Source organism: Trifolium pratense, linkage group LG7 (genome assembly GCF_020283565.1).
Source record: "Trifolium pratense cultivar HEN17-A07 linkage group LG7, ARS_RC_1.1, whole genome shotgun sequence".
In the NCBI taxonomy this organism is placed as follows: Eukaryota; Viridiplantae; Streptophyta; class Magnoliopsida; order Fabales; family Fabaceae; genus Trifolium; species Trifolium pratense.
Window position 1 is genome coordinate 20,705,319 of NC_060065.1, and position 139,127 is coordinate 20,844,445.

Genomic DNA, 139,127 nt, shown 5'->3' on the forward strand with positions numbered 1-139,127 from the left:
TCAACAACTATCATCACAATACAATTAATCATGGTTATAAACACCTAATTGCATGTTAGGATACCTTAAATCCATGTTACAAGTGCCTAATTGCACTTAAAACAACTATCAAAAAGTTGCTGTCACAGTGCTGTTCGCTAAGCGAACAGGTAGCGAACAGGTGGCGAACACGTGGCGAACACGTTCGCTGTAGCGAACAGGTAGCGAACGCAAACAGACACAAAACCTCAACTGGCGAGCAGTTGGCGAGCATCTGGCGAACACGTTCGCTGTAGCGAACAGGTAGCGAACCACACCAGAAGAACATCTGTTCTTGAGTTTTCAGAAAATGATTTTTCACTCAAAATCACCCAAAATCCCATTTTTCATGTTATAAACCCCAAATATGTTCATATTCAAGTATAACAAGCATATCTAAACACAAAAGGACAGTTCATTTCACCGATCTACATCATAAACATCGAAAAAGTAGAGATTAAACACTTTTTCATCAAAACTCTCAAGAACACTAAGTTCTTGAGTTTAATCTTTCATACAACTCGTTTTTACCATAGTTTTCGTTCATTAATCATGTTAAAAGCATGTTAAGCATATTAAGAACCTTAGGAACGATTTCCATCAAGAAAATCCGTTCTAAGCTAAAACGAAAATGGGGTGGAGGAAGTTCGGGTGAGGAGAAATCGACATTCTCCCCTTCCTCGAGTCACCCACGAATATGAAATCTACTCTCTTACCTTGGATCGACGAAAGCTCCACGATTGCTCCTCGAATCCCTCCTCCAAGCTCTTGCCCTAGCTCCTTGAGCTCTCCCTTCTCTCTAAACTCTCACAAGAACAAGAAAAATGAAATGTTTCCTCTCTTCCCCTTGACCATATGGCGCCCCTCACAAGTCCATAAGGCCCATTGGGCCTCAAGCCCAATTGGCTTGGCCCAACTCGCGTTAACTCTCACTAACTCGTGCGTTAACTAAAACTCTCGATAAATAACTTAAAGTTACTATCCTACTTAAAAACCACATCACCAAATAATTAAACACTTAAATAGTGAATAATAAATTTGGGTCGTTACAGGGTGGATGGTGACTTTTTAGGATAAGTAGTAGAAAAACTTGGAGTTAGATCCCCCTAAGGTCAAAAAAATTATACACCAAAACCCTTTTCTTTTGAACTATAGTGGACTAGAGAACTTTTTCAAATCATCAAACAAAGTTTTGCAATTCTTTTGAATTCAAGGCTATCACTTCTTTTAGTACTTCTTTTCTATTTTTTTCACATTCATCTCTTTTTTCATTTTTTCATTTCTTTTCAACATATCTTTCTCTAAAGCCTTGAATCTTTGAAAAATTTTCAACCAAAAACTTTTTGTAAGTTCTCTAGTACCCTCACCCCAAACTTCATTGTTTGCTAATTCCAAAGAGCAACCCCAAACTTAGTGGTGAGCATTGCGCATCAACCACTAATTAGGTGCCTAACCTCCAAGAAAGTCATTCCTTTTTTTTTTCAAAAATTTCTTAAGGTTTTGCAAAAATAACATATTTTCTTTCAGCTCAAATTGGTTAAGCAAATGATATATATGTAAGGGTGGATAGAAAGGCTCAAAGGTACCAAAACAACATGCCTCGTGTGTGCGACAAAATTACCAATCAAATAAAGAGACGACAAGCAAAATCGAGAGACAATACATGAGTGGATATCACACATAGAAGAAAAAGGAGTGTTTGGCTCAATACCTCTCGGTTGGGTCGAATCAAAGAACCGGTCAAAAAGTGTGCATTCCTTTCCTCTGCCTCTTGATCACATGAGTGCAACAAGCAATTGCACTGAAAGTTTAACAAATCACACACGGATAGAATCAAACAATTGATACTCAAGTAATAGAAAGAACATGCCAAGATATCGAAACAAACTCTAAAGGTAAACGAAATTCCACAATTGAACATAAAAAGATTCAAATTCAGAGTTAGAAGTATCTTCATCCAGCAAATTCAAAGAGAACATCAAACAATTATTCATAAAGTAGCATAAGAGTGAAAGGGAAGAAAGGACCGTAAACTCATGGGTTGCCTCCCATGAAGCGCTTCTTTCTCGTCATTAGCTTGACACTTCATCATCACAAGTTAGGGAGGATACTTCAACTTTGATTCAACCCGGCTCCTCTTGTTCTCTTCATTCAAAGGAGCAATATTAATATCAAATAGTAATGATTTCACGCTTCCCGAATCACTCTTGAGACCTTCCCATTTGGCCTTCAAATTGGTTCTTTCCTTCTTACTAGACCGTGATGGAGATTTCTTATAACCTTTCTTCACCGAAGCTTTCAATGTTGAAGTGGAAGACTTTTGAGGATTAACAACCGGATTGGGCTCTTCTTCTTTGCCCACCTTGTACAAACAATAGATAGGAACCACACCATCCAAGTCCCATCCTAGGTCGTCATTCACTTTCTCCGCTTCTTTTAACAAGTCATTCTCTTCTAGTGGAGTGAGCAAATCACTTATGATCATGGGTTTCCTAGAGTCGCCACCCAAAAACACATACTTCCATTTATGAGGAAGTTCTTTCAATTCCGGTGGCTTTTTTATCGCCTTTGGCTCTTTCTCCTCTTCTAGGGGGTTATCCAAGTTTTGAAGAAAAATTTCAATCTCATGATCCCACTCTTCTTCTTTCCCATCTTTTACCACTTCCTCTAGCACTTCCACTTTGAAACATTCGGATACCACTCCACAAAATTCAAGGTCTTGGTTCTTGACCTTCTTCAACCTAGGATAAGGCATTCTAGAATATGGTGAAGGAACTTGAAACTTGGGGTCCTTCACAATAGGTTTCTTGCCTTTCTTGGCACTAGACTCATTCTCCACTCTCTTTTCAACTTCACCATTTTTACTCTCATCCTTCTTAGGATTCTCCACTACTTTTTGTGATGAAACTTCTCTACTCCTCAAATTAATGGAATTACAACTTTCATTACGAGGATCCGTGGTGTTTCCACAAAAACCACTTTGAGTTTGTAGAGAAGATACTTGCCTTGCTAGTTGACCCATTTGGTTTTCGAGATTTTTGATGGAGGCTTCATGACTTTCGCTTGACACTTCTTGGTTTGCCTTCATCACCTCAAAATTGCCTTGAGTCATCTTCGTGGCTAAGATAAGAGTGTCTTCAAAAGATTCAAGGTGACCTTCAAAATGTTGATCTTGAGGAAATGCTTGATTTAGATTAGCTCCATAAGAACAATTCATGTGATTCTTCACTCCAAGATTGTAGGTGTTGAAATGAGGATTATTTTGAAAGGTTGCTTGCACCATACATTGAGCTTCTAGTTGTTTGGTAATGATTTGTAGAAAGACATTATTGAACTTGCAACTAGTTAAGAGTGCCTCTTCATTGTATGATTCAAACATGCCTTCCTTCCGCTTTACGATTTACACGAGCTGTCTTCTCAATTTCTGGATCAAACTGCAGCTCGATGGGACCTGTCCTCCGCATGCACAAGGAAACAAACAAGTAGAACGCTCTCGACAGAAAAATGTAAAAACAGAAAAATCAAAGAAAACACAGAAAATATAAACACTATTGCCTTGTCGAATCAATCACAATCCCCGGCAACGGCGCCAAAAACTTGATGGATAATTTTCGCAAGTGAACGAATTACCACGTAGTAATAAAAATATCGATCCACAGGGATTGTGTGATTAAACTAGTCTAATAGTGTTCATAAACATTATGCAAGAAATACACATAAATTGGGGGTATGTTGAGTGATGAATTGTTAGAAAACGTGCTTTGATATAATGGAAAAGCGAGGTAGAATCATCGGAATCACCTAGTCTATAGCTAAACCACATGCAATCTACTACATCATAGGAATCTACTCAAGTGTTCACAACTGGATCAACAAATTAGTGAATCGCAATCTCTTGTCAAAATCCACTCTATTCGTTGTCGATACTCCCCCGATCTCTCGGGCGGAAGCTACCTACAACGAATGATATGAAAGCGCGTCGATCGTTCGCTACACTCTATGTCTCAATCTCTCGACCGGAAACACTCGAGTGCTCAATGCAATTCAGTTCAGAAATTAAATCAATACTCTCGCACGTGACTTAACTCGAAATCATTACAACACTAATGAAGGATTATAAAGCATTAAGAATAGATTTGCATTGAGTAAACACATGAACAGAGTACATTCTTACATATAGCAGATCACAATTGATTCATCTACATCCTAGACTATCCTAGATCCTACCTCCAAAAGAAGCTTAGCTCCTCATGTTGCTTCGTTCGCGTCCTCGCTTCAACTTCATGGCTTGAGAATCCATGCTATTGAGGTGCTCGGAGCTATCCTATGGAGTCCTTGATCTGGATCTTGATGCTTCCAAAATCAGAGAATAGATGAATATTGCAGAATTTTCCAACCCAAATCCAGAAAACGGACTTTTCCATATATACTGACTGCAACCACGCTGCGCGTGAGATCTACCACGCTGCGCGTGGTTGCTGAAATTAACACTACGCTGCGCGTGACTAAGTCAGTGAGCAAATCTTCTCAGGTCAGAGTTTCACGCCGCGCGTGGACAGTCCCCACGCTGCGCGTGATCAAAGCTGGTTTTTGGTCTCTCTGTGATAAGCATCACGCTGCGCGTGATGGACCACGCCCCCAGCGTAGTGCAAAACTGTATTTTTCTGCATAATTTCCTGCTTTCTTGTAATTCAAGTAACCTTGCTTCCGAGTTGATTTCTTTTGATTTTATTGCTTAAAACCCTCTAAAATTAGTCTAATGTCCCTCAAATAAGCATGGATTATGAGAGTGTGACGATCCGTCATCAATATTAATGGTCAAACAATAATTGTAGTGTATGATTCATTGACACCTACTTCTCCCAAAACCTATATGTGAAAATATTTTATCTTGTCATAACTAGTTATGAACCCGTGCGAGCACGGGTTGAAATTGCTTGATAATTTTGAAAAAATTAACAACGACATATAAAAATGAAAAAAACTTATATGAAAATTGAAACTTAGTTATTTGAAAATGTTTGAAGAGATGAATCGTAAATACGGAAATGATTATTATAAGTAGAATGTTATAAACATTAACGATGTTAGTAATTGACTTTCGTATGATTTTTTTTTCATGAAGTACGAAACAAAAGTAAAGACAATATAAAATATTTAATATATTATTCATGCTTCGCACGGGTTTTAATTATTTAAAATTCTAGAATTACAATTCAAAAACATTATATATCATCATGGAAAATATATATTGTTGTATAATTAAAGTAAGAAACACTATAATAGGTGGACTCATAATGGTTTTTGTCTATAATGGTTATTTTAAATATTCATTTTTAAGACATGTTCATGATATCCCGTCCCGTGACAAACTTAAACTTTAAGACATGTCTAACGTATCTTGTATATTGGTCAGTAAAATATGAAAGTCTGTATTATTAGTCATATATATATATATATATATATATATATATATATATATATAGAAGACTCATTCATTTTTCAATTAAAAATGACTATAACAGGTGCACTCATAATTCTTTTTGTCTATAATATAGTTATTTTAAATATTTATTTTTAAGACATGTTCAAGATATCCCGTCCCGTGACAAACTTAAAGTTTAAGACATGTCTAACGTATCTCGTATATTGGTTAGTAAAATATAAAAGTCCGCATTATTAATCATATATATAGACGACTTATATTTTTCATAAAAGTAATGAAAATATTCTACTGTACTATTTTTAATTAAAACATTACTATAATAAGTGCACTCATAATATTTTTTGTCTATAATAGTTATTTTTAAAGATTCATCTTTAAGACATGTTCAAGATATCTCATGACAAACTTAAACTTTAAGACATGTCTGACATATATCGTATATTGTTGATAAAATAAGAAAGTCCATATTATTAGTCAAATATATAGACGACATAAATTCTGCATAAAAGTAACGGAAATCTTCAACTATACAATTTTCAGTTAAAAATGACTATAACAGGTGCATTCATAATGGTTTTTTGTCTAGAATATAGTAATTTTTAAATAGTCATGTTTAAGACATATTCATGTTATCCCGTGACAAATTTAAACTTTAAGACATGTCTAACGTATCTCATATTATTTAGTAAAATATGAAAGTCCATATTATTAATCATATATACCGAAGACATATTTTCTTCATAAAATTACCAAAAATCTTCTACTGTACTATTTTCAATAAAAAATTACTATAACAGGTGCACTCATAATGATTTTAATTTGTCTATAATAGTTATTTTAGACATGTTCAGGATATCTTGTCCCGTGACAAACTTAAACTTTAAGACATGTCTAACGTATCTCGTATATTGATTAGTAAAATATGAAAGTCCGTATTATTAGTCATATATATAAAAGACTCATTTATTGTTGATAAAATATTCATTTTTAAGACATGTTCAGGATATCCCGTATCTTGTATATTGTTGATAAAATGTGAATGTTCAAATTATTAGTCGTATACATTGACAACATAAATTCTTCATAAAAGTAGCAAAAATCTTTTACTATATTATTTTCAATTAAAACTTTACTACAATGGCGACACTCATAATGATTTTTTGTCTATAATAGTTATTTTAAAATATTCATCTTTAAGACATGTTCAGGATATCCCATGACAAACTTAAACTTTAAGACATGCAGTGTGACGTATATCATATATTGTTGATAAAATATGAAAGTCCATATCATTAATTATATATATTGACGACATATTTTATATTTATATACAATTTTCAATTAAAAATGACTATAACATGTGCACTTATAATGGTTTTCGTCTATAATATAGTTATTATAAATATTTATTTTTAAGATATCTCGTCCTGTGACAAACTTAAACTTTAAGAAATGTCTAACGTATCTCATATATTATTTAGTATAATATAAAAGACATAAATTCTTCATAAAAGTAATGAAAATATTCTACCGACTAATAATAATTTTTGTCTATAATCTATTAGTTCATATATATATATTGAAGACATAAATTTTTCATAAAAAGTAACGAAAATCTTCAACTGTACGATTTTCAATTAAAAATACTATAATAGATGTTTTGACTATAATAGTTATTTTTAAATATTCACCTTTAAGATATGTTCAGGATATCCCGTGACAAACTCAAACTTTAAAAAATGTCTGACAAATATTGTATATTGTTGATAAAATATGAAAATCCGTATTATTAGTCGTATATATTGACGATAAAAATTCTTCATAAAAGTAACAAAAATCTTCTACAATACTATTATTAATCATCTTTATTTTCAATTAACCATCTTTATTTTCAAATCAGAGATTATTAAACACTCCATCCACCACCTTCTATGTTAGATCTAGATAATCACAGACCAATTTTTGAAAAAACATCACCATAAAGTGACTTTTCTCCACATTCTCTACAAAACCCACAACATAAAAATGAAGATTAGAATATTTTCTTCTGTAACCACCGCACCGGAAAGTGAAACCACCGTGTGCGACTTCGTCATACATTCTTTTTGTACATGCAAGAACAACAATATAATTAAAGACATTAAAAGAAGGAAAAAATCAGATATGGTTTGAATCAATTTGTTTTTTTTTAATCTAAGTATAGTGATTTTTGAACGGAGTATTTTTTTGTCTATATCTGGGTTTTTTTATTCTGTTTTTAATTATTATTTTATAGACATGAAGTTATATTTAAAAATATTCCTTTTTTTTTTTTTCCTAGATCTAATATTTTATACTGTTTATCACTATTTCCATCTTTTTTTTTTACGGTACTATTTCCATCTTTGTTGTTCTGTATCTTTTTGAAGTTTAATGTGAAATTGGAATTTGAAAGATAAAAGGTCAATACTCCTTTATTTTGATTAATACAGTAGATCTACTATAATTGATGAATTTTTTTTTTTAAAAAAAAACTACAATTGATGAATTCCAGATACTATATGATGATGTTTTTTGGAATAGTATTAATCGTCATTTTTGCGTAGTACTTAAGAGTTATGTTTATATCATTCCAACTATAGTATTAATAGTTTGAATGTTAATTTTTTTTTTTATCATTATCGATTTTAGTTATGTTTATATATTGTGCATTTATATATTTAATTTTAAATTAAATTTATAAATAACGTATCTAAGCTGTATTGTATCTGAAATTTTGAAAATTTTCCCGTATCACCGTATCGGTATCATATAACGTATTCATACTTCATAGTACTAAAAATTAACTAAATTGAATTATTTTTTAAGTCCACCGTCTAGAAGAGTCCATCATTAACTTAATTGAATTTTTTTGAAGTCCACAATCTAGAAGTCCATCATTAACTTGATTGAATTTTTTTTTGAAGTCCACAATATAGAAGAGTTCATCTCTCTATTCTCTAACACCTCATTTGTTCAACATAATCTCTCTCACACCAAAGAAGCTCTCTCTCTCACAAACAAACCCTAGCTGCTCAATTGGAACCGGAAATATACCTCCAACATCATCATGTTGTGCTACAAACACATTTGTACCATCTTCTTTTCTATTTATTAGACACCATGAACCAATTTTTGAAAAATCGTCGTCATAGACTTTTCTCGACCTTCTCTACAAAACCCACATTATAAAAATGGAGATTGAAATACTTTTTCCGGTAACCACCGTACCGGAAAGTGAAACAACCGAACCGGAAATATTGTGCGACTTCGTCATCTCCATTCTTTTTGTACATGCAAGAACAACAACAAATTAATTAAGACATGAAAAGAAGGAATAAAACCATATCTGCTTTGAATCGGTTTGTTTTTATTTAATCTAAGTAGAGTGGTTTGAATCAGTTTATTTTGTTGTTTATATCTTGTTTTTATTTTTTTCTCTGATTCTTTTTTCTTAATATTAATTTTTTTGATTCTCTTTCTAATTATCATTTTTTTAGGCATCTTTCTTTCTTTTTTTTCTAATTATCATGTTATATAGACCGAAGTTTTATTTAAAAAAGTTTCTTGTTTTGAGACAATTTATTTTCTTTCTAGATCTAATGTTTTATACTGTATTTCCATATTCTTTGTTATGTGTTTTATTTTTTATTTAGAAATTGAGATGAAAAAAAGTTAATTCATTTCCTTTCTAATATAATTTTTTTTTATACGGTAAAAAGTTAAAATATAAAAATCTTTTTGAGGCGAAACGATTAAACTGATGAATGGCCACCAAATGAAGTTTAATGTGAAAGTTGGAGTTTGAAAGACAAAAATGTCAATACTCTCTTTTATTTTGATTTTTGTTTTTTTCGTCCCTGTCACTTTTTTTTAGCTCATTCCTTGAGAATCATAAAATAAACAGTATTATTAACATCTACCCAGATATTTATTGTGCTGAGCATTAAATTTTGCTGCAAATAGAAAAAACTGATTTGTTATATAATGAAGTTGAAGATTATAAAGATATGATAGCAATAAAGAATAAAGCGGAAGAATGAATTTCACTAACATGAAAAGATGCTGAAGCAAACTGGTTTGTAGGCATTATTTCCATTCATTCTATAGGATGAAACACAACAAAAAGTTAATAGTGAAAAAATGCAGAAAAAACAAATAAGCAGTAGTGTGTGGTTTCTACCTTTTAGTTTATAGTTGTTGAAGTAGTCTCCTAGTTTTTTATGCATCATTGTAGTTACTTATGTACAAATTTATGTTTGTTGAATATTTCTTATACTATGAGATCGTTTTCTAATAAATTTGGCCGCCTTACAAAAAAAAAATGATATGAAGGACATAAAAAATAAAGGAGATATATGAACATGAAAAATAGCGAATTTGATAATCGTTGTGTTCATACCTTTGTCAAGAGGATGAGAGTTTCATTTGACTTTTGTTCTTCTTTCTACAAAATGAGGAGAAAAGATAAGATGTTAGTAATATGTAGAAAGATGAAAAAATGCAAATGCAAAGAAAAAGTGAGGAATAAGAGAAAGAAGAAAGTATATATGTGAAAAGTGAAAGGAAAGATATATTATATAGAAATAAAAAATGCTAAAGAGGGGGAAAACTTTTTTGAATTTTGAATTAAAGTAGAAGACCTTTAGGAAAGTAGAGGGAAGCTGGTAGCATTTAATGCATATGCCACGTGTATTTTTTTTGAGCTTGTGGAAGGTGAGGGGTATTCTGGTCATTTGAATGGCTATTTCTTTGTTGGATAGAGGTAGATTACTATGAAAGCAACGGATCTATTCAACATCATTAGGTCAAATTCAATCCATGTATATATAACATCTAATTCCGAGGATAAGATTGTCATAATGAATTTATCGTTGCTAAAGTCAAATATGACAACATTTTCATTTGAAACATTGATCGATTGCACCATTCATTCAAGTTCACATGAGATTTACCTAGCCAAGAAACAGACTTATCGACTATTTCAAGTTTCCTCCAAAAATTACTTTTAAAGTTATATATCTCCCAAAAAGAGTCATAAACAAAATTACAAAATATACCTTCGATGTTAAAGTTTATGGAATATTATGCATAACGAATCACCTTATATATAGTCATTCTTGATATGGAACGATCGTAAATTTCACGGTAATAGGGTTCTACAACACTGTTGTTGCGATATTTTCATGGAGTTGGTAGAGACAAATAATTCCATTAACACCAGCACAACAAAAAATATAAATAAATGGGTCATAAGATGAGGTGACCGATTGATAAGTAAAATCTCATTTTACCATGTAACATTCTAAAACTTTTATCATACAAAAGTTATCTAAATTTTACCGTAAAATTTAAAACAAAATTAATTAAATAATATTTTAAAATAAATATAAATAATATTAAAAAAGAAAATAATCCAACACATTAGTTTATATGTGCATACAAAAATTGAGTTTAAAAAAAGTATATATACCAAAAAATATATTTCACGGTTTGCAGCATTTGGAAAACATAGTCTCAAAAGTAATTATTGGAAGAAACTTGATGGGGAAGGGAAGATATGCCTATTCCTTGGCTAGGTAGGTCTCATGTGAACTTGAATGAATTTTTCCATCGGTTAAACCTAAAAGATGGTATGGTGTCGTTTGACTTTAACGATGAGATATTTTTGGCAACGGCCTTACCCTAACACAAATGTAATACATAAATTAGTGGAGAGTAACTTGGTGGTGTTAAATGGGTCTGTGTCTCTCGTCAATAATTATAGCTTGACTTATTTTCACATATGGATTTTGGGTGAACATGGTGTCAAGGAATCATGGAGAAATTTTTTCATTGTTCGACCCACAAGTGGTTCTATGTGGTCTATCCGAGCACGGAAGAAGAGCCGGGGAAATGAAAAGTGATGAGCTAGCTTTGTTTTATTTTAGTACCATGATTGCAAAAATTGGTATTAAAGTAGATTCGTTTTGTGAGAAGATTGTAATTTATAAGGAAAATCTTCTTCCTTTTGAGGGATGAAAAATTAATAGTTTGTGCAGTCTAATCGCATGATCTTGTAGTGTTTGTTGAGTCTATTAGCTATATTTTCCCAGAAACCAACAGTAGTTTTATTATGGGCTAATGTTACGGTGGATCATCTTCACAAGTGGTTCACTGTGGACAAGTCATTTATCGAATACAAATTTTATAAAATTTACAGTTGGATTGAAAGTTTATATCATATAGATCATTCATAAAAAAAATTAGAAAAATTAAAAATTATTTAATATGTTATTGAGAACTATCTATCAATTTACGGTATTTAATAAACCGTGAATATAATTAAACTGCAGTTTTATTATATGATCACGCTCATGAAGTTCTTGTTCTTAGCAACCGGTGTTGGTCGATATCTGTTTATGGAGCTGTTTTTCTTGCACACTGTTCATATATAATCACAAATTCATATCACATTTTTGCTAGAACGATGGTGATTGGGCTCATTTCTTCCTTGCCTTCACTTATTATAGTATTGGAGCAAGGTCGATATGTATTCTATGAAGCACGGACACATTTATGATTAGGTACATCGCAGTGTATGATAAGCATTGGTGTCCGACACTCGGATGACATTCGTACATCACGTGTCGGACAACTCAGACAAGTGTCTAATAAAATCATTTTTTTTCTTTACTTCGACACTTCTTGAATCGGTGTCTGACACCTATAAGACATTCATACAACACGTGTCGAACAAAGACAAAGACACCGCCGTGCTATTTAAAGAAAGCAGAAAACAAGCTACTGTTATTAGTTTATGATGGTTTCTCTCCCGACCCCCCTCATTTCTTTTCTACCCCTGAATTTCCATTTTTGCCCTTGGGGGTACTTCGGTTTATACGAACCGAATTTTTTTTGTCATGCTAAACAATTTCGGTTTATTGCAGCTTTGTTAGAACGGTCGAAATTGGTTCACAATTTTTTTAGTGTTTCTCATATTCATATAACAATAACAAACCTTACATTTCCTTAATTTCTCGGAATTGTTAAGATGAGGATTTCAAACCAAAATCTCAAAAGGTTGTTTATTCATTATAAGTTTGATCAAACTGAGAATTTGATCAAACTAGCTATTTCTTGGTAGTCAACAACACCAAATAGATGCAGATACCAATGCAAATGAATCATGATTCATGAGAATACATAAAGCAATAGGCATATTAATAGCATTCTCCTTATATTAAATATATTTTTCTTTAGACAAAGTGATAAACATTATATAAAACTCAAACACGCAATTGAGAAGTTTTATGTTCAAAACTTCAAATCCAAATGAATCAAGTACAAAATTAAGCACTTTTCATTCTAATAATAATATTTTTTTTGCAATTTTCCTGGTATATTATTTAAGCATAAAATGGTTGACAAAACTATAAGCCTTCACTTTTTTGTTTTGTTTTGAGATAAGCAACTATTTCTCCCTAAATTTTCTTCTTCTTTCATCCGAAAGAGGTAGTTTTGCATGATCTAGAACTAGAATGCCTCGATGCATCGTTTTTCATTTCTTTTAATCTAAATAAGTAGTTTCGACATAAGTTAGGTTTTTCATTTCTTTTTGGTGATTTCTTCGCCTCGGTGCGACGATGTTTAATTTCATGTCTTGGTACGGTGTTTGTTTGTTTTACAAACTAAATTCGCCAACGAAGCAGATCCAAAAACAATAAATTTTCCAATTACTTTAATTTTATCACATTATTTAACATCTATATGTTTTACCTCTATCTCTCTCTCGTACCTTTTACTTTATCCACTTTACACACGTTACAAAAATACACTGTAAAAAAAAAATATACATACAAAATTTGATTAAAAATTTACACACAAAAATCATTTGACAAAAGTTTAACCGTTCAAAAAAAAATGTTAAAAGGACCGCAATTTCACACAATTCAAACTAGAAGGACAAAAAATGATTCACAATGCTCTCCAAAACTGCAAATCATTCTTCATTAGATTTCATCACATCTTTAAAATACACAAATAATGTTTGTTACAAACAGGTTGATCAAACCTTGGACCACATTGATCCTAAATGCCAGAATGGTCCCTCAACCAAAAACTCAAATAATTTAAAGGAAAACTAGCTGTGTAAATCTGACCCTTTCAAAACAAGGCAGAAAACACAGATCTTCAACAAATGATAATGTTTTATGAGTGATTAATCAGGGAAAAGTAATAAAGGAGAAGAAAAAATAATAATTAGGCCTCTGCATCCTATACTATGTGCATGTAATCCCAGGGCATCCTACCCTTTTCCTTCTTTTGAACTTTCTAAAAGAACAACATCCGAAAAAGCCATAGGTTTAAATAACATGTAAAATCCAACCATCACAGTATATCTAGCACTCCATTACCACATGATTCTTTGTGCTGCGGTTGAGGTATGAAAATAGCAACGACAAGAGGATTTCGTCTCAGGCATGAAAGAAATTCATCCTTGTAAATTCTTCCATCTTTATCGACATCAAATAACACAAATAGATCATGGACCTACAAGTATCCAGTTAATACAAGTCAAACTACAAGAACAAAGAATGTTACCGGATGAATGAAACACTCGAGAGAAGAAAAGTAATTTATTTAGTAGATTAAAATTAAAATGGGTTACCTCGTCTTCATTCCAGCTGGGGATAGCAGATCGGATAAAATCTCGTAACTAAATTCAAACAAAAAATGAAAAGAAGAACAAGTTAGCGTTAATTAAAATTTCAACACAAGTAGTAAAGGCAAATAGGAGTATGATAGTTTATACTTCTTCTTCCACCATGTAGCCTTTTACTGCACCGCCACACTCAGCAAAGGCTGCTTCACAAGCTTGATGGAACCCTGGCTGTGTCATGACATGTGCAGATCCATACAAGAACTGGAAGCAACATACAGACGTGCATAGGTTAAGTGTCATGACTCATGATCAACAAAGATATTTAAAACCTAACTAATAACATGCAGTTAGCAGCTTTATGCCTTAAAACCAGTACAGATGTTATATGTAGTATTGAATAATTGATACTTCTACAGAGCACAGAAACGGGGTAAATTATTGGAAATTGTTACCTGTCTGAATGTAATTTTCCCGCACTTCTCCACATCAATGAATGAGAATATCTGAAATAAAATACAATCAACATGATAATCAAAAAACAAATGGGAGCAAAAAAAAACTCAGATCACACGAGATTTAAGGCTTTGGAAAGAGAGAGAACATAGATGGGAAAAGGAAATTATAATGAATTTCGAGATGCTAAAAGAATGGGAAGAAAAATTTACAGAAAAAAAAAATTTATTTCAAAATTACAAGCTTATGAATACACCATTCCATTTTACTTGCAACTTTTGTAGAAAACTTTGCTTCTATTTACTGTCATTTTCATAGTTCAATGCAACATTATATATTGCGAGAAAGAAATAAGTGGAATGAGGCAACCTATAGTTAGGGGTATTATAGGAGTAAATTGGCATGTGTAAATGGTATGTGTATATGACCCTAAAATGGCATCTAAAGAGGAACGGACGAAGTAAATTGCAGCAGTATCCTGATCGCAATTCCATATAATAGGCATAGTGCTCGTGAATTTAGCATAAAACTTAAGGTTTAGATTATCAACTCTGGATAGATTTAAAATTTAATCCCATAATATTTTGAGAAATCTTGAGCTATTTGGTAAGTTGGTAACTAACCTTTTCAGAAAGAGGACAAGCCTTGAGTCTTAAAACGCTCAAAAAGTCACGATATTGAACATGGCCACTGCAAGCAAGATATAGAAAAGTCACGATATTGAACATGAACATGGGCACTGAAGTGACAAGTCACCATTGGTTGTCATCAATATAATCTGTTCCATTTTTAATAAATAATAATAGTACAAGAAATTGTTTATACAAGAATGTGACAGTAGTACCTGGAATCGGGATTCATAGCTAAGAATTTATCCAAAAAGTCGACAGCTTCCAAGCTGCTTACATGAAATAACTGGAAAGAAACACAAATTGTTTTTATCATTCCTTCCAATATTACTAGCAGTATAATTTAATGAACAGAAAAATATTAATCACAAACAAACAAAATATTCAAATTGGAACTCTCTTTTTTAATGGTAGCCATTTCCATGCAAGGAAGGATGTTCAAGTTTAGATTGGCAATACCATATAGGCAGACCAGACAGGGAGAAACGGTGTGCAATACAATCACCTATCATTCAGATGCCACTATAAAATATTTCTCACCTTTTCTACTTATTCCTCAAAGTACAAAATTTGGCAAACACATGAACATTTGACAATGTTTCAGATTATTATAACAAGAGAAAGCATAATACAAGTTTTCTTTACTTCTACTTAGGGACGGACCGAAGTGTAACTGTAAGTAAATAGAGGCAGTCATATGTCATCCATATACTATATAGAACATATATATATAACAAATGTATGCCATTGTAATACCATATTTTTCTCCCTCTAAAAAGAGAACACTTACAGGCCACCATCAATTTGTCGAGTGAGCATGGTTCTATAACCTACCAATATATTTTGGACTGCAAGGTTGAAACCGTGCCTATAAAGGACAGTAGAAAATATCTTCATCTGCCTGTATGCAAACCACTTGCAAGGCAAATTCTTGGAATTTCCTATATGCAACAAGATCACATCATGCGCGAAGCTCTATTGAGATCTAGACAATGATAAACTAAAATGAACTAATCATTGTATATATAATGTTGATTTTTCTTGCGAGGTGTTTATTTTCGCCACTCCTAACAATTTTTTTTTTGGTTCTGTCTCTGCTTCTACTGTAAAGGAATTAAAAGAGAATAATAGTAGACATAAGCAGATAAACCAAAGAGCATAAGCCTTGGCACAATAGTTGCCATTGCTGCTCTGTTACTGGGAGGTCACATGTTCAAGTCATGGAACCAGCTTCTTGAAAGTGCAAGATAAAGCTGCCTACAACAGACCCGCAATCAGTATGCCCCTTCCTTGGACCCATTCATGAAAGGATCTTTATAGTTTATAGCACTAGCAATCCTGATTTCATATAACCAGAAAGGCCAGAAACGAGATGTAAAAGAACAAACACATAGGGAAACTGGAAAGCAATGCTAATTGCAATTCTTTGAGCAAAACTAAAGGTTTCCTGCAGGCCATTTATCTCTAGCATACATTGGCATAAACATAGGGATGCCATGGAATTTGCAACATGCTAGAGGAGAAATGGAATGAAAGGTTTAGCCTAAATAACCTATTAAAACAAACTGGCAGGGAAAAAAATTAACATGGACCTGATAATGGAAAAAAGTAAAATGGCGCATCTAAAAAATTTCAAAACTGAATCAAGCTCAGTTGGTTTTAGGGACTTACTGATTCGAACTTGGCCATTTCAACCATATACCTCGAGGGGTTCTCCTGCAGAAGTCAACATGTTCAAATGTCAGTGACTGACAAAATAGATTGCTAAGTTAGAATATAACACAACATCTATGGAAAAATATAAGTTAGAATACACCAAGTATGACATGAAATATTTAGCAGAATAACATAACAGACAAGGAAATATTTAATATAATCCTGATACCTAACATGACCATATTTAAATTATCAATTGACTACTTCACCCTCATTCCTTAAGGTTGTTAAAAACAGACCAATACATTACTTTAATACAAACAATACTCAAAGCAAGCATCTTGACATGTAAGAATGTCTGAAGAGTGGTCTGGTGCCTGGAAACTATAAAAGAGCAGCACAGGACTGAGCAATTGAAATAAAGAAAGGTCAGTGTGTGAGAATTATGACATTAAAAGGTGATAAAAAGGAGGACTTCAGCAAAAGAATAAAGGCTAAACCCTTCAGGTTGAAAATAGTTGGGTGTTATATTGATTAATACATAGTAATGAGGAATTTGACAAGAATATGGACCGTTGGAGAAGATAATAGCTCGACCATCTTCGCCTTTTATTTTTCTATGCATACAAGCATTGAGAATTATTTTTTCTTTTGGTTTTCCTTTTTAACTGGCCATGATCTAATTTATAATAACTGAACGGAAGAGAATACTATGATCAGTCAGCCCATAGATATAACGATTTTCTGAGCTAATTGTGGCAGTTAAATTTTATAATGGACTCGAAAATGAATAATGTAAGGTACACCATTACATTCCAATGCTACGGAATTTTCTTCGTAGTCATACTAGAATTTTCCCTGATTTTTCAAAAAATAAAATAACATTTTGGTCCATAGCATGAGACCTTCAGCTTGATCCAGATTTCCATTTCAACGGCGAGGAAGCAGTGTTTTGCAAGTTTGAATATGACCAGTGTGCACAAATAGGGGAAAAAAAAATTCAATATGTAAAAAGCAATTAAGTAACTACTAAGCATGAAGATAATAACCGAAAGAAATAGTAATAAAAACTGCACACCTGTTTTGCTTCTTGAGCTTTCATATGAAGCATTATATCTCCATAAGAATGTCCAGTTTGGACAGTATTCAATGCCGTTGCAATCGCATGGCTAGTCTGCATTTATCCATATATTTATTCTTAAATAGTTGCTGACTACCCACGTATACAAGGACTAAATTCAACAAAGAATCCAGTGTATTTATTCTTAATAACAGACAAGATGAAAAAGAGATAATATTAAACGATAAGGAAAAAAAAAATGTAGTGTTTACTTTACATAATACTGCTACTCTAAGTACCTCTTAAAAATTATTCTTAATTTTCTCTTTCTTCTATTACCACCCAGCATCATCATCTCGGCTTATCATAATGTTCTCTTTTATTAGAATGCATTTGTCCAACAGTCACTAACATTAAGCATTGCTAGTGTCAACTCTCAACAGCTGACCATTACAATTTTCCTTCGAGTTTAATAGACACATTGCAATCACTAGTCCTTAAATCATTATATAAGGTGGAGATCTCTTTATAAGATGGACCCAAGTTACTGATGTAGGAGGATTTCTTCTGTATTTTATTATTTTAGTTAGATTTAGTTTTATTATATTTTAGGTTGATTCCTTATTTTTATATTTCACCTAGGTTAGTTATTTTTATATTTTAGGTAGATTTGTAATTTTTATTTAGCTAGGTTTGTTGTTTTTAGTTTTACAATCTTTTAGGAGATTTGTTAATTTTATTTTTCACTCCTATTTAAGCAAAATTATTGTAGCCTTGAAGGCAGTTTTTGATTCAATAAAAATATTCGAGTTTTATCTCAACTTTCGGTGGACTCCGAAACCCTATTTTGACAAGTTTGTGTTTGCGGCTTGTCTTTATCCATTAGGTTTAGCGTTTTGCTAACCTAGCGCTTCCGTACTGCGTCAGTTACCCCCAAGGTCACTTTTTCATATAAAGTTTCTTAGACTTTGGGTCTAACTCAGCCCCACAATACCGGCCGGTAAGGTGGAGATCACCCAAATCTTTATAAGCTCTATTTAGACCCTATCACAAGGCAATGTAGGACTTGGAATTTTCTCCTTCTAACAACCAGGGCTATCGGACCTAGTGCGTGGAAAATACGGGTAGCCCAACAAGGGATATAGAATAGACTCTCATACAATCTTTGATTTGTGCCTATCTGATGTGAGGATTTTGCAATGAATTCCTTAGGTCGCATCTCTAGCCAATGTTGGACTTGGACTTTTCTCCAACAAAGTTTATAAAAATTCCACCCCGCAAGATTCCCAGATGCATGCTGAGGAATTTTCAACTCTTCAAATATATATATATATATATATATATATATATATATATATATGCATATAGAAGTTTGAAGGATCAAAATATAAAAAATAAATAAATTCTGCATTTTGCAAATTATGAATTAATGCAATCCAAAGTTAAAAGCTTAAAATATTCAAGAAAGATAAATATAGAAGTCCCCTAACAGTATGTGAATTGTGAGAACTGCGAAACAAAACAAGAATGCTCACCCTTTTACGAAAATGCACAGCAGTTTCCTTATCATCTAGAGGTGGAATGACAGGAAGATATTCAACCTGTTCAATTTAAGACGGAAGTTTTAAATTACTTCGACAAAATAAGTTTCCGAAGAACGCGGTAGATTAACCACCGTAAAGAAAAAAATAATCCATGGGAAAGTATACCTCGAAGAAGTTATGGAATTGAGTGAACATCCTGAACATAAGCTGTCCCAAAGAAACGTTACCCCTAAAAATAAGCAAGTAAAACAGCATGAGTGATAAGTTATGCCAACAAACAGCAGTAATGAAATGACAGGATATTCATAAACAAATTGCCTACCAAGATTGATCAAAGTGGACATGAGGATAGCGTACAATTATAGGCTGGATTGGGTACCCAGGGATAAATGCGCCAAGTTGGAAGGAAATAAGGTTCCGGCCATTAGTCGTCGTTCCCTCGGGAAATAAAAGTACTCGAGGAAATCTATCGCAAGAAGCCCTTCTCTGTTATTCCAGTCCTTAAAAGCAGATTTCTATATCAAACAGTTTATAAAATTGATAACATGACAGATTTATATGAAGAAATTCTTTTCCAGTATACTATATCTATTGCTCATTCCTTTTAGTTCAAATTAATTCTTGCATGTTGCTATTCAGTTCCAAAATCAGAAGCAAATGTAATTTTACAATATGTAAAATTCTTACTCAACTCTTAGCTTCTCTTCCACATTATAGGGCAACAATACTTTTCATAACTTAATTTCAATCTCAAGCATTCACATAGCATACTGTATCCTAAAACATATGCTTATATAAATCTTCATTGAGGCCAATAAAAACAAGAAATGCAAAAAATATAATTATTACTTTTCTGCACATGAACAAAATAGAGTTCCTATTAATATGTCTTATTGTGCTACTGCTCTCACTGAATATACTCTTCCTAAATTTTGATTAAATATATTTAAGAAACACTGCAGAGGCTTGGTTCTATAAGAAGAGCATTAGAATTTAGAAGCAACAAATAAAATTATGAAACTCCTGAAGATACATAATTTCAAAAGTTTACTAATGACAGTGGTATCACAGGCATAATTGAGAATTGAAGGGTAAGTGAGCATCAATTGACAAACATACCAACAATCGAAGAACATAGACAATTTTAAGATGCAGATCAAATAACAATAAGCAAACAAATAGAAATGTTTTACCTTTATTTCTCTGACAGCCTGCTTCCTTGATGATTGTGAGAACCTGTTAACATATATTACCTGCAAAAATAAAAAAGTGGAAAAACATAAAATGGTTGAATAACATAATTTCTTATAATTTTAAGTTTGTATACATGAAATGTGAGCACGAAAAAGATACCTGCATTGCTCTAATGATTGTGCCAACAAAAGGTATGGAGTCATGAGACTCAGATGCCACAATGGTGGGAAATAATTCATAAAAATAGAAGATAGGCTCAATATAAGATACATGATTAGATACGATTATTGGAGCAACATCCCTTGGGGCAGGTCTTCCCTTCCGTTTTATCCAATGATAGCTGCAATGGACAGAAACAAACAACAATACAGAGAAATTCATGGTTCAGAAATAATTTTAGCTGAAGTGTGTAAAAGGAAACTGAAATTAACAATCAAGTAAAAAAGTAACCCAAAAACTCGTGCTTCTTTCCGGTAAGACAGCATAAACAGGGTATCTAGCCTAGGTTTATATTCATACAAAATATATGCTTTGATCCATTCAACATGACAACTTAGCATCAAAAGGAAACACTGATTTTTATTAATTTAAAATATCAAGCATACTTTATTTCATTTTATCTCTGATCTATCCCACTTTCCTCACAAGAAATATCAATTATCTTATAAAAAATCAAGCAGAGATGGACACAAATTATATAATTACTCAAACAAAAGGCAATTATATCCTCCACTTACATGACACATGCATTTCCTTATATTTCCACCTTTCAATTTTCTCCCCTGTCCTAAACCACTAACAAAACCAAAAACTCTATTAACTCGTTAAACCAGTTATACACACATCGCAATAACCAGAAGATCACACGCCACATACCCATGAAAAACAAAAGAGAAAATAAGTCATTTCTTCATTCCTAATCCTAAGCTAAAATATTTTTCCTAAACAACCCAACTTAAATATCTACATCATTCCCTCCATTTTTTGTAAGCAAATTCTTTAAACCTGCTACATAATATACTTACGATGTCCCAACTCATACTACTAAACTACTTCTTTGAGGACACATTGTTCTCTCCTTACAATTGTTGTCAAACAGAGGCTACAGCAGCGCAATAGAATTGCAGTGTAGAGGAATTGAAAAGTTGAAGGAGCCATAGTACTATAGCTTGACGAAATTTAAACAAACCGCTATTCTCCACAATCAGGATTGACAACACTACTCCTTAATATGAGATTCCTTTGAAGCACAGACACGGACATCGGACACGACCGACACGTGGACACCCATAAAATTTTGAGAAAATGACACAATTCGATGTAATCACATATGTTGGTGTCAGACACCAGGACACGCCTTCGATAAGAAGTTTTGGTAATTCACAACACAACAAATGTCATGAACTCTAATGGTGCACAAACACGGACACCGGACATGATTCGAACACAAACACGTCGACACCAATACAGTTTTGAGAAAATGACATAATTCAATATAATCACATGTGTCGGTGTCAGACACTGACACATGTCGGACATAGAACACGCCTTCGATCAAGTGTTGGTAATTCAAAACACAACAAATTCCATGAACTCTAATACTAATTCAATTCAATCAACATATTTAAGCACAAAAACCAAAAACATGTATCCAATCCATATGTCCTCCACACCCAATACAAAATCAGAAATCACACACACACATACATAAATTTTACTAAGATCCAAAATTCTAAAAATTAAATAACATAAATTCCAATTACAATATGAAGTCAAGTAAACTATATTACACCAAACTTAATCAACTCTAAAAAAAAAAAAAATATTGAAAAAAAAATAAAATAAGAGAGAGAGAAAGAAAGAGAGAGCATTGAATGTTTATAGTACGAACCCAAAAGAGAAGAGAATGAATCTGGCAGATATTCTAGTGACCCACATAATTCTACATCTCCACTTAGGCATAGGATTTTCTTTATCTTTCCAACCATAAAGTGCCAACTTAGTAGCCACATATCCAATCGCTAAACACAATCCAAAAATCACTAACCGAATCAAAGCTATAGGTAAACACAGTATCGTCTTAATCCATTCATAAAAGCCTCCAATTCCTGCTTTATAGTTATCGAACGGGTCCACCGTTATCGCCGCCGGAATAGTCAACTCTCCGCCGTCTTTGCAACCTAAAGCAATGAACGGATTGGAAATTGGAGTTGAGGAGACAGAATCGGAGTCGATTGTGACGATTAGATGATCGGAGGTGAGGAGTGGGGAGGTGATACTGTTGTTGTTTTCCGCCATGGATGGAGGAGTATACGGTGGTATACGAATTGAATACGGTTTGAAAAAGTGTAGAATTGTTAAACTGTAGTGTTGTTTGTTTGAGAGTGGCAAATGGAAATGAAAGGAATGGAGTATCTTTAAATTGAGATTCTTTTTTTCAATTGTTTATAGAGGGAATGGGAAAGTGATATTTTTGCTTAGGATCGCGAGAAAATTTATTTATTTATTATTTTATTACAAAAATTAAATACTAGTAGTAACGTGTTTTAGATCAGATTTTATGTTAGTTTTTTAAGGAAAAATATATTAAATAGTCAAAAAATAAAAGAATTTAATTTATATGCACCGTCGGTGCAAAATTATTTTGCACATTTGTCCAATAATATACCGACACATCATATATGATAATTAAAAATACATGATGTGTCACATTCATTAAATGATGTGGCAACATGTCATTGGATGTATGTGTAAAAAAAATTTACACCGACGGTGCACAACAATTAAACTCAAAATAAAAATAGATCAAAAGAGAGATCAAATAATCAGATTTGATGAATTTTATTTTATTTTGTTGGCAAAAGGTCAGACTTGATTTTTTGTTAAAAAACATATAATTATATTTTCGTTAAGAAAAATAATATATAGCGTGTCATATTACACTTGAGTATTTTGCTGGATTATTGGCTTTAGTGGTTTCTTGGGTATTTTCAATAATACTTTTACGGTAGTATTTCACGGTCTTAGGATCGCAAGGGAACGTGGTTACAAACATATTCATTGTTACTCTGATTCTCAAATTGTGGTTGATGTTATTTCAAAGGATCTGAACTCTTTCCACCGTTATGCGACGGTCATAACAAGCATCAAAGACCTTCTTCAGTTGGATTGAGAAGTCCGTCTTTCTCTTTCTCTTAGGGAAAGTAATGCTAGTGTTGATTTTTTGGCGAAGTCAAGATTGGCTAATGATGACAAATTGACCTTTTGGGAATCCCCGCCTGCAAAGATGGAGAGCATCCTTTAGTCTGATGCTTTAAGGGTGCTTCACCCTCGTTCTTGATTTTCTTTTTCTTTCTACCTCCTTTTGCTATTGTACCAAAAAAATATTAACCGGTATCTTTAGGGGGATAAAATAAATGTTGAAAAGATAACTTTTTGCACTTTAAGATATTGAATACACAAGTTTTCAAGACAAAAATTTCTTAGTAATATGCTCAATTAATATCTCAGGGGTACTGTTTAGCATTTTTATACTCCCTCCGGTCCTTAATATAAGAAAAAGTTAACTTTTTAGATTCATAAAATGATTGATGTATTTGGACTAAAAAATAGACAAAATACATTCAACATTCTATGAATCTAGCTAGAAAACAAACTCTTTGTTATATTAAGGACTAGAAGGAGTATTTAATTTATGGAGAAAACTTAGGTCAAGTACCATACATCATTTTGGTCCATGTTCTCCACTTAAAATTTGACACATCAACAATTTTTTACCATACATCCTATGTTTCCATTTTTAGTGTTAATTTGTTAAAAGCTGACATGGAAAAAATTGTTCATGTGTCAAATTTTAAGTGGAGAATAGGACCAAAAGGATGTATGATACTTGACTTCAATGTCTCAACTCATCACCCGAAGAATCTTGTGGTTAAAGAAATTATTTGGTTGCCCCCGCTATTTAATTGGATAAAATGTAACATAGATGGTGCTGCAAAAGGGAACCCTGGTTTAGCTGGTTGTGGAGGTATCTTTAGAAACCATGTTTCAGATATGCTATCCTGTTTTGTTGAACCTCTTGGTGCTACCACTTCCTTTCAAGCTGAGTTATGTGCAGTCATGTCTACAGTAGAGATTGCATACAAGATGAACTGACATAACTTATGGATTGAATCGGACTCGGCTCTTATTGTGCTTGCTTTCAACAAATCCAACATTATGGTTACTTGGAATCTAAGGAACAGATGAAATAATGTGATGTCTCTTTTCAAGCAGATGAATGGTATATTGACTCACATATATAGAGAAGGGAATCAAGTTGCAGACAGTCTTGGAAATCATGATTGTTCTTTATCTTCTTTCACTTTTTGGTTGCATGCTCCTGATTATTAAGGAGAGCATGTTGAACAACAAATTAGGTCTCCCGAATTTTAGAATATGTAATTGATGGAGTTTTGGTTTTTGCCCCCTCCATAGTGTTTCCTTGTTTCTTTTTTATATATTTGGTGTTGGTTTAAAAAAAAAATTTAAGAGTTTAATGGAGATGCACTAACGATGAAAAGTAGTTTTACACGATCATTTAATAAAAAATTATTATTTTTCCATGTCGTATCAATAAAGTGAAGTTAGCAGGGTGACGTGACAGAAAACATGGTTGATATTGGTTGACATTGTAAAATTATTTTTATTAATGGATATTCCTTTTTCTCAAAGTTTAAAAAGAAATATTTAGAGATTTTGGAGTTGTGGTTTTTATTTAAGCATATAAATATATTAAAATAAATTAAAAAAGTACAAAACTGAAGGGGGCAAGGCCAATAACTACACAAAAATGTAAAAATCAACTTTGAAGGGTATTTCAATGGTAATGGAAAGATGGTGACAACGCTTCAAAAACAAGTTGACGCTATCGTAAACAGCATCCAAACCACCATCATAGTGGCAAAAGCATGGATCCACCACCAACACCAGAAACAGATCGATCATGATAGAATTGTGTCACCACCACCTACCTTAACGACTCCAAACCCACTAGCGCAAAGAGGCAACAAATGAAAACTGAAACTGCAGAGAATACAAGCTACCAAAGTCCAAAGATCAGTACCGCCAACAACCCACCAGAAACAAATCTAAACCCATCACAAATTAACAATCTCGACCCATATGGGCGGGCAAAAAAACGACAACGAAGGAGGGTTAATTGAGAAGTATCGGTGGCGGCCACCAGAGAGGAATGAAGTTAGAAACAACCTCGAACGGTGAAACCAGTGATGTGGAGAGAAGCTCTTGTCGCATTGACCACCACTGTTGAATAACTACATCGCAGAGAAAATGATTTGGATTGAAAGAGAAGGCGACAAATCTAATAATGACTTAGAGAAAGGTTAGAAAGAAAATGGTTTAGAAAGAAAGATAAGTTGATGGTTACATTTACTTTCTTCGAATTTTTCATATTTCTAAACTTTTTTCTTTCTAACCTCTCTCTAAATCATTAGACAAAGAAAATGTGAATTTATATTTTGAATTATATAGAAATGAATCTTAAATTTTTTTTTTTTTATTAAATGAATCTTAAATTTTGCTATTACATATATGTGGCTTTTTTTATGGATGAGATACAAATAATTTCGTAAACTGTTATAACTTAATGTAAATAGGAGCAATAGTATAGATTGAGAAGAGAGAAAAGAATAGTGTATGTTATTCACCACTAGGATTAGGGTTACAATATAGTGATACATAGTATCTATATATAGGTAAACATAATGGGCCAATTACATGGGCCAGGACATCCACTAATAATATTCATAACACTCCCCCTTGGATGTCCATCGAGGATATGCCTCATTAAAACCTTTACTAGAAAAAACCCGGTGGGAAAAAAATTCTAGTGAAGGAAAAAGAGTACAACATCCTTTGTGTTTGAACTGCCTCATTAAAAACCTTACCAGGAAAACCCAATGGGACAAAACCATGGTTAAGGGAAAAAGAGTGCAGAACACAATTATATCTCCCCCTCATGAAGACAATTATATCTGAGACGAATAAGAGCAATTAATCTTCAATATAGTTGATCAGAAGCTTTACTTGATGATGACTTTGTAGAAAGATTTGATTCTTCTTCTTTAATATAATCTTCTCTTAATTAACTGTTGATGCAGTATTATCTTCTTCAAATTTATTGTATGTGTAGAATCACAAACTTCAACAAAATCACACTCTGAACTTTCTGAATGTAGTGTTAAAACTTCCACATAATCGGATGATATTGTTGTATCTCTAAGATACAAATTATATACTTGACTTTGCTCCAATATCTTTGAGTTTATTGATACCATCACATACATAATTAGCAAAATGCAATAGTGTTCTCAATTGAACTAAAATATGGTCCTTCAAGACCAATTCAAGTAAGTGATCATTTTCTTGAGACATGAAATGATCTTTGTTCACATCAAGTGACAATAAATTATATTTGTTAATATCAAATATATTTCATTTCAAACTTTTCTTTAATCAATAGATTTCAAGAACTCTTCGAGATTTTATGTCATCATATAACAAATTAATTTCCAAAGTGACTTATTCATTTCATTAAGTCATCTCTTCGATAGTTTGAAATGTATGTCTCGTGGAAATTAAATTCTTCAAGGAGTTTTATATAATCCACGCTAACAAGTGACATATAAACATAGCGTAACACATTTTTCAAATAAATTGAATCTTCCATGTGTTAACAACCTTAATCAAGTAAGAGAAGAATTTTGATTTCAGTTCAGGTGAATATTTCTCTTCACAATCAATAGCAAACTTTTACCAATATGCTTGAATAAAAAAATCAAGCTTTTAATGTTTGTATTGCAACATTTTCTATTCACAAGAAAATTAATTTGTATCTCATCATGTTTTACATCTTCAGGTGTATGGACTGCTAGTCCAAAAATCTTCACTTTGCAAAGTGACTTTAATTACATAGCAATTGCGTTTTCATTTAGACAATCATTGTCTATAATTCTCAATAGAATTTATTTCATGATCCTCATTAACTCCTTTCACAAATAGCGCCATATTATATATAAAATATCGTCAACGTTGACTTCCTTTCGGTTCCATCATATTCCATTCGTGACATAATTTTCATTCATGACATAATTCGTCGAGATCTCTTTATTATCATAAATTTCAGGTACCTGAGAAGTTCTTCTGGAACTTATAACTCAATTATGTCAAATACTCTTTTGACAGTTTCATATCCTCACTTGGGTCATCTTTCTTTTTAGCTCATTTTCTTATTTGAGGATTTTTTTTTTCATTGGAACCGATTGATCTACCACGCTTCAGGGTGGTTAAAATTCATTTGCAATATAAGACTGTCCATCAGGGACATCCATTTTGATCGGAGCATTAGCAGCTGATAGTTGATTTCATAAACTTTGCAAATGATTTATCTTTTGAACTTCTTGTTCAAACTATTTTATATGAGGATCAATGTGAGATAATAACATTAATTTATTTCAAGTGATTCATTTGAACTTCTGGTTCATATTTTTCAGCTGCTTATTCTCCCCCCTAATATTGGGAAAATTAATTCATCACTTGAAAATCAGCCTACATGGCTGTAAATAATTCTCCAATTTTTTGGCTCAAGGTGATTTATAATAGATGGAGATTCATATCAAATACATTTTCCCAATATTCTTTAAGAACCGTTTAAATGCATTCTATTGGAGCAATTGCACATACACAACACATCCAAAAATGCTTATATGGGAATCATGTTTATAAACAAAGTTCAAATTGTAAATTAGGGGAGAACTTTATAATAACTAGTTGGCTTGATGCGAATTAGTATCTCAATATACATGTTTGAATGTTCCCAAAATATAAATTAGAAGTTATGATCTCATAAGTATCAGTCATGTAATTAACTTTAGACGTCTAAATAATGGATCTTAAGTCCATTTTTTTGTATGAACATACTACCAGATGTTTCATAGTAATTTCAATTGACATACGATACTTATCACATATTTTCTAAGAATTTAGAAAATGAGATCTTAGCAAAACTATTTGAGAAAATAATCTCACAAACTTCTGGTTGTGAGTAAATATGCGTGTGACCAATTTAGTTGATGCATCAATTCAAGTCACAAAATGTCTAAATGGTCCAGATTCTCAAATTATCAATTTCTTTTGGGAATTAGTAACCAATAAAAATTATTAGAATGAAGGAACTTCGGGCCCTTCAATATATATTTATAGTTTTTTTTTTCGCATTATAATAAATCCGGGATGACCCAACCGGTATTGCCAACAATAAATTTAATATAATTTGTAAACTTCTGGTTTACAATAATTTGTACTTCAATTGCACTATTATATATAAAAGTGCAGTATAAACTTCTGGTTTATAACTTTTTCATTACACTTAATTTATCCAAAATATGTGTAGTAAATTAGTAATATATAGAGATATTCAACATCTCTTCATTTCTTGTTTCCATATTGATATTCATATATGAATGACAAGAAGATTATACTTATGCAATCAATTGGTCTGCAAATCAACATCTCCCTTATTATTGGGCTGAATTGTTACTATTGTCATTTATGTCCGTTTAAAAATGTTTCATCATATTAGCGAGTGAGTGCCTTTACCAATCAATGGTACATTTATATAAATGAGCTCCAAGCAAACTTCAGGTTGCCACTCGAATTCTTCCTTAAAAATGGAGTCAATAAATTTTGATGACTTTACAAGTCATCTCAAATAGCCACAAATCAACGGCAAACCAATATATAATAATAATAAAAACTCTTATAATAAATCAATGTAAGGATAATTTAATACTCAATTGTCTTTATAGTTCCTCAAAATAATAATTTCAATAACAGTTTGCAAGTGAGTATTCAAATAACAAGACAATATAAAATTTACAAAATATTTACAAATATTCATATAAATAACATTTGGTGTAATAATTATCGTAAAAAAAACATTTGGTGTAATTATTAACAAAATTGAGCCTAAAATAAATTTCCAAATAGAACACTTTAACAAAATAATTAACATTAGTGGTACAACTTTTAAAGTAAAAGAGAGTTTATCATATAATATTTTAGGCTCAAATCGTGAGATTATATAGTTTAAAATTATATATGATTCTCAATTCTCACATTCAATCAACACCAAATATTTAAAAATTTCACAAAATAAATTCAAATCCCATAAACCAAGGATATGATATTAATATTAAACAAATATTCTTGAATTGAATATATATATAAAAAATATTCCGGGTATAAATTATAATTAAATTTATTTCCAAAAGAAAAAAAGATATGATTAAGGTATGAATTATAATTTTATTTCCAAAAGAAAAAAATATCAATTAAATTGATTTATTATGGAAGAAAAATATTTTCTTAATAAGACACAATTCATACCTTAAGCATTGTAGTAGCTGAATTAATTCATAATAACACATAGTACAAAGTTATCGTATAAAATAAAATGAATAAAGTATTAAGTCATGCACACATTTTATTTTAGTAACTTTCAAACTTAGTATATGAAAGTAACAGGAAACATCATAATTGTCAAATATAATGTAAATAAATAATCCATTAATTCATGATTTAAAAAGGTTAATATTAGCCAAACAAAAAAAAAAAGGTTAATATTAATAGGTAGTATCACAATTACAAAAATTTGGCTAATAGAAATCACAAAAGAAATTAAACGATATGATATTTCAATTGATATTTGAAAATTTGTCGAATCAACTAGTTTTATTTTCAAAACAAATCATTTAATTTCAAATGAATCAACCATAATACTTCATTAACCGATAATGTAATAAATTGAAAACAATAAAAGAAAGAAATAAAAGGCATTCAATTGTTTTCAATGAGATTGATTGACCAAATTAACATATGAATGACTTTTTTTTTTTTTGACGGTACATATGAATGACATATGAATGTATTAGTAGTGTACTAAATTATTGAATTCTTCTGGAATTCACACGGAATAATCTTGAGTTCTTCATGAACTACTCTTTTGAATTCTTAGGAATTCATAGAGAATAATATGAGTTCTTCAGGAAATATGCTTTTGAATTCTTCAGGAATTGACATAGAATAATGTTGAGTTCTTCAAGAACTATGCTTTTGAATTCTTCGGGAATTCATAAATTAAATCTGTAAGGCCGTAAAAACGGTGCGATTCATGCTACATGCTTTTGTGAAATTTACTTAGCAATTGAATTTTACAATTTTATCCATTGAGTTCTTCAGGAACTATATAATAAATCACTATCAATTTACAATCCTTCAAGGATGTATGAATATTGAATTCATCTAGAATTCATTGAAGAGAAAAAGAAGTTGTTTTATTAGTTCTTCAGGAACTATATAACACATAAAAATATTTTTGATGTGCAATCCATTAGGGATGCATGGTGATAAATGGTGATATTTCGTAAGTTCTCCAAGAACAAAATTAATTTTTTTCTAAGTTCTTCGGGAACTAAGATTATGAATTCTTCGGGAATTCATGTATTAAATGTCTAAGTTCTTCAGGAACTAAGAATAGGTTCTTTAGGAACCAAGATTATGAATTCTTAAATATGTTTATGTTCTTTTGGATGATCGAAGTGTCGATGTTTCACCATACAGGTGTCGGTCACGAAGCATAATGATGCTTCACCAGACTATTGTCGGTCACGAAACTCAAACAATATCAAACATCCAAGATACATATTATAAATAAATAAATAATTGATCAACATTTTATGTAATATTAATGATCAAAGTGTTATGCTTCACCATACAAATGTCGGATATCACGAAGCGTAAACAACATTGAATCAATTAAATACATAAAGGAATGATGCTTATTTATTTATTTAATTTTAATTATTATTATTTGATCTTTATAAGTATATAAGGTTCAAACGATTCATAATCATATAATAATCAAAAATAAAAACTACTTGTGATTTCATAAAAATAGAATAAGAATTGCGTACCTCAGTTGGTAAGCTCGTGCTGATAACGTGTTATAACTTAATGTAAATAGGAGCAATAGTATAGATTGAGAAGAGAGAAAAGAATAGTGTATGTTATTCACCACTAGGATTAGGGTTACAATATAGTGATACATAGTATCTATATATAGGTAAATATAATGGGCCAATTACATGGGCCAGGACATCCACTAATAATATTCATAACATAAACGTTCTTTTAGTCTTTAAATGTTTTTAAAAATCAACTCCACCTGTGTCCAAAAAAAAAAAAACAACTCCACGTACAATATTATTATTATTTATGTTCTTTTTGTTGACAAAATTATTATTAGTACTATTAGTTTGTTTATTTATTTATATTGACGTATTTTACGTTGGAACATGATGGAACCACGTGCTACGTTGTGGTGAGTGCCACACATGTCGACAGTGTACAGTGCTCTGAACATTTTGTCCAAACAAATATTTCCTCCTGTTCCATCCAGAGTGTAATGTTATAGACCATATATTACTCTACAGTAGGATTATAGATTTGTAGTATCTTGTTACCTCAATCGTGACAAAAACTATTATAATTTTCGTTACTATTTTATGAATGAGAGTGGAGTAGCTAACATAATTTTTACAAGAAGTTCGATGTAAATAAAAACATATAATCTTTTACGGATGGTTGAGTCATTCATAGGCAAATATTTTGATGATGTGTCACTCTAAAAAAATATTTTTAATCTCTATTAAAATCTTTTACTTATTTATTTTAATTTATTAAACTAAATCTAAAAAAAACTAAATTAGCATCATCATAATTGTATGAGTAACCAAAAAAATCATCATAATTGTATGCATCCTTTTACATTCCTCCAAATATAACTTATAAAATGGGAAAGTTTAGTGACTAATAGGTTCACTCTCACTCTTTATAACCATCACCCCACATTCTTTTTCTACTTATTTCTAAATCTTAATATTTGACATTTTCACTCAATCTTTGAGCGTATTTCTACCATGGTGCTATGTATTGATATCCAACAATATTCATTTGTACTAATGTTTAGTTTTTGTTCTTCATTTGTAGATTGAAAGAAATAATTTTTCACTACAAATAGAATGTTAATGGATGAAAAAGCCGGTATTCTCAATTACTCTTATCAAATTATATTGTTCATTTAAAAGTTATCTTTAAAATATTTTTTATCATAACAATGATTGTAAGTAAACAATCTTATTTTTCTCATTTATTTATTGATATTGGTTGTTCATTTGTTATGGAGAACATAGAACGGTTATATTATTTTAGTCTACTTACTGCAGATCCATGTGATAGAACCAGAGGAAGAAAAATATATTTACTAATTTATAGATTTTTTGTTTGAGTCATCATTTACTTTCTCTAAAAACTCTTGGGCACGAATTCTTCAACTTTTAATAATGTCTCATGTTCTTTTCTTACTTTTCATGTATGCCTTCACTAATTTATTGATTTCTATGGCAGAATGTTGACTAATGTATCTATTGATTTTCATGGATCCTTACGAGAAATTAGTGACCATTTGTTTTACAAATTTCTCGTAAGGATGCATGAAAATCAATAGATACATTAGCAGCAATTATTGGTAACAATCACTCGTTCCATGCCTCAGAGTACATCTTCTTCATCGTCTTCCTCAATAAACAAATTCGACATCTTCGAATTCAATGAAGAAGACGAGAATGTTGAGAAAGTTTCTCAAAAGATGATCAGAAAATCTCCAAATCTTAAGAGAGATTATGCATTTCTCCGTCCATTCCGAATCACTCGTTCCATGACTCATTCTTCTTCAATCAACAAGTTCACCGTCTTTGATTTCGACGAAAAAAGATGAGAAGAACGTCGAAAAGTTTCCTCCAACCAAATATGATATGCAAATCCGTAAAACCTAACAAGTCCCCTTCTTCTAAGTACGTATTCCTACAATCCTTTTTGCATGGTTCCAAACCTCAATCAAAGCCTATTCATGTTGATCCAAATGGTCTCGATGACAACGACGATGATGCTTCTGTTGGTAGTAATTAAGGCAAAAATGCTAATGCATGTTCAATTGACTCGTGCACCACTGCAACATTTTGCTGATAAAGAGACGAAGATTTTGATTGTAAAAAAATCAGTCGTTTAGTTAGAGTTTGTTATTAGGTGGTTAGTTTGTTAGTTACGAGTTTATGCTTCTTTTTTGTTTTTGGTATTAAACTCTAAGTTTATTTCTCTTTTGATTTTGAAATTGTTGGATATTAGTTTTTGACATTGATTTCGAGGAATCTTTGATATTCAAGAACAACTACTAGTGTATCTTGGAATGAATTGGATTCAGGTACTCATGAAGAGCAATCCTATTCCTTCCTTTGGTGAAAATTGATTGAAGAATCTAACATTCCAAACCAGACAGCACTTGAGAAGGATGCAGACATCAAATTTCAGATTTGGCTCAGAATACTATTGTTGACGATTGACAAGAAGAATGTTAAAAGAAACATGTTAATATAATGTTATGTGAATCAGCAAAAAATGTTACATCGAAATTAAATGTTAATACCGGAGTATTTCTAAGCACAATACTAAAATGTTGGCTGAGTTTGCCTCACATATAAATTGCTGATAGCTCTTGTTCTTCCGTATAGTTTTTGGTCGGACTAGCAAAATATAAGGTCTCACAGAAGTTTATAAAATAGCACCTCATAAGTCAAGTTTTGTAGAATTGAATTATATCTAACCCAAAATTCTAATATCATATGTTCTAATGCCGTTCTAGAAAATGAACTCGAATGGTTTCAACTTTCAAGACTTGGTGCACACATCAAAAGTTTTTTTATTTTTTTATTTTATGTTTTTGTTATTGGCCTAATGACTAACACATACATAAATAAAAGAGAAATTTGGTGACCCGAGTCACGGATCCGGATTCTCTCCCGTGGACTGTCCACTAGAGGAGGATCGATTAAATCCTGGCCGTCTATTTTAAGGGATGAGATTGCACCGTAGGAAAAAAATGTACCGGAGAAGATCTTTCCTCCCCAGTCACCAGACACAAGGGTTACAATTCACTTTATACCCAAAACATCCATGCTCTTTTTGCCCAAAACATTGTGATTTTATTTTAAGATAATAATGAGGAAATGTAAAAGGTAAAATATCACGTTTTAATTTCAAAAATTGTGTTTAATTCATTTGGGTTTAACTTCAAGTTATGCCATGATGAACAATAAATAAATACAAGGCAATATCATGCTTGCATTGGAATTCAAGGAATAGGGGAGTCCTTAATACTAGCCATTCTTTGTTTTTAAGCAATATATCTACTGCACTTGACAGTGATGTTCCTTACAGCCTCTAAACTTCAAACTCTTCTATTTTTCATAAATTTCTTTTGGGTTAAATATATTTCTAGTCCTATAATCATCTAAAAAATTTGTTTTTTGTCTCTATTTCTGTTTTTCACTCTCTACAAGTTATATTACTTGTCTTGCAAGTTTCCCATGCCAAAAACATAAATTAATTAATTGTTTGTGTAGAAGAACCAAACTAGTTGAAAAACATATTTTTACTTGTCCTTTCTTTTCAAGATTTCTTATGATAAATATATAAACCTATGCTTAGGCACCCTATTATATCACTGTTTATTCATATGTCAAGCATGTTAATGCTAAATATGTTTCTACAAAAACTTACCAACTGCTATTCTCTTCTTTGGCTTCCATTACTGCTGATTATACTAAGCAATGTTTCAGTTAATGGTGTTGAACAAAAGGCAATTAATTTCTTCTCCTTCCATTCATTACATTAGCTTAGATAAATTTAATATACTTACCCAAGAGCACTTGGATGAGATGACGCGAGTCTCTTCTAACTTCTAGATTAACCAAGGTTCTGGGTTCGATCCCCGGCTTGGCATGCAGCAGCGTTAAAACTCTTAGGGAGAGTTTGCTGCTCATTTGGGTCCCACAAGGTTCAAGGGATTAGTCTCTGCAGTTGCACGCAGAGGATACCTGCTTTATGCCCAAAACAATAATTTAATATACTTCAAATTTGAGCTATCTCCTAACATGTTAGTTTTTGTGTTTCATTCTTTTAACTTGGGTACCATTTGACTTGCTTGCAGAATTTTTACATTGTTTTCTTAGGAGCACATCCTGTTAGTAGAGAAGGAGCAATAGAGAATCATTTAAATATTCTCTCAGCTGTTAAACAAAGGTATTTTATTTTATTTTATTTATGAATAGAATAAAATCACATAAGCGTGAGCTATGTTGCTCATGTGTATTCAAATACTTTTTACGGTCCTGTTTGCATAAACAACTTAATTATGTGCTTGTGGCATAAATGATCATCATATAAGTTCTTATGTACAATCTATATCTATAAGAAAAGATAAAATCAAATCAAATTGTTTTCGTAAGCTATCCAAGATAGTTTATGAAAATAAACTGAGAACAACTTATGGACATGTCATCAGTTATTTTCATCAGCTCGGCTAAAGAGTTTTAGCCATGTTTATCTCAGTAAATAAACTCAAATAAATCAATCCAAACAGGAATAGGAATGTAGTTTTAAAATTAAAGGCATTATCTCAATATCAAATGACAGAAATTTCTTTCATTACTTTGCAGCCATCTTGAAGCCAAAGAATCCATAGTATACAGCTACACAAAGAGCTTTAATGCATTTGCTGCTAAACTGTCCGAAGATGAAGTCAACAAGTTATCTGGCATGAATGAAGTGCTCTCAGTATTACCGAATCAGTACCGCAAGCTACACACAACAAGATCATGGGATTTCATTGGATTGCCTTTGACAGCTAAGAGAAAACTGAAATCAGAGGGCGACACAATTGTGGCTCTTTTGGATACAGGTTTATCATATCTATCATCTCATTATCATTTTGTTTTTTATGTAATGGTATCTGCAAGATTTGTTTACGAAACACTTTTTTTTCATCGGTGAGGTAGGTATAACTCCCGAGTTTCAAAGCTTCAAGGATGACGGATTTGGTCCTCCACCTGCTAAATGGAAAGGAACTTGTGACAAATATGTTAATTTCTCAGGCTGCAATAAGTAACATCCCTATCCTTATGTACAATATACAGAATTTTGTATAAGTTTTATTATACCTTACATTATGTATTACATTCTTCTTGGCATCTACACTTGATGGAAAACTTGAAGCAAGATCATTGGAGCCAGATACTTCAAACTTGATGGAAGGTCTGATCCATCTGATATATTATCTCCCATAGATGTGGAAGGGCATGGAACTCATACTGCATCAACAGCAGCTGGAAATCTTGTCCCGAACGCAAGTCTCTTCGGATTAGCCAATGGTACGGCTCGTGGAGCGGTGCCTTCAGCTAGGTTGGCAATTTACAAAGTCTGCTGGACAGAAGATGGATGTGCTGATATGGACATACTTGCTGCATTTGAGGCTGCTATACATGACGGCGTGGATGTCATATCAGTTTCGTTAGGTGGAGGAAATGCAAACTATGCGCAGGACTGTATAGCAATTGGTGCATTTCATGCCATGAGGAAAGGCATAATCACAGTTGCTTCTGCTGGAAATGGTGGTCCAACTATGGCGACTGTCGTAAATAATGCGCCATGGATAGTCACAGTAGCTGCTAGTGGCATTGATAGGGACTTTCAGAGCATTGTAGAGTTGGGGAGTAGAAAAATTGTTTCCGTAAGTTTTTATTAATTTTGGTATTCACATATTCGACACATATAACCAGAGTAATTTTACCGTAAAATGAAAAAGTAATTATACTTTACCTATGCAGGGAGAAGGAGTAAGCACTTTCAGTCCAAAACAAAAACAATATTCCCTTGTTAACGGAATGGATGCAGCGCGAAACTCTTCAAGAAAGGAAGACGCTAAGTAATTTCCGCTTTGATTTTCAATAATATATGATTATGTTTCCCATGTTAAAGGAACATTGTACGACATTGGCAGGTTCTGCGATGACGACTCCTTAGAGCCAAAAAAGGTAAAAGGAAAGATTGTTTACTGTAAATTTAGAACATGGGGCACCGATGCTGTTGTGAAAGCAATAGGAGGCATAGGTACTATAGTTGAAAATGATCAATTTCTTGATGTTGCTCAAATATTCAGTGCTCCTGCTACCTATGTGAATGAAAGCACAGGTCAAATTATTACTAATTATATACAATCTACAAGGTAAAACATACTCTTCTTTGTTCTCTAAATGACCTTTGAGGTCAATAATTTGCTACTAATATAATATTCATTCTTAAAAAAACTAATACTCCTTCTGCTCCTTTTATAAAAGACAACTGGGTTAACAAAAATTGATGTATCTGTACTATATTATGAACCAGATACATCAACTTTTGCTGACTTAGTTGTACTTGTATCTTATAAAAAGGACCTTAGGTAGTAATCGAATATTTACTACAACTAATGAACCAACACTTTTTCAACCAGATTATCTAATAACATAGATTTTACATAAATTTCTTGTTCAACAAAGATCACCATCAGCAGTGATACATAAGAGCCACGAAGTGAAAATACCAGCTCCATTTGTTGCTTCTTTTTCATCAAGGGGTCCAAATCCAGGATCTCAGCATGTTCTCAAGGTACCAATATTTGTAAATAGTGTACATTTTTATAGCCTCTTGATTATTGACCATAAAGCTAGTAATTAGTATAGTGTTCATTATAATTTATAATCTCTTGGATGCAGCCTGATGTAACAGCTCCCGGCATTAACATCTTGGCATCATATACACTTAGGACATCAATTACTGGTTTTGAAGGGGACACTCAATTTTCAGAATTTACACTAATGTCCGGTACTTCCATGTCATGCCCTCATGTTTCCGGAGTAGCAGCGTATGTGAAATCATTTCACCCGGATTGGACTCCTGCTGCAATCAGATCAGCTATAATTACCACAGGTGAAAAACTAATGCATATTTCCACTTCCTATAGTTAGGGCTGTTCATAGTTAGGTTGAGGAAGCAAAACGGAACCAAACTGAATCACTACGACAGTTCAGTAAAACTGAACCGGACCTTGATACGTTGTCACAAACTAAAATAGTATAAAAGTTTGGTACACGGTTTTGTGGTTCCAAACCAAACCGGAACAAAATTTACAGAAAACTAAACTATACTTTTTCGAACTGAACTGATTCCTTGTTAATCCTATTGTACCAAATTGCTATTATTAACTGATACTTAGAAGGCAAGGCCTGTTGGAAAAACAAAAATCGAACCAAATAAAACCGAGCTAATTGTTAAACTGGACTGTAAATGAACTGAACCAAACTGAATTGTCACTCATGCTTAAGTTTTTTTAGTGCAGTTCGGTTTAACAATTCACATTGGAATGTTTTTAACAGTCCTATACATGTCGTAACTTGTTTCACCACATACAAAATCTCTCTAGTCATAACATGTTATTTTTGAGATTTCTTGACTTGTTTATACTCTTTGTCAAGCTAAACCTATGAGCCAAAAATTTAACAAGGAGGCAGAGTTTGCTTTTGGTGCCGGTCAAGTTAACCCAACAAGAGCTGTGAATCCTGGTTTAGTCTACGACATGGATGACTTCGCTTATATCCAGTTCTTATGCCACGAGGGATATAATGGTTCCACTTTATCAGTACTAATTGGTTCTCCAATAAATTGCACTTCTTTGCTTCCTGGGATTGGCCATGACGCTATTAACTATCCTAGCATGCAATTAAGTGTGAAAAGCAACACAGATAGAACAATAGGAGTTTTCAGGAGACGAGTTACCAATGTAGGTCCTGGACCAACCATCTATAATGCCACCATCAAATCTCCGAAAGGAGTTGAAATCACAGTAAGGCCTAATAGTCTCATTTTCTCGCATTCCTTGCAAAAGAGGAGCTTCAAGGTAGTGGTGAAAGCAAAATCTATGGCAAGCATGCAAATTGTATCAGGTTCGATGATTTGGAGAAGCCCTCGTTATATTGTTAGAAGCCCTATTGTTATCTACAGTCCATGAAGTTACATTTAGCAGTTGCCAAAATCAAACTTGTAGCATTTCCTGCTAACATGTGTGTAACATTTCTTTCAATTCTTTTGCTTATTGTTTACATTTTGTTCATTCCACAATAAATTACATCTAACATGCGACAAATTTGAGTTACGTCAATATATAAACTATCATTATACAAATGTTTCCTTCACTTATATACATGATCATAATGCCCTTGGTCTATGTTCAATACTGGAGAGGGACATCCCCGTCTGTGAAACTTCTCTGACGAATGCCATATTTGCTGCCAAAGTTGGGGCATGATAATGGTCACAAGTGCCAAAGACAATCTTGTTTTTTAATGCCAGCTTCCTAGTTGTTGGGAGGCCCATCATGCATTCTGAAGGAGTATTAGGAACAACCCTGTGGTGATCCTCCAGATTGTCAGTTCAAAATGTTGACAACTTTGAAAAAAATATAATTACGGAACTTGTTGTCATGTGTGAACACACAAGACCTATGAAGCACAGACACTCCTTGGATTAGGCGTGTCCCGGTGTCGGACATGCGTCGGTGTCCGGCACCGACATGACACCGACACTTATAATTACATTGAATTATGTCATTTTCTCAAATTATTATCGGTGTCAACATGTCGGTGTCCATGTCATGCCCGGTGTCTCTTTCCTTGACATGATTAAATTAAGAAAATCCCTAAATGCTATTGTACTATAGAGTTTAGAAAACATCTGTTTATTGCAAATGTAAGTAGTGTTTATTCATGAATCATGACCTCTCTTCTACAATGATGTCAAAGGTAGTGGATCACGGAAAATAATGGTTTGCTCAAATTTCACTATGCTACAATACTATAGCCGCTATTTGACAATACTTGTACTGTGTACTAAATAGCATATCTCATAACAATAGTGATTTGTTCAAATTCCACCATGCACGCTATAGCCGCTATTTGACAGCACTGCTCTCCTTATCATGATAAATTTCCTACTTGGACTGTAAAATGTGTACATATTGGATGTTATTTTCTCCTATTATACATTGTTTTTATATGTTTACGGAAGTTACAATCTTTGAGGAAATATCATTCTTTGTGCTAAGTTTAACATACTAACACTGTCAAAAAAAATTGATTTTTCATTTGCAGAATAAATCCAGGTGGTTAATAGAGAAAAAATAACTCATTAAACTCACCTGAGACAATTTATTAACTTGTTAGCTCTAAGTTTCTCATTGGGCCCTCCACACATTAGTACCAACTCCTTAAATTCTGAAAGAACACTCTCACAAATTATGCCATGCTTTCCACACAGGACTTTACCAAATTCCACATGGATTGGATTTTGAAGTTCAGACATTATCTAGCACAAATATTGGAGAAAGCTTTTGTCAATTCAAATATTGTACAAATATTGAATTATTCAATTGACACCAATGAAAACCAGAAAAGTTTATAAAAACTACATACAGTGCAAATATTTAATTCGCATAGTTAACTAAAACACCACATAACTTTAGGTTAGTAATACGAAGGACAAGTAATCACTATGAATGAAGATGTGAGTAAATTCATGATCATCGCCAATTTAATAAACTTTGGTAACAAAATATGAATGAAGGGGTGATGAGTTTGATAAATAAAAAATTGGAATTGACAAAGACAATGACCATTTCACTAAAGTCAAAATGCTAAACTAAGAATCATTTCAAAAGTCAAAACTGGATCATCGGGTCTTCATATTTTGAAAGTTTTGATGTTTAAGCTAACGATTGTTAATTGAATAATTGGAATGTTTCATCATCAAATAGAAACATGCTAAATGTCAAAAACAGAAAGCAGGAGGCAAAAAATATCAATAACTCACTTGACCCATCACAAAGTCAAAGTTTCCCTTAAACCGCTGTCTCAGATCACTTTCCGGAGTAGCCAAAAGTTTCTCTGTTCCACCATTACTAATTCCTGATACAAAAGCTATCAAATCTGTTGTATCAAAATTTACCAGATCACTTCCAGCTAAAAGATTCCTAGACTCGGTGGATACAGAATTTTTATCGTCCAGGGAACTTAGTTTCATTCCTGTAATAACAGAACAGAACGTATCACCCAACTTTGTTTCAATATCGTCTTGTGATATCTGTGGTCTAGTTTCAGTTTTATCTATAGAACACTCAAGTTGAAACGAACTCACATTAATGGCATTTTTTTCTAAAGGATGAAGCTGTGTTTCAGCCTTTTCTACTGAAACCTCTACTCGAGAAGAATCCACAGTCAAACCTTTAGCATTACATCAAGAATTCGGAACAACATCCTTGTCATCAACAAGGTTGATTTCAAGGACACATACATCTCTATATAAAGCTTGAGTCTAGCACTTGTTACCATACGTTCCCATAAACTTCATAATAGACAACAAAACAGAGCAGAATTATGAACACCTAATTTAGGGACATCGAATAACATATATTAAATATAGGGACATCGAGGCACCTATATTCAACTTTGCATCTAAGGCGCCAAGGATCTTCTCCAGTTACATTTAAAGCTATGATGCATTTACACTGCAATTGCATTCATACCGTTAAGGGATATAAACTCAATTGAGGGACATCGAGGGACATATACTCAACCATCTTCCCAATTTACTGTTATGAAAAAATCATTATCAAGGGTTATCTCGACTTGCATTTCAAGTTATGAATAAAACGTTCATATTCAAATTGCATTTAGACCATAAAATGAATTCATATTGTAAACCACATTTTTCATAAAAAAATTATCTCGTTAGAGTCATCCAAACACAGCATCGCAATACTGGTCTTAAGAATTCTCCACTTACATTTTAAGTTATGAAGCATTCACATTGAAATTGCATTCAGACCATCAGTTTTCGGGACATCAATGGACATAAACTCAATTTAGGGACATCGAGGGACATAAACTCAATTTAGGGACATCAAGTGACATGTACTCAATTTTGCATCGAAGGCACCAAGGCACACAACCATCTTCCCGATTAACCGTTATGAAAAAATCATTATCAAGGATCATCTCAACTTGTGTTTCATTCAGATCGTATCAGACTTGAAGCAATCACAGGTTCTGCCTGCATCAGATTTGAAACAGAACACAATCCCTGTGCTATATTCCAAAATTAAAGTAACTAATGGACACAATTTTTAACTATAAAGCTCAGGTCAGCACTTGTTCCCATAAACTTCATAATAAACAACAAAACTTCGCAGAATTATGAACATCTAATTTGGAGACATTGAGGTACATTATTCAATTTAGAGACATCAGGGACATATATTCAATTTCGCATCTAAGGCTCCAAGGGTCTTCTCCACTTACATGTAAAGTTATGAAGCATTCACATTGAAATTGCATTTAGACAATTAATTATAAGGACACTGAGGGACATAAGCTCAATTTAGGGACATCGAGGGACATAAGTTCAATTTAGGGACATCGAGGGACATAAGTTCAATTTAGGGACATCCAGTACATTAATTCAATATAGGAACATCGAGGGTATAAACCCAATTTAGGGACATCGAGGGACATACCATTAATTAGGGAACATATACTCACTAAGAGGTACGCCCACATCCACTCCACAAAGAAGGGCAATCCATTCTCTCTTTGAAATCACAAATTGACCACGTTTGTCACGAATACATATTCCAAACCCAACTTTATTTAAATGTGACACAAACGATGCATCAATATTACATTTGAATCACCCAGGAGTCGAATTTTAAAATTAACAGAAGCCGAATATGACTGTGCAGTACCAGGCTCAGCCATTGTAGCATTCTGCAAATCACCAGCCCACATTAGACCCGAAGCAGTTCAGGTTCTGCCGGCATCAGATTGAAACAGAACACAAGCTCTGCGCTAAATTCCAACATTAAAGTAACTAATGAACACAATTTACAACTGTAAAGCTTGAGTCTAGCACTTGTTCCCATATATTGTTCCCATAAACTTAATAATAGACAACAATACAAAGCAGAATTATGAAAATTTAATTTAGGGACATTGAGGTGCATATATTCAATTTAGGGACATCGAGCGACATATATTCAGTTTATGACCATCGAGGGACATAGATTTAATTTTCCATCTAAGACGCCAAGTGTCTTCTCCACTTACATTTGAAGTTATGAAGCATTTACATTGAAATTGCATTCAGACCATCAATTTTAGGGACATCGACGGATATAAACTCAATTTAGGGACATCAAGTGACCTGCACTCAATTTTGCATGAAAGGCACCATGGCACACAACCATCTTCCCAACTTGTGTTTCAAGTATGAAAAAATCAAGGGATATATACTCAACCATTTTCCCAATTTCCCGTTATATATAATCAACCATTATCATAATTTCCCGATATAGAAGTGATTTACCTGTTATCAGCGGGTTTGGAATCAATTTAGGGACATCGAGGGACATAAGCTCAATTTAGGGAGGTCGAGGGACATAAGCTCAATTTAGGGAGGTCGAGGGACATAAGCTCAATTTAGGGACACCGAGGGACATAAGCTCAATTTCGGGACACCGAGGGACATAAGCTCAATTTAGGGACACCGAGGGACATAAGCTCAATTTAGGGACTCCGAGGGACATAAGCTTAATTTAGGGACACCGAGGGACATAAGCTCAATTTAGGGACATCGTAAGCTCAATTTAGGGACATCGTAAGCTCAATTTAGGGACACCGAGGGACATCAGCTCAATTTAGGGACACCGAGGGACATACGCTCAATTTAGGGACACCGAGGGACATAAGCTACATTTAGGGACACCGAGGGACATAAGGTCAATTTAGGGACAACGAGGGACATAAGCTCAATTTAGGGACATCGAAGTACAAAAGCTCAGTTTAGGGACATCGAGAGTCATATGCTTAATTTGGATATCGAGGGACATAAGTTACAATTTAGGGACACCGAGAGAGATAAGCTCATTTTAGGGACACCGAGGGACATAAGCTCAATTTTGGGACATCGATGGACATAACCTCAATTTAGGGACTGCGAGGGTCATAAGCTATATTTAGGGACACCGAGGGTAATAAGCTCAATTTAGGGACACCGAGGGACATAAGCTCAATTTTGGGACACCGAGGATCATAAGCTCAATTTAGGTACACCGAGGGACAAAAGCTCAATTTAGGGACATCGAGGGACATAATCTCAATTTAGGGACACCGAGGGACATAAGCTCAATTTAGGGACATCGTAAGCTCAATTTAGGGACACCGAGGGACATAAGCTCGATTTTGGGACACCGAGGGACATAAGCTCAATTTAGAGACACCGAAGGACATAAGCTACATTTAGGGACACCGAGGGACATAAGCTCAATTTACGGACATCGAGGGACATAAGCACAATTTAGGGACAACGAGGGACATAAGCTCAATTTAGGGACACCGAGGGACATAAGCTCAATATAGGGACACCGAGAGAAATAAGCTCAATTTAGGGACACCGAGGGACATAAGCTACATTTAGGGCCACCGAGGGACATAAGGTCAATTTAGGGACAATGAGGGACATAAGCTCAATTTAGGGACATCGAAGGACAAAAGCTCAATTTAGGGACATCGAGGGTCATATGCTTAATTTGGATATTGTGGGACATAAGTTACAATTTAGGGACACCGAGAGAGATAATCTCATTTTAGGGACACCGAGGGACATAAGCTCAATTTTGGGACATCGATGGACATAAGCTCAATTTAGGGACACCGAGGGACATAAGCTGAATTTAGGGACACCGAGGGACATAAGCTCAATTTTGGGACACCGAGGATCATAAGCTCAATTTAGGAACACCGAGGGACAAAAGCTCAATTTAGGGACATCGAGGGACATAATCTCAATTTAGGGACATCGAGGGACATAAGCTCAATTTAGGGACATCGTAAGCTCAATTTAGGGACACCGAGGGACATAAGCTCAATTTAGAGACACCGAGGGACATAAGCTACATTTAGGGACACCGAGGGACATAAGCTCAATTTAGGGACATTGAGGGACATAAGCACAATTTAAGGACAACGAGGGACATAAGCTCAATTTAGGGACACCGAGGGACATAAGCTCAATTTAGGGACACCGAGGGACATAAGCTCAATTTAGGGACACCGAGAGAAATAAGCTCAATTTAGGGACAACGAGGGACACATGCTCAATTTAGGGACACTGAGGGACATAAGCTCAATTTAGGGACATCGAGGGACATAAGCTCCATTTAGAGATATCGAGGGACACAAGCTCAATTTAGAGACACCGAGGAACAGAAGCTCAATTTAGGGACACCGAGGGATATAAGCTCAATTTAGGGACACCGAGGGACATAAGCTCAATTTAGGGACGCCGAGGGACACATGCTCAATTTAGGGACATCGAGGGACACATGCTCAATTTAGGGACACCGAGGGACACAAGCTCAATTTAGGGACACCGAGGGACAGAAGCTGTATTTAGGGACTCCGAGGGACATAAGCTCAATTTAGGGACACCGAGGGACATAAGCTCAATTTAGAGACACCGAGGGACATAAGCTCAATTTAGGGACACCGAGGGACATAAGCTCAATTTAGGGACACCGAGGGGCATAAGCTCAATTTAGGGACACCGAGGGACATAAGCTCAATTTAGGGACACCGAGGGACATAAGCTCAATTTAGGGACATTGAGGGTCATAAACTCAATTTAGGGACATCGACGGACATAAACTCAATTTAGGGACATCGACGGACATAAACTCAATTTAGGGACATCGACGGACATAAACTCAATTTAGGGACATCGACGGACATAAACTCAATTTAGGGACATCGAGGGTCATATGCTCAATTTAGGGACATCGAGGGACATAAGTTCAATTTAGGGACATCGAGGGACATAAACTCTATTTAGGGACACCGAGGGACATAAGCTCAATTTTGGGACACCGATGGATATATGCTAAATTTAGGGATACCGAGGGAAATAAGTTCAATTTAGGGACATCGAGGGACATAAATAAGCTCATTTTAGGGACACCGAGGGACATAAGCTCATTTTAGGGACACCGAGGGACATAAGCTCAATTTAGGGACACCGAGGGACATAAGCTCAATTTAGGGATACCGAGGGACACATCTAGCACATTACCTCAATATAAGGACATCGATGTTGCTAGCATAGCTCTAAATTGTAGTCTGTAGACACAATATAAAGTTTTCGCAACAGCATTTCAATTGCAACTATATTATGCCATAGTATTAAGGGTCACAGTGTAACCACAAGTCACAACAAGAACTGCAATTTAGCCCAACAACATTTGTAACAATTATCATATCTTCTAGCACTGCCAATTGCAAAAAATAGTGGTTCATTTAAAATTTCGCTATGCTAGTGTTATAGGCTTATAATGCAGCTATAGCAGTTATTTGGCAACACGGATATCTTCCATTAGTAAAGAAAGAGCTAATCAGATCGATATTATGTAATGTCCTATAAGAGAGAAAGCAAGAGTTGCTCATTGTATCTCATAATTTGATCAATAGTAAATTTCACAAAGAAAGTAATTAAGAAAATAGATTCCATAGTTTCTTACATTGCATGAAAGAAACTTGTTCTGGCAACCATGTATCCAAAGTTGTGGACCTCACCTTGTAACAAAATCAGAAGGTTCAGCCATTATAAAATTTCTAAACTGAGAAGGAACAAAAATGTATATAAACCTTTGATATATGCACTCCTAGACTCCAGTGAATCCCTGAACATTGCATGCAAATGAAAATTCCTAAGTTCACACTAGCCCATCGTGGTGCCCTGAAATAATATAATTCCAAAAAACTCATTAATTTTAACAATAGAATTTGCAAGATCAAATGCTAAACTTTACACTGCTACAATGAACAATGAAGGTGGCTGTTTTGCTCTTTCACACAACAAAAATTTTCAAGTATACTATATCTCATAATCCACAAGTCACAACCACGACTGCAATTTAGAACCATATAGTCATGTATAAAAATATATTGACAGTTTACTTGGCACAGATAAACTTCTCGATTCTACGTCCATTTCTGTCAAAATTTGGTGGCAGTTTAGCTTCCCAGGGCTTATTTGACTTCACATTATCCGTATCTGCATAAACCACACCATATAAGTTGCACTTGCAAGAGCCAAACAACATTTGTAACAATTATCATATCTTCTAGCACAGTCAATTGCAAAAAATAGCGGTTCGTTAAAATTTCGCTATGCTAGTGTTATAGGCTTATAATGCAGCTATAGCCATTACTTGAAAACACTTTGTGCTGAATCATGTATCGTGGAGCAATAGTAGTTTGTTAACATTCTGCTACACTGTAGTGCTATAGCCGCTATTTGGCAACAAGGATATTTTCCATGAGTAAAGAAAGAGCTAATCAAATCAATATTACATAATGTCCTATAAGAGAGAAAGCAAGAGTTGCTCATTGTATCTCATAATTTGCTCAATAGTACATTTCACAAAGAAAGTAATTAAGAAGTAGATTCCATATATAGTTTTTTACATTGCATGAAAGAAACTTGTTCTGGCAACCATGTATCCAAAGTTGTGGACCTCACCTTGTAACAAAATCAGAAGGTTCGGCCATTATAAAATTTCTAAACTGAGAAGGAACAAAAATGTATTTACCTTTGATATATGCACTCCTAGACTCCGGTGAATCCCTGAACATTGCATGCAAATGAAAATTCCTAAGTTCACACTAGCCCATTGTGGTGCCCTGAAATAATAAAATTCCAAAAAAACTCATTAATTTCAACAATAGAATTTGCAAGATCAGATGCTAAACTTTACACTGCTACAATGAACAATGAATGTGGCTGTTTTGCTTTCTTTCACACGACAAAAACTTTCAACTATAATTATATCTCATAATCCTAAGTAAATTCAATGTTAAAGCATCCCAAAAATCATATGATAGGAACATAAGCAAAGTGAATGAAAAGAAAAAACTTAGAATTGAGTGAAACACTTTTAAATAGCTGGATTTAAGTGCTTAGCGCAATGGTTATCACTCAGATCAAGATTCAAATTGTGAATCAGAAGACTTTTTTTTTTCAGAAACGTGAATTGAATCTTATCATCAATAGTAAGAAAATATGGCAATAAAAATGTGATTTTTAAGTAAAAAAAAACAAGTGAGATAACACAATGATAAGCAGATATATCATATATGGACATCAAATTAATTCAAGATTCAAATCATATATCATACGACAAAAAGTAAAAAAAAAGAAATCATATATCAAATTAATTCAAGATTCAAATCGAAATAAAAATCAGATGGAACGATTCATTACAAATTGGTGATGAAAATTGTTCATCTAAACCCTAAAAATCAAAATCAGAAAATCGCAAGAAAAAAAAAAGAATGGATAGAAAAGATTTACCTGTTATCAAGTTTAGCCTTCGGCATGATGAAAAAATCGAGAACGAGTTACGGAGCGAGTGGAGTGAGCGAGTTACACGAACGTGTTGCGTTATGATGAATGACGGAGAAGGAAAGAGTGTTGCAAAGAGAAAACAAATTGGGTAGAATGAATCGATTATGAATTAGGATGAAATTGAATTCAAGAGTTAGTGATAATGAAAGATTAAAGTAGCGATAGTGATAACAAAGAACCCTAATCAAGAAACTATCTCTGAATTTAGAGTTAAAAAGGAATGTTGTGTTTCAAAGGAGTGTGAGAGAGATAGAAAGAGAGAATTTGGGGAATAAGAGATTTTGAGTTTGGAGAATGATTTATGAATTATGAGTTTGTGATTTTAACGTTGAATAATAAAGATTTCAAATCAAAACTACCGTTTTGTCAAAAATCAAAACTTTCGTTTTTTTTTTCTTTTTGCATCGTGAGTTATAGAATTTTGATTTATTTTTCTAAATATGGAAAATTGTGTTAAAAAAATTTAATATTTAGAATATTATTTCTATTTTTACTTTCTTAACATGTGTAATTGGTGCATATGTTAAATTTTTTTTTAATTAAAAAAACAAAATTAAAATAAAAAGAAAGAGACAAAAAAAAAACCAAAAACTTAATTCAATAGACTTAGGGTCCGTTTGGCCTAACTTTTTTTTTAGGTGCAGAAGTTCTTTTAATCATAAAGCTAGAAATAATAGTTTTTTAACTAAAGTTAAAATTGTTTGGTAAATCTTAAATTTTTTTATAAAAAAAAGTTAAAAGTTGTTGTTTTTTATTATAATAGGGTTAAAAGATATATTTGATAATAAATTATTATTTTTTCTAAAATATAGAAACTGTTGTTTGGCCTATCTTCTTACTTTTAAGTAAAAAAGAAGAGGAAAAAAAGTCCGGCCAAACGGGCCCTTAATACCCGAAGAACTTAGAAAACTCAATTATATTTTTCATTATGAATTCCAAAAGAATTCAATAATTTAGATTTTGGATAACTTGAAAAAATCTTAGTTTTGATTTCGATTTCTCAGAGGATGTATAATATGAGAATGGTAAAAATATATGAGAATATGAGAATGAATATCAGCCATTAGATTAAAAAGGAAAGACTAGGATTAAGACAGTACTCTAAGTGTGTCACGTGACACTTTCTTTCTTCTCCCCTTCTTTCTCTGACTATCTCTCTTCGGTCACCACTCACCTTCTCTGACTCTCTCTCTTCCTTCATCAATTTTTTTTCCATCTCTCTCTCTTTCTCAACACATCAATCTCATTCTGCAGCGGCTACCATGGCCAACAGTACAGTGGCGGAGTGGCATCAAGCTTTTCGTTATTTCGATTTTCCTTTTCTTAATCCCTTCTCAAATTGATTTCGATTTCTTATCCCTTTTATCATGTGATGATCTGATTTCTATAAATTAAGAATAAGTGACAACGACAGTGATAAAACGACAACCAGCTAGGAGAGTCTCAGCCGCTGCTTCACCGTTGACGTCACAGCTCAATTACTGCCGTCATTCGTCCTCTACTTTACTGTCTATACTTTGTCGTTTCATATTTTTTCCATTAAGATTGGTTTGATTTTAATACCAAGTTTACCCAATGTCAATTTGTTACTAAAACAATTCAGAGAACCAAATATAGCATTGAAATTAATACATCACCAATTCACCATGTTTCAATTGGAACCCAAAAAAAATCAAAAAGAAAAGAAATAAGAACAAATGGAGCGGCCGGGAGAGAGATGGTCGCCGGAGGAGAGATGTTCGTCGGGAATGATGGTCACCGGGAGGGAGGGAGATGTTTGTGTGAGATGTTGAGGAGGAAGAAGGGAGATGCGTATGTGTGAGGTTGGAGAGAGAGAGAATGGAAATGAGAATCACATGTCACAAAGGCATATAGTAATGTTTTAATCTCAACCATTTATTTTTAATCTAATGGCTGATATTCATTCTCATGTTCTCATATATTTTTACCATTCTCATAGTATACATTCTCTATATATATATATATATAGTCTTTAAAATTTTCATGAATAAAGTTGAAATATCAATATTGTAATATCAATATTTTAATTAAAAATTATGAGTACCGACACTGTGAAAGCAAAAAAAAAAAAGATTTTCATAAAAATCATTTTTGAAATACAACTTCTTGTAAAAATTGTGATTTTGACTATATTTTTATCTTCAATAATGTGTGCTTATGTTACATGATGTCAAAATTAGTGTTTTAATTAAGAAAAAATGAATATAAAAAAACTTGTAATATTTTGAAAAACGGTTTTAGAAAATCTATTTTAAAAAAGACAAAGAAAAAATCCATTTTTTTTTAAATTTAAAACAAACAGGCCCATAAATATATATTGATGAATCCTCATCATTACATGTTATTCGAGCAATTTAAGGCAAAACCTAGGTAATAATGTAAGGAATTTGATCACAATAAGTGGAAAAAGAGCCAAATTAAAGGTAGAGTGTTGAGCAAGAAAAATAGGGAAATTTGAAATTAAACCCGCGCCATGGCGCAGGAGTATTGCGCATGGCGCAATTAAGGGTTCGAAAGATTGGAATTGTTCTGCTTTCTGCGCCATGGCGCCAAGGGACTGCGCATGGCGCAATTTGAAGGATTAAGAAGATATCTATGTGTTCTGCGCCATGGCGCAGAAGAGCTGCGCGTTGGCGCAATTGAATATTGAAAGAAGCCTGTTCTAACTGTTGACTGCGCCATGGTGCAGTGGGCCTGCGCATGGCGCAATTGTAAGGATTCAGAAGGTGTTCGTTCTCTGTGAGCTGCGCAGTGGCGCAGATTGTAACTTCCAAATTGCGCCATGGCGCCAAGGCCTGCGCATGGTGCAGGTTCAAAATGTTATAAAAGAAAACAGAGCATCAGTTACGAGGGTTCGACTTTTTGGCGAAAGAATTGAATCTAGAGTGTGATCTGTGATTTTCAACCTGTTTCAAGTGAAGATTCTTGTAGAGATGATGGAATGGAAGAGATCTTCACCTCATTCATCGGATTTGATGCTTAGGATGGATCACTAGACTCCATTGATTGGAGATCCTAGGTGAATTTTCTTCAAACTCTTTAATGTAAATTTGTGCATCAGTTTGTAATTGACTCAAGTTCCACTTAATCAAACCTTCCTTTTGCTTAATGCTTCACATTTCTTGGCCATTAATGTGATGATTTGTATGATTAATTTGATATGAGAATAGGAATTGATTGTTGAACTATGAATGTTTGGATAATTGATTATGTTTAAGAGATTAGGCATTATCAATTATGATTATGGAATGTTGTGTTGAAAACCTCGATGAATCACAAATCACCTAAGAGATTAGGGATTTGTGATTGATTGAGATAATTGAGATTCAAGAGATTGAATTCAAATAGTGGTGATTCTATCTTAAGTGAACTTGATCAATTCTATTGTGTACAAAGTTGCGTTGTTGCATGCGAAGTAAAGGATCCGAAAGATTTTCAATCGCCTCATTAACCTTTGAACAACTTTCGAATTATTTTGCTAAAACTGCCCCCAAATTATGTGTTTTCAGTCTAAGAGTGTTAGATACGATTACTGTTGTGCGAATTAAAACAATCCTCGTGTGGAACGATATCTTGAACTATTACTTGAACGATTTATTCGTGCACTTGCGAAATTGTCATCATATATCTATCTAGATTTCTAAATTTAAACACTAATTTTGACATCATATAACATATACACACATTTAGGGCTTGTTTGACCCAGCTTTTTTTAGAGCTTATGCAAACAGCTTATGCAATTTTTATATATTATTATAAGTTTGTCAAAGTAGTTTATGATAAAATAGCTTATAAAATTACAATTTTCACTAGTATGAACTTATAAAATAGCATAAAACCTAATTTATATTGCATAAGTTGTTTGCATAAACTCTAAAAAAAGCTGGGCCAAACGAACCCTTATTGAAGATCAAAACATAGTCAAAATCACATTTTTTTCAAAATATGTATTAAATTAAGGCTAATGCTACGGTGGACCACCTTCACAAGTGGTCCACCATGGATAAGTGATCTACCGAATATGAATTTTACAAAATTCGCTATAGGATTGAAAGTTTATATTGTATAGACCATCTATAAATTTTTTAAATTTTTTTGAAAATCATTTGATATGTTATTGAGACCCATCAATATTTACGTTATTTAATAAACCGTTAATCTTGATGTGTCTCAATAACATATCAAATGATTTTCAATTTTTCTAAATTTTTCTATGGATGATCTATATGATCTAAACTTTCAATCCAACCGTGGATTTTGTAAAATTCGTATTCGTTATGATGTTATTCGTGATTGGTCCACCATAGACCACTTCATGAAGTGGTCCATATTAGAATTTACCTTAAATTAAATGGAAGGGGTTTGGCCTGCAAGCCCCACTTGTTTTTCCATTAGTACTTAAGCCAGCTTTGCTGCTCCAGCACATGGATTGGGTTTTGACTCCAAAGATGTAAAATTTCATTTGAGTGACCTCTATTTTGGTCAGTCATATTATTCTCAATTAGGACACAAAAGGTCTCTCCTCAATTAACATATTACTTCCAATCATGGTGACTAAACAACACTGGTATGAACAATATGACTAATCGACAACGGATTATGCGGTCGTTTACAAATGAAACAATAAACAAAATACACAACAAAAAAAATGAATACATTGACAGTATGAGAATGGAAGAGGAGAATGGGATGGTTAGTGAAAAAAATTTGACACAATTAGTGGTGTCAATTTATAGAATTCACCATGAATTCTGATCAGCTAAAACTATGACACAACAAAACACGCAGCTAATCACATTTGGCCATGTGGCAACACAGTTTGATTGCATGGGAAACTTTTTTCTTATTGCCGACAGGTTCGTTGTCATTAATGTGATTATAGTTCACAGTATAGACAGTGAACAAACTTTTTCTCATTTTTCGTATTTTTAGACTCACTACATGTTCTGGTAAAAACTCAAAGGGGGTTGTATTATTGATTATTGAATGTGATTACACCTGATCCAATCCCAACAACCCTGGGAGTTTTATCAGTCAGTTGTTGTCCTGTTCTGGTGAAGAACATAGGGGGTTTGTATTATTCAGGATTGATAATTGATACAAGTATGATCAGAGAAAAAATTGATTGACTTTACAAGAATTAAAGAGTTGTCTCTTTACAAGAATGAAAGTATGGTGGTTTTTCAGAATGAGAGAGTCTCCTTTAATCTCTTGAAGAAGATCCTCTTTATAGGCAAAACATCTCCCTCTTGTTGCTTGATAACCGCCTTGCTTGGAGAGGAATTCATGGGTAGTGGGCGGTTTCTTTTCCTTCTTCTCCAAGCTTCTTCCTTCTTCTCCAAGCTTCTTCCTTCTTCTCCAAGTTTCTTCCTTCTTCTCCAAGTCATGGTGGATCATGCTTATCATGTGTTTTTCATGGTTGTTTTCACGCTTCTCCTTTAGATGCTCCCATTGGGCTTTTTCGTATTGGGCCTTAACAAATCACACCCTGGTCCATGGCCCGGTACACTACATAAGTAGCGTGAAGGTAAAATAAAAAAATCAAGAGAGCCTAAGAGGCTCGAGAGACGCGAAAAAAAAAGAACTCACTTTAAATTCCTTCAAAAGCCCATGACCCAATTGTTATTAGATCCACTATGGAAACCCTGGCTATTTAATAAGTGTGTTGTTGCTTCCTTAGAGGAGCATGAATGAAGTTGAATTTATTTTTTCTAATTTTAAATTCCTATCTTTATTTTCCTTCTTTTTTTTGAAGCAATCTTCTTTATTTTCATGTATAACCTTAGTTTTGATCTAATAGACTAAGAACCCACCATCAGAAGATGTGGAAAAAATATTCTCCGAAGCGTGGGGGAAATGGGAATGAAAAACATTTTTTATAGTGAAAAAGTGAATGTAAAAGTATCCTCCGCTCAATCTTCCACTCCATTGACGGAATTGTATATTACAGTTACTGCGTTAATGCATGCAGTAATTGTTGTAGATTGTCTAATAAAAAAAAGAATGAATGAGATTAAAAATTGTGTTAAAATATTAAATAAATAGTTAATTAATTTGAACTGTCCGATCATAAATCCACGGCCGAGATTTTCTACTGTGTGAAGTACTTACAATAGGGAATCGTAAAGACACACAAGACGCGATTAGGAAGTTCTCAGATTTCGTCGTCCTCGCTTTCGTCCGGTACGTCTCCCCCCAATTCCCAAAAAGAGGAATTGAGAATTTATTTTCTCAAAAAGATTATGAATGAGTTTACAAAGAAGTTTAGAGAACAATACACAACAACCCTTGAGTAACACTCCTAGTTGATGTTGAAACTCTAATCCTTGTTCTTCAATCTCCAACAATCCTCTAGTTGTCAATTCCACTTCTTCACCAAAACCTATCACCAACCCTTGATCTTGGAGCATTCCCCCAAACCTTGATTGAATACCAACCACTTCAATTGTAATTGAAGTTTCGTGCTTAGATTTCCCTTGACGAATCCCTCAAACCCCTTGATCAAACCCAATTATCAATCCCTCTTGATCTCTTGGAAATTATCTTTGCACAAGTGCAAGTTTCTATGCACAGATGCATACAGGGAATGCACATGGTGCACATCAGGCATGCACAGGTGCACATCAGCCATGTGCCGGTTCATGCACAGGTCATAACAAATCTGGGAAACATGTATAGGTACAAGATAATCTTGTACCAGTACAAGATTGTGTTTGTCTTGCGATGAACCGGTGCATAGCAGCCATGCACCTATTCATAGACCAGATTTTCACATTTTTCACTAAGTTCAATTGTATATTTGCAAAAAAAATAATTTAAAAACTTACCCAAACTTTTACCTTAATCAAATCAAATTATTTCTACCTTATTTTTGACATCATTCAAAATACAAAAGACAAATGCATTTACAAGTACAAAACTAAAACAACTAATAAAACTCCACGTTAAAAAAACTTGATATCATTCGAGACAAGATTCAGGCAAAGACGATAAACAGTTTTGACAGAATAATTACTGTTTGGAGAAGCCTTTCAAATGATAGTGTCTTGAGGAACTCATGATTGAAGTTGAATTTTGCAGATATTTGCATCTTGCGTGTTGAAACAATGCATAAATAGTATGATGGTATTTATTGTCTTATTGATAATAATAATAATAATAATAATAATAATAATAATAATAATAATAATAATAATAATAATAATAATAATAATAATAATAATAATAATAATAATAATAATAATAATAATAATAATAATAATAATAATAATAATAATAATAATAATAATAATAATAATAATAATAATAATAATAATAATAATAATAATAATAATAATAATAATAATAATAATAATAATAATAATAATAATAATAATAATAATAATAATAATAATAATAATAATAATAATAATAATAATAATAATAATAATAATAATAATAATAATAATAATAATAATAATAATAATAATAATAATAATAATAATAATAATAATAATAATAATAATAATAATAATAATAATAATAATAATAATAATAATAATAATAATAATAATAATAATAATAATAATAATAATAATAATAATAATAATAATAATAATAATAATAATAATAATAATAATAATAATAATAATAATAATAATAATAATAATAATAATAATAATAATAATAATAATAATAATAATAATAATAATAATAATAATAATAATAATAATAATAATAATAATAATAATAATAATAATATGACGGCTCCGACACAATTCAGAGAGGCTCTGCTCAACATATTCATCTGCCTAAATTTGCATCTTGCACTAGCAATTAGGCAATGAGTTACAAAACCTCACAAACTATGATGATTCACATGTTTCCAGAACTCTGTAATTCTTTTATGACCAAGAAATCTTTATAGCATATATGACAGCAACTATACTTCATACAATTTTATGATATTCTGCACAAATACATCATAGAACTTTGAATGAATACAGAGCAATTGACAGCAAATTGTTTCATATATTAACAGAAATGATCATACAAATTACTCTGAATTACGGACACTCCTCGGATTAGGCGTGTCACAATGTTGGACACCGACACTTATAATTACATTAAAGAGGGTGTATTGAATTGAGATTTCAATGGATTTTAAAAGACTTTTTTATAATAAAAATGTCTTGAGGTATTCAATCAAGACTTTTATAAAATGTAAATAAATCTCGTGGTTTTCAATTAAGACAATCAAGATTTTTTTTTCAATCCAACGAAATCTGTTGGTATTCAATTAAGATTTCTCATGATTTATAAAATGTGTTGTGGTATTCAAAAATATATAGATTTGAATTGATTCTTTCTTTGAATGGATTTTAATGGATTGTGTGAGACTTTTTAGTTGAAAATACATATACATTCTTCTTTCATCAATCTCACATAAAACATCAAGACTTTTTCAAACTCACTCAAGACTTTTTTTTCCTGTGTGTTTCTTGATCGTTCTCTCTCACTCCACATTCTTTTTCTCCACCACCACAATTCCCTAACATATGCAACTCAACCATTCTTTTTCTCCACCTGAAGGTTGCCATGGAAGGGACGTTCATAATATTTCTATTCCTTTGAAACTCAATTGATCAAAACAATTTTCTGATTATTTTTTTTTATTGAAAATGATTTTTCTGCTGCCTTATAAAATTGATCTTTAACATAATTTTGTAACCAAGAAATATATATATAATTTTGCAGCCTTTTATTATGATGAGTGTTTTCTGATAAAGTTTTTAGTTCTCTTGTTCTTTTTTATGATTATTTTAAAAAAAAATTGATTCATTGATTTTATTTGTTTATATTAATTCCTTGATGTTTTTTAAGAAATGATTGATTATTATATTTTTGGAAGAAATTTGTATTGAATTTATTAAGTCATTTAAATGTTAAAATTCCATAAAGTTCTTTGAAATCTCAAAAGTCTATGTTATAAAATCTCACAGAGTCTTGTGTTAAGAATCTTGAATGTAAAAAGTCTTTTAAAATCTTACAAAATCAATATAATCTCACAAAGTCTTTTAAAATCTTCAAGATTTTCTTTTGCCAAAATAGTCTTTTGAAATCTCAATCTAATACACCCCCTAAATTGCGTCATTTTCTCAGATTATTATCGGTGTCAACGTACCTGTATCCGTGTCGTGTTTCATAAATACCTCCGTTAGACTGTCTCAAAAGTCAAAAAAGTCCAACACAATATTAAATCCAAAGCTTTCACATGCACTCATCATTTGATTTGATTTGACACACTCTAAGAACAAATACTAATTAATCATATATAATGTGAATGAATCATTAATCAAAAAACAAAAAACTCAACTATGTTTCACTTGTACCAAGATTAGGTAGTTTTATGGAGTATAGTATTCCAAAATAAGACATAACAAAACTACAGTTTCAGACCCTGGGAAAATAAAGCTAATAGACTCAACAAACACAACAAGTTCATTAAATTAAATTAGACTGCATAAACTATTAATTTTTCATCCCTCCAAGAGGAAGAAGATTTTCCTTATAAATGACAATCTGCTCACAAAGCGAATCTACTTTAATCCCAGTTTTTGCAATCCTGGTACTAAAATCAAACAAAGCTATCTCATCACTTTTCATATCCCTGAAAAATATATGGCTCTTCTTCCCTGCTCCGATAGGCTTCATAAAACCACTTGAGGGTCGAACAATGAAAAATTTTCTCCATGATTCTTTGAAACCAACTTCACCCAAAATCCATATGTGAAAATCAGTCAAGTGATAATTATTGACGAGAGAAACGGACCCATTTAACACCACCAAGTTACTCTCCACCAATTTATGTATTACATTCGAGTCAGAGGGTAAGGCTGTTGTAAAAAATATCTCTTTGCTAAAGTCAAACGACACCATACCATCTTTTAGGCTCAACCAATGGAAAAATTCATTCAAGTTAACATGAGACATACCTGGCAAAGGAATAGGCATATCGACCCCATCGAGTTTCCTCCAAGAATTACTTTTGAGGCTATATATTTCCCAAAATGGGTCATACCTATCAACTAAGAACTCCTCCTCCTCCTCCTCCTCCTCCCAGAAAGGGTCACCTTTGTTTGGTAAATAAATCCAATCGCCTTTAAAGTCTTCAGGATATTCAACATTACGAATCACCTTATAGTCTTCTTTAACAGAGTTATAACCAAATCCTTGAGGAGGAAAATTAAACTCAATGTTCACATATGGTTGAAGGCTAGGAGAATGAGCTGAAATTCCCCAGTAGCAGGATTCCACAATATAGTTGTTGTGTGATTGCCCCATCCTTCGTAGAGACAAAGAGTGCCATTAATGCTAGCCGAACCCAAAATATTAATATAAAATTGACTACGAGTGGAATTGTCATGATATTGAAAAGGTGGTGGCAAATTTAATTTGACCCTATCCTCGAACCTTTCACCATACATAATGCACAATGAGTGGTTAAAGAGAGAACTCTGTGTGCGTTCCACTAGGAGGAGATGCGTTTTATCGTTGTCCTCATCATGTTTGGATTTGAAAAAATTGTTATGGAACATTTTCATAAAATTAGGGGTTTGGAATAAAAGAGACCATGATTTTTTAACGCAAGAGAATCGTTTGAGGGATTTAAGAGGCAATTTAGCGAGAATAGTGAAAGCAATGTCGTCGGGTATGTGAGTACTACTAACCTGATCATTTGTTGTTGTAGCATCCATTGATGGAAATTGCAATCTCAAATTCTCTTGAAGAGGAGTTGTAAATATACACTCTTGTCTATGAGTATACTCTTTTGTAAGAGAAAATAAATCACTAGAAATTAATCCTTACAAATGGCATAAAATATGATTTTCTTTTTTTGAAAAAATGTGCATAAAAAATAGTAAAATACATGTATATGAAAAATGTAAAATATAATCTTTTACACAACTTAGTAGAATAGACAAAGTACTATCACACATAAGGGACCTATCTGGCCACTATTATAACAATAATAGTAGTCAAAAGTGTATAATTTTTTTCCTTTTCATTTTAGGAATTAAATATATGAAAATCACTTGTCTACATAAATTAAATTCTTAATATATTTTTAAACCAAATATATCATCCGCGCATAACTGAAGAAACTAATAGACTCGAATTAATATATTTAATATATTCTAGAGATTGTTTCTGGCAACATTAAATCGGCATGATTTCCATGAATCATGAAGCTTTAATTACAGATGCGGATCTAATTGCAGTGCAGTTCGGTTGTAGAGACTACCGCTTCAGCAATTTTGTTGCCGAAATTACAGATGCGGATCTAATTATGAATCCATGGTATATATTGCCCTCAAATTTGAAACCGGTGTTTATGATAATGCACTAATCCTTATAAATTACTTTTAGTCATTACTAAATGCATCTCAATATTCTCATAGGGTTGAAGGCTTGGAGGAACGATCTTAATTCCCAGTAGCAGAGTTCCACAATACAGTTTTTGTGTCATTGCCTACGTCTTGGTAGATACAAATAATGCCATTAACAATACTAAAAGAACCTAAAATGACAATATATGGATCATCCTCTTGAAAAGGAGGTGGCCACCTCCTTTTCAAGAGGATGATTCAAATATTGATATTTTGTATTGTGCAATTATTAATGGTATTCTCTGTCTCTACCAATGCCATGGCAATTACTTAGAAACAACAACACCAACTGCAACAACTGCATTGTGGAAACCTGCTACCGGGGAATATAAGATCCTTAATTCCACCTAGCCTTCAAAGGAATGATTTGAGTACTCAAAGGATTGAGGACAAAGGAGACTTGGTTTGTGAGAAGATTGCATTTTATAATGAGAACCCTCTTTCAATTGAAGGAATGAATATCAAATCGACTACGATTGGAATTGTGAGACTTGTTTTGTGAAAATATTAATATAAAATCGACTGCGATTGGAAAAGGAGGTGGCAATTTGACCCTATACTTGAACCTTTCACCTGAGAAAATACACACTGAGTTGCGGACAGGCCCGGTTTTGGGCCAGGGCAAGCAGAGCCCGAGCCCAGGGCCCCCAAAAAACTGGGGCCTCAATTTTTTTTGGCCCATCATGTTAAATTTAATTGGTTAAGTATTTGTGCTGAGATTTTGTTTACATGAATTGATGGTAGCTTAGTTGGTTAGCGTGCAATTCCCAGGTCAGTTGGAAGTAGGTGGTACTGGGTTCAATTCCCAGATTTGTCACTTTTTGGTTGGCAATTTTTTGTTCGTTTTATTTAAATAAATCAACTTTCAACAAATCACAATCAATACCACCATAAAAATTATAAATCAAACTAATTCAAAAATTATTTCTTTTTACAAAATGATGATTTTTTCTATAAATAAAATAACTTTATAACTCATAAATAACTTTACTACTTTATCTATATAAAAAAAACCACATTTTGTTATTTCTTTGAAAAATTTCTATGAAAATAAAGAATTAATTTATAAAATTAAATTGTAATTTTTATGAAAAAACACTATCAATTTTTTTTTTTAGATCATCAAAACACTGTCAATTTTTTTTAGATCATCAAGACACTATCAATTTTGTTATTTATTTTATTTGTTATGTAAATGTTAATTTTATTTATTAATAATCTGTTAATCTTTTATTTATCGTTTCAATTTCAATGTTGCGGAATATGACTTTTTTTTATGTCAGTTACACATAAAAATAACTATTTTTGATGTTATTAACATTATTTACAATTTAAACAAATGATGTTCTTTTTATAAAAAAAACTGCATTTTTTATTAGGGATCCATTTTTATTATTTGCCCTGGACCTCCAAAATCTCGGAGCCAGCACTGGTTGCGGAACATGTTTGGATTTGAAAAATTGTTATGGAACATGTTCATCAAATGAGGGTTTTGGAATAACAGAGACCATGATTTTTTAATGCAAGAATTGTTTGAGGGATTTAAGATGCAATTTAGCGAGAATAGAGAAAGCAATGTCGTCAGGTTTGTCAGAACTACTAACCTGATCATTTGTTGTTGCAGCATCCATCGATTAATGATTAATGATGAATTTTTATTTGAAGTTAAATGAACGTGTTTTATTCAATTTAAGTGCTAGAAATGTGTCACAATATTGTGTTAAATTGTATTATAGGTTTTTTAGAAGTTTTTTAAAATGAATTTTTTTTATCAATTTTGTTTATTTATTTTATGAACAACCCGCGAATCTAACCCAACCCGTTAACAATCGGGTTGGTTCAGTTCAGATTTGATAGTGAAAGTGCAAGTTTGATAACGAACACAATCCAATGAATATTGAACGTGTTGGGTAATTGTGCATTCTTTCTGGTGAAAGGTTTGACGATAGGGTCATATTAGATTGGCCACCTCATTTTCAAGAAAATGGCTTGTCTGTTAAAATTTTGGGTTCAACTAGTGTTAATGACATTCTTTGTCTCTCACAAGGCAGTGATGATGACGTCACAAACTATATTGTGGAATCCAGATACTAGGGAATTTTAGATCATTCCTCTTAGCATTCAACCATATTTCAACATCGAGCTTACTCATGAGCCACAAGGATTTGGTTATGACTCTCTTAGAGATGACTATAAGATCATTAGATCATTCACTATACTCGATATCCCTTAAATTTTGTGCCTAAGAAGGATGGCTGTTATTGGGAGGGCGATGATGATGACATTTTATGGGAGGAACAAATATCAAAGACATGACCCTTTTTGGGAATTAACCTTAGAAGTAACTGTTGGAAGAAACTTGATGCGGCCAATTTGCCTAAACCTTGGCGAGGTCATTCACATGAATGAATTTTCTCACTGGTTGGAACAGGAAAGGAACATTATATGTTGTCATTTGATTTTCGTAACGAGATATTCTTTGTAACAACCTTACCCTCGCTTGACTTTAGCAATGATACATCATACATCCTTTGTTGTCTCAGGAAGGAATCGTTACGTAACGGAGACATATTTGACGGTTTTAAATCGATTTGTTGCTTTAATTGCATATGACCTTAGCATTTAAACTGATGCAACTTCTGGAATCTTATTATATTGGCTAGAGTGCTAACTTGATTAAAAATGTTTTGTTATGAACTCATACAGGTTGTATAGCATCAAGTACGTACAGACCCAAATGTTGTTCTAGATGTTTCTGAATATTTTGTTATCTGATAAGGTAATATAATTTTCTCATGCAATTTCTGGTTATAAGCAAAAGATGAAATGAAATTCTTTCTCATTTGACCTTTTTTTATTGAAACAATTTTTAGATTAGATGGGTATAATAAGCTTAGAAGGCGGTGGAACTGCAGTCAGATGGTTGAAGGTATGCTGTTAGCAAAATCGTATAATTTGCTAGATAACATTGACTCCAAAATTGCTTTGTGTATGTTTCTTGGAGTGTTTTCTGATATTTTGGTTTCATAAAGTGTAATAGTATATATCTTAATCTTTGATATGAACTAGACTGTACATGAATAGAAGTCGATCACTCTTAACACAACTTATTTGACAGAAGCTAATAAAGATTACAACTACCTAAGTCTTGTATGAATATGATGACAATTATAAATTTTACTTTATATAAGTTTTGAATGTTTGAAGTCCAATTGAGTGTGTATTTTTTGTTGGATGCTCACCGATCCAATTGAATGATTAAATCAAGGAATTTTAATAGTGAGTACTTGAGGATTGCACTTTTTTTTTTTTGGTGTACGGATTGCACATTTTAATTTTAACTTAATTAAGTTTGTTCAGTACTGAGTAATTATTACTTTAAAATTGCTTTTTAGGTTTGTTCGCATTTTATTCATGTACTTAGTTCTTTACAATATAGTAGTTTAATCAGTTTTGATTAGGAAGGTTTTTTTTATAATTATATAAAATAAATGAAAAAAGCTAAAAAGCTTGGATATTGTTGTGAACTTGCTAGGATATTTAGCTAGAGATTTATTGTGAAATCGTTGTGACAATATCCTAGCGATTTAGTTAGGAAACACAAACTTTTGAACACTATTTAACTAGGTATTAAATGGGAACTAGTCAGGATATTCTTTATATTAGTTGCAAATTAGCTAGAAAATATTTTGATAGGTGATTTGTCGCCCAATCCATGCTACGCCCTATATGACAGCTAATTCACAACAAATCGGTAGCTAACTCTGTTTTACTAGAGATTAGCTACGAGTTAGCTACAAACGTCGTCGTAGCTAATCCCGTATTTTCTTGTAGTGTAATTTAAACTGTTCCCATGACCCGCTACTTTTTGCATATGGTTTTGGGTGAACTCGGTGTAAAAGAATTAATTATGGACTAAACTTTTTATTGTTGGAGATTTACTTTGCCTTAGGTGTCCTATATATTGGGATTGGAAAAAAGAGCGTTATATTCTACTTCTACATAAAAGAAGATATGGATGGCTACATAAAGGAAAATATGGAGCTAGCCATGGTTGATTTAAGGACCAAAACGATTGAAGACATTGGGTATGAATCTGAATCGTATTGTGAGAAGATTTTAATTTAATAGCTTTTGTAGTTTAATATTTCAAAGCATTCATATTTTGTTAATTCTATATTTCTTGCATGTATTTTGTTTTCTGTTTTATCCTTCATATCCTTGTATCATACATGTTTCTTGAATCCTTATGATATTTCTAAATTGAAATATGATGGACATTTCTAGATATATTTAGAATACATTATAGTAGAATAACTAAGTAATGATGCACATGTTTAGATTTTTTTTTAGAATACTTAAGTAGTGCATAGAGTAAATCAATACCGCTCAACTATCTAACTAATTCTAAACTAACACTACTATCTTAACTACTAATAACTGTATCAGAGCTGCGTTCAGTCATTCAGTGGGCGTCGTACAACCAAGAATAATCACAGCATCTAGTTTTATCAATTTAAAGAATGAAATTTCAACATCTTATGAAAGTTTCTTTCCCTTAATAACACATTGCTCATGAAATATGAATGACCACAAAACAGAACAGAAAAAAAAGAGATGACAAAATCAAATCTTAATTTTCTCCACAGCAAGATAGGAAAACATTACCAAACTGATCATATTTCATCAGAATATTCTCTACTAGCTCATGTAGTCAGTCCTTGCCACATATCGGAAAGGGGAAGTAAAATCGAGAATATCATGATATATGATCATATAACAATTCAATCACACGTCATTCATTTTGTATCGCTACTCATGCTGGAAACTCCAGAGGAAGAAATATACATGACAATCGTATCAGATAGCTATAGGCATACTCCCAATGTGATCTTTGCCATCAATTTCACAATTTAATCAAAGCCTTCAACTTTTTTCCAAGAATTACTTTTATGGCTATATATCTCCCAGAAAGGGTCATACATGTTAAGTGGCCCCCATCCCAAAATTGGTGGTCATTATCCAACATATCATCCAACAACTCATTCATCTTCCAATAGTGGTTATTCGCATCTGGCAACCAAACCCAATTACCTTCAAACCACAGGGGATATTCAACTACTTTAAGCACCTTATAGTCTTCTCTAACAGGGTCATAGCCAAATGCCTCAGGTCGAGTGTTACACTCCGCCGGTTGGTGGCTAGGAGGAACGAGTTTAAATTGCTTGGTAGCGGGGTTCCATAATACAGTTGTAATGATATATGCACAGCCTTGGAATAGACAAAAAATGCCATTAACACTAGAAGAACCCAAAATCTGAACATACGAATTATTCTCTAGAAAAGGAGGTGGCCAGTCTAATCGGACCTTATTCTCGAACCTCTCACCAGAAAGAATGCACAATGATGTGTGATAGGGTGTCGCTTGCTTTAGGAGGAGACGCATCGTGTCTTCATCATCATTGTTGTGAATTCGGATCGAAAACCACACCAATAATACTTTTGATGTGTGGGACAAATGAATTGAAGCAACCAAAACAAAATGGATGAGCAATAATCAATAAATCAACAAAAGCTAAAACTACCAAAAAGCGATAAAAGACACGATGAAAATTGTTTACCTAGTTCAGTCAAAATCGACCTACTTTGGGGGAGAGAGAGACCCTCCAATCCACTATCAAACTTCCTTCTTGATTACAAAGATTCATTACAAAAGAGTTACAAGAATTAGACTTCAACCCTAATTCTACCATTTTCCCAAATCTCGTCCCGTGACCAAGAGATTTCAATGATAAGTGATTCCAAGGTGTTAGAAACACTTCCCCAACCCTAGAATATACCCAAAAGGAACCCCTTTTGATCATAGATTGATGTTGGATGAAGAAACCCTAAAAACCTCACATTTTCTCTCGCTTACGGCTGCCAAAACGTGACACATATATATTACTGTGCAGTTTTTGCCCGAGGCACGAAAAAAACAGAGAGTCCCCTTTTTCCTGCTTCAAATTTCGCCCGGGGCACGGGTTTTTTCGCCCGGGGCGAAAAAACAGCAGATTAGTGTTTTTTCCACGTTTTCAAGGCAATTCCCAACAATCTCCACCTTGCCTTTAAAACGATGGTGATGCCAACTTCCCATCAACCACCGTGCTGCTCTCTCCACTTGTTTACACCATACCCTCTTCGGCCCCCGGAGTCTACCTCTCCGTACTCCCGAAAAATGTTTGCCTCCAATTGCCCTTGGATTTTTAGGGCAATCCACAAGCTACACCGTACCCACTTCAAACCCCGGATTGTAGCTTTCCGTACTCTTGAAGATATGCTTGCCTCCAACCAACCTTGGAATTTTAGGTGGTTTCACAAGTTGCAACCTCAAACTCTCCTTGTGTCCAACTACCTCCATCAGTCTAACAAGTTACCAAGCTTGATCACCGTTGCTTCCACACAAGATCTTCATAGCCATACCACTTTGGTGTACCTCCACGTCAAACTGAGTTTCCTCCACCAAAGCCTCAAACCGGTATATCCACTATGTCTTCAACCTTGTAACTGAGTATTATTATCACCGCCTCTCCAGGCTGATGTTGAGTATTCTTATCACCACCTCTCCAGGCTGATGTTGAGTATTATTACCACCGCCTCTCCAGGCTAACCTTCATCGCAATCTCCATTAGCTTTTTACCTCCGAGGCACCGGATAACAACACGCCATGTTTTATCCATCATCTCGAACCTTGAAATTTCTCTTGCTCCCATCTTCACTTTCCACAATTCCAATTGTTTCCGGAAAGTCCCTCGATAACCCATTTTGAATCCATGGTACTTAATCCGTTTAACCCTTTGCCCCACGGTGGGCGCCAATTGTTGTGAATTCGGATCAAAAACCACACCAATAATACTTTTGATGTGTGGGACAAATGAATTGAAGCAACCAAAACAAAATGGATGAGCAATAATCAATAAATCAACAAAAGCTAAAACTACCAAAAAGCGATAAAAGACACGATGAAAATTGTTTACCCAGTTCAGTCAAAATCGACCTACTCTGGGGGAGAGATAGACCCTCCAATCCACTATCAAACTTCCTTCTTGATTACAAAGATTCATTACAAAAGAGTTACAAGAATTAGACTTCAACCCTAATTCTACCCTTTTCCCAAATCTCTTCCCGTGACCAAGAGATTTCAATGATAAGTGATTACAAGGTGTTAGAAACACTTCCCCAACCCTAGAATATACCCAAAAGGAACCCCTTTTTATCCTAGATTGATGTTGGATGAAGAAACCCTAAAAACCTCACATTTTCTCTCGCTTACGGCTGCTAAAACATGACACATATATATTACTGCGCAGTTTTCGCCCGAGGCCACTTGTTTCGCCTGAGGCACCAGTTTTTTCGCCTGAGGCACGAAAAAACATAGAGTCCCCTTTTTCCTGCTTCAAATTTCGCCCGGGGCACAGGTATTTTCGCCCGGGGCGAAAAAACAACAGATTAATGTTTTTTCCACGTTTTCAAGGCAATTTGCAACAATCATCATTATCTTGTTTGGCTGCGAAGAAATTGGTGCGAAACATGTCCATGAATTTAGGGTTTTGGAATATGGTGCAGCTGAATATGATTTGCATCTCTTTACGTATTGTGACCATGCTATTTAATTTTGTGTTAGAAAGAGAGGTAAGCCTTTGTAGTCTAGAGAATCAATTTAACCAAAGGGGCGACTTCTCGTCTATTATTTTCTCTATATTGTTTCAAGCATCAAAGAGATTCAACAATCTATTCTTGTTGTTGTACTTTGGAGTATTTAGCGTGTGTGTAATGAGCAGTATTTAGGAGAATAAACGAGCCAATTCATTTACGACTTGCAGGCTTTCTATATATGTTTAATAAACTTGTAACAAACGCTACTACAAAATAGTTAGCATTATTAAACAGAAGACAAAGCTGATGGGAAGCAAATTGAAGAAGTGATTATGGATAAGAATTTTGAAAAGATGTTATTATTTGCTTGAAAGTTGCGGTCCCTTAATCAAAGTGCTCCGGTTAGTGGATTCAGATGAAGAACCATCAATGTGACTTATCTATGAGGCAATGGACCAAGCTAAAGAGAAAATTCAAACTAACTTCAACTCACTTCAGAAAAGGTAAAATTTTGTTCCTACTTCACTGCTAATTTTCTGCTAAAATTATTTTCATATTTCAATGCTAAATTTTTGTTTATATTTCACTGCTAAAAATCTGTTATGTACCTCTGTAAAATTTTGTTTCTATTTCACTAGTAAAATTTTGTACCTCTATTTCTGTTCTGTGTTTCTACACACTGTTTCAGTTCTGTTTCTGTGCCTCTGTTTCTGTTCTATATTTTTATTTATATTTAATTTCGGTGTTCTGTTTCTGTTACGTGTTTGCTGAAAACACCATTCTGTTTTCACCTTGTATTAGTTTCAAACCTTTGTGGGACATCATTGACGATAGATGGATATGCAAATGCATAGGCCTTTGCGCATGCTGCCGGATATTATCTAAATCCCAAACTACGCTACGGTGCTAATTTTAAAGTCAATTATGAAGTTAATCGTGGTGTTCCGGACTAGACTAGGACTAGTCCAGCATCACACCCTCTAAGTCCAACATGGCTAGCCCCACCATATTCATGTCAGCAGAACATGGTGAAACCTCTCTACCAAGATAGGAGCAGATTATTGTTCTACCCACTATCTAAGGGTGATATCTTGGTAGTCTATCTTATTGGGTCTTGTCAAGTCCAACCCAATAAGAGGGACCTTTGGCCCAGAGCTGGGGGCTATATAAGCTCTCCTGTACAGGAGAGCTATGTAACACTATTCATTCACTCAATTACTTTCTCTCTCTTGTATCTCTCTTGCTCTCGTTCCCTCTCTAACTTTGGCATCGGAGCACCTGCAGGTACAAACCCCCTCCGTGGATCATCTGCTCGACCCGTCGTCAACCACCTGCTCAACGGACTGCTAGCTGGCCATCCACCTGTTCTGATCAACAGTTAAGATCACGTGGATTGTATGAATGTTTGCAAACATCAAGGTATGAGTTATGCATATATAACTCAAGAAATGCAAGGGAATAGGCATGAAATGTTTGATGTAATCTCTCTCTCTCTCTCTCTCTGACGCTCTCAATTCTCTCTTCCCAGTAGGGATGGCAATGGGTAGGGTATGGGTAGGGTACTATAATACCCATCCCCATACTCGCAGATTGAAAAAATACCCGTACCCATCCCCATACCCGCGTGGGTAACAACTTTTACCCCCGTCCCCATACCCTATGGGTACCTAGGTACCCATACCCGTACCCGTTACCCGCATTTTTACTAAAAATAAATTGATCAATTATAAAATATCATATAATTTTAATATAATTAAAAAAATTTCAAAGATTTTAATATTGACTAATAAAAATTATAAACAAAATTATTACTAACCTTATGTTAAAGTTCATATTTATGTTAAATATTCACATTATTTTTATATTATGTTATAAATAAATATTTTTATTAAAAATATGTAATAGTATAGTAGAGTTGTATTGTTTTAAATTGATTTATATATATTATAATATAATAATATAAATAAAATAAATAAATATATATTATGCGGGTATGGGGCGGGGTGGGTACTAAGGTACCCGTACCCGCACCCATACCCGTTCATTTTTTCGGGTAATTACCCATACCCGTGCCCGTACCCAAAATACGGATTTTTACCCTACCCGTTGTGGATAATTTTTGCGGGTACCCTCTGGATATGGGTCAAATTGACATCCCTACTTCCCAGACTCTTCTGTTACATTTTCCTTTACTGCAAATATACTATTGTAGCTTCAAGTCATAGTAAAATCCATATTACCATAAAATCCCAAAATATTGTGTTCCTATTTCGGTATCGTTACACATCATGATTGAGTTTTGTGCATGTCAATGTAAAGATGCAAAAATAGAGTAAACAGGGAATTATAGACCAGATTTCAAGGGCATTGCTCTTACCGTAAATAGGAGCCACCCATAATATTTTAAGCTCCACCACGGTCCTCTCGATTATTTCAGTCTAGCTCTGCCACTACTACTTACAAACCTCATTTTGCCTCTTTTAAGCTCTTATTTTGTATAAGATGATCAATTTGAGAAAATTAAGTGGCATACCCCTCAAATCTAAAACTTGATTTGTTTAGGCATATTAAAGTGTATTTAGACTATGTAATTAACTAGTTAATTTAGAATTCTATGCAATTCAAATGCTTCAATTAAATTTCCTTCATTTCTATGACATTCACATACACAGAAAATAGGCACAACACAACATCTGATATACTATATAGAATATTATTATCAGCTCATTATAACACAGTAAACTCTGATTTAATCCTCCTTAGTGTTTATGATAATGCACCAATCCTATTGATTATTCAACTTTGAAAACTTATAAATTCTGACGAGCAACTTATGATCATAACATTGAAAACAATACTTTCAAAATCAAATAAGATAATTACAAGTTTTGATCAAAATTTTGGAGCAAAACAGATATCTCATTAACTATTCCAAGAAGTACAACTTTCAATCAAGAAGAGCTGTCAGGTTAATTTTGTACATGACCATATTTCTAAAAGATTCATAGACTCAGCACACCCTTGAAAGGTATAGTAATATAAATATTAGACTACAAAAAAAATTAATCACTCATTCCTTCAATTGGAAGAAGGGCTTCCTTATAAATTACTGCTTGCACTATGTTAACCGCAACCGCAACTTCCTCAAACTTTTGGGTAATGAAATTATATCGGGCTAGCTGATCTTTTCTAACGAATATATCATTCTTCTTCCCTGCTCCAATAGAATGCCCAACACAAGTTAAGGGTCCGAAAACAAAGAGTTTAGTCCACGATTCCATAACACCGAGTTCACCCAAAACCCATATGTGACAAGAATTCATGTCGACATATTGACACATGAAAGCAACACAACCATTTAACATCAACAGGTCTGTGCTCAAAAATGTATTAGGAATCCCATCAAAATTAAAATATGAGGGTAAAGTTGTTCCGAAGAATTTCTCATTGGTAAAGTCAAACGACCACACTTTATATTCTAACCCTAACCAATGGCATAATCCGTTCAAGTTCAGCTGAGAAGTACATGGCCAAGGACCAGGCATGTCGGCCACATCGAGTTTCCTCCAAGAGTTATTTTTTAGGCTATATATCTCCCAGAAAGGGTCATACAAACCTTCTATTAGTATGTCCCAAAAACTATCATCATCATTCCCATCCCAATACCAACTATCCTTCTCCGGCACAACATACCAATTACCTTCATAGGAATCGGGATATCGGGCATTCCGAATCACCTTATAGTCATCTCTAACATTGTCATAACCAAATGCATCGGGACGTAAATTAAACTCAATATCCCCATAGGGTTGAATGCTTGGAGGAACGATCTTGAATTCCCCGGTAGCAGGGTTCCACAATACAGTTTTAAAGCCATATGCTAAGTCTTGGTAGATACAAATAATGCCATTAACACTAGAAGAACCTAAAATGTCAATATATGAATCATTCTCTAGAAAAGGTGGCCAATCTAATTTAACCCTATCCTCAAACCTATCGGTGGAAAGTATGTACAGTGCATCGTGATATCCAAATCCGATTTCCAATGTCCTTTCCTTTAAGAGGAGACATGTGTTGACATCATCATCATCATCATGTTTGGATATGAAATTGGTGCGGAACATATCCATGAAATGAGAGTTTTGAAATAAAAGAGACCATGATTTTTGAACACAAGTGAACCGTTTAAGAGATTTAAGAGGTAATTTGGAGAGAATAGAGAAAGCAATGTCATTGGGTATTTCAGAAGCGCTAACCTTGTTATATGTTGTTGCAGCAGCCATGGATTAGAATTATCAAAGAAAAGGATCCAAATAGTAAGACAAATTACAAACCAAAAGCTACCAACCATGAAATATATTTCCAATCTTTTTTCATTTTTGGTATATATTTTTGTTTTTAAATGTTGAATATTAGTTTGCTTAATCGGTAAGAAATTGTATGACTTAATCTCAGATCTGATTGGGTGAAGTTAATAGTACTTAAATGATTATTTTTTTATTAAAAATTAATGTTAATTTTACTTGCTAAAAAAGATATATTATATTATTAGGGTGGTCTCGGATAGCAGTGGTACTTGCTTCAATAGCTATGTCTGCTAATTTTAATTAGTTTTAATTTCAACTCTTTCAATTTGCATGTAATGTAATAGAGACTCTTTCTAGAGAGCTTCAAAGCCTCTCTTTTTTAATAACATTTTTTGTGTTTGTATGCCTCAAAATGTTCACTTAGCCTTTGACACCACATTGGGTTTACCAACCCGGATTTCTTCTCTAATGCAAACGTTTACGATTGGCTCAAGATGGGCGCTATCGGAAACCAAGCTCTCTTTTTCTCGGCAAGTGTCTGGTGGTCATGGAGACATATCGCAACCTGATGTTGTATGAATAATGAAACTTGGTCCTTTAGCCGACTCTCCTTTAACATTAATTAGGCCTATGGTTGAAACTTTCAAAAAATTCTCCTCTCCACCGAAACTAGATCTAGTTGGGGAACCAATACAACTTCTGCCGACATTAAGAATGGTACAAGAGAAATTGTTGTTGTTCCACTTGATGACTCTATCAACTGAACCGACATTAGGAGTAGGGTTCTTTGGTTTCATTCAAGGGTCTTCTGATGACATCTTGTATGTTGAACTGTATGCTATCTACAAGGATTCTTATTGGCCATAAACATGGAAATTGATGAGCTTATCTGCTACTCAGATTCTTTACACCGCATCAATTTCATCAAAGGTCCCCAAATTAAGTATCATAACCACGCAATATTGATACTGGACAAAAAGGAGTTGACTTCCCAGAATAGTGTTTCCCTTTGTCACACTTTTAGAGAATGTAATTAATGCGCTGACTTCTTCGCTAAGCTGATTTCTCAAGCCATGACTCTCCTCCAAGGCGTTCATGATTTGTTTAAAAATGATGCAATAGAAACTTTTTTCCTCGGAGATTAGTCTTCCGTTTTGTCTTTATGTTCTTTTTCTCTCTTCTTCTTTAGCTTTGTTTACCGAAAAAGAATTAGAAAAAAAAAACCAATTAATTACTTGCAACACTGCATAAATTTTGGTGTTTAGCCACGGTATATTATAACCGTGACTAAAATAATTATGATTTTTTTAAAAAAATTATTTGAACACGAGCACTATTTTTTTGTTCTTCCTCCTTATTTTTTTAACTTTCACTTTCTCAATTTCACTCGTCAATAGATTCCATAACATCAATAATTTTTTCATCTTCCAAATTTCTCAATCTTCGGTGATGATTAAGCCACCACTCTTATTTTTTTCTTCAAAATGAAAAAAAAAGCCACCACTCTTTCTTCCTTCTCTTTCCTAAACTCTTCAGCCACGACTCTCTCTTCCGTCGCCAAGCTATTGCGTGAATCACTTTAACAAGGAAAATTCTATGGTACATTCCTTAGTTAGAATGTTTTGATACATTCCTAATCTGACCAATAAGGATGCAGTGTTGACTAACTTTAAATTATATGGTACAAACAACATATATGGTACTTACCATGTACCTTTATATTTATTAATATTTCAACTAAGTCCTTAACATATTAAAAGTTACAAAATTACCCCAATATTTAAATTATTTTTAATTTTAATTGTGATTGTAAATCAATTAAAACAAAATTACAACTAAAATTAAATCAAAAATCAACAACTTCATCGTTATATTTTTTTGAAGCAAACTTCATCATTTTCCTTTTCCTGAACTTATGTTCATCATCAACAAAAATAATATATTTTTGTTTATTATGACATAATAGATCTGGATCTAACAAACATGCTACTTCATCAACAAATCAAATGCAACAATTTTGTTGATGTTTGGATAACTGCTAAGTTGTTTTCAAGTTTTTGGAAAATATGATTTTAGGTTTTTTGTTTTAGATTATTTGAATCAAAATTAAATTCATAAATGTATTGTAAACGATTTTTGTGATGCTTCTGGGTAATTAATTATTATTTTCGAAATGAAACAGCCGGGTTAATGCTTGGGATCGCGGGTCTGGAACCGGGTCGGAGTGACCCGGCTGGAGGTTGAAGATGATGTTAAGTATTTCTATCAATCCTAATTGTATATATACAACATACCGCAAACTTAATCAATATGTATTGTCATGGCCCAGCGGTTTGCCTCTTTGTAAATTGCTACCATGTCACGGGTTCGAGTCCTTACTGCAGCAGTTTTTGAATTAATTTTTTTTAAATAGCCTTCAAACAACAGAAAAAGTAAAAACAAAATCACAACAAGGGTTTCGAACCCAAGACCATTAGAAACTTGGCAAATAACTCAATCACTTGGCTATGATCACCTTTTTGAAATTTTAAACGCTAGATGTATATATATCTGTTTATATGTGTTTATTTGTGAATTAAAGTTGTGAAGGAATTATATGAACTAATTTGTTTTTACGCATATGTAATTTAAATTTTTAGACGCATGAATTAAAGTTTTTTTTTTTTATTTCATGAGTGGGAATCGAATCCATAACCTATAGCGTACTACCTAAACCCCTCGCCACTAGACCAAACCTAGTGACTTACGCATGAATTAAAGTTAATTGCTTAATGTTTATGCAATTTAATTATCTATTTACATCTAATATAATAAAATCAATTACTACCAAATTTACTAATTTATCCTTATTAGTTTTAACCATGTTTTTATATTGTAATTTTACTAAAAAAATATTTTTAACAAAATATAGAAAGTATATAAGAGCATCTCCAATGGTGACACCGCTTTGGGTATCATACATCTACAATGTCATGTAATATTTATGCAACTTATACATATTTTGCTCCAATGATAATACCACCTTTTGAGTATCATACATTAATAACAAGTGGTCCCTTCTATATATATTTTTTATTGTCTAAATAAAAATAAAAATAATTTAATTTAATAAATACGTATATAAATAAGTTAATAATTAAATATAATAAGAAATACATGACAATAAATAAATAAAAAAGTGAAAAAAGCATAAATATGACGGGAAATATATAATGAAAAATATAATAATTAATTTTTGTTATTATACTAGGATCTATTTGATAGAAAACAAATAAAATATAACTTGAGAACAAAACAAATAAAAATTGTGTAATATCTATTCTATTCTATACATATAATAAATAGAATACATGATATTGGTATGGATTTTTCATTATCCTAATTTTACCCTTTAATAATTGTTATTTTTTTATTAAAAAAAAAAAAAGGAAAGTAACTATAATAAGCAGATTTTTTATCTATACATCTATAAATCTATATCTATACATATAATAAATAGGATACATGACTTTGGTATGAATTTTTCATTATCTCAATTTTACCCTTTAATAATTGTTATTTTTTTATTAAAAAAAAAAAAAGAAGGGAAAGTAACTATAATAAGCAGATTTTTTATCTATACATCTATAAATCTATATCTATACATATAATAAATAGGATACATGACTTTGGTATGAATTTTTCATTATCCCAATTTTACCCTTTAATAATTGTTATTTTTTTTATTAAAAAAAAAATAGGAAAAGAAGGGAAAGTAACTATAATAAGCAGATTTTTTATCTATACATCTATATCTATACATATAATAAATAGGATACATAACTTTGGTATGAATTTTTCATTATCCCAATTTTACCCTTTAATAATTGTTATTTTTTTATTAAAAAAAAAGGAAAAGAATGGAAAGTAACTATAATAAGCAGATTTTTTATCTATACATCTATACATATAATAAATAGGATACATGACTTTAGTATGGAATCACAAAAAAAAAAGTTTTCATATACATATATATACATATAATAAATAGGATACATGACTTTGGTATGGATTTTTCATTATCCCAATTTTACCCTTTAATAATTGTTATTTTTTTATTAAAAAAAGAAGGGAAAGTAACTATAATAAGCAGATTTTTTATCTATACATCTATAAATCTATATCTATACATATAATAAATAGGATACATGACTTTGGTATGAATTTTTCATTATCCCAATTTTACCCTTTAATAATTGTTATATAATTAAAATTAAAATGTAAAGTATAATTTGACTTAGATTATACTTCAGTTCAATTGAAGCACCATTAACTCTAGGCTTTGACTGAATATTATATTTTGGTTCAACTGAAGTACTATTAACCCTAGTTTTTGATTAAGGGTAATACTCTGGTTGAAGTTAATGACTTAAAAATTATATAAATAAAGTAACATTAAAAAATTAAAGTATAATTTTGTTTTTGAACAAAAATATAGTATAATTTGACTTTAGATTATACTTCGGTTCAATTGAAGCACTATTTATCCTAATATTTGATTGAAAATTATACCCTGGTTCAACTGAAACACTATTAACCCTAATCTTTGATCGAGTGTTTTTCACCGGTTGAAGCTAATAACTTAAAAATTATAAAAACAAATTAAAATTTAAAAATAAAACATAATTTGACTTAAGATTTGTTCTGGTAAAAAACATAGGGGGTGTGTATTATTCAAGATTGATAATGGATACATGTATTTCAGAGAAAAAATTGATTCTCTTTGCAAGAATGAAGAAATTGTGCAGAATGAACCAACTGTCTATGTAGAATCAGTGAAAAATTATTATCCCCTTCTTCTCTTGAAACAGACCTTATTTATAGGCAAAAAATCTCCCTCTTGTTGCTTGATAACCGCCTTGCTTGGAGAGGAATTCATGGGTAGTGGGCGGTTTCTTTTCCTTCTTCTCCAAGCTTCTTCCTTCTTCTCCAAGTTTCTTCCTTCTTCCCCGAGTCATGGTGGATTATGCTTATCATGTGTTTTTCATGGTTGTTTTCATGCTTCTCCTTTAGATGCTCCTATTGGGCTTTTTCGTATTGGGCCTTAACAAATCACACCCTGGTCCATGGCCCGGTACACAGCCCCCCAAGCACGAGGCTTCAAGAAGGCGAAGTGCTTTTGAATGAAGTAACTTGGCGATTATTATGTCTCGGCGTGGTTCTATGTCGCCTATTTGTTGCTGACTCATACTATTTGTTTGCTTGTCGCCTTGTCCTTCCTTTTGTTGTTGATATTTCTTAGATAATTTGTAAGCCCTTCTATGACTTTTGAATATCTTGATGTACGCCATTTGTGGCTTTGAATATTGTTGTCATTGTTTCATTGTTTCTGGCGTAATCTGTCTCGCAACTTCTTTGTTGTAGTTGATTTTCGTACTGTCAGGCTTGCACGCCTTATTTTGTAACTCATGTTCCTTGGCGATTTAGAAAGAATTGGCGCTGCTTGGAGTCGCCCTTCCACTGTACTTTGTGTTTGGTGTTGAAAATAATCTCGCCTTTGAAATTTTTGACTTTGCACCTGCAATGTCTTTAGCACCTTAAATATAATTATATATCATTTATGAATAACTTTATACCTTATGCCTTTTGGTGGTTGCAAATGATTTGGCGTTATAATGAATCGCCTTGCTTTGGTTGTGTGTAAGCTTCTTCTGGCGGTGTTGATAATCTCGCCTTTCTTTGCTGTATCTTTTTCTGACGCACCCAACTCGTAAGACTTACAGGTAACGCCAAGGCCTTGCAACCTTGTTTAATTTTTCTTTTTCTGACGTACCCAACTCGTAAGACTTACAGGTAACGCCAAGGCCTTGCAACCTTGTTTAATTTTTCTTTTTCTGACGTACCCAACTCGTAAGACTTACAGGTAACGCCAAGGCCTTGCAACCTTGTTTAATTTTTCTTTTTCTGACGTACCCAACTCGTAAGACTTACAGGTAACGCCAAGGCCTTGCAACCTTGTTTAATTTTTCTTTTTCTGACGTACCCAACTCGTAAGACTTACAGGTAACGCCAAGGCCTTGCAACCTTGTTTAATTTTTCTTTTTCTGACGTACCCAACTCGTAAGACTTACAGGTAACGCCAAGGCCTTGCAACCTTGTTTAATTTTTCTTTTTCTGACGTACCCAACTCGTAAGACTTACAGGTAACGCCAAGGCCTTGCAACCTTGTTTAATTTTTCTTTTTCTGACGTACCCAACTCGTAAGACTTACAGGTAACGCCAAGGCCTTGCAACCTTGTTTAATTTTTCTTTTTCTGACGTACCCAACTCGTAAGACTTACAGGTAACGCCAAGGCCTTGCAACCTTGTTTAATTTTTCTTTTTCTGACGTACCCAACTCGTAAGACTTACAGGTAACGCCAAGGCCTTGCAACCTTGTTTTAATTTTTCTTTTTCTGACGTACCCAACTCGTAAGACTTACAGGTAACGCCAAGGCCTTGCAGCCTTGTTTTAATTTTTCTTTTTCTGACGTACCCAACTCGTAAGACTTACAGGTAACGCCAAGGCCTTTCAACCTTGTTTTAATTTTTCTTTTTCTGACGTACCCAACTCGTAAGACTTACAGGTAACGCCAAGGCCTTTCAACCCTGTTTTTTCTTTTTCTGACGCCCCCTACTCGTAAGGTTTACAGGTAACGCCAAGGCCTTTCAACCCTGTTTTTTCTTTTTCTGACGCCCCCTACTCGTAAGGTTTACAGGTAACGCCAAGGCCTTTCAACCCTGTTTAATTTCTGTTCTATTCAGAGCCCGTAACTTAATCAGGTTGACCTTTATTCCATCACTGGTTAGCCTTTATTGGTCTAGAGTCGGCTGGCTTCATTATGGTTCAGAGCCCGCAACTTAATCATGCTTGCTGCAAATAAGCTTTGATACATTAGGTTCAACAATAATAATATATGAAAAATAAAACAAACGAAAATGATACCGCCATGGGTGGTTTGTTGCGGCGCTCCTCGTCTAGCAAGAAAAACAATTATGTTTTGGCGTGGCGAGACTGAGTTCCATTGCGGTAGTCATCGCGGAATATGCTTGAACCTGAAATATTAGTTGGCGGCTTCTATCTCGCCGAGTGATAATTATTGAATTTTCATGTTAATTTTCCACATTTGTTCGTTGTCCTGCACTATGATTAACATCAATGAATCAAAATAGAAATCATAGATGAATAAACTAAATTTCCTAATCAAGATTTCAAAATAATAAATTTCAAAGAAGGTGACATTATAGCAAGTGCTTCAAGTATCTGCACTAAAAACAAGTCGGTTAATAATAAGTCTCATATACTCCATTAGTTTTGCATGTATGATTAATTTTAATTAATCGATAAACGAAACAGATAAAAATGTGATACGTAGAGAAAGCATATTCATGTTAGTTATAAGTAAAAAGCAAAATACTTTGTAAGAAGAATATTGATTTAGTTCTTAACCGAAAAAATGTAGAAACATATGAAAATTTTTATACTTTCTCTGTTGGTTATATTTGTCTTGGTCATTTTAATTTAAAGTGTTGACTTACTTATCAGAGTTGAAGTTCTTTCATGCAAAGTTCTTTCATGTTTGAAATGTTTACATGAGGTCTTAAGAAAGTTAGTTCATACAATCACACAAAATATTTTATCGTGTGCTAGAATAATTTATAGCAGGACTAAAGATATCACATATCAAATAAGCACAAACAGTTTTGAACCAAACAGAACAGCGATTCTTGAATTTAGATCTTGTAAAGTGGCACACCAAAAGAAAAACAAGTCTCATTCTAGTGATTATTAACCTTGGAATACATAAGTACCGATGTTCTTTTCTTTTACTCATTGATGAGATTATTATTATTATTATTATTATTATTATTATTATAGATGGCGATAGAATGTGATTCATGAACTATAAATTAAGCATGTTAATAAAACTGATAACATATATATACACAAATAATATATTATCACAATAGAGAGAGCGAGAACTATATGATTAAATGGTAAGTTAGAGGAAAAGAACATTAACACCTGGATCGGGAGTCGCCTAGCAAGAAAAACGATTCTACGGCGAGATGACGATGTTGGACGGTAAGTTGCTGTGGCGCCAGTTCGGCGAGTTGGATTCACAACAACTATGGCGACATCATTTCAATTCAAACGTGACGGATCCGATCTTCTAAGTTGTATTTGACCTTTTCTTATTCCAAGCGTTTCATTCGTATTCTCCATGTCGCTTGTTGGTCCTTTCAAATTGACTTCTAAGTTGAGAACCCCATGTGCTCGCAGGAGTGATTTCCTCATAAACCTGGCGACGATGTGGTGTTTCCTATACGAATCAAACTATGACACGGCGATTCCTTCACAAATCCGACGGCGGCTCGACGGTTCCTTCACAAGTCTGACTGCGGCGATGCCATTTTCTCCACAACCGACTGCGGCGGCGGCTTCGTTGTTGCCACATGAAGCTTGGCCAGCGGCGACCATACTATGCTGGGGGAGAAAACAACACACTCCCAGATGATAACTTAATTTGAAGCAACAAAACACGCAGTGGGTGTTTTTCTTTATTTCTATAATGGCTTCCAGAGAGTATCATGAGAACAAGGATTTCGTGAATCAACCATGACTTCCCAAATTGATTGACAACGATGGTGACATCATCAGAATTCAAATGGAAAAATTGGTATGACGGCAAAGCAGTATCACCGTGTGCTTGTGGAGATGTTTGATTTTTGTCTAGTTCGATGTGATAGGCTGGGATCAAATGATTTTACCGCAGCCCCACGGTGGGCGCCAAAATGTTCTGGTAAAAAACATAGGGGGTGTGTATTATTCAAGATTGATAATGGATACATGTATTTCAGAGAAAAAATTGATTCTCTTTGCAAGAATGAAGAAATTGTGCAGAATGAACCAACTGTCTATGTAGAATCAGTGAAAAATTATTATCCCCTTCTTCTCTTGAAACAGACCTTATTTATAGGCAAAAAATCTCCCTCTTGTTGCTTGATAACCGCCTTGCTTGGAGAGGAATTCATGGGTAGTGGGCGGTTTCTTTTCCTTCTTCTCCAAGCTTCTTCCTTCTTCTCCAAGTTTCTTCCTTCTTCCCCAAGTCATGGTGGATTATGCTTATCATGTGTTTTTCATGGTTGTTTTCATGCTTCTCCTTTAGATGCTCCTATTGGGCTTTTTCGTATTGGGCCTTAACAAATCACACCCTGGTCCATGGCCCGGTACAAGATTATATTTCGTTGACTTTAATTGTTATGCACCGTTGGTGTAAAGATTCTTTACACATGCATCCAATGATGTTTTGCCACATCATGTGTTTTTAAATATCATACATGATGTGTTGATATATTATTAGATGCATGTATAAAATAATTTTACATCGACGGTGCATATAAATTAAATTCTATTTCAATTTAACATGTAATTATCATATAGCCCAGCGGCTAAGTTTATGTTTGTTGCCGGCAGGTAGTGTGTTCGAAACTTGGCTCTGCCAATTTTTTTTTTCTTTCTGTATTTACAAGGGTGTTTTTATAAAATATAATTCGCAAAAAATTGCAACAGATGGGATTCGAACCCACAACACGCTAATAAATGATAAACGCATCAACCGCTAAGACACATTGGTAATTAGTGACCTGTTGTGCGTTGTATAATATTTATAAAACAATATTGATAAAAATATTTCAAATCAACCTTCATCTTCAACCTTCAGCCGGGTCACATCGACCCGGTTTCAGACCCGCGATTTTCAGCGACAACCCGACGGTTTGTGGTCATTCAAACGTCGATAATAACAATTAATTAACCAAAAACATCACAAAAACGATTTTCAATACATTTATGATTTTAATTTTGATTCAAATGGTCTACAACAAAATACCTAAACTTACATTTTTTAGAAACTTGAAAAGGAGATCTTGCCACCACTAATACTACTCGATTTAGATGAATCAAACCCACTAATACTATTCGATTTTCTTACTCGATTTGTTTAAAATCTTATGAGTTTAATAAAATTTTCTAGAAACAATGGATCTTGAGATTGAAATTTTGAGTTTGAAAACTTATGGGTTTAAGATTTTCTGGTATATACACAAGGTGTTCTTCATTTGGCCGTGTTTTGATTTTGTATTTTGTTTTTACTTAAGGTTTTGATTTATTTAGATTATTATAATTATAATTATGATATAATCTATATTTAATATTAACTTAATTAGGGACTGATATGTAATAAATAAAAGTTTCATAGGATTTACCATAGACATGCGCTGATGTGGAATTAATTGAGATTCTATTGGTCAATTAAAAGGAATGTACTAAAACAGTCCAAAATAAGAATGCACCATAGAAGCTCCCCTTTAACAATCTTGTCAATTAAGTAAAAACATTTAAAAGTTATACTTAGAAAAACTCTTATTTTGATAGGAATGGTTGTTTATGAAATGTGTCAACGGTTTGACATTATAACTTCCATCGATTAATTTTGAATTCCAATTTTTGATTAATGAAAATATTTCCCTTCCTAAATAATAAACAAGTCATCATTTTTTAATATACAGTTAGTGGACTTTTTACACATTCATCGAACTACATTTTATCACGCAAGAATTTTTACATATTTGATAAATTACCATAATAAAATTTAATCGAATATATTTGAAAAAAGATTTAATTGATATGCACCGATGGTGTAAAATAATTTTACACTCTCAACCAATATCAACCATGTTTTCCGCCACATCACCCACTTCACCCCACTTTCTTGACATGACATGGCAAAATGATGGTTATTTATTGGACGATCGTGTAAAACTATTTTACACCATCGGTGCATATCAATTAAACTCTTTGAAAAAATGACACAATGTCATATACCATAATTTTTTTGACAAAAAAAAAAAAAAAGATACCATAAATAAATTAAGAAATATAAAATTCTTTTTTTTAAAATATTTTTTACAATTTCTTACTGATTAAGTAAACAAAACAAACTTTTATTAATAAATATGCTTTGCAATTTTTGCTTTTCATGACCCTAATTCAATATGCAGAAGTTTAGATTCATGGCTTCTGCAACAACAGATAACCAGGTGAGTACTGCACACATACCTGATGATCTTGCCATCTCCATTCTTTCTAAATTGCCGCTTAAATCTATCAAACGATTCACATGTGTTCAAAAATCATGGTCTGATTTTTTCGAAAATGCTCATTTCATGAACATGTTTCGCACCAATTTCATATCCAAATATGACGAGAAAGAAGAAAAAAAATGTCTCCTCTTAAGGGAAAGGATAGGGACAAGCACCACTGACTTTTGTGACGTGATGTGCAAGCTTTCCGGTGATAGGTTTCAAGATAGGGTGAGATTAGATTGGCCACCTCCGTTTCAACAGGATGAGTCAAATATTGAGATTTTGTATTGTGCAAGTGTTAATGGTATTCTTTGTCTCTACCAACGCCATGGCAATTACTTCGAAACAACTACACCTACTGCAACAACTGCATTGTGGAACCCTGCTACCGGGGAATATAAAATCCTTCCTCCTAGCCTTCAATCGTATGAGAACATTGAGTTTAATGTAAGTCTTGTGGGAGTTGGTTATGACCATATTAGGGATGACTATAAGGTTCTTCGGGTTGCACGACATCGGACATCCCATAGACCTCGACAATTACATTTTCAAAGAGGAGCCACAAGTAGAAAATTCTGACGATATTTTTTGGGAGGTATATAGCCTTAGAAGTAACTCTTGGAGAAAAGTCGATAGAGTCAATATGCCTATTCTTCTGCCAAGTAAGTGTCAAGTAAACTCGAATGAATTCTGCCATTGGTTAGTATGGTTTCAAATGTATATATGGTCGTTTGATTTTAGCAATGAGAAATTCTTTTTAACGCCCTTACCTGTGGGTTCGGATATTGGATGTATGAGGAATGAATACGACCTAATGGTGTGGAATGAGTCCATTGCTTTCATATGTAACTATTGTATCGAATCAGGTTATTTTCACATATGGGTTTTGGGTGAACTATGTGTCGGGGAATCATGGACTAAATTCTTTGTCGTTGGACCTTTGTCTTGTGTTTTATATCCTATCGGAGTAGGGAAAAAGAACCAAATATACTTCGTAAAAGAAGATGGAAAGCTCGCTTTGTTTGATTTGAGTACTCAAAGGATTGAGGACAAAGGAGACTTGATTTGTGAGAAGATTGCATTTTACAATGAGAACCCTCTTTCAATTGAAGGAATGAGTAACTAAATGTTTTCAGAGTCCAATCTTATAGCATTCAGTGAAGATATTCTTGAGCTTCATTAGTTGGTTATTTGATTTAAGATTATATTACCGACATGATTGTTATTAGGATATTGTTTTGGTTTATGTTTCAATTGTATGAATGATATATCTTTTATCTTTTGGAAGACACTAAAATTTGGAGTAAGGATATGAAATGAGTTTTAAGATGCTGTGTTTATCAGTTAAACTGTTCCTGTAGCTATTTGTTATTAGAAGTTTGTTCTTCAAAAAGGTTACATTATATATAAGTGACTTAATTGCACATTTGGTCTCTTATCTTTATTTTAGGTTTCAAGTTGGTCTCTTATCTTTTAAAAGTTTCAAATTGGTCCCTTATTTTTCATGTCAAGGGCAATGTTCATAGACAGATGCAAGAAGGAATTATTCCATAGGCTACATATAACGGCTGAAAAGAGGCAAAGTGAGGTCTTTATGAGTAGTGACATTGAAACCACGAACTCCCGCTGTCCTAAAATATAAGCAAAAATTTGTCAACAAAAATGAATGTATTTAGTCCAAATCTTTAATCAAATACATCAAGATTCTTTGACTCATTTTTGCTTATATTTTGGAAAGGAGGGAGTATATATCTAAAACAAGAATCCATATTATTTGAGCTATTGTGACATGGAATATCTAAAACACTTGATATAGATTGCCTTTGTATACTCTGTTCTATTTTTGTAGTATTCACAAGTTCAATTTTATGTTCATAGTTCATACATGTAACTTTCTTTGACACATGATGGAGGACGTACGATGATGATCAAAGGCTTTTTATTAAAACAAAAATGTACTACCAGCAACAGAAACTAAAACAGCAATGAAAAGGAAATGAAATGGTGGACAAATTGAATATACAACTATTATTAAAAGATTAAATACAAAAGTTACATCAAAGCCTATATGGAATTTAGGCTGGATGTTTCTAAGGTGGAAATAAAGATAACAATGGTGCCTAGAATTCTCCTCCCATAGATTTTCATGTATTATAAATGGAAGAGTTTGGACAACAAATCCCACTTGTTTTTCCATTAGTACATAAGCTAGCTTTGCTATTCCAGTAGTATGCCCAGTACGTGGATTGGGTTTTGACTCCAGAGATGTAAAGTTCCATTAGTCATATTGTTCCCAATTAGGACACAAAAAGTCCCTTAACATATTACTCCCAATCATGGTGACTAAATAACACCATGATAAAACAATAATCGACTACTGATTATGCGGCCGTTTACAAATAAAACAATAAACAAAATACACAACAAAAAAAATGAATAAGTTACTCATTCTTACCTTGTTCATGCATTTTCGGTAAATAACCTTAAGAGCTTGATTTTCCACCACATCTCAATTCTTTAACTACTCCTAAATATAAGAAGGCTTAATTAATAAAATGGTCCCTTAAAGATATTTTGGGTTTCATATTGGTCCCTTAAAGAAAAAAATGTCTAAATAGGTCCCTTAAAGAAAAAAAGGTCCGAATAGGTCCCTTAAAGACATATCCGTTAATCAGTTTGGTCCTATTTATACCTCTTTTTAGGGACCAAAAAGATTAACGGATATGTCTTTAAGGGACCTATTCGGACTTTTTTTTCTTTAAGGGACCTATTTGGACATTTTTTTCTTTAAGGGACCAATCTGAAACCAAAAATGTCTTTAAGGGACCATTTTATTAATTAAGCCATATAAGAAAATAGAAAGAGTAAGAAACACTCCACCGGCCCTTTTATTTTCTTCGTACCATTGGTAGCAATTCCATCCTTCTTTCTTCTATCCCATTAACTATTGCTTATCTCTAATATAAAGTTTTATTCTTTTAAAGTTTTAAACCGTTCTTCGCACGAATGATGCGGAAAACTTAAAAGACTTTTATGTTAGAGTAGAAAAGTGTCTAAGGTAAGGACTTTTTCCCATACATTCATACTCACAGTATATCCTATGAGTATGAATGTATGGGAAAAAAGCCCTTACCTTAAAGGCTTTTCTATTATAACATAAAAGTCCTTAAGTTTCTGGTGTCACTCGTACGAAAAACTGTTTAAAACTTTAAAAGAATAAATCATAGTATTAGAGGCAAAACAAGGGTCGAACGGAGTAGCAGAAGGAAGGAAAGAGATTTTACCTCTAGTGGTACCAAGAAAATAAAAGGAGTTGGAGTGTCTCTTGCTCTCACTATTTCTTTTATTTCAAGGGTTTGGAATTGAGAGGAGATGATTGGAACTCTTTAAATAATGGTATAACTCTATGACAATCTTCCTCACAAGGTTTAATGAGAATTGAATGGTTGTTAAGGTGTAATGGACTTGGCTGTCTTATCATTTGAAAAGAAGTAATTAAACATCATGTACGTGGTATAAGAGCAAATCAATTGCAATAAGTGGAATTCATAGTATTTTATAATAATTGATTTTGCCAATGAAAATCATCATGAACCATCACAATCAGCGTGAGTTGTAAATAGAAGGGAAATAAATCCTCAAACAAAGGCAATGATCTACTACATTAATAGTATAACATGTTCACCCAATCTCCATAATTACAGGACTTACAACTAAAGTATATATCTCGCGGGGGCGGACCTAGGGTTGGGAATAGGCCAGGCGGCCTACAGGGGCCTTCGGCCTGGCCTGTATAAGCCTGGCCTGGCCTGGCCTGGTTATTAAAAATGCCAGGCTTAGGCTTTGAAAACGGCCTGTTTACATAAATAGGCCAGGCTTAGGCTTCTAAAAAGGCCTACGAAGCCTGATAGGCCGGCCTGTTTATAATAATAATTATTTATATAATATTATTATTTATATCTTATAAAATAAATATTATTTATATAAATATTATTAGCTTTTAATTATTGCGACTTTTCGTAATCGTATTTGTTATTTTATTAGTTTTTAATTATTGTGTTAATCATATTATTAGCTTTTTCTTAATGTTGTAGAAATTATAAAAATTTAAATGTGAACTTTTTAAGGCCTGTTTAGCCTATTTAAAAAAACTATATAGAGAAGTTTTAATGTAACACAGGCTTTTAAACAGGCTACAAGGCCAGGCCAGACTTTTAAAAGGCTCAGGCCAGGCCAAAAAAAATAACATTTGATAGGCCACAGGCCAGGCTCAGGCTTGGAAAAAAATCATAGGCCAGGCTCAGGCCTGTCAAGGCCTGGCCTGACCTGGCCTGTTCCCAACCCTAGGCGGACCAGTGTAAGGCTTGGTGTGACTGGCCAGCCCAATAAAAATAAAATTATATGGAGCAAAGTAATCAGATCCTAAAATCAAGCTAAGTTATTATGTACAGGCTATACGTATCACGGTAATGAAAGGGAAATCAATTATAATCAAATTACAATCAATTAGAATCAATCATGTATCATAGTCTATTATTACGCCTTTGCTTTTCTTATCAATAAATTCATTTCTCCAAATTCCTGCAAGTCTTAAAGCATCTGCATCACTAAAATTTGGGATGTTGTCATAAGGTTGTTCTGCAAATAATCAAAACAAGCAGGCAAATTTAACGGCCAGTTTCTACTCACAAACATTTACTATATTACATACACACTGTCAAAAAAAAATTTACTATTACACATATTTATTTACTTTTGCAGACTAAGAAACAAGTGAAAAGGAAGACAACTTTACTATACTGTGAAGTTAATCAATGATGAAATATATGAAGTCCAATAAATCCTGCATATAATATCATTCTTTGTTGTTTGGTGCACCAATAGGAAATGATAAATTTAACATTCATCCTTTATTATCCTAATCCTTAATTTTTGGTGGATTAGCAACCTAATATGATTTACTTATCTTATCGTGTTCAATTTTCGCTCCACCCCTCCTTTCGAATCCCATCAAAAGCACTTGAAAGAATTTTTTATTCTATTTGTTATTCACCATCGTTTTGCTGTGTCTACACCTAGCTTGCTTCTGACAATTTGCTATTTTGACCTTTGGTATAGGAGTATAGCTTATTATGCTATCTCAATTATTATTACATATTTCTAAATTACTAAATTCATCATCGTTCATCAATATTTTTTAATAATCTCAATTTTACTATTTTTTTTTTGAGTTTTTGTTGCTATAAATTTGTTACAATTTAAATTTTACAATATTTTTTTTATGTTTACTTACTTAATTTAGGGCCCATTTGGATAACTTATTTTTGAGCTTATGCAATATAAATTAGGTTTTGTGCTATTTTATAAGTGCACACTAGTAAGAATTGTATTTTTATAAGGTATTTTATCATTAAATTACCTTGACAAACTTATAATAATAGATAAAAATTGCATAAGTTGTTTGCATAAGCTCAAAAATAAGTCAATCCAAACTTAGTGCAATTCAATCTAAAAGAAAGGCGGACAACATGGAAATTCAATTTAGGAAAATAAACAAAGGAGCAAGTATAATTGCTCAGGGTATATCAGAGTTAGAAAAGAGTTTCAGATCTATAATTGAAAAAAGCTCAGAAAGAATGCGTAAAGATTTGGTTGTTGATTTAAGACACATTATGAATTTATGAGTGAGTTGGAGAATGTATATATGACAGTTTTAATTTGATACAATTTAAATTTTGGCAATATATTTCTTCATGTTTTTATTTTATTTATTATTTTATGTTAATTAAAATATATTTTTTATATAAAAAATGTATTTGTTTTATAATAATAAGCTTTTCATCTAATTTTATCATATCAATATCAAATCTGCACCAAACACAGGATATGATAAAATAATAATATCATCTTTTTTATCCTATGTGAATCAAACACATGACAGGATATGTGTTTATCCTGTCACTATCATATCCTTATCCAGCTTCTTATTCTATCTTATCTCTATCATATCATGCGCACCAAACGGACCCTTAAATCTTACTTGGGAGAAATAAATTATTTTCCGGAAATTTTTTCCAGGCACTTCTTGCTTGTGCTAAGACTAAGTTAGTGATTTTTTCGGTAAGGTCAATATACTTGTTAATCTCATTTGATCATCTAACAAGAGATATGAGTATGGGTATGGGTCAGCCACCGATAGTAATTCATGTATGGGTATGGGTCAGCCACCGATTTCCAGCTCCACATATATATTACATCATCTTTCTATTTTATTTTATTCTCACACTATGTTAATAAATTATGGAATAATTCACTATTTATTAAAACGCATCATCAATTGGTCAATATAGGAATAATTCTTAGACAAATAGAGTCGAAAAATAATTATTTTATCACTGTCACACTGAACTAGAAAATAAAATAGTTAGGTGCACAAAATAGATAGAATACGATTCAAATTTTATTACTTAAATTGAGGATGTTACACCCAATGTTTTAAGAACCGGACCGGACCGGCTGGTTTGACCGGTTCGATCGGGAACCGAATACAGCAGCGGTCCGGATGAGTGCTAAGAACCGGTAGTCTGTAGAACCGGAAAAAAACCGTTCGGAACCGTCCTGAACCGTCCAAACCGTTGAACCGGGGGCGGTTTTAAAAAACCGGCCGGTTCGGAATCTACTTTAAAAAATAAATAAAAAATCATTTTTTTCCCTATTTATTGTTTCTTTTCAGCGTAATAGATTCTTAAGAGAAAAGGATAAAAAAATGATAAAAGAAAAATATACCAGATCTTGAAAGAAAAACATATTACATACTTTCATCCACAAATAACACAAGCTGACATTGTTTTTGTTCTTGAAAAAGATGATTATGTTTTGATTCATATTTCATGAGAGGATAACTCAACAATGGAACTAGAGGAAATAGAAGAAGGATTGAGAGAAGAAGAAAAGATAGAAAAAAAAGAAAGAAAACAAGGACAAAAAAAAAAAAGAAAAAAGAAAGAAAACAGGGAATGGAGGATGGAAAAGGTGGGTGGCGGCTGTGCAATATGCTGCTACTTACTTTTTCATTTTATTAATTCGAGGGTTTGTTAGTACTTAGTAGTAGTAGTTTGTCTAGTTACATAAGTGGGTTTGGGCTTAAAAGTATTGATGTTTGATAAAAATAAAAGCTTATAATATATCACACTAATAAGCCCAAATAATAACATTACTAATTTAGTAAAAAAAAAATATTACTAATTAGTTCATTTCCATATTATTATAGAATAATTATATGAACGGTTCAATGGAAACGGTCCAATAACGATTGAACCGGATAGACCGATTGACCCTTGAACCAGAGGTCACAACGGTTCGATCTCCGGTCCGGTTCTTAAAACATTAGTTACACCTCGAACCTTGATTGAATACCAAACACTTCAATCACAACTGAAGTTTCGTGCTTAGGTTTTCCCTAACGAATTCCTCAAACCCTTGATCAAACCCAATTATCAAGACGTCTTGATCTCTTGAAAATTATCTTCAATTCTTTAATCAACCTCCATGTTGATGAACATTGAAGAAAATTATTGATCCTTGGTTTCTTGTGCTTCCCTCAAGAACACACAAGATGAACACTCAAGAAGACTCTTGGAAGATACGCTACGCTCTCTCTAGAATAACACTTTCACAAAATTTGCAATTCTAAAAAGTTACTCACAAAATTTTGCTAAGGCTCTGTTTGGTAACACAAATAAGCTAGCTTATAGCTTATTATATGAGCTTATAAGCTTGTTTCAAAAAATTAGAGGTGTTTGGTAACAAGCTTTTTGTACTAGCTTATAACTTTTTTTCAGATGCTATTTCAAGTAGCATTTGAGCTTATAGCTTATAGCTTTTTACACTTTATTCCATTTTTACCCTTTAATTTAATAACTACCCACTCTAAAAAATAAACTACCTACTATCAATTATGTAATTTTATATTTAATAACCACTTTAAAAGCTAATTTTACCAAACACTTTAATTTCAATAAGCTAGCTTTTCAGCTATCAGCTATAAGCTAGCTTTTCAGCTATCAGCTAGCTTATCAGCTATCAGCTAGCTTATAGCTTATTTTTACCAAACGGACCCTAAGTAGTATTTATAGGAGAACATAAAATGAAGTGACACATAAGCAAAAATTTCATCTAATTGAAATATGCACCGGTTCATAAAAAAAAGAAAGATTGAAACCAAAAATAAATTGAACTTAGCATTACACCGATTCATGAAGGTTATGGACCGATTCAAGTTTTTCAGAAAAAATGTTGTACCTATTTAAAAATGTTACGTGCATGTACAAAATGACGCTCCAATTTTTTTTAGTCAAGTAGTCTTAAATCGATAAGCATACCAGTTTAATAACTCTTCAATTTTTTTTAGTCAAGTAGCCTAATGGCTAGAAAATTTACACGACGCTCCGATTTTAATTACCTTACACAATTGGCTTAATTAGTAAAATATTCCCTTAAAGACATTTTTGGTTTCACATTGGTCCCTTAAAGAAAAAAAGGTTCGAATAGGTCCCTTAAAGAAAAAAAGTCCGAATAGGTCCCTTAAAGACATCACCGTTAATCAGTTTGGTCGTTTCCGTCCATTTTTTCGAGGACCAATCTAATTAACGGAGATGTCTTTAAGGGACCAAACTGATTAACTGAGATGTCTTTAAGGGGTCAAACTGATTAACGGAGATGTCTTTAAGGGACCTATTCAGACCTTTTTTTCTTTAAGGGACCTATTTGATCCTTTTTTTTCTTTAAGGAACCAATGTGAAACCAAAAATATCTTTAAGGGACCATTTTACTAATTAAACCTACACAATTATATCCAAAATAACTAAAAAATTATTTTCTATGTGAAAAAAAACTAAAAAATTATTTTTTTAAAAAAATTGTTTATTAAAATAAACAAACACAAAATAGATTTTACCAAGTGATTTTTCTTTAACATCCACAAGGCAACAAGTAATAATACCCCGTCCGGTAAGCGCCGGTATCCGTCGTCTGTACTTTGTACAAATCGTCAATGGTGGGACCAAGCTGACTTGGTATAACACCAGAAAAGTCAGACACAAAAACCATTTTCTTCTTCTTTCAAATTTTCCAAATCACAAAACCTTCAAAACACATAAACTTTCCCTCTCTTACCACATCAAAATATCCTCTTTCAGGTTGAATTTTTCCATTTTATTATAAACCCATCTTTGATCCTTATATTCATCTCCAAAAAATTGTTTTTTTATTATGTAATCATTCTAAATTTAGTATCTTTTTACCTCTTTGTTTCAATTGGGTCATTCAATTTTACATTCATCATTGATAAGATCGTTATAAAGTTAGTATCTTTTTTCCGTTTTTCTTTAATTTTGTTGTTTATAATAATTAATTGATTGATTAATTAACCCTTTTTTCTGCATGTGTGTCAAAGGTCAAATCTTTAATACAATTTTCTGTGACCCTTGTGTGCATATGCATCAAAGATCAAATTTTGAATAGTTCTGCATAATCAAGGTTGAGAAAGAATAGCTTTGATTTAATTCAATTTTGTGATTTGATTCATGGATAATCATGGGTCTTCACCACCACCATATGGATATCGAAACCCTTATGGATACCCTCCATATCCATATCCACCTCCACCTCCACAACAATCTCAAGGTCCTTCTGATCAATATCCATATCCATATCCACCTGCAACTACTAATCCTTATTCATATGAATCATCATATCCACCAAATCCTTCACATTCCACAAACTACTCATACTCTTATCCACCACCACCTCCAACAAACCCTTTAGAGTATCAAACTCATCAACCATCAAATGCTTATCCTTATCCTTACCCTAACCCTTACCCTCAGCATTACCAATACCCTCCAATTAATGATGAATCTAACCCTCCTCATAGTTCTGCTAATTACCCTCCTTTGAATGATCTTATGAGCAATGTTCAGATATCTGATAACACGCCAAGTGCACCGCTGGCACGTGCACAGCCAGTGCGTGTAATGGCACTTTCTCCAGTAATAACACATTCCTATTCAGCTATAAATGAAGAGAAGAAAGAAGAGTTTCATGGTCATGCTAGTCATAATTCCTTTTCAGGTTTTGAACATTCTTATTCTGGTTTGGGGGATTCGCCAAGCTTTTCGGATTATTCTGGTGGTTCATTTGATGATTCAGTTCACAACCAAAGTTTGCAGCTTGTTCCGGTTCCGGGTAAAGGGTCGTTGAAAGTTTTGCTCTTGCATGGTAATTTAGATATATGGGTTCATGGAGCTAAGAATCTTCCAAATATGGACAAGTTTCATAAAACTTTAGGTGATGTGTTTGGTAAGGGATCAATGAGTAGTAAGATTACTAGTGATCCTTATGTGACGATTTCTTTGTCAAATGCTGTAGTTGGTAGGACATTTGTTATTAGTAATAGTGAAAATCCTGTTTGGGAGCAGCATTTTTTTGTTCCTGTTGCACATCATGCTGCTGAAGTGCATTTTGTTGTTAAGGATAGTGATGTGGTAGGTTCACAGCTTATTGGTGTTGTGACGATTCCGGTCGAACAATTATACTCAGGTGAAAAAGTACAAGGGACTTACCCTATTCTCAATAGCAACGGGAAGCCTTGTAAGCAAGGTGCTGTTTTGAGTGTTTCCATTCAGTTCATTCCAATAGAGAAACTGGTCATGTATCATCAAGGCGTTGGAGCAGGGCCGGAGTATATTGGTGTGCCGGGAACATATTTTCCATTGAGGAAAGGTGGAATTGTTACTCTATATCAAGACGCTCATGTTCCGGAAGGAAGTCTCCCTAATGTCATGCTTGATCATGGCATGCATTATGTTCACGGACAGTGTTGGCGTGATATCTTTGAGGCCATACGTCAGGCGAAGCGTTTGGTTTACATTACTGGGTGGGCAGTGTGGCACAAAGTTAGGTTGATAAGGGACCCTGATAGTCATAGTCATGCTTCAGAATACACACTTGGTGATCTTCTGAGGTCTAAGTCTCAGGAAGGAGTAAGAGTGCTTCTTCTTGTATGGGATGACCCTACCTCAAGAAGCATTCTTGGTTATAAAACAGTAAGCAATGCAATTTATTTTATGTCGTCTTTCATTATGTTACGTGGTACTTTTTCTGGCATGATTTATGAAGTTTAGTTTATTTAAAGTTTTGAGTAAGACTCTTGAACAAGTTTTTTTTTTTTAAATAAATTTCTTAGCATATAAGGATATTATTTGCCTTTTTGTTTTAATTACATTAAAGAAAACATCTGATTTACATTCAGGATGGTGTCATGGCAACGCATGATGAGGAAACTCGACGATTTTTCAAGCATTCTTCTGTACAAGTGCTACTTTGTCCTCGCATGGCTGGAAAACGACATAGCTGGGCTAAACAACAGGTCTGGTTGGACAAAGACTATAATTGAAACATTTTGCTTTATGTCATTCCTCTTTTTAATATTCTAATTGGTGTTCTTCGCATTTTGTATTCTTATGATGCACATTGATTAAATTCCTTCTAATTCTCAGGAAGTTGGAACAATATATACACATCATCAGAAGACTGTAATTGTAGATGCTGATGCTGGAAATAACAGAAGAAAAATTGTAGCCTTTGTCGGTGGACTTGATTTATGTGACGGCCGATATGATACTCCCCATCATCCGCTCTTTAGGACACTGAAGACACTGCATAAGGATGACTATCATAATCCTACTTTTACGGTAATATATTCATTTCAGACCCCCATTTGGTTATATGATCACTATATTTTCTCATCAAGTATATAACTCCAAGTTTTAGAAGTTCTAGTGAAAGTCAAGTTATAATCGAGAGCTAATTTTGTATTCTTGTATAGGAAGATTAAAGAGATTGTTTCGAAGTACATTTTTTCATGGCGTTGAGTGGAGTGTGCATTGAACTGCAAAACTTTTTTTTAAAAAAAAATCATTGAATTGCAGAAGATATGCATTTGTTCATTTTTTCCAAACATAACTAATTAATAATTCTAATTTGTCTTAGAATTTGAAAAGTCAATACCGAGTACATCTGCTATATACCAAAAGTAATGTAGTAATAATGAAAACCATAATGTACACATTAATTATACCACTAACATTTCTTAATGCATGTGAAATATGCAATAAGGGCTTATAAAAAGGAACGGGGGGATTAATGTGAAGTTCATCATTTCTAGCACTCCACAACTCAAATTTTTACCTACAAATATATGAGTGATGTTGTCTTATTTTATCTTAAGAATCAAGTATTTTTTTTTTTTGGTACAAGAATCAAGTATTTTAAATCTTGTGGAATTTGGTAGCTAGGAACCAAAAAGATACAATTTTAAAATATTGGTAGCTAGGAAGACCAATTTATTCTAATGATGTGGACTGCTTATTGACAGGGTAATACCAGTGGCTGTCCGCGGGAACCATGGCACGACTTGCATTCTAAAATTGATAGTCCAGCAGCTTACGATGTTTTGACAAACTTTGAGGAACGCTGGTTAAGAGCTGCAAAACCTAAAGGGATAAAAAAGTTGAAGAGTTCATATGATGATGCTTTGCTTAAAATAGAAAGAATTCCAGATATTCTCCGTGTAACAGACATTCCAAGTGTCGGTGATGATAATCCTGCATCTTGGCATACTCAGGTATTTATCCAATTAGTACTAAATACTACTTTGGACTCAAATATAAGCAAAAAATAGTAGTAACTAACTTCACGGTATTTAATACTGTTATTCTCAATATATCCTTCAATGAAACAAGTTTCCATAAAAAATTAAATGAAAAGAAAAGGTAGTTTAGGAATTGCAATTGTTTCTTTGATTACATCAAGAAAATTAACTGAGGTTAAACTCTATTCCTAATATTTATGTAATTAGTTGCTTTTGTTTATAATTGACTAATCGAGTCTAGAGGGAGTCGATATTTAGAGTTTCTATATGTAATTCTTTTTTCTCATTTACGCTACTTAATGGAAACTATTGATTGTGTATACCATGGTATGCAGATATTTCGTTCAATTGATTCAAACTCTGTCAAGGGATTTCCAAAGGAGCCAAAAGATGCATCGCAACAGGTGAATGAAAAAAGTTTTGTTTTTCTTCCTTGATTTCAATTCGCATGAGACTTGAGTCACTATATGTGTGATGGAGAGTGTTTAACATAATTGTTTATATTACAGAACCTAGTATGCGGGAAAAATGTGTTGATTGACATGAGCATACATACAGCATATGTAAAGGCTATCCGCGCTGCTCAACATTACATTTATATAGAGAATCAATATTTCATTGGTTCCTCGTACAATTGGAACCAACATAAAGACCTTGGTAAGGAAATTATTTCTAAACATATGTTGCATTGTTGGCTTGCCTTGAAAAATCTTATCTATTGCTATGTCTACGAGTTTGGAGAACATAAATTAATATGGTATATTATCTTTCTTACCATGTTAGTTTATGGAGAATTTATTTTTTACCATTACCACTTAAATTGTGTGGCTTGCAAATTATAGTAGGGTAAAAACTAAAAAAAGATCATTTTACATCTATGACTATGCATGCACGCAATGCTATTACATTTATATGCTCTTTTTCTTATGGCAAGCAAAACTACAACAGGGATCCTTTAACTTAATTTGAAGTTCCAAACAGATCCTTTACCTTTTTTTCGTGCAAGTTATTCATTTTTCATGTCAAGTTAGTCTTTTATGTTTATAAACATCATCAATGTTGAACCAAACTTCATTATTAAACTATGTACTATGTTACCAAAAGTTTTTCTTTACCATTCAAAAAGGTAAACTACATCTTCAGTTCATCAAGATAACATTTAAATTACATCATCGTTATTGTTATAATATCTAATACATCTAAGTTAACATGACCTTTTTTTAGTTTTTATCTAAGATTGTGACCTCGATGTTGTCAACAAGAGTCTAATTATGCTGTTGAACGGTGAAACATTATTTACCATATGTCATCCAATGACCATGTACACAAATTTGCAACATAATTAAGAATGAAGGTTGGTTCAATGGTGTAAACATTTTTTAAGATAAAAGAAAGCTTAACCTCAGTAATAAGTCAAATTGCACTATTAGGTTATTGGTTTGAAGCTCACTCCTGTGATAAAGGCACTGAGGTTTGAAGCCTTAACCTCCTGCAAATTATCCAACTCAATACCATTACTAGTGGCTTTTGTCCACAAAGCTGCGGTGTGATTGAATCACTAACTGCTGTGAGAGTCAGTGATGTGGATGGAGTTGATTCCACGTATAATGAAGGATCTCACCAAGTGATTCTTGAATAAAAGTGATAAATGAAAAGGGAAAAGAAAGAAACAAAGATGAATTAGGTTGAGAGAATGGTAGAAGAAAGCGCCACAATCATGAAGATTGATAAGCCAAGAGGAATCACCACAATGGTAAGGAAGCCATTGATTAGATTCAATTAGGGTTCCAATCCAAGAACCTAAAAGAGGAGACCTAGCTCAATCACATTTCTCATGAGAGAAATTCTACTTCATTTGAAACTTCTTCAAATGAGGTTATAGATGCTTACTTATAGCAAAATTCACCGTAAATCTAAATGAGCCATAAGTGGCACCATTTTAGGCTCATATGATTCATACATCATATTTGATATTTCCCTTCCTACACTTACAAATGACATTAACTAAATCTAATCGAAATTAAAACTACTTACAATCCCAAATTAAAACAAACTAAGAATTATTACATACCAAATTAAAGTAAAACAAAGTTCATCCTAATTTATTAAAATGTGGATTCTCTTCATGCTCTTCATTGGTCCTCATCAGTCAGCTTCTTCAATCCTTTGAAACTTAGGAAAGTCAAGTGATAACCGAGATCCGAAAATCTCCAATTTTAATGCTTACATTATTTTAAACATCTTTTAAGTTGCAACTTTCATGTTTTTTGCAGGTGCTAATAATTTGATTCCGATGGAAATTGCGCTGAAGATTGCTGAAAAAATAAAAGCAAATGAGAGGTTTGCAGTATACATAGTTATTCCAATGTGGCCTGAGGGTGTTCCAACAGGAGCTGCCACTCAAAGGATTCTATTTTGGCAGGTATGCTTCAACTCACAATATGAAAGCCAATTAATTTACTTGGCAAGGATTTGATCGAGTATTCAGCTTACTCTACTTCGAACCGTGCTTAGCAATTTAAGCTTTTAAACACCCAGCTGACTCAAATTATTCCTCAAAAATTCCTGTTAAATGCATAGGGAAAAAAAATTAATATCCAAACCGATGTCAAAATGAAACTTAGTGCCTATGAATGCTTAATTCTTGTCTTGTGTTTCTTACCCTGGATATTTTATTGAATTTTTTCAGAATAAAACAATGCAAATGATGTACGAGACAATTTATAACGCTTTGGTTGAAGTTGGGCTCGAAGCAGCATTCTCTCCACAAGACTATTTGAACTTTTTCTGTCTTGGAAATCGAGAAGCCGTAGACATTCATGAGAATATTACTGTATCTGGAATTCCTCCCCCACCAAATACTCCACAAGTATGAATTCTATGTTCCCTCTCCTTTGTTTTGGCTTTCTCAGTTACATTTTTTTGTTACCGTAGTGCCATGATTGTAAGCGTCCTGCTGAAGGATTTTTCTTAAGTGATGTTATAAGAATATACGAAATGGAGTGGAAAATGTGACGTGGTAGGGGTTGAGGACTGAGCAAGTGTTGCGCGACCAGTCTGTTATAAGAAGGTAAAAAGAGTGAGGAAAGGGCATGCTGATGTATTGTTTCTGTTTTGGCCTAAGAAGTGTACTTTCTGTTAGAGGAGTTTAGCTCTGTGGGTGGAAGGGGATTCATCCTTTCTACAGTTTACTTTCATTACCATCAAACTTACATCGTGGAAATTTTCTCCTCCCTACCCGCGGTTCCCCAAATGGGGTAGTCTTCTTGGGGATACCAGCTTCCTAGGAAAAATCGTCATCCCTACCCGTGTCCCTTGGGGATGGAGACAGGAAAAAATCTCCCTTTTGGTGGAGAATGGGGATGAGAATGGGAGTCATATGAGCCTTGGGGACAAGGAGCACTCCCCGCCGCCACCTTTCCCCATTGATATCCCTACTACTACTGTTGGCTGCCACAAAGAAGGGTGTCTTATATGTGGCTTATGAGTAGGGCAAATATGTTCAGACAGTTATTTTAAGCATCTTAATAATTTGTTTTGTCGCACTTAATGAAAATGCAATTGAATTTTTTGTTGGTGTTCTTTGACCAGGCAAATAGTCGAAATAGCCGGCGTTTCATGATTTATGTTCATTCAAAAGGCATGATAGTTGATGATGAATATGTGATATTGGGGTCAGCAAACATCAATCAGCGCTCTATGGAAGGAACAAGGGACACTGAGATTGCAATGGGAGCCTACCAACCTGAATATACATGGGCAAGAAAACAGTTTTATCCACGTGGACAGGTTTACATTTTAAGTTCTTGGCTTCTTATATTTTCCTAATAAGACATTGTTTATATACCAAATTTAAGTTTCGGTTTTGCTTTTCAAGCTTTTTCTCTATGTTGTTTTAGATTTCTGACAGCTTTCTTCAAACGTAATGGAAATCCAAGTAAACTAAGTTATTTCCTTTACCTTCTTCCTTTTCGAGTTTTAATCTACAATATGGAGGCAACCAATGCCCGTCAGGCCTCAAAATCAACATTTTCGAGTTTTATTTTGGTTTCTCCAATTCCCTGGAAAGCAAATATCCACCTTTTGTCAAATTGTCAATCAGTTTTGTCAAATAGTGGCGATCCCGGTGCTATAGCATAGCAGATTCATCCCTATAAAAAACGTGACATTATTCAAGTACGCTATATGGTCAATACTAAATAGTGTATGCTAGGGAGAGTTTGCCACCCATTTGGGTCCCACAAGGCTCGAGGGATTAGTGCATGCTATTCTAGATTCTGCTAGCAGATGTAATGGCAATGGTGGAAAAAGATAATTTTTGGCGTCCACTATTATTTGCGATCCGATATTGTTAACACTAAAGTTTTTAAGAGTTATGATTTATGAATTTAGCTTTTGAATCATGTGAAAGTACATTCGTTTTTTTTTTTTTTTGTCTTGTATCAAATCAAAATACTGCAATAGCTACAATGCATGGTGTCTTGTGACGGTATGTTATGTTATTTCTACATTTTATCAATCATAACATTATTATGAACTAAAAACAATTTGTTTGTGAAACTATACAATGTAGGTTCATGGATACAGGATGTCTCTTTGGGCAGAACATACGGGCACAATCGAAGACTGTTTCTTACAACCAGAGAGCTTGGAATGTGTGAGAAGGGTTCGAACAATGTCCGAAATGAACTGGAAACAATTTGCATCAAACGACGTGACAGAGATGGGAGGGCATTTACTAAAGTACCCTGTTGAAGTATCAAGAAAGGGTAAGGTTAAACCTCTTCCTGGTCATGAAGAGTTTCCTGATGTTGGAGGGAAGATAGTAGGATCATTTATTGCCATTCAGGAAAATCTAACCATTTGATGAATTTTTTACATTCATATTGATTTGTTATTATAATATAGAATGAATGAGACATGATAGTGTTAGAGTTTGTTAGAATATAGGATGAGTGTTCATTATAAAATACAAGTTAAACAATTTTGAAATGCATGATGATTGAGGAAAATACTACAATGTTTGTCTGTTGAACATATATTGTTTTGTGAAATTTTAATTTAAAATTGAAGTACTGATAAGTTTGGTATGAATTAATTCCCTATTTAAAACCATGATGTATTTTTTTTTTAACAAAATAATTGGGAGGTGAAAATTATTAATAATTAAAATAATTTTTTTTAACGGCCAAAATTAGTAATTACTAATTAGTTGTAATTAGACGTTGATGTTAGTATTTTTTTTTTTTTCTTTCTTTCATCAGGACTTGAAACCTGATGTTTTTACACTTTAACTTTTAGCTTAAAGCAATTGAACTACTCAATCCTCCTAATTAAGATGTTTTCTCTTCCCCCTCCCATGAATCTTTTATACCCCAATATTCCAATTTTGTCCTTGTAGAAAAATTCGGTTCGCAGAAACCGAATTTTTTCTAGTGCAAATTCAGAGTAAATTTTGGTTTTTAGAAACCGAAATTTGTTTTCAAAGCAAAAAAAAAACTTCGGTTTCTACGAACCGAAGTTTTTTCAAGGGCAAAATTGGAAACTCAGGGGGATAAAAGATTCACGGGGGGTAGGGAGAGAAAACATCCTAATTAAAATAGAACTTATGACTGTTTTCTACTACTATCTTCTAAGGGATTTGAACTTCATTCATTGAGATTACAAGTTATAGACACTTCCTTGTTAAAACTAATGAGGTGTGTATTTTGCAACTAATGAGGTGTGTACATGGCAATTATGAAAATTTAATCTTGGCTATTAAGGATTGGATGGTTATTTTGCAACACACTTTGTGTAAGGGTAGCACTACAGTTGATTATACATATAGTTTAGTTATTATGGTTATTCGGATTCGGATTAAGATTTTGTGGTTTAAATTGTATTGGATCTGTTCTAGACTGGGCCTAAGGCTGGTCTAGTGTTTAGTACGGCTCAACCTGCTAGGACATCGAGGACGGCCTAATAGGACGCGACATGACTCTTTTGCACCAGAAGACGCACACTTACCACGTGCTCCTCCGTGAGGACACGTGGCCATCCAAACCTATCCACTATCCCTTATTAGTGGAACGGTTTGACCCAGGATGATGAGCACGAACAACTCATCCCTACATTCACGTAGAAATCATGGCAGTCATCCATTATAGGTGGATAAACTCAGTCCATATTAGAGACATTTGGCCCAGTGTTGGAGCTATGTATAAACCCTTATGTTCTTTATCCACTTTCTAACTTGTACCTCTACTGACTTGAGCCCCTTTGTGGATTACTCAACTACGGACGTGCTTGTTGGCTATCTGACTGTCTAATCCAGGTAAGATCAGTATCTACTTATGATATCGAATTCGTGAGTAAAGATTGGTGATTAATTTAATTTGAGAAGGTTTCATTTGTATGTTGTTGGTATGAAATGACTATTTTATAATTGTTTGTATGAGTTGATTTTTATATTCAAATAAAAGCTAAATTTATTGAACTAGACCGTTATAATATGAAATACACCAGACGAACAAAATTCATTTAATATAAAATAATTATTTCACTTAATACATCTCATGATTATTATTTATTCATTTATAATTAATTTAACTTCAAGGTAAATTTGGACGAAATTGAGTACAATAGTTCCACACTTTCTCAGCCCTACTTAATATTTCATTTTGGTTTTTCACATATTTTGGTAATTGAGCTGTATATTTTGTCAAATCATCATGGCAAGTTTTTCCAACATTATTCATAAGGATATGACAACAAATATTACTAACAGTTCCATTTCCAAGAAATACAGCATCGAATATTTGTTTACCACATTCTGCAGGCTTCAATGTGCTTGTACAATCACTTAAATATTTTTCATATGATGATAATGGTCTTGGTGCTGCTGGTGGCTCAGCAATTTCAGAACACAAAGATGTTCTCAATAAAGTAAAACTCATCATAATGGTCATAACTACGTAAAAGCCATTAAATGATGCCATGGCCATTTTAGAGAATGATTATAGTCAAAGTTGAAGAATATTTGCTTAAATGAATTGTTGATTTATTTAGTAGTACTTATAATATATGATACACTATCTCAACGTTAAAAAGTATTAAATATATTATTCTAACTCTCATATAACGACATAATAAGTGAGGTTTGTTTTTAAGTTATTATATAGAAACTTTCTTATAGAAACTCTCATATAGAAACTTTTGAGTTTTATTGTTGATATCTCATATAACTTTTTTGACGAAATCTCATATAACTTGTCATATTAAAATCTCTCATTTTGTAACATGCAAAAAAAATTGTTACATTTTATAAATAAATAAGAAAAGAAAGATATTTCAATTTTTTAATTAGAGTTAAATATATTTTTAGTTCCTATAAAATTGCGTTCTTTTAAGTTTAACTCTTTTATAATATTGCACTTGGTAAGAGTAGTCTTTATTTTGAAAACTATTTACAAAATAATAGAAACTTTTACCTCCCTCAAGCTATAGTTCTTCATAATATTGCACTTGGTAAGAGTTGTGATCCCTATGAGTTTAGTTCCTTTATAATAGATATTTTTACCTCCTCAAAATAGTCCTTATAAAATATAAATAGGGAATAAAAGTGAATTTTTTTTATGTCAGCGGCCATTGTTTTTGTTTTGTACTGCATGTACGTCTTAGCTTTGTCTAGGAAAGCGTCCAAAGTCCTTACCTCCTCTATTCCCACAACCTTTGCGAAATCACTGCCCGGACGTAACACGCGATCCAAAGGTATAACTTCATTTGATCGTCGGTGTATACTTGCACAACCTCGTGGTTAAACCTCTCAATGTAATACCTTAGGGGCTTGTCTTTCCCTTGCACTATAGCTTAGAGGCTTGCTTCGGTTTTTGGTTGATGTCTAGAAGCAATAAAGTGCACAGTGATTAGTGACACAATTCCTTCCATAATCGATAGATCCATTCCTGGAGGAAGACTCTTGTAACAGGTCATGGCTCCTTTCCTCTGTAGTCAAGCAGAGCAAAACATCAATATGCTCGTCGGGATCAATTAACCCATCAAAGGTATCCATGTGGGTGGTTTAATTTCCAACCCGACAGGTAAGGGAACCCTCATAATTCTCCTAGATAGAGGTCCCCGTGGTTTGTCCTCACCACTTCACAGTGGCGGTTATTAGATGGGGTGGAGATCGACGATATCCTTCTAGGGATGCTGATCGTCGATTATTTCGTCGAGGAGATTGATGCTCCTACATGGAGAGTTTTGAGGATAGATTATGTTTCTATGAGGACTTGGGGTCTTCTAAGATCATATGGTTGCAAGGACCTGGATATTGAAATGGTGTATTCTCTTCTCTGTAGGGGGGACGAGAATCACGTCTTTGGTAGTTGTTGATTGCTCCTCGTGTTATGTTGGATTCCTCGACAGCTTCAAAGCACAGGTTCTTATCTTGAATTATCTATTGATAGCATGAATGGTACGTAGTTGCCATCAATGTGTTTGTTTTGGGTCCTATTGCAATGTTTGGCAACGGTAGTTCTTGCATTGGCTTCGGAATGTACAAATCGTAGGTCGGATCGTCCTCTGATGCAGTGGTTGTCACTTCATCACGGTTGTCCTCCTCATATTGAGGCTTGCCTGAGGAGTTTTTTGGTTCACCGTTGCGGTCGCGGAGTCGGACGTTGTGAGGATGGATATGACGCCCTCATCATTAATTGGCTATCGGAATAACGGCTGAAAAATTATGTTTGACAATAAATATCAATCATTCGGATATCAGCCGTTACAGATGCGTCGACTTTTATGACCGTTGAGCAAAGAAGTTTTGACTTGGGCCAACTTGTTTGTTGAGTCAAGCTCACGCCAAATTGAACTTAAGCCAAGTCCAGAATAATATGCAGTGTTTGTATTAGATGCGATGATTTACATCACATATTCCTCAAATAGTCAAATCCCAACGCTTTAATGGTTATCAACAATTACCTTTGCAATTGTAGTCTATTCTAACAAAACCTTCTATTTTAGTCTCTTTTTTACAAATGTTCACGTATTATAAAAAAAGAGATCAAGAGAGTCAAAATCCAAAATCCATAAGATATCATTATTAAAGTCTTTAAATTATTATTAGTTTAATAAGTCAAAAACTAATTCTTCTTTCTTTTTTTGTAAAAGAAAAAAAACTATTTCTTTTTTTTTTCCGAAACTCTTCTCCCCTCTTTCCTTTAAGAGTTTAATTGATATGCATCGACGGTGTAAAATAGCTTTACACCATCGTCCAATAAACAACCATTATTTTGCCATGTCATATCAAGAAAGTTGGGTGAAATGGAGTGATGTGACAGAAAACATGGTTGATATTAGTTGACAGTATAAAATAATTTTACACCGTCGATATATATCAATTAAATCATTCCTCATCTCAATCTCAACGGTTGATGTTCAATGTGAAATCAACATTCCAATCCTTCCAGATCATAGTTATAACTTAAAGTGACTACAAATGTTAGATTTGTGAATCGTACATATTCAAAGAGTTTTCATTGAATTTTTATCAAAAGCCTACAATACATGTGGTTGCAGATCCTATTAATAGCAGCTGCTAGAATATCTGATTAGGCCTAACAAACTTAGTGCCACATCAGCTTTTAGTTGTAACTGACTACAACAAATTTGTGCCACATCAGCTCTGACTGTAACAAACTTTGTGCCACATCATCATTGTTTACATTTGACTTATTGACTAGAATATTTGCTAACTATTATTCCTATACTCTATTATTCCCCCTTCAAACACAAGGGGTTTCATGACTAGGGAACACCTTGAGTTTGGCTCGAATTGTTGCATAGTTAGCAGGAGATAGAGGCTTTGTAAGTGGGTCAGCTAGTTGATCAGTAGCTGGCACATGAAGTACTTGTAGTTGTTTTGAAAGGACCTTTTCTCTTACAAAGTGAATGTCAAGCTCAATGTGCTTCGTCCTTGCATGAAGAATAGGGTTATGAGCCAGTGATAGAGCACTTAAATTGTCACACAGGAGAGTAGGAGTGTGATATAGAACCTGCAGTTCATGTAAAAGTGATTGAATCCACAATAGTTCAGCAGTTGTATTGGCCATACTCCTATATTCAGCTTCAGTGCTTGACCTTGCTACCAGAGGTTGTTTCTTAGATCCCCAGGAGACTAGATTAGATCCAAAGTAGATGCATGACCCAGAAGTGGATCTCCGATCATCCTGGTCAGTGGCCCAGTCAGCATCACTGTATGCTCTCAAGGAAAAGGGAGGGCTGGATGGAGAAGGATGTAATAGAAGCCCATGATTGATAGTACCTTTGAGATAACGAAGTATCCTTTTGACAGCTTTCCAATGTGTTTCAAGAGGGTGTGCCATGAATTGGCAGACTTTGTTGACACTGAATGAGATGTCTGGCCTTGTTAGAGTTGCATATTGAAGGGCTCCTATTGTGGATCTGTATAGAGATGGATCTGTTAAGGCATCTGTGCCAAATTTGCTGAGTCTGCAGTTATTAACCATGGGTGAACCTATTGGTTTGCAGTTATCCATATTGGTTTTGGATAGCAGATCTCTAATGTATTTGCTTTGATTGAGCAACAGACCTCCTGAGACAGTTTTGTGCACTTCAATGCCTAGAAAGTAGTCAACTTCTCCCAATTGTTTTAAAGCAAACTTGATGTTTAGTTTTTGAATAACATCTTGAATGAGATGAGGAGCAGATCCAGTGATGAGAATATCATCTACATAGATTAACACATAGGTAGTAGCTCCTTGTTGATGAAGAACCATTAGTGAAGGGTCACACTTGCTTGCAATGAATCCCATTTGAAGTAAGGTTTGAGTGAGCCTTTCATACCAGGCACGAGGTGCTTGCTTTAAGCCATATAGTGACTTGTGTAGTTTGCACACCAGGGATTTATCTGAGGATTCAAATCCTGCAGGTTGATGCATATATACTTCTTCATGTAAAATGCCATTCAAAAAGGCATTATTAATATCAATTTGCTGCACTGCCCATTTGTATGTCACTGCTAGAGTTAGGATGATTCTGATGGTTACAGGTTTGATCACAGGTGAGAAGGTTTCTGTGAAGTCAAAACCAGGGGTTTGCAAAAAACCTTTAGCTACAAGGCGTGCTTTGTATTTGTTTATGCTTCCATCAGGATTTTCCTTTATTCTAAAAATCCATTTGCAGCCAATAGCCTTTTTGTGAGGTGGGAGAGGAACTAAGGACCAAGTGTTGTTATCTGTGAGGGCTTTGAACTCAGTGTGCATTGCTTGCAACCAGTTTGGATCAGCAAGAGCACTTTTAATAGTGGTGGGTTCAAGTACAGTGGTGAAGGCTTTGGGTTTCAAGTTGCCTGTTTTGCCTCTGGTAATCATGGAATGGTCATTATGATGAGAGATAGACACATTTTGGGTTTCATTTGTAGTTGAAGTGGAGGGGTTGGCAGAACTGTTTGTTTTAAGTGACTTATTGTGATTTGAGGTGTCTATGTCAGTTAGAGCTTGTTTGGGGAATGTGAGAGAATTGTGTTCAAGGTTGGAGTTTGTGTTGGTTATGGAACAGGAAGGGTCATTTTGAGGCATGTGATGAGAGAGAATGGAGTGAGTTAAAGGACTAACACAATTATCAGCATTAATAGTGGAGTTAGGAAACATAGAGAGATAGGGAAATTGGGACTCATGGAATATAACATCTTTAGATATGTAAATTCTACCTTGTTCATCTAGACATTTATGACCCTTATGTTGAGGAGAGATTCCTAAATAGACACAGGGACTAGATCTATATTGTAGTTTATGTTTATTGTAGGGTCTAAGATGTGGAAAGCATAAGCAACCAAAGACTTTTAACTGGTTGTAATCTGGTTGGGTTTTGAACAGGGCATGATGAGGTGATTTGAATTGTGTTAAAGCACTGGTAGGCAATTTGTTGATGAGGTAAACTGCTTGTGTGAAACTGTGGTCCCAAAAATTTAAAGGTAGAGATGCTTGAGATAAGAGTGTGAGACCCATTTCTACTATTTGTCTATGTTTTCTTTCTACAGTTCCATTTTGATGGGATGTATGGGGACAAGTTAATCTATGTTGGATACCTAACTCATTTAGTAAGGTAGTGAAGGGGCGAAATTCACCTCCCCAATCAGACTGTAAAGCCTTGATAGTAGCTGAAAACTGATTTTGAATAAAGGTAGAAAACTGTGTAAAGGCCTTTAGTGCATCAGATTTGTTTTTGAGAAAGTAAATCCAAGTATACTTACTTGGTATATGTGTCCACAAAGGTGATATAGTAGTTATATCCATAGTAAGAAGTGAAAGGGGCTGGTCCCCACAAGTCACAATGTATTACCTCAAAAGGTTTAGTGTAAGTAGTATTTGATAAAGGAGCAAAAAGTTTGTGAGACTTACCAACACAACAGAAAGTACAAGAGGTAAAGACATTTTTATTTGAGTAAGGAATATTACATAAATGCAATATGGACTGAAAATCTTTATTGTGGGCATGGCCTAGCCTTAGATGCCATTTATGAAACTCACTATTTAATTTGTCAGTAGACACAACTGTGTTACAACCAACAGGTTTATTCAAAGCAGGAAAATGCATATGACTAGAGTAAAGAGACTTATTCAAAGGAAAAACATTGTGAGACTGGACTTTAGAGTTGGCTTCAGTGTTGGTGATGAACTTGAATGGCTTGAACTGGTATAAGCCATCTGCTCCAACAGTGCCCTCAAGGAGGATTTGCTTAGAATCCTGAGATTTGACATAACAGTTGTAAGGGTGAAACTCAAAGATTACATTGTTGTCCTGAGCAAATTTGCTAACAGATAATAGATTTTTAGATATAGCAGGCACAAGCAATAAATCAGTGAGTTTAAGATGCACATTAGGATTATTCGGGGAATTAAATTTTGAATAACCTAGAGAGTGAATGGACACACCTGTGCCGTTTCCCATCATGACTTGATCATGACCTTGATAGGGAGCACGATAACCAAAGTTGTTGGGATTGTATGTGAGGTGGTGAGAAGCACCAGAGTCAGGGTACCAGGAGGCACTAGACATGGAATCAAATTCTGCAGTAGGTGTGTAGTATTGAGGAATAGCTAGATGTGCACTAGGACGTGCATAGGGGTTGAAGTGTGAGGGTCTAGGGTTGGAAGAAGTATTGTAACCACGAGCTTGAGGTTTGGCATTGGAAGAATCATACCTGTACCAGCAAATTGTTGCATCATGATTGGGCCTGTCACAGATTTGGCAATGAACCTTACCATTATTGTGAGAGTTTTGAGTACGGCCTCGTCCTCGACCTTTTCCTTTCCCACGACCTCTGCCACGATTTGCAGTAGCATTATAATGTTCTGTTCCTGATTCTTGATTTGCAGCTTGTAACGACCCATTTTTCGTATTCGTATATTTTATTAAAGGTCATTTTATTTATTAATTGGCTTTTATTATTTTAGTGAGCGGCGAATAATTATTTAGCCGAACGTAAGTTATTAGGCGCGAGAACCTTGTTTTGGGCTTAAATGGGCGTGAGAGGCATGGGCCTAAGCCATTTGGGCTTGGTTCATGACAAATGAGAAGTAGTATAAGTAGCAAGTCAAACATATGAATAGTATCATAAATTCATTTCTTTGAGTTTGAGTGAGTAGAAGCAAGATAGAGCAAGAGCTAGGGTTTTGGCTAAGAGAAAGCTTAAGCAAGAGAAGGCTTGGATCATCATCTTTGCTTAAGGTAAGAGATTAGAATTCATGATTCTTGAGTGGCAAGGAGAGGGGAGATTGTCTATGTCTCCATTCCCGAACTCTCCCACTCAATTTCTTTTAGACTTTGATTAAGCTTTTGTATGTGAGTATGATGTTCTTCATCATCACTTTGTATGTGTTAATCACTAGTTTGATTTCATGAAAAATATGTATGTATTTGAACCATGTTTGAAAAGTTTGAGAAAGTTACTTAAAACTCAAGTAATTGGCTTGATTTTGATTGTTAGAGGTATTTGGATGTTTGGAAGGGATGATTAATGTTCCTTGATACCATATATGTTTGGAATGGCTGTTTATATGAATTTATAACATGTTTGAATGAATTTTTGAGTTGATTTGAGGTTAAACCGCCTTAGATAACTCAAGAACAGATATTCTGTTCTGGTGCAGTTCGCTAAGCGACCAGGAGTTCGCTGTAGCGAACAGGTTCGCTGGATCTCGCCGAAGCTCGCTATGAGCAGGTGATTCCCGGGTGAGGTTCGCTTAGGCTCGCTAAGCTGATAAGTGCCAAAAAGTGGTAATTTTACATATATATTTTGGGCACTTATTGACTTGTTTTAAAAGTAATTTCATATAAAAAAACCAACTAATTGTAAATATTAGTTTTAATTAACAAATTAGTCATTTATGTTATTTCTACCTAATTCCAACACATTTTTGTAGGTTTTATGAGCTTAATGGAAAAATAGAAGCAATGAGACCTATTGGAGACTAAGAAAAATTGTCATTGGACCAAAATTATGAAGAGGCACAATTGTCCTCTTGTTTAAAGTGATAAGAAGATTTTCTATTGGTCAAAAAGAGTTGCAGCAGTGTTTTTATTCTTAATTATAAAAGCTAACTTAGCCATGAAGGATATCATCATAGTGTAAGCACCGCCTTGTGCAATTTGCTTAGCATTAAAAGCCTATAAAAGGCATGTGAAGCCATTCCTTGAGAATTCAATTCATTCCATACAAAAAACACAACACGCCCAACATTAGAAGAAACAGGGGAGGAGAGCTTAACGCGTAACGCAGGGAGTGAAGCTCGGAACGACGGAGGAAACTGCGGTGGATGCACACCAACTGTTTGAGAAATCAACCGGTGTTGTTATTTCATCTCTTTTCTTCTTATTTGTGTAAAACTATCATGGTAATGAGTAGTTAAAGACACTTTTGTTGGGATTAGGTGTAAATTACTCTATTAGTATGTGTTTCTATTGATATGGTTTTATATATGGTTTTAGTTGTCTCTCAATATTGATGTTATCTTTGTTTTCATTGTTTTAATCTTTGATTTGAATTGTTATAGACATATGCCTTTTGAATCTAAGAACTAGGATAATATCTATTGAACTCTAAATTCTAGACATAAATTTAGGTTTTATATTCACTTAGAGTATCGAATCTTAATGCTATTGTATTGATTGACGATTCGAGACATCGGAGGTTAATAGATGCAATAGATATCTCGGCGTTATCTGGACACGGAAACGTTCGACGAGCGATACGTGATAATATTGATAGATGACTAGAACCTGTGTAACTGATTAGGGGAATATGTATGAATGAGTGATTGAAAGCTAATCCCAGCAATTTAATCTCTCTGTCAAATTAATTATCTTTACTACTTTCATATTTTCGCAACTTTCGTAATCAACCATCTTTGAAATCCTTTACTTGAAATTATATTAATTGTTGAACGGCATCGATATCGCATCAGTCCCTGTGGAGACGATATAAAGAAAATACTTGCTTTTGCATTTCAACAAAATGGCGCCGTTGCCGGGGACTGGCGTTTAGATATTGGAGCATTGCAACAATTTATATTCTTTTAAGTATTTGTATATATTTGTTTATATTGTATAGTTTTTGCTTGTACTAATCCTCTTTGCTAGACAAAGAAAGTTGTTTTTCTTGTTTGTTGAATCCTTTTTCAGATTCCCCATTAAAAGTAAAACCATGACTGATCGTGGGTATTACAACTTCTATACTCCGGGTGAGTATGAATCATATCAACAGTTTCCTCCTTATAATTATGGGCAAACTTCAGAGGCTAGATTGGAGGAGACCATGATTAAATTCATGGAAATGCAACAGCAACAAAACCAACAAATGCAACAGATGCAAGACCAGCACCAACAATATCTGAAAAACAGTCTTGCAAGAGCCAAAAATTTGGAAAATCAGCTTGTTCAGTTGACTAAACAGTTAGCCAATAACAATTACCAAGGAGGAACATTTCAAACCAACACACAAACCACTCCTGACGAGAAAGATAATAATCCAATGAAAAATGAGGAAAGTGGAGAAAGTGTGAAAGGTGTTGAAAACAACGAGGAAGAAAGAATGCGCGATGGATGTGATGAAGAGAAAATAGTGATAGAAATAGAGACACCACACGAGGTAGAACTTCCTCAAGAATTGCCATGTATTGAGAAGACTAGCACTGTTGATAATGAAGAAGTGATGATGGGTGCAGAAGAAATTAAGGGATTACTTGACAAGGAAATATCAATTGAGCAAAAGAGGGAGATGGAGAACAAGGCGGAGATTGACCAGGTCATAGACGAAATATGTGCCTTGTTCAATATGAAGCAATTGGGGAGGATATGGACTCCGCAATATCTATATCTCAAGTTCATGGAGTTCCTCCCTAACCGAAGGAAAAAGACGGATGATGTGCTTTCCGTCTCATTTTGGCCACCCTAACCAAAAAGGCGTCAAGCTAATGACGTAAAAGAAGCGCTTGTTGGGAGGCAACCCAATTTTCTATCTATACTATTTAAATTCTGCAATTTATAATTTTACTGCACTTAGGCATATTTTGAAAGGTTTTAAATGATCCAAAATTGGAACCATTACTTCTGGTGTGAAAGTTCTGCTTTTTTTTTTTGTCATGTGTGTTGCATTTGCTAAGCTAAATTTCCATGGCTAAGTGAATTGTGCAAATTCTGAATTTTTAAAGCAGCAACACTCATAGCTTCCACTTTAGAACTTTCAACCACATATCTCTTTATCTCATTTTCTGATTTCATTGATATTGAAGGCATTGTGAAGTTTTGTTGCTTATCTAGGAAACACCATGTTTATGAATTTGAGGTTGCTGCCTTTAAGCAGATTTTGAAAGTGTATTATGCTTCAACTGGTCTTTGTTGATTGTGGAAATATGCACTTATGACAGGGTTACTTTCACTAAGCTGGAATGTTGATTTGGTTGCTTTAACTTGTGCTATTTTAAAGCTGAATTTGACAAATTTCTTTTGTGCTATGTCTTGACTTTCATGAGTTATTTTAAAGGCATAGATACAAAATTCTTAATCTTGAACTGACATTAGAATCATGTGACAACTGTGTTTCATTGTTGCTTATTTGAACATCATGTTTGCAATTCATAAAAGACATGAACTGTTAAATCTTAACTTAGTGGTCATCACTTGTTGTCTTACCATTATTGCTTGTTGAAGTTCATGACTTTACTTTCAGTAAGCTCATAATTGCAAATCTTTCTAAGCTTAAGGGATGTGGAAGGTAAGTGTGTAAAGAAAGTGCCCTGTATACCACTTGTTGACTTCTTAAAAACTGTTATAGAAACATAGAATGCAGTATGTGCAAATTCTTTTTCACTCATTCTGTCTGTAAATTTCGCTAAGCGAAATTCCTGTGGCTTAGCGAAAGTACCAGTTTCTGAATCTATTCTGCTGTGTTCTTGAGAGACATGTGTGTGGTGTTATTTGCTATATTAACATTTGTTTCAGAGATGGCACCAAAGAGGCATTTGATGCCTGATTAGGAATGGCCTATGGAAAGGCCATTTTACTTGGAGGAGGTGAGACAGGCTGCTGTTGGTACCAAGGAAGTGAAGAAGATCCAGACAACTGACAAGAGAAAGATAGACCGAGAAAGCTCTCCAAAACTCTGTGAAGTTTATTTTAAATAGCTTTCGGTTAAATTTATGCTTTATCTTAATTTATATTTCTCTTGTGGTCTGAACAACATGTTGATGGTTGATTGAAAAAATGGTTCAAATTTTTGATTTTTGAATATCATGTGCATATGAATTGAAAAGCTTAGGTTTATGAGTAATCAAATTCAAATGCATGATTAGAATAATTTTTCAATTGCTTTAGTTGAGGTCAAATCTTTGTGATTATATATCTTTGAATGATAGGATGAATTTGAACTAAGTAGCTTTATTCAATTTGATTTCATCCATTCCTTCTTAACTTGATTAATTGATTATGAATCACTTAGACCTAGCCGGGTGAGATTGTGTGAACCTTCCATTGTTTATATATTTGAGAGCCGACAATTGTGTTTAACTCTGTTGATTTTAACTGAATCTTGCTATTACTTGATGTGTTTGAAGTCATGGAAATGATCAAGGCCATGTTTCTATTTGAGTGCAACTACTTGAGCCAAAATAACCTACCTTGTGAGTTGTATGATCCTTTGCTACCCCCATGAGCCAAAAATTTTGAAAATTTGTTTGTTGTGAACCCTTGAACCAAAATAAAGAAAAACAATGACTTAACCCTTGTCTTAGGATGTTTGAGCATTGAGTTTAAGTAGGGTTAAAAACAAGTTGGGGAGAAAGAGGTTATTTGTTTGAGAAAAAGAAAGAAAAAAAAAAGTAGTTGAAAAATATGAGTTGTTGAAGATGGTGATTGAAAAAGAAAAACATTGTAAGTCATTTGACACACAAATGAAAATCAAAGAAAATGTGTTTCAAAAGAAAAGGAAATGAATAGAAATTGTGTCAAAAGAATCCCAAAAGTAAAGAATGGGGAAAGTGAAAGAGGATGAATAGCTTATGTAATGTTATGAAGATACTCAAAGTTTATGCTCTCTCATCCTTAAGGCTTTTTGAATCCAAAGAAAAACAATTATTTTTTGTAGCCTAGCCCCATTACAAGCTTAAGAAAGACCTTAGTGATCCATGATTGATAACATGTCTTGTGATTATGTTGAGATGTATGTTTGAATTGATTTGTTGTGAACACATTGCTTGGATTGAGAGAAACACTACACCCTTGAGTTGAAACACTTGTGAGAATTGTGATTCTAGTTGATTGTCTTGTTGATTTGGAAAGTTTGAAATCTTACTTGAATTTTGAAACTATTTCACATTCATGCTTTGATTTTTTGATGATTATGAAGGTTTGATTTTGAACTTGCAATACATTGAATCATGCAAACTTGAAATGATTGAAATCCAAAGTTTTTGATTGATCATAAATCTTGATTGAATCATGCACGGATGAGGTTTGAACCATATTTTGAGAGTTTATTTTGGACTTTTGTTTGAGGACAAACAAAGTTCTAAGTTGGGGAGAGTTGATAAGTGCCAAAAAGTGGTAATTTTACATATATATTTTGGGCACTTATTGACTTGTTTTAAAAGTAATTTCATATAAAAAAACCAACTAATTGTAAATATTAGTTTTAATTAACAAATTAGTCATTTATGTTATTTCTACCTAATTCCAACACATTTTTGTAGGTTTTATGAGCTTAATGGAAAAATAGAAGCAATGAGACCTATTGGAGACTAAGAAAAATTGTCATTGGACCAAAATTATGAAGAGGCACAATTGTCCTCTTGTTTAAAGTGATAAGAAGATTTTCTATTGGTCAAAAAGAGTTGCAGCAGTGTTTTTATTCTTAATTATAAAAGCTAACTTAGCCATGAAGGATATCATCATAGTGTAAGCACCGCCTTGTGCAATTTGCTTAGCATTAAAAGCCTATAAAAGGCATGTGAAGCCATTCCTTGAGAATTCAATTCATTCCATACAAAAAACACAACACGCCCAACATTAGAAGAAACAGGGGAGGAGAGCTTAACGCGTAACGCAGGGAGTGAAGCTCGGAACGACGGAGGAAACTGCGGTGGATGCACACCAACTGTTTGAGAAATCAACCGGTGTTGTTATTTCATCTCTTTTCTTCTTATTTGTGTAAAACTATCATGGTAATGAGTAGTTAAAGACACTTTTGTTGGGATTAGGTGTAAATTACTCTATTAGTATGTGTTTCTATTGATATGGTTTTATATATGGTTTTAGTTGTCTCTCAATATTGATGTTATCTTTGTTTTCATTGTTTTAATCTTTGATTTGAATTGTTATAGACATATGCCTTTTGAATCTAAGAACTAGGATAATATCTATTGAACTCTAAATTCTAGACATAAATTTAGGTTTTATATTCACTTAGAGTATCGAATCTTAATGCTATTGTATTGATTGACGATTCGAGACATCGGAGGTTAATAGATGCAATAGATATCTCGGCGTTATCTGGACACGGAAACGTTCGACGAGCGATACGTGATAATATTGATAGATGACTAGAACCTGTGTAACTGATTAGGGGAATATGTATGAATGAGTGATTGAAAGCTAATCCCAGCAATTTAATCTCTCTGTCAAATTAATTATCTTTACTACTTTCATATTTTCGCAACTTTCGTAATCAACCATCTTTGAAATCCTTTACTTGAAATTATATTAATTGTTGAACGGCATCGATATCGCATCAGTCCCTGTGGAGACGATATAAAGAAAATACTTGCTTTTGCATTTCAACATAAGCCTTCGCTCAGCGAATAGTTCGTTGAAGCTCGCCAATGCTCGCCATGAGCAGGTGACTTCCTGGTGTGGTTCGCCATGTCTCGCTAAGGCTTCGCTTAGCGAAGGCCTCTGTGACAGCAATTTTTATGGATGTTTGTAAGTGTGATTAGGCACTTGTAACATGGTTTAAGAGTATCCTTACATGATTGTTGATACATGTTGATGCTGTTAATGCTTATTGTTAATCGTTATATGATTGATAAACGTGTATGCAATAAGTTGTCGCTTAAGTGAGCAATGTGATGTTTTGGCATTAATTTGTAATGTTAAGTGAATGTGTTAGGATTGTGTTCCCGCATTCATAAAAGAGTAGCTTCGAGCTAGAGAAATATCATATTGATGATATGTGTAAACATACATGCATTCATGTATATATATGTTGAATTGGAAACTAGGGTTCCAATAGATTTAAATGGATTTTTGAGTCCATAAGGAAGCCGAGGGTCGGATTAGATGAATCCATAAGATCTAGAGCTGCTATCCAGCAGGATATAAAACTGTTTAACTTATCCATGAGGGATATGAAGGTTTGGTAAGTTCCGAACAATCCGGCAAGATGTAAAACTGTTTAACTTATCCATGAGGGGTAAAAGGCAATTGGTACCACATGCATTAGTCGTGTCTAGGGATGGCATGACATAGAATGATTGGCATTAGATACATTAGGGTAAATGCGCATATATTTGATAAATGGTATGTGACATTATCTGGTTGAACTGTGCTAAACTTTATTAATTGATAACTGTTTGGTGCGATGTTTTGACGTGAGTTAGAATATGTATGATGTAGTTCGAAAGTGCAAGACCTTTCTTATGCTCGTATGATATGCGATTATGTTTTCTAACTCTCTGCTTTGTGTTAATTGCTGGACCTTTGGGGGTTCAGATATTCAGGCTGAGGATTGTGCCGACGTTTAGACTGCTGTTCTAGCGTGGTGTTGAAGTACCTTTTGGTGAGGAGACTTAGCATAGATTACTCCTCTTAGTACTAGCTTTTGACTAGAGTTTGTAAATAGTAAATGCTCTGGTAATGTAACATCGAGTCGGGGTTTTCGCTTGGCTTTCATCGTATATCGGTGTTACCTTTTTGATATGCTAGTTCTTGTATAAGTGACATCCTTAGGGATGAATATGGCTTATGTATATATATATGTATATATATGCATGCTTGGTTTGATTGGAATCCGCTGTTGCTTTTCATGTTAAATTTCATGATGCTCTGTGTGTATGCTTGTGTTTTAATTACCGCGTGGCACTCTGCCTTTACACTTGTTGAAAAGTTTTTAAAATTACGTTTTTAAGGGTAGTATGGGTTAGGGTGTTACAATAGTGGTATCAGAGCCTGGTTGGTTCATGTGAACCAATTAGGACTTTTCTTTTCCCCGTATGAGCATGTGTAGGGAACACTGTTAGTACTTTCTAACGTCTAGTTGTGATTCGTTCAGGAATCATGGCTGCTGCGAGAACGAATGCTCAGATTGCGGAGGCTTTGGCCGCACTCACCAACATAGTGGTTAGAGATCATCAACCTGGAAGAGAGGTAGAGATGAGGTTGGAACGGTTCATGAAGCAGAAACCGCCAACATTTACCGGAGGTTACAACCCGGATGGAGCTCACAAGTGGCTGGAGGAACTTGAGATAATTTTTGAAGCAATGGATTGTTCCGAGGAAGGGAAGACAACCCTTGGGACATATGTGTTGCGTGAGGAAGCGAACGTGTGGTGGAAGAACGCCAAGTTGAGGCTAGGACCCGGTGGTATGGCTATACCATGGGCAATGTTTAAAAGAGAATTTTTGGTTAAGTATTTTCCTGTGGATGTGAAGAACAAGAAAGTGGTGGAATTCATGGAGTTGAAACAGGGAAATATGACGGTAGCTGACTATGCCGTCAAGTTTGAAACTTTGTGTGCGTTTAGCCCGCATTACAACACTATGGAAGCGGAGAACGACAAGTGTGTGAAGTTTGAAAGTGGTCTACGTCCAGACATCAAGCATATGATTGGGTTTTCACAGATAAGGGATTTTGCGACCCTTGTGAACAAAAGTAGGATCTGTGATGAAGATGGTAGGGCAAAGGTGAATTACTATAAGGCTGTGAACAACCGAAAAGGGAAAGGGCAAGAGCGCGGAAAACCTTATGACAACCGCGGTAAGGGGAATACAAGTGGAAGTAGGAAACCGAATAATGGGAATTGTTACAAATGTGGAGAGAGGGGTCATATGTCGTATGATTGCCTGAAGAAATTGGACAAGTGTTTGAATTGTGGGAAGTTAGGCCACAAAACTGAAGTGTGTAGGACAAGAGTGTTTTGTTTCAACTGTGGTGAGGAGGGCCACAAGAGTATAATCTGCAAGAAGCCCAAGAAGGTGATGGGCAAGGTGTTTGCTTTGAGTGGAGAGGATGCTAGCCTTGAGGACAATCTCATTAGAGGTACGTGTTTCATCTATGACACTCCTTTAATTGCGATTATAGATACGGGAGCGACGCATTCTTTTATTTCTTTGGATTGTGCGGAGCGTCTTAGTATTGCTTTAACGGATATGATGGGTAGGATGGAAATAGAAACTCCTGCTAATGGTTCAGTGATTACCCGACAAGTATGTCGTAATTGCCCCGTAACCATTTTTGATAGGCACTTTGGTATGGATTTAGTGTGTATTCCACTTAGTGGTATGGATGTAATTTTTGGTATGAATTGGTTAATTTTCAACCGAATTCATATCAACTGTCGTGAGAAGGCCGTTGTTTTTCCGAAGCCGGAGGAGAACTTGCATTTGATGAGCGGGAAGGAAGTATCGGAAGCGTTGAAAGAACATGCCGAGATGTTCATGATGTTTGCATCATTGAAACTCGAAGGAGGGGTTAAGATAGAAGAGTTACCGATCGTTTGTGAATTCCCAGATGTGTTTCCGGATGATATATCTGACGTGCCTCCAAAGCGAGAGGTAGAGTTTTCTATCGACCTAGTACCTGGAACTAGTCCGATATCAATGGCGCCGTATCGAATGTCAGCGTCAGAGTTGAATGAGTTGAAGAAGCAACTTGAAGAGCTGCTTGAGAAGAGGTTTGTTCGACCGAGTGTTTCGCCATGGGGAGCGCCGGTATTGCTTGTGAAGAAGAAAGATGGAAGCATGAGATTATGTATAGACTATCGTCAGTTGAACAAAGTGACGATCAAGAATAAATATCCACTTCCGAGGATAGATGATTTGATGGATCAACTAGTTGGAGCTTGTGTGTTTAGTAAGATCGATTTGAGATCTAGATACCATCAGATTAGAGTGAAGACGGAAGACATACCTAAGACTGCATTTAGGACGAGGTATGGGCACTATGAGTATTCAGTTATGCCGTTTGGTGTGACCAATGCACCTGGAGTTTTCATGGAGTATATGAACCGAATTTTCCATTCATTTTTGGATAGATTCGTGGTGGTGTTCATCGACGACATTTTGATTTACTCAAAATCCGAGGAAGAGCACGAAGAGCACTTGAGGATTGTTTTGCAAGTCTTGAAGGAGAAGAAGTTGTATGCCAAGTTGTCGAAGTGTGAATTTTGGATGAAAGAGGTGAGTTTCCTAGGGCATATAATTTCAAGTGGAGGAATCGCGGTAGATCCTGCGAAGGTTGACGCTGTGTCACAGTGGGGAACGCCGGAATCTGTTTCAGAGATTAGAAGTTTCCTTGGTTTAGCCGGTTATTATAGAAGATTCATCGAAGGTTTTTCGAAGTTGGCGTTACCGTTAACCAAGTTGACGAGGAAAGATCAAGCGTTTGTTTGGGATGGTATTTGTGAGAAGAGCTTCCAAGAGCTCAAGAGAAGATTGACTACTGCACCCGTGTTGATTTTACCTGATGCCAAAGAGTCGTTCGTCGTGTATTGCGATGCTTCGAAGTTAGGACTTGGTGGAGTGCTTATGCAAGGGGGTAATGTGGTAGCATATGCTTCAAGGCAACTGAAGGTTCACGAGAGGAACTATCCAACGCATGATTTGGAGTTAGCCGCAGTGGTGTTTGCTTTGAAAGTGTGGAGACACTACTTGTATGGATCGAGGTTTGAAGTTTTCAGTGATCACAAGAGTCTGAAATACTTATTCGACCAGAAGGAGTTGAATATGAGGCAACGAAGATGGCTCGAATTCTTAAAGGACTACGATTTTGAATTGAGTTATCACCCCGGAAAAGCCAATGTGGTGGCCGATGCATTAAGTAGGAAAACTTTGCATATGTCATCATTGATGGTGAGAGAGTTAGAGTTGATTGAAGAATTCCGAGACTTGAGTCTTGTGTGTGAGGTTACTTCTTCAAGTGTGAAGCTTGGAATGTTAAGATTGACGAATCCTTTTCTTGAAGATATTAAAGAACGTCAGAAATCGGATAAGAAATTGATGGAGAAGATGGTACTCATCAATGAAGGCAAGGAGACCAATATCAAGATTGACGAAAGTGGAGTCATGAGATTTCAAGGAAGAGTTTGTGTACCGGATGTACCCGAATTAAAGAGAATGATCATGGAAGAAGGTCACAGAAGTGGTTTGAGTATTCATCCTGGAGTAACCAAGATGTATCAGGATTTGAGGAAGTTATTTTGGTGGCCGGGAATGAAGAGACAAATTTCTGAATTTGTTTATTCATGCTTAACTTGTCAGAAATCGAAGATTGAACATCAGAAGCCGTTTGGTTTGTTACAACCAATGTTTATACCCGAATGGAAATGGGATAGCATTGCAATGGATTTTGTGGGAGGTTTACCGAAGACCAAGAAAGGTCACGAGGTGATTTGGGTAGTGGTAGATCGTCTGACGAAGTGTGCTCACTTCATTGCTATCAGGAAAGGTACTTTGGTGCCTAAGTTGGCTGAGATTTATGTGGAGCAGATTGTGAAGCTACATGGTATTCCAACAAGTATTATTTCGGATAGAGATCCGAGATTTACTTCTAGATTTTGGGAAAGCTTGCAAGAAGCTTTAGGAACGAAGTTGAGGTTGAGTTCAGCTTATCATCCTCAGACAGATGGTCAGTCGGAGAGGACGATACAATCCTTAGAGGATTTGTTGAGGGCTTGTGTTTTGGAGCAAAACGTGAATTGGGATTCTTGTTTGCCGTTAGTAGAGTTTACATACAACAACAGTTACCATTCTAGTATCGGAATGGCACCGTTTGAGGCTTTGTATGGGAGAAGGTGTAGGACACCTCTGTGTTGGTATGAAACTGGAGAAGGTGCAATTCTTGGACCAGAGATTGTACAAGAGACAACAGAGAAGATTCGGATGATTCGTGAGAAGATGAAAGCGTCTCAGAGTCGACAGAAGAGTTATCATGATAAGAGGAGGAAGGACATTGAATTCCAAGAAGGGGATCATGTATTCCTACGAGTTAAATCGACTACTGGAGTAGGACGTGCATTGAAGTCAAGGAAGTTAACATCGAGGTTTATTGGGCCGTTTGAGATTTTGAAGCGAGTTGGGAAAGTTGCGTATAGGATTGCATTACCGCCATCATTGGCGAATTTGCACGATGTTTTCCATGTATCACAGTTACGCAAGTATGTGTCTGATCCGACACACGTGATTGAATCGGACGATGTTCAAGTGAGGGATGACTTGACCATCGAGACTGTGCCTTTGAGAATCGAAGGAAGAGAAGTGAAGAGGTTGAGAAACAAAGAGATTGCATCCGTGAAAGTCGTGTGGGGAGGACCGGCTGGTGAGAATGCGACGTGGGAGTTGGAAAGCAAGATGAGAGATTCTTATCCCGATCTGTTTCTAGGTAATTTCGAGGGCGAAATTCTTTTAAGGGGGGTAGGATTGTAACGACCCATTTTTCGTATTCGTATATTTTATTAAAGGTCATTTTATTTATTAATTGGCTTTTATTATTTTAGTGAGCGGCGAATAATTATTTAGCCGAACGTAAGTTATTAGGCGCGAGAACCTTGTTTTGGGCTTAAATGGGCGTGAGAGGCATGGGCCTAAGCCATTTGGGCTTGGTTCATGACAAATGAGAAGTAGTATAAGTAGCAAGTCAAACATATGAATAGTATCATAAATTCATTTCTTTGAGTTTGAGTGAGTAGAAGCAAGATAGAGCAAGAGCTAGGGTTTTGGCTAAGAGAAAGCTTGAGCAAGAGAAGGCTTGGATCATCATCTTTGCTTAAGGTAAGAGATTAGAATTCATGATTCTTGAGTGGCAAGGAGAGGGGAGATTGTCTATGTCTCCATTCCCGAACTCTCCCACTCAATTTCTTTTAGACTTTGATTAAGCTTTTGTATGTGAGTATGATGTTCTTCATCATCACTTTGTATGTGTTAATCACTAGTTTGATTTCATGAAAAATATGTATGTATTTGAACCATGTTTGAAAAGTTTGAGAAAGTTACTTAAAACTCAAGTAATTGGCTTGATTTTGATTGTTAGAGGTATTTGGATGTTTGGAAGGGATGATTAATGTTCCTTGATACCATATATGTTTGGAATGGCTGTTTATATGAATTTATAACATGTTTGAATGAATTTTTGAGTTGATTTGAGGTTAAACCGCCTTAGATAACTCAAGAACAGATATTCTGTTCTGGTGTAGTTCGCTAAGCGACCAGGAGTTCGCTGTAGCGAACAGGTTCGCTGGATCTCGCCGAAGCTCGCTATGAGCAGGTGATTCCCGGGTGAGGTTCGCTTAGGCTCGCTAAGCCTTCGCTCAGCGAATAGTTCGTTGAAGCTCGCCAATGCTCGCCATGAGCAGGTGACTTCCTGGTGTGGTTCGCCATGTCTCGCTAAGGCTTCGCTTAGCGAAGGCCTCTGTGACAGCAATTTTTGTGGATGTTTGTAAGTGTGATTAGGCACTTGTAACATGGTTTAAGAGTATCCTTACATGATTGTTGATACATGTTGATGCTGTTAATGCTTATTGTTAATCGTTATATGATTGATAAACGTGTATGCAATAAGTTGTCGCTTAAGTGAGCAATGTGATGTTTTGGCATTAATTTGTAATGTTAAGTGAATGTGTTAGGATTGTGTTCCCGCATTCATAAAAGAGTAGCTTCGAGCTAGAGAAATATCATATTGATGATATGTGTAAACATACATGCATTCATGTATATATATGTTGAATTGGAAACTAGGGTTCCAATAGATTTAAATGGATTTTTGAGTCCATAAGGAAGCCGAGGGTCGGATTAGATGAATCCATAAGATCTAGAGCTGCTATCCAGCAGGATATAAAACTGTTTAACTTATCCATGAGGGATATGAAGGTTTGGTTAGTTCCGAACAATCCGGCAAGATGTAAAACTGTTTAACTTATCCATGAGGGGTAAAAGGCAATTGGTACCACATGCATTAGTCGTGTCTAGGGATGGCATGACATAGAATGATTGGCATTAGATACATTAGGGTAAATGCGCATATATTTGATAAATGGTATGTGACATTATCTGGTTGAACTGTGCTAAACTTTATTAATTGATAACTGTTTGGTGCGATGTTTTGACGTGAGTTAGAATATGTATGATGTAGTTCGAAAGTGCAAGACCTTTCTTATGCTCGTATGATATGCGATTATGTTTTCTAACTCTCTGCTTTGTGTTAATTGCTGGACCTTTGGGGGTTCAGATATTCAGGCTGAGGATTGTGCCGACGTTTAGACTGCTGTTCTAGCGTGGTGTTGAAGTACCTTTTGGTGAGGAGACTTAGCATAGATTACTCCTCTTAGTACTAGCTTTTGACTAGAGTTTGTAAATAGTAAATGCTCTGGTAATGTAACATCGAGTCGGGGTTTTCGCTTGGCTTTCATCGTATATCGGTGTTACCTTTTTGATATGCTAGTTCTTGTATAAGTGACATCCTTAGGGATGAATATGGCTTATGTATATATATATGTATATATATGCATGCTTGGTTTGATTGGAATCCGCTGTTGCTTTTCATGTTAAATTTCATGATGCTCTGTGTGTATGCTTGTGTTTTAATTACCGCGTGGCACTCTGCCTTTACACTTGTTGAAAAGTTTTTAAAATTACGTTTTTAAGGGTAGTATGGGTTAGGGTGTTACACAGCTTCCATGACTGGTTCATTGGAGTGAACTTCAGTGTGAGCAATGTTTGCAGAAACGCTAGGGTTAGCCAATTCTTGCCTGAATTTCTCAAATTGGACCTCTTGAAGAAGGAGCAGTGCTTCGACATCTTCAACAGTCGGAGTTTCAAATCTGCTATAAATCATCATCACGAATGAATTGAACTCCTCTGGTAATCCTTCAAGAATAGCATCTACCTGTTCTTGCACAGAAACGACATCTCCTACTGCAATTAGAGAATTGACGATCGATTTGATTCGCAGTAGGTATTCATTGACGGATCTGGCGTGTTTCTTGGTGTTCTTTAATTCCGATCTTAATTGACGCGCACGAGACTTGAGAACGGAGTTGAAATATTTATGAATTGTTTCCCAAACCTCGTGTGAGTGCTTGCAATTTAGTACGCGAGGTAGAACTCCATCGGAGATAGTAGAAAGAAGCCAGGTGAAAAGAGTTTGATCTTTGAACAGCCATTGTTGATACTCACTTGAGTTGTTGCCATCTAAACGATCTGCAACCGATGCAAATTGAAGAGGAATTTGCGGATTTACCACAAGACGATGAAGATTGTGAGCGGTTATGACGCCGTTAACTTGTTGGCTCCAGAGAAGGAAGTTCTTTTCGTCGAGTTTGATGGTGAGAGAGTGCGTGAGACCGGATTTGGAAGAGTCTTTCTTGGTGTTTGGCAGATCGATTGCGTTGAGATCTGCAGTTTCGGTGTTGTTTGTTGTTTCCGCCATTGTTGAGCGGGATGAAGCTTTGCGGAAGCGAGAAAGAGATGAAGAATCTCACAGGCGTATTGATACCATGTTAGATTTGTGAATCGTACATATTCAAAGAGTTTTCATTGAATTGTTATCAAAAGCCTACAATACATGTGGTTGCAGATCCTATTAATAGCAGCTGCTAGAATATCTGATTAGGCCTAACAAACTTAGTGCCACATCAGCTTTTAGTTGTAACTGACTACAACAAATTTGTGCCACATCAGCTCTGACTGTAACAAACTTTGTGCCACATCATCATTGTTTACATTTGACTTATTGACTAGAATATTTGCTAACTATTATTCCTATACTCTATTAACAAACATCATCATCCAGCAGAAAAAGTTTACTAACACTTGATTATAGAAGAAGTAGCACCACCAACAAAGTAGTAGTATTCATTTTCTTATGACTATATTGCTAGAAACTAGAAAGTTCTACAAAAGTAAAAACCAGCATGGATGGCAGCATCCAATACCGTTTATTCTCTCACAGTTCACGTTTTCTTGGGCCAGCCATGCCAAGCAAAAGATCCAATAAAAAAGACCTCACAGGAAGCCCCCACGTGTTGAAGTGAAAAGTGGTAGCCCACCTGTAAACATTCCACTACTCGACACGTGTCCTATTGACTCACTTATCTCAAGTAGGGACCACTTTAATTGAAAATCATCTCTTGAGAAGAGTGTGAATAAGGTCCCGTTTAAGGGTCCACTCATTTGGCCATTCCCCCCCTTAGGTCCCGCAGCCACCCCTCACATGACCACTATATGAGGTGGACCCATATCTACTTTTCACCAATAAATTACTTAATTATTGCCAAAACATTATTAATTAATTAAAATTAAAATACTAACCTTTTTTTTTTGTCAAAATTAAAATACTAACTTTATGCTTGACCAAAAGAAAAAGTACTAACTTTATGAAAAATAAAAAGTACTAGGTCTTATGACAACATTTATATGGCCACAATGCTTAAAAAAAATTTATATGGACACTAATTTAAATTAAAATGATTTTAGCACACACAAATAAAAAATAAACAATTTAGTCTTATTGTTTAATTTTTTTATTTATTAATATGTGTTCAAATGCATTTTATTTAAGTTTATGTTCAATTAAATATTTTTTAAAACTTGAATTTATAATTTGTAGAGATTAGAGTTTCAATTGTATTGCATCTACTTATTCATTTTAAAAAGATGAAATTTTACACATTAAATTTTATTATTAAAAAAATGGTATATATGATTTAAATTTTGAATCAAATATATAAATTTTTGTTGATCAAATTTTTATTATATTTACGATAAGAGATAGTATAGCAAAATAATTATTATTAAAATTGTCAATATATATCCACATAGATCCAAATCAAATGCAATATTTTTCACTTTATGTTAGTCCAATATTCTTGTAGTTAAACTTACACTGAGTTTAAAATCCAAATTCCAACCTTTTCAATAATATATTTTAGTTGCTGTCAATTAAATTATACAATATTTATCTTAGTTGGTTTAGTGGTGATTGGCACTGAACTTGGTAGAGAATATTTATCTTAGTTGGTTTAGTGGTGATTGTCAATTAAATTATATAATATTTATCTTAGTTGGTTTAGTGGTGATTGACACTGAACTTGTTAGAGAGGACCGCGGTTCGACTTAGGGATGGCAATGGGTAGGGTATGGGTAGGGTACTATAGTACCCATCCCCATACCCGCAGTTTGAAAAAATACCCGTACCCATCCCCATACCCGCGTGGGTAACAACCTTTGTACCCGTCCCCATACCCTATGGGTACCTAGGTACCCATACCCGTACCCGTTACCCGCAATTTTACTAAAAATAAATCGATCAATTATAAAATATCATATCGTTTTAATATAATTAATTTTTTTTAAAAGATTTTAATGTTGACTCATCAAAATTATAAAAAAAAAATTACTAACCTCATGTTAAAGTTAATTTTTTTGTTGACATATTCACATGGTGTTTGTATTATGTTATAAATAAACTTTTTTATTAAAAATGTGTAATAGTTTAATAGTATTGTATTTTTTAAAATTGATATACATATGTAATTTATACAATAATATATATAAAATAAATAAATATATATTATGCGGGTATGGGGCGGGGTGGGTACTAAGGTACCCGTACCCGCACCCATACCCGTTCATTTTTGCGGGTAATTACCCATACCCGTGCCCGTACCCAAAATGCGGGTTTTTACCCTACCCGTTATGGGTATTTTTTGCGGGTGCCCACTGGGTATGGGTCAAATTGCCATCCCTAGTTCGACTGGTGGTAAAAAACCAAAAAATTATACAATATTTTTAATTTTACAACAATTAAAATGCATGAATTTAGCTCCTAAACCTTTTTTTGTTTTGTTTTGTTACAGATTATAAACCATTTGAGATTTAACACACAAAATAATCTATCCACAAAACAATCTATCCAAAACAAAATTATTTATTATTAATTATAAAACTACATAAGAATGCATATTATTCAAGATTTTTGGAAGTGATTTTAAGCACACTTATTACAAAAATTCAAGGGATACAAACTTAAAATCAAGAACAAAAATCTTCATAAGAACTTTTTTTATTTGACAAATTCATATGAACTTTTATTCTTATTTTAAATATTTAATTACTGTAATTAACAGTATACTACATCCAGACCACAAAAAAAAAACAGTATACTACATCCAAAAAATTAAATTTTTTGATAGTTGTAGAATAGAATAATACTAGTACTAGTAGTACCCCATTGCACGGTTCACACCACCACTACTGTGTCCCCACCTTCCCCCGCCCCCCACTTTTCTTGTTGACCCACACGCCCACACACGTGGTCCCCACCATTTTCTAATCCCAAATCACGTGCCCACATGCTTTTCTTCTCAAACGACGTCGTTAACCAAATTCAACTTTCTACTTTCTTCAATTTCGTTCTCTCAACAACTGAAGCTCTTGTCTATCATAAATCTCCAACGAAAAATCCCTCAACATCTGCGTGGTGGTTGTTGCGGCGGTACTCGGCGCCATCACGGTGGCTGTCGCCGGAGACTTCATTAACGGTGATGTTGTACACGTGTTCGATGACGTGGAAGCTTGTTGTTGAAGTTGAATAACCGGTCTTACCATTGAAGAAACAAAACCGGTTATTGGTCTAGCTAATGTAAAAAACTGAGGCTGATTCGTTGGAACCATGAAAAACGCGTTTCCACCTGAAACGACTGCGTTCGATGGTATGGCCCACACAGGAACCATATTTTGCGGTAACGGAATTGCAGTTTGTTGCGGAATTATCGCGGTGGCAGTTAAATTCTGGTTTATGTTCGAGGTTGTTATTAAACCTGCTGAAACTGAAACGCTGTCGTTTATGTCCACGTAAGCACTGTTCGATGGTCTTTTACGTTTCTTTTTCTCCGGTGAGTCTTCGGATTGTTGTGGTTCTTGTTCCTTACTTGGGGAGGTTGTTGGGATTTTGAGTGTGCCGTTAACGGACATGGCGATGGCGGGGACGGTACCGGTTCCAGTGGCGGCAATGATGGCGGGTTCAGCGTGTTCGAGTAGCCACCGGATTGTTTCACCGTCAGATTTATGACCGAGTTCTCGGGTTAGTTGGAAGATCCGAGCCGCACACGTGGCAGGCATTCGGATTCTTCTGCCTCTTCCTTCTACTTTGGTGTGACGGTCTTTTGTAGAGGCTCTCTTTTGAAGCGGTTGTTGTTGGGCCTGGGCCTGGGCCTGGACTTGGGCTTGGGCCTGGTTCATTTGCATCGCCACCGGCATCGCTGACCCATCTTCTGTTTCCGGTTCTTCTTTGGGATCACCGAGAGTGAGATCAATGTTTCTAGAAGCTTCATTGGACATAATTAGAAAACAAAAATACAAAAGTGATGACAAGGACAAAAACAACAACGTAGATGGAAGAGAATTAGAATTAGGAAGATGTTTTGAGTGTTGAAGTTAGAATGAGAGAGTGAAAGTGTATATATAGCACAAGAGTGATTGAGTTGAAGAATGAGAGGGTTGTTTATTAATGTTAGGAAAGAGAGGGAGGTAGTAATTAACTAGTGATATAGAGGATGGGACCCTTATGATACCGTCTCATATGATATTACATGGAAACAAATCTACGGTGATCGTTATTGGACCCACTATGATAAGGACTAATCCATGTGATGGGTCCCATCTTGTGGGGTGGGGGTGGGGTTAGGATTAGGAAGAGGTTATGGTCATTGTAATGTAATTCACTTGTGTTTGACAATAGGAGAGTTATGGTCAATGTTATTTACTTGTTAATTTGGCAAACTATACATGAGAAAAGAAACGTTAAAGAGAGATAGTGAAGGATGAGGAAGAGAATGAACAAAGAAGAAAAAGGAAGGAGAAAAGAGTATGGAAAGATGTTAACTAGATAAGGTTCTTTCTTATATGATGAAGTGATGATGGCATGAACTATTTGAAGATATGGAAAAATGATTCTTTTTTATATCAATGAATAAATAGTTTTGTATACTTTTGTTTTTTCTATTTGGATAAATATGTTTTTTATTTTTTCTTGTTTTTTACTATATTATATTTTTTGTTATTTATGACATCATACATATTTGATGTTTTGTATGTTGAAATAAAAATATTGAAATAGTTTTTATGCGACAAAATGGAGTTAAAAACATTATGCTATACTACTTGTGTGTAAGAAAAAAGTACTTTATTTTGACATAAAAACAGATATCTTATGTTGGTTACAATACAAAAACTAAAATTGTACATCAAACAAATACAGTGTTGCATGATGTTTTCAGATGGCAAATATTTTTTCTAAGCAAAAATCATAATTCTACCGTATAATGGGTCTGTTAGTTTGAGCTTTAGAAAAATGAATTTTTTTTTTAAATAGATTTTCTAAAATTATTTTTCAAAATATTACAATTTATTTTATATTGGTTTTTCTAAATTGAAACACTAATTTTGATATCATATAACATAAACACACATTATTGAAGATTAAAACATAGACAAAATCATAATTTTTTCAAAAAGTTGTAATTCAAAAATGATTTTTATGAAAATCTATTTGAAATAGTTCAAAATTAAGTGATTTTTCGAAATTTTGATATTCAAAAAAATTTTCAATAAAATACCTGAAATAACATTTTAAGAATAACTATTCATACCAAATTTTTATTTGAAGTTTTTATAAAAAGTTTCTTTGTAAATTTTTTTTACACAAAATTATGTAACACTATAAGAATCTATTTTCAAAAAATCTATAACAAATAGGCTCAACATCTTACCAACAAAATTGATTTTGAATAAATAATATAGATTTAATTTGTATAATATTTATAAAAAAACTTACGCAAGCATTTAATATCCGTGTTCATGACATTTTATCGGTCATAAGCAAAACGTGAGAACATAAATAATTTATATAAGAAAGATAAGAATTCACAAAAATAGAAGATTTCACCAATTAGATTTTGGCTTACCATAGATACATGGAGGGAAACATATTTCTTGCAGTTACAACAAGGTGATGTAACTGCACTGAGCCGTCTGATCTCTGATCGGCGGCTGAGATTAATTTGTATTATAAAATTGTATTTTAAATTTGAACTGTCTGATCTCAAATCAACGCTCATGATTAATTACCGCATGAAACTGTGTCTTTTTTTGGGGCAACAAATCCTTATCCAGCATGGAGTGGTGGGTGATTATTATTTGAAAGAGTTACATAATGTCACATAAGATTCTTGTATTTCTAGCAAACAATCTATCATAAAGTATTTTTCTTTCATTTAACATATAATTGATACACCGAAATCCACTTGGGTTGGCCTAGTGGTGTTAGCCTGGATCCTTGGAATATGTTCCTCCGAAGGTCTAAGGTTTGATTCCCTCTGGTGCCAATTTCGATGGCTAGTCTATACATAGCAAAAAAATCTCTGTTTTAAATGGAGCCCCGCAAGTGGGCGGTGAGATTGGTCCCTCGAATTAGTCGATCCTATGGTCGGATTCCGAGTTTTCAAAAAACTAAAAAATAATAATACACCAAAATATCAAAAATGTCTCTTTACTTGGAGGCGGTTTCTTCGAGTATTTTGAGATGTTAATCACAATAATGTTATCTAACATATCATTCTCAATTGATTTAATCAAATTGTTCCATAATAATTGGACGCATCTTAAAAGTACTTAAAAAAATATAGAGTGAAGAGAGATTTGCAAATAAAGATAGAGAAGACCATATGACATAAGTTATGACATTTATCTCTACCAAAATTTCCAACGAACTTGAACCTAAAACTTTCCGAAGGCATTCTTACTTAGCCATACATGATTTAGACACAAATTAGGCACACACATAAATTTATGAAATTAAAAGAAAAATAAATCACATCAATTAATATTATTGTAATCATTTTCTCTTTAATTTTTACCTTTGTTGTGAGTGTGCCTAAGTTAAAATCATTTGGGTTTCTGCCCTTATTAGAATTTCTCAACTTTCCAATGTCAAACATATTTTTTTTCATTTTCTTAGACTCAGCCTCATCCTTTTAGTCTAAATTTCTTTCACAAAAACAAGATATTAATTAAATCATTATACTCTTCTGTCTATTTAGGGTCTGTTTGGTTCAAAAGAGTAGAAGGGGAGGGGAGGGAAAAATTTTAACCGCAGATGTGTTTGGTTCAAAAGAGGGAAGGGGAGGGGGAGGAGAGAGATGATATAATTAAATTACTTTTTTATCCTTATAATTTATAAGTCTCATAATTTTAAAATTATTCACTTTATAAATATTTAAATATAAGAACTCAATAGACTCGAAACTCCACAAATGTAATTATTTGTTGATGTTAATTTTTTTTATCTTGATGGTTGATTGAATCTAATAAATAATTTATAAAAATTAAACTGCACACAAAAATTTAAAATTTAATCTTATAAAAAAAATTATATATATACATTTAACATAATAGGCAAAGGCAAAAAGTTATATAAAACAAATTAATCACATGTAACAAAATATAAACGTAGGCAAAACAATTATATGACAAAATTTTATATTCGATGCAACAGATTGAAAATTATGTGGAAATAAGAAATATCAGCGAATCCAAAAAAAAAATTGAAAACAAATTATATATGTCTGTGTGAGTGAATAATAATTAACGTAAGCAAAAACCTAAACAAATAGCAAGTTCTCTTTTTATAATAAAAAAATAGCAAGTCTTTTTTTTTGACACAAAAAAAATAGCAAGTTAGCAACATTAAAAATGCAAGTAGGGATGATTTTGGTATTTAAAAATAAATATAAGGATAATTATGTCAACATAATTAAAATTATAATAACATTTAATGTCTCCCCTCCCCTCCCCTCCAAATCCCCCCAATTTGGGGGGAAGCAAAAAGTGATCTAAAATGTATTTTGAATCCCTCCCCTCACCTCCCCTCCTAAAAAATTGAACCAAACATAAAAAATTGAAAATATCACCTCACCTCCCCTCCCCTCCCCTCCAAAACCCCCGAACCAAACGGACCCTGGTCTATGGCATATAGAAGCAACGATTTTGTCTTTAATCATACTCCTCTGACTATTACTAATGAAGTCAAGAAAACTCAAAATCGGATTGAAGAAATGCTGAACGGATACAAATTGAGCTTGCATGATTCAAATGTCTTTGTCATAGGCTCTACGTAATTTTTTTTCCTTCCACTTTCTTTCTGTTGTACCAAACGGACCATTGTTTTGTAATGCTTGCGGAGCTTTGGAGTATTTATCATGGTCTGTCTATTCAGTTAAATGTCTTTTATGTTGTTCTAGGATTTCTTTTCAATGGTCTTCGGGGCGACCAGCTTGGACTAGGACAATTTTTGTTTTTGGTCTTCGACTCCTTTATTTCATCAAAAAAATTAAATCATTATGTCCACTGTATATATAAAGATACCTCATATCTTTCTTGAGACCAAAATATAAATAAAAAATATATATATAGTAAATTACACTTCTCTTCATTGAGAGATGCTTAAATTACACTATTCTTTTCTATTATGTTAAAATATACACTTCTCTTCCCTCTTATACAAAACATATTGGATAAAGTTACACTCTTGTGTGATAGAAGCTTAAATTTCATTCTCCTTCCCCTTATATTAAAATCTACATTTTTTTCTTCTAATAAACACTTCATTTTAATATCATCAAACTTGTAATACATATATTTTCATATATTTTTATTTACATCATGTAATTCTAAACGAGTTCATAAACTATGAAACTATACAAAATAAAACAAAAAATTTGGATAAATTACTAAAGCCAATTTTTAAAATAGTTTAAATTGAATTTTATATTTTAAAATCATATAAGTAATGATAAAATTTAAAAAAAAATAAAATTAATTTCTTAAATGATAACTTGAAATTTTTTTTGACATAAATTAGCAACCTAAAGTTAATTGTTATCACAAAAATATTTATTTTTACTAAAATGGATTAAAGTGCATATTTTAGCATAAAATGAAAGGGGAATATAATATAAGCTTCTTTTAAGAAAGGAGAAAATAATTTACTCAAAAAAATTATTTTAAACCTTTACATTGATTGGACTAGTGCTCAACAGATATACAAATTTATATTTTCTTCAACCTTTTTAATTTTTTGTGTGTACTAAACATTGTATCTTCAACCTTAGGATATTAAGATAAGATGGAAATTGTTCCACTTTTAGACCAAGAAAGACGTAAAATTATCACTAGACTATTTTTTTTTTAAAAAAAAAAGTTGCATTAAATCACTATAATGAGCTCAATTTCAAGTAAGCAATGCTCTTTCTAAAAGTTCTATATGATCAAGCAATGTGGGATATAAACTTTTTTTTTAAGTACATTATATTTAACATCAGTAACACATGGAATTAATTATTTGAATAACCTAAAGGATAAACACAAATCCGAATCCATTTTTTTCACTTCATTATTATAAGAACAATTTTGGATGGGACTAGGCTTAATAAAAGTGATAAATACTTGGTCCATAGGACAATTAAAACAAATAAATGTGACCATAACTTTTTTATTCTTAGCTTGTCTCATTATATACGTATACATGATGCAGAAAGTGATGGGTGGCTCCACTTTGTTTTCCCTATGCACCCACCCTTTTGAGGGGCCAGCCAGGGTTTTAAGAAGGTTGGGATTGGGACCCTTTATGTGTGTGGTGCGCACACTAGAGATGCTAACTATGGGCCATACCCACATATATAAAGTTAAGTTATGTGCCCCACTTTATCATGTGTGTGCCTCTGGCTGCTCCTTGGTCCGTACGACTCACTATGGTGGGTCCCACTTTTGATCTGTCAATCAAACTGTTAGTTTCTTTCTTTGTGGGCCTATGCCCTAAAATGAGGTCATGACCATGCTGGTTTTTTTAGTTGGGGTATCCCGGGAGTAGGGGTGTGCATGGTCGGATAATTTGACAAACCAAATCATATCCAAACCGAAACCATTTAATTGGATTTGGATTCATAACCATAACCATATTTTATTATAAACCGGTTATAAAACTGGTTATAAATTTGGTTATGGATATATAACCAGTTATTTTAACCAAACCAAATTTAAAAGTGGTCATTTTTTAAATCCAATTTTTAACCGGTTATTTTTAAATCTGATAAAAAAAATCAGTTATTTCATTTTAAAAACTGGTTTTAAGACAATTTAAAAACCGGCCGAAAAACCTAAAATCGGCAAAAAAACCCAAAAATCGACTATAAACCCTAAAATCGACCGAAAAAACGAAAAATCGACCGAAAAACGAAAAAATCGACTATAAACCCTAATATCGGCCGAAAAATGGGTTTATAGTCGATTTTAGGTTTTTCGGCCGATTTTGAGGTTTATAGCCAATTTCAGGATTTTGGGTCGATTTTAGGTTTTCGGCCGAGTTTTTTGGGTTTAGGGACGATTTTAGATTCTTCGGCCGATTTTTTGGATGTTGGCCGATTTTGGGTTTTCGGTCGATTTTTTGTTTTTCGGCCGATTTTTTGTTTTTCGGCCGATTTTTTAGGTTTTCGGCCGATTTTATGGTTTATAGTCGATTTTTGGAATTTTGGCCGATTTTAGGTTTTTCTGCCGATTTTTTGGGTTGCCGTCCAATTTTAGGGTTTATAGTCGATTTTTTGGATTATGGCCGATTTTAGGTTTTCGGCCGATTTTTTGGGTTTTCGGTTGATTTTTGGTTTTTCGGCCGATTTTTTGGGTTTTCGGCCGATTTTAGGGTTTATAGTCGATTTTTGGAATTTTGACTGATTTTAGGTTTTTTCTGCCGATTTTTCGGGTTGCCGGCCAATTTTAGGGTTTATAGTCGATTTTTTGGATTTTGGCCGATTTTAGGTTTTCGGCCGATTTTTTGGGTTTTCGGCCGATTTTTTGGGTTTTTCGGTCGATTTTTGATTTTTCGGCCGATTTTTTGGGTTTTCATCCGATTTTAGGGATTATAGTCAATTTTTGGAATTTTGGCCAATTTTAAGTTTTTCGGCAAATTTTTTAGATTTTTGACCGATTTTTCGGGTTGCCGGCCGATTTTAGGTTTTTATAGGATAATTAGCGTAAAAAAATAGTCAAAAGTTTCATATCAAAAAATGAAGAAATGCGCAAAAAGTCTAATCCAATGGATTTGGACATGGATATGGACATTTAATTAAAAAACCGGATTTACATAATGGATACCCAACCATTTTTAGAATGGTCTGGTTAATATCTGTTTCAAAATAACTGGTTATTTGGAGTTGGTTTTGGATTTGGATATAGTCATATCCATATGACCGGATATTTTGCACACCCCTACCCGGGAGGGATGGATTTGGATTTCTTGTAGTAGAAAATAATGTAGTTTTCACATTGTTCAGATTAATATAACTTTAAATTTATTGCAAATGATCTTAGTCGCACGATATAAATTGGATGATCTGATCTGTTGATGTGGCAAACTGCGTGCTTCTGTCACCATAAGAAATTCGAATTCTTGTGATTTAGATTTTCTACCGTCGAAAAATTATGCAGTCACGAACTCAATACAATATAGATCATTGAATTGAAATCAACTATTACAAATTTAACACTACTAAACATATTTGAATTTATTGATCTGATTTAATGGTTGAGATTTATCCGCAAAATTGTATTCGGGTACTTCTCTATTCTCGAAATCAAATTAGCCACAATTACAGCAGATTATTGTAATGGATCTAGACCATTAATATCATTTTATAATATAAAATTAAAATTAAAATTAAACTTATTCGAACTTAAATCAACGATTAAAATTGTTTGCGGTGCAAAATTGTGTAGTAGTTATTCCAAATCTCCAGTGTGACTTTGGAAGTGGACCATAAAGAAAAATTTAGTGGTGGGCCTTTGCTAGGTCATGTGGGACCCACCATTATATTTAGACACTCTCCATTCATCCACCTATGGGTTTTAGGGTTGGGTTGGCTAATGGGTTGGGACCCTCCAATTCAATGGCAAAATGGGTATTATTGACTATTGACCTAAACACATTTTTCTCGATTGGTCCCTACTTTGTTTGTAATTTATTAATATTAATATTTTACATCTTCTAATAGTTTCTTCTGGATGAGGGGACCTTTTGCTTGTGGGGCCTGTTTCCTGCAACTTATGGTGTGTAGGGAGCCCTCCTCTACTATGTCCTACAAAGTTTTTAATATTTAGGAAAAGATTAATTAATTTTTAATTAGTTATTATCATACCAACTCTTGCCTACTTTGTCAATGTGAAATAGTTTCACAACAGATGTTAAAATTTTTGTTTAAGAATTCTTAGTTAGGTATTTTGTACTCAGACTCACTAGGTCCAAAATTAAATGTTGTATATTTCTTATAGATTTAATTATAAACAAAAATTAATCAAAATTAATTAATGTATTTTGTCCAATTTTTGAATTAAATAAATCAATTTTTATAGATCATTTTTTACTTATAATTAAGATCAAATAGAGTGTCAATATTCAGTATGGTGTGACATGAGTAAATATGTTTAAATATATCTCAACTATTTGATCAATGATTCAATCTCTAATTATTATGTATAAAAAAATATATGTTAAAAGAGTTAGTTTACTTGCGTCAAAAAAAAAAAAAAAAGAGTTAGTTTACTAAAAAATGTTACACCGTAACCACAAATAAAAAAAAAATAACACGAGCTAATACAAATGTCACAACTCACAAGGTAACTGTTGTTTTATGTTTGAAAAGAATATTAATTATGTTATTTTACTTCTTTTATACTCAATTATTAATTAATATTACAAAATAAATGTGCATCACTCTCATGTTCATTATACTCTACTATATACATTTCATTACAATGGTTAATGCCCAATATTATATAAATAATTTTAAAAGGTTTTTTTTCAATGAAAAACTGAAGGTATTTTATCAAATAATCAATGAAAATTAGCTATATAAATAAATTTTAAAAATAGAGTAAAAATTAATTTGTGAATACCACCTATAAATTTATTTATGTGATTAATTTTATTAGTTGTATATTACCCACACCACAATTTTTCAAGATACATTCTATATGCTCCACCTTTACAAAATTATAATACTATTTCACCTGTTTGCTATTTTTTTTAATATATATAGAAATCTTAAGAGGTTCTTAATATAAGAGAAATTTAACTTTTTAGATTCATTGAGAATTCAATATATTTAGTCATATTATTGACAAGATATATTATATTTTCAATAAATTCAAAAAGTAAATTTTTTCTTATATTAAGGATAAGAAGGAGTATATACTTGTACTATTTTCTTAGAATAATTTTTTTTAATGATATATCAATTATATTATGAATGGTGGGAGGAACTATTCCATTGGATGAGAATGGAGATTGCTATTTCTTTGAGGTGGGGACCCTTCCTTTTCATATGATACACATGAATATGATTGTCGGTGAATGGTGATTGGTCAGGGAGAGAGTCTGTGTGTATCTCTGTGGGAGAGAGATACATGACCATGAAATGTTTCATTCTTACTTTTACTCTTTGTCAAGTTGAATTTTGTTTTGTCTATGATATTAATTTATTTAATTTATTGTTCTTCTTAAATATCATTATATACGCTGTACTATTCTCAAGTGGATGATCAATGGATTATTTAATTTCTAATTTATATGCCTTTACATTCTAATTCTAATAAAAAATAAAGTAGGAAGTCAAGAATTTTAAAAAGTTTGGCTTTCTAAAGTACCCAGTGGATGTTTCAAAATTTCTCTTATGAGAAGCATTTGCTGTTTTACCGTAGATTTGGTCATAGTTTAGTTATATTTTTTGGGAGATGTGTGTATTCGGCATCTTTTGAGCTGAAGTAGG

General features: G+C 33.8%; 9 protein-coding genes and 1 pseudogene across 13 annotated transcripts; 4 read left to right on the top strand and 6 right to left on the bottom strand.

Moving 5' to 3' along the window:
* Window positions 1–13,449: 13,449 nt before the first annotated feature.
* Window positions 13,450–23,106, bottom strand: LOC123897324 (lysophospholipid acyltransferase LPEAT2). The gene is made up of 14 exons (XM_045947915.1): window positions 22,554–23,106; window positions 20,822–21,002; window positions 20,662–20,721; window positions 19,791–19,954; window positions 19,634–19,697; window positions 19,460–19,525; window positions 17,943–18,038; window positions 16,880–16,924; window positions 15,424–15,494; window positions 15,203–15,269; window positions 14,579–14,629; window positions 14,277–14,387; window positions 14,133–14,180; window positions 13,450–14,014 (listed from the first exon to the last, which is right to left on the bottom strand). The coding sequence occupies exons 1-14, from the start codon at window positions 22,958–22,960 to the stop codon at window positions 13,853–13,855; spliced, it is 1,593 nt and encodes a 530-aa protein (XP_045803871.1). The 5' UTR covers window positions 22,961–23,106; the 3' UTR covers window positions 13,450–13,852.
* A 12,235-nt stretch (window positions 23,107–35,341) lies between these two features.
* Window positions 35,342–39,768, top strand: LOC123898465 (subtilisin-like protease SBT4.14). The gene is made up of 10 exons (XM_045949429.1): window positions 35,342–35,474; window positions 35,826–35,917; window positions 36,334–36,575; window positions 36,673–36,778; window positions 36,890–37,403; window positions 37,501–37,598; window positions 37,674–37,898; window positions 38,212–38,320; window positions 38,428–38,641; window positions 39,187–39,768. The coding sequence occupies exons 1-10, from the start codon at window positions 35,352–35,354 to the stop codon at window positions 39,717–39,719; spliced, it is 2,256 nt and encodes a 751-aa protein (XP_045805385.1). The 5' UTR covers window positions 35,342–35,351; the 3' UTR covers window positions 39,720–39,768.
* Window positions 37,723–49,504, bottom strand: LOC123898467 (probable ADP-ribosylation factor GTPase-activating protein AGD15). 5 transcript variants are annotated; one of them, XM_045949433.1, is made up of 7 exons: window positions 49,166–49,504; window positions 48,405–48,495; window positions 48,280–48,334; window positions 47,770–47,866; window positions 47,458–47,548; window positions 40,905–41,071; window positions 37,723–37,844 (listed from the first exon to the last, which is right to left on the bottom strand). In XM_045949433.1, the coding sequence occupies exons 1-7, from the start codon at window positions 49,189–49,191 to the stop codon at window positions 37,841–37,843; spliced, it is 531 nt and encodes a 176-aa protein (XP_045805389.1). In that variant the 5' UTR covers window positions 49,192–49,504; the 3' UTR covers window positions 37,723–37,840. The 5 variants fall into 5 exon arrangements, with proteins under 5 accessions (XP_045805389.1, XP_045805387.1, XP_045805386.1 ...); XM_045949431.1 differs by lacking the exon at window positions 37,723–37,844 and adding an exon at window positions 39,860–40,115 and having other exon boundaries at window positions 47,770–47,860; XM_045949430.1 differs by lacking the exon at window positions 37,723–37,844 and adding an exon at window positions 39,860–40,115.
* Window positions 49,505–58,651: 9,147 nt separating this feature from the next.
* Window positions 58,652–59,976, bottom strand: LOC123899390 (annotated as a pseudogene).
* Window positions 59,977–65,575: 5,599 nt separating this feature from the next.
* On the bottom strand, window positions 65,576–66,115 carry LOC123896028. Its single transcript, XM_045946480.1, has one exon. It carries the CDS (start codon window positions 66,113–66,115, stop codon window positions 65,576–65,578), a length of 540 nt encoding a protein of 179 aa, XP_045802436.1.
* Window positions 66,116–71,144: 5,029 nt separating this feature from the next.
* On the bottom strand, window positions 71,145–72,587 carry LOC123896030 (F-box/kelch-repeat protein At3g06240-like). The gene has a single exon (XM_045946481.1). The coding sequence runs from the start codon at window positions 72,585–72,587 to the stop codon at window positions 71,367–71,369; it is 1,221 nt and encodes a 406-aa protein (XP_045802437.1). The 3' UTR covers window positions 71,145–71,366.
* An 11,115-nt stretch (window positions 72,588–83,702) lies between these two features.
* LOC123896031 (F-box only protein 8-like) lies at window positions 83,703–84,903 on the top strand. The gene is made up of 2 exons (XM_045946482.1): window positions 83,703–84,342; window positions 84,644–84,903. Exons 1-2 carry the CDS (start codon window positions 83,706–83,708, stop codon window positions 84,901–84,903), a joined length of 897 nt encoding a protein of 298 aa, XP_045802438.1. The 5' UTR covers window positions 83,703–83,705.
* A 7,812-nt stretch (window positions 84,904–92,715) lies between these two features.
* Window positions 92,716–101,524, top strand: LOC123895527 (phospholipase D beta 2-like). Its single transcript, XM_045945918.1, has 10 exons — window positions 92,716–94,882; window positions 95,089–95,205; window positions 95,336–95,530; window positions 96,214–96,462; window positions 96,825–96,893; window positions 96,999–97,146; window positions 98,763–98,911; window positions 99,179–99,358; window positions 100,081–100,278; window positions 101,063–101,524. The coding sequence occupies exons 1-10, from the start codon at window positions 93,362–93,364 to the stop codon at window positions 101,354–101,356; spliced, it is 3,120 nt and encodes a 1,039-aa protein (XP_045801874.1). The 5' UTR covers window positions 92,716–93,361; the 3' UTR covers window positions 101,357–101,524.
* A 9,235-nt stretch (window positions 101,525–110,759) lies between these two features.
* On the top strand, window positions 110,760–116,315 carry LOC123895872 (putative uncharacterized protein DDB_G0290989). The gene has a single exon (XM_045946345.1). The coding sequence runs from the start codon at window positions 112,199–112,201 to the stop codon at window positions 112,946–112,948; it is 750 nt and encodes a 249-aa protein (XP_045802301.1). The 5' UTR covers window positions 110,760–112,198; the 3' UTR covers window positions 112,949–116,315.
* Window positions 116,316–128,320: 12,005 nt separating this feature from the next.
* LOC123899376 (transcription factor TCP9-like) lies at window positions 128,321–130,382 on the bottom strand. The gene is made up of 2 exons (XM_045950485.1): window positions 128,422–130,382; window positions 128,321–128,389 (listed from the first exon to the last, which is right to left on the bottom strand). Exon 1 carries the CDS (start codon window positions 129,592–129,594, stop codon window positions 128,659–128,661), a length of 936 nt encoding a protein of 311 aa, XP_045806441.1. The 5' UTR covers window positions 129,595–130,382; the 3' UTR covers window positions 128,321–128,389; window positions 128,422–128,658.
* Between the last annotated feature and the right edge of the window lie 8,745 nt (window positions 130,383–139,127).

Coding starts and splice junctions, on each gene's coding strand:
- LOC123897324 (XM_045947915.1), bottom strand. CDS start 22,960: ATGGCGGAAAACAACAACAGTATCACCTCCCCACTCCTCACCTCCGAT. Junction 21,003..22,553: donor TTCATTCTCTTCTCTTTTGG/GTTCGTACTATA, acceptor TGTCCATTGCAG/CTATCATTGGATAAAACGGA. Junction 14,630..15,202: donor CTTGTCCTCTTTCTGAAAAG/GTTAGTTACCAA, acceptor ATTTTATTTCAG/ATATTCTCATTCATTGATGT.
- LOC123898465 (XM_045949429.1), top strand. CDS start 35,352: ATGTCAAGCATGTTAATGCTAAATATGTTTCTACAAAAACTTACCAAC. Junction 35,918..36,333: donor CTCTCAGCTGTTAAACAAAG/GTATTTTATTTT, acceptor ATTACTTTGCAG/CCATCTTGAAGCCAAAGAAT. Junction 37,899..38,211: donor AATTATATACAATCTACAAG/GTAAAACATACT, acceptor TGTTCAACAAAG/ATCACCATCAGCAGTGATAC.
- LOC123898467 (XM_045949430.1), bottom strand. CDS start 49,191: ATGCCGAAGGCTAAACTTGATAACAG. Junction 48,496..49,165: donor AAGGCTAAACTTGATAACAG/GTAAATCTTTTC, acceptor TTATTATTTCAG/GGCACCACAATGGGCTAGTG. Junction 47,549..47,769: donor GAGAAGTTTATCTGTGCCAA/GTAAACTGTCAA, acceptor ATATTATTTCAG/GGCACCACGATGGGCTAGTG.
- LOC123896028 (XM_045946480.1), bottom strand. CDS start 66,115: ATGCGTCTCCTCCTAAAGCAAGCGACACCCTATCACACATCATTGTGC.
- LOC123896030 (XM_045946481.1), bottom strand. CDS start 72,587: ATGGCTGCTGCAACAACATATAACAAGGTTAGCGCTTCTGAAATACCC.
- LOC123896031 (XM_045946482.1), top strand. CDS start 83,706: ATGGCTTCTGCAACAACAGATAACCAGGTGAGTACTGCACACATACCT. Junction 84,343..84,643: donor TTTTCAAAGAGGAGCCACAA/GTAGAAAATTCT, acceptor GTATCGAATCAG/GTTATTTTCACATATGGGTT.
- LOC123895527 (XM_045945918.1), top strand. CDS start 93,362: ATGGATAATCATGGGTCTTCACCACCACCATATGGATATCGAAACCCT. Junction 96,463..96,824: donor CTGCATCTTGGCATACTCAG/GTATTTATCCAA, acceptor CATGGTATGCAG/ATATTTCGTTCAATTGATTC. Junction 98,912..99,178: donor AAAGGATTCTATTTTGGCAG/GTATGCTTCAAC, acceptor GAATTTTTTCAG/AATAAAACAATGCAAATGAT.
- LOC123895872 (XM_045946345.1), top strand. CDS start 112,199: ATGACTGATCGTGGGTATTACAACTTCTATACTCCGGGTGAGTATGAA.
- LOC123899376 (XM_045950485.1), bottom strand. CDS start 129,594: ATGTCCAATGAAGCTTCTAGAAACATTGATCTCACTCTCGGTGATCCC.